The sequence below is a fragment of the Aphelocoma coerulescens genome, chromosome 4, assembly GCF_041296385.1.
Source record: "Aphelocoma coerulescens isolate FSJ_1873_10779 chromosome 4, UR_Acoe_1.0, whole genome shotgun sequence".
NCBI lineage: Eukaryota > Metazoa > Chordata > Aves > Passeriformes > Corvidae > Aphelocoma > Aphelocoma coerulescens.
Window position 1 is genome coordinate 60,210,297 of NC_091017.1, and position 144,179 is coordinate 60,354,475.

Consider the following 144,179-nt stretch of genomic DNA (forward strand, 5'->3'; position numbering starts at 1 on the left):
ATCTATGCTTGTTTTTCTTTTTCTTTTCTTCCTATTTTTTTGGTATTATTCTGGATCTATGCTAAATAGATCACTGTTCAACAGTTTGACTATGAACAAAAAAGTAAGAAATTACTGTGTTTTTAACTCAAAATGAAAATAATAAATAGTCTGCAGAGGACAAAGGTTGACTGTTTCTTGCAGAATCTAATTTGCTAAGCATTGCAAATTAGACCAAGAAAACTGATTATGTGTGAGGTTTTTACTTCATTCTGTACTCTGCTATTCCATAAATGGTTGCAGGATAAACCTATTCAATTAAGATAAGGTACTGTAAATTGTACAGAAAATATATTACACCTTTTTGAAAGTAAGTTTCTGGTTTTTCATCTCTTTTTTTAACTTTTCTTTCTTATGGAAAAAGCTTCTGCGTTCTGTGTTCTTGTTTAACTCAAAGTACATTTTGTGATCTGAAATAAAAAGTCTGCATTAAAAACATTGCAACATCTAAAATATACATTAGTTTACTGACACCTGCCATCAACAGTAAGATATCTGCCTTATTTATAGTGATCGTGTTAAATCTGTTTTATATTATTTGATATCTTATTATACAAAAATATATCTTATTATATATGATTCTATATTATTGTAATTTTATATCTATAATTTTATAATAATTATATAGCAATTCAATTTCAAAGGAAAACAAGATCACTTTTAGAAAAGAAGATTGTCCCGGAAGGACCGAGCATCCTTGTGTTTGATTTTCAGATGCTCAGACCTGCAGGTGAAATTTGGAGTCCCAGCCCAGTTATCATAATGTCTTAGAAGGTAAAGTGCTTGGGAGTAGCATCCATTCAGAAATCCATTATGTTAAAAAAATCATAAACACTGAAAAAAAAAAGTTACATGTAAAATCCTATTTTGTCTGTGGTCATAAACACTTATTGGTCAAAAACATCTATTTCTGTGGTTACATGTATCTAGTATAGCTATCTGAAAGTAGAGTTTACTGGGTGTAGCGTTTACACCAGAGCCAAGTGTCTTTTCTGTGAAATCTCAAGCAAGTCGTAACCCTGGCTAAAAAAAAATCTAAAATGTTATCAATGTTTTTCATTAAGCAGAAAAGCAACATGTAAGGGAAGTTACTCCTTTTTCTTTTGCTTTTGCTTTGCTGTGCTTTGCTTCTCCTTTGCTTTTCCTCTCCCCCTCCCTCTTGTGTCTCTCATTTTTTAAGAATGCAAACCCTGACCTGAATGGGATTTGCTGCAAACTCTTCCTGGGTTCTGGTTCTTCCTTTCATATCTCCCTATGTTTTCTGCATTGTAAAGACACAGAGAAAATATAGGAAAAAAATATAGAAGCCAAATGCATCTTTTCTGCCTTACAGCTGAGAATTGACAGTGCTAGGCCACTGATTCCAGCACTTTTAACCGTGCATCCCCTTCTACATAGCAGGACAGCTTCAATAAAGATTCCATGCTGGAATCTACAAGCATATTTCAGTTTCAAGATCTGTTGTTTCAGTGACAGACTACCAGTGATTGCAGCAGTAATACACACCAAGCCGAATTAGGGCTAATGTTCTGAGTGGTAAAACTGGTACAATGACAAGAAAGGTTATTTTCTCCTTGCTGTTACAACCTTCCATTCCCAGGGAGAGAGAAAAGGCAAAGGTTGCTTTCCTGATCAGGCATCCCAGAAGCAATATATTCTCTGTTACTAGAGGTTAAGATTAACTTGAAAATTAACAGCAGGAAGCCTCAAGCTCTCAGTCACAAAAGAGATACAGAATTATCCTCCAGGAAATAAATCCTTCCTAACAACAAAAAAAGCGCCATCCTGCATCTATCAATTTACTCACAAAACTGATGAGCATTGCCCACTCCTGGTAGATATGACTTGAAGATATTGTACTTGGTTGTACATTCATTAATTACCTTGAGTTACAGAGCATAATGTGATCAGTGGTTTTCAGTTTATCATTCCCACAAAAGAATGGCTTAGCCTACAAACTGATGGTGTCAGAAAGGCTGGGGAGGATGCTTAGGAGATAAAGTACTCTGCTTAGGTCACTTCAGACTCTCAGTTCTTGACATGAAATCCACTGGCATTTCACAGAATCAATCTTTCTCAGCTACTGGAGTAACACCGGAAAAATATTTAAAGCACATTATATTGATGTTACTGGATACCCTCTAGTCAGCTAAAGAGTGTTGAAATATAGGTTATATACTTTAGAGTCAAAAAAGTCCCATTGCCACCATAAGATTTTTTAACTAAGCAGAATTCAGCTTGCCCTGTTGGATATGGACATGAAATAAGCTTTTATCCTGAGTAAGCAAGAGCAGAATGGAAGGTCTGTGATAAGGAATATGCAGGCAGAAACTGAAGCCAGATTCACGGGGTCTGCACTGCTTCCTTTTTCCTAAGGCTCCAAGACACATCAAAATGCCTGAGGCACTACAGTGAGTGCAGGCCCACCAGAGGCAAAGTCAGGGCACAGGTATAAATAAATTCTATGGCATCACTGCCAGAAAAACCAATTGGTTAGGTAATTTGGCTTACCAATTAGTGTAGGCAACCCACAGATGTACAGTTTATAATAAGTAATTTAAGCCGTCTGCATATAAAAATGACTTAATAGAAACACATGGAATCTGAATAATTTTTAAGCAGGTGAAGTAAGCTATTTTCCATGTTGCACAAACATAATAAGGTCATTTAAGAAACAATTATAAGGCACCACAGGGTGAATAAAGTATAAAATTAGAATGACTGATGGCCAGTATAACCTTTCTTAGTTCCCATAATTGCCTATGTGTTCTACAAAGTTAAGTAAAGGGACACATGCAATTTAGTTGCTACTGTATGATTAGCTTTTACCGAGGAAATAGGATGATTCCAGAGCAGGCATTTAGCTCAAGGAATACAGAATTAAGCAATGTTTTCTTCTTACTGCTGTAGGGGTTTTTTTAAATTGCATAACTTTTTTAAAATTTATACCTTGAGAATTGTTCTCGCTCACTCTAAAATGTCCATCAGCCTTCAAGAATTCATCACTGAGTACCAACACTGTAGCTGTCATTCAGACAATTGTCTACCAGATAATTCAACCTACCCTGCTATCTTCTCCAAGGGAGTGAAATAGCCTCATAACAGGAGCTTAAATGTTGGTTTTATCCAAAAGATTGTTCTGCTTGTGAAGCAGCTGATTTTGAAAGGTTATAAGTCCTTTACATGCTTTACATTCTGTCAACAAAACAACGTAGTGATAAAAGTAAAGTAGTCTCTCTAATTATAATCAAATAACCCATGATATATTTTCTAAAGCCTCCAAAGTCTGCTAACTTATCCATACCTCTCTGGTGCTTACAGACTTATGACTACAGAGATATGCTTCTTATGAAAAGAAGTAGATTATGCCTTATCAGCTGCTTGGAAAAAATCTTGATTTTACAGTCTATCAAAGCTTGACATAAGAAAAATAAAAAAATTTTATATATCACTACTGACAGAAATATTTATCTTATTTTAAGCTAGTTAATATAGCCTTTAATTAGGGCTTTTACTTAGAGAATTATAACCATTTCTCTAGTCTGCTACTGTTTTCAGATTTGATGCAATCAAACCACAAACCTTTGTAATGTAGAAAAGAACAGTACAGAAACTGTAAATGGACTCTTAAATAGAAGTATTATGACCTTGAGATTTAAATACACGTACCTAAATAAAAATCAGGACTCTATGCAAAAATCCAGCAGCAGAGTTGGAATGTAGCTGTCTTTTGATACATTAAAACTGGATGACTTTTTTTAAATTAATCAAAAATGTAGAACTCAGCAGGAGAATGCTTATTAAAATCCCCCTTACATAGGTATTTCTTATTAGCTTTGAAAAGCTGCTATAGCAAACACTTCTCTAAACTTATCACTTTCTTGCAAAAAATTTGAACATATTTACCTGTTCTACTGAATGGACTGTAGTAAACAGCAATTCTAACCAAAGTCATAATTTATTGTCCAACCAACTGTACAGTCCCTCTCATTATTGCCTTATAATCAAAGAATCACAGAACACACTGAGCAGGAAGGCGCCCATCAGGATCATCAAGTCCAATTCCTGGCCCCGTGCAGGACACACCAGGAGTCACATCATGTGCCTGAGAGTGTGGTCCAAATAATTAATACCATTGACCTTTACAATATCCCTGTAACTATAATTTTTCCCACTGAAGAAGTGAGACAACAGAAAATAAATGCTTTATCAAAGATCTCACTAAAAATCAAAGGCAAGATATCCATGTAAAGCACCTCTGTCCTAGTCAAGGTAAAATTAATAATCCAAAATATTTGGCATATTACAAGAAGAAAGTTGACAGCTCATGATTTTCCACATTCTTGTTTAAGGCACTGTTGTGGTTAATTCTAGAATCATAATTACCCAATATCCTTTTTCCTGACAGAAACCACCTGCAGGCCCAGGAACAAGGTTCTTCTGCCTCTGCTGATGAAAAATGAGATATTTTAGCCAGTTTGGAAGTTTGGGGTCATGGTCTGAAGGCCAGGCAAGAAGAAGTCATGAAGCGATCAATTTTATTTCTTGCGACATCAATCCTAAAGAATTTTTGAAAGGCGAATTAGAATCTAAATGGATAATATTGATTTGGGTGAACTTTACTTGAGAATTTTGAAATCTAGTGGACACAGCTCTATAAATCTCTTCCCAAATATCTTTATCTCCCAGCCACGAGTCTGCCAGTCTGACAAGCAACTATGCCCCACAGCAGCTTCAGGATAATTCACCTGCCACTACTTGAGCTCCGTTTCCACACCTGAAGTCATGTCTATTCTTTTAGAAGAGGAAATTTGTCTCTTAATATTAAAACTATCTTTCTTCAAAAGCTTTAAATGAAATAAGAATGTAATTTTCCCCTTGTGTTCAGCTTTACTATTTAAGTTTTAAAAAATTTAAAGTTTTATTCTCCTGAATAACTGAAATAGTCTGCTGCCTCTAATCTAAATTGCTCTTTGGGGCAGAAATTGCCTAAGAATTATCTTCAAAACCAGACACTCAGCCTAAATGGAAAGCGAACCTGTAAGCACACCCTGTTCATGCCTTCTAAATCATGAAAGTGTGCCAGGTAAGTCTATATGCTGCTAGGCACACTGCTTGCACTCAAGTCTGCGTTTCAGATTTGTGGATGGCAGTCAAGCAGGATGCAGAGCACATTGCATTCAAGACCTCTTCAGGGGCAACTAGGTCTCATCCCACATAAAGCTAAGCCACTATGGAAATATAAAATGATAGAGAGGTGATAAAACATTTTTTAGGTGAAAAGTCTATTCAGTCCCACATCATATACTTGTGTTTCACACAAACTTTATAATGATGGCTGAGCTGTGCTGTTCAAGGGAAAGAATACTAAATATATTAATAAATATTACAGCTTTAATAAATGGTACTAACTAAGTGTTTAGCAGCTAAACATGTCGGTCAAAGCTACATTCCTCTGGTATTTTTTGAGACAAATGTAGATTAAAATATTTTCAAACAAAATAATAGGTTTTTTGAGGTTCTTTAAATATATAGAGAAGGACTTTGACTCCACTCTTGCGGTCCTTAAGCAGCAGGAGGAAAAACTTCTGTTACATGAAGTACTTACTGTGAACACAGTCAATATTTTCCTGCCTCTTAGGAAGTGTTTTCTAGCTCAGGAGTAAAAGTCCTTTAGGAAAAAATGTCTTTATTCACTACTTTTCTTGTAATGCCTAGTACATTAGGACTGAGACCTCTGGCTGTAACTACTGCAAACGTAATGTAGATGAGAAACGTCTTGAAATTATTTCTGACTCTAAAGAACTCAGTCTATGGTGTGCAAGTATCCAGACTTTCATTACATAGCCTTAAAAATTAATTCTTTCCATGATGCAAAGTGTTCTGAGAGATCTTATTTCTTATTGAGCATTGACAGTGACAGCCTTGGAGTATTTCTCTCTTATTCAGCATATTGATATGTAGGCACTACAACTGTCTGAAAAATGCAAGATTATCTCTGGGTAATAAGACACTTATGAAGTAAAACTCAGCATATAGGATTAGAATTGTTCACTGAAGAAAAAAAATCAAATAATAATCTGCAGATTGGTAGTCTCAAGGTTTTACGCATGTTCTGTAGTTTGTAAATCACCTCTCTATTTCTGACAGAAAAGCCAAACAGTTCATCTTCAAGAAGTCTCTTTCCACTGCATTAGAGTTACCAATTCTAGCACCAGAGTGAGAGGAGGAGGTAATTCATGACCTTACTTTCTGCCTTGCAACCCTACCCAAAGGGGTAGCTGGATAATTTTTTTATATTGTTTCATGATTTGAAAGCAAGAGGAAATAAAACATCTTCTGGAAAAAAAGAAAAACCAATTCACAAAATCAGTATGGAACTAATTCTGAACAAGGAACAAATCCCATTAAATTAAGGCCTGATAGTAGACAAGGCCATTTGAGTTCTGAACAAAAACACATACCAGCATATTTATTTTGCTCTCTCTAGGAATGGAAGAGAAATGGTTATGTTCAGTAACTAACTTCCAGTAATGCACAGGTGCCCATCATCACTGTATGATCACCAGTCTGTCTGACAATTAGCCAATACACTGATTTTTATCACTTGCACAACAGGGTCATATTTTCTTTACCTGCAGAAGCTCTCTTTAAATCGCACCTTTTAGAGACAGCTGAAGTTCATCAGTTGATGGCAGGAACTAGACAGTGCCATCTGCCTTAGCAGCAGTTCAGGTAATAGCAAAGAAAAGCTAATTGCCAAACATGAAATGTGCAGGAGTGGATTTTTTTTTTTAAACTTCCCATTAAAAGTGGATCTATATGGCACTGTGTGATACTCTGAAGAAGCACTTCGAGTCTGCTCTAAAAGAACTTTGCAACCAGTCTAAGTATCCTGTGCTGAATATTAAGTTATCACAGTTTTGTTACTTTTGGTATCTGAAGTAGTTGAAGATCTTTGGCTAACGCTCACAGCACTTAGATGCAAGCTGCATACCAGCATAATAGCTGTACTTAAGGGATATGTACATTTTTCCTCCTTTCCTGGGCTAACAAAGGTTATCTCCAGGATACTGTTAAGGAGAAGCATTACTGAAGTCACTAAGCAGGTGTTGCATGTCCAGGTCTCATGTATCCCACATTGCACTGAAGGTGCTCAAACCAGAGCAGCACAAAAAGTGGCTCTGCAAAGCAGTTGCATTGAGGAACTTAGTAGCAGACGCAAGGGGTGACTGCTGGCTCTGGGGCCACAAAGGCTGAGATGAGTAACTCAGACATGGGCACACAGCAACACAAAGATCTTGTGAAGGAAGCTTGAAGGAAGCTTCAGTTGGCCTCACAGATATGGGGCAAAATACTTCCTCCACAGAGTAAGGCTGAGAGCTCAGGACTGCATTTCCCCTTCTGAGGTCATTTTGCAAGTATGGGAAAGAGAGAGGAAGGAAACACTTAAACTGTGATGATGACAGTAATACTGCTTCTGTTTTTCATTCAACAACCATTTAGTTTAAAAGGAATAAACATATCTGCAGTCAAGGACAGTATTTCAAGTCTACCTCATCCCAGATGGATTTTCTCAGTTCTGGACAACAGATTCAAGCTCTTCTCCCCCAGTGTTTCCTATCACAGAGATACCAATTTATTTTCACACAGTAGCCTGGGTTCAGCAGGAAAAAATTCCTTAGCACCAGGTAGTTTGCAGCAAAAAATGGGAAGTACAGGGTTTGTCTTCCAACAGGGAAGTGATCCATGGACCTGGACCCACTCCCCAAGTGATCATGTACTCTATCACATAAGCCAGTATATCAAGAAGAGAGAAGCACTGTTTCAAAGGGGCTAAAAACAAGCTCTTGGCACTCTGGGCAACTGTGCTCAAGAAGAAGTTGGAGCCTCTGGAGCTGCAGCAGTCTTGCCAACCTTGCAGCTGTGGCCACCATGGCCCTGGAGAGTGCTCCAAATGCACAAATGTTCCTCTCTTAGACGAATTTTAGCTCTCAGTATGTAGCATCATGGAAAAAATAGGAGCCTGGGTGTCTGCTGCAGGCCTGTACCTATCCAGGCAGCTGCCTGCCTGACTCTAAGGAAGACAGGTAAAAATAAAAATTTCCATGAGAAGATCACCTCCAGGCAAAGACAGGTTGTTGGAACTACTGCCTGTTTCTCAGAGGGTATCAGTACTATAGTCAAAATTTAGCATACACCTCTCTACAATATCTTCTAATCAAGCTCCAGTAGGTATTTATACTACCAAGTAAAACTATGTCATATTTAGAAGATTTTTTGCTGGCATGTACACAAAATTTCTTGGACTCTTGCACTGATTAGACTATAATTTCTATACTGGGGATCATTAGAAAAATTAAAACAATGTCTCCTGTAAAATTAAACACAAGCTGCATGGGGAATCTGTACAGCCCTATTCTCAGTTTAGAATTTGGCAATATCATCCAGCCCTTAGGGCCAGTCTCTGTGTAATCTAGATGTATTATTATTATTATTTCTGAAATGTCTGTAACAGTGGTATCAACACACTGAAGTTTTCCAAGAATCTGAACTCCCAAAGCAATGTCTTTCAAAAACTATTCCAAAAATTACCTTTTCTACTACACTCTAAACTGTAGCATACTCTTATAAAGGTCACATTCTGAAAGTTTGCATGGAACAGACTGCACACACTTCATCTTACAGCCTGTCCAGACACATTTAAACTAATAAACAACATGAGAATTTTTAAAGAAGAATCATGTCTTGCTCTGGTTCTGAGTCACCGGGATGAGAACATCCAGTTTTATGCCCACTAGTTTTAAGCTTAGCTTCAGCAAAATCTTTGCTCCATCACAAAACTCAAAATAAAAATCTGTCCTCTTCCAGAATACAGTATGCCTGTCTTTTTATTGAACTTCTTAATCTCTTGAAAATTCTCCTTTTTTTTTTTTCTTTTTCAGGCTATCTGCAGACTGTCTTTGACAAGATTACAGGAACCATGTCTAAATTATGCTTCTCTATGAAGCAGTCTTGGACTGCCACCGTCTCTCTGATCCAAATTCCCATGAGCCAAAATTGTTGGATTTGGCAAGTCTGCAGTTACACATGGCCTCCAGCTGTTCTGTGATAGGTTAGGAAGTAAACTGGCCTTCATCCAGCTCAAGGGATTCATATCAAAAGCTGTGTAATAAGAATTATATGTGTGCAAACGTAAACATTCACATTTGATTCCCTTTTTTTTTAACAGTCCACAGATAATTATTACATTACTAATAAAACAGGAAAAACAGCCTTTTCTTCTTGAAAAAAGAAAAGGATATATTTAATTCAAGCCAAGAACTGTATGAAGTCTTCAGGATTAAACACAGCCTCCTAACAAGCATATATAAAAATTATAGCTATTCCACAGTTTAAGCAACATATGCATAGTTCTCATACAGAAACAGTGGTTCAGAAAAGACTGATCATTCATTAACAAAGGTACAAGTGCCTATATTTTTGTTCCAAATATTAGTAGTAGATTAATGGCATCTCTCAATCATTTAAAGCCTCATGCACATTACAGGAATATTTGTGCATTTTGTTATAAGAAATTAGAGGGAGTTCAGTTACACTTTACTGAAAGAAAGTATGGTCAATCATAAAAAACCCAAAGTCTTTTAAACCTTTTAAAATTAAATAAAAGTTCATAATCAGCAGAGAGATGAAAATCCATCCATTGTCCACCAATCCTTACCACCAAAAGGCACTATAAATAGCACCTAATAAAAGGCCAAGAACAGTGTCCTCTGGATTCGGTTTCTGAAGCAGAAAACCTGAGCTGAAGCAGCAGTTGAGTTAGATACAGAGATCATCTGAACAGGACTCACAAGACTAAATGCAGACCAATGTGACATTTAAACAGAATGTACGGCATCAGTTCTTAAGTGAAATAATAATGTGGACTGATAATGAGTGTCAGAGAGATGACTAATCAGAATAAACAGTCTAAAAAGCAAGTTAGTAATTGCACTAGCACTTTTTGCTGGCAAATCACCATAAGAATCTAAATGGTCTTACCATTATTTTGCTAGAATCATGACTGAAATTTCTTAGCTACTCAGCAGGCACCAAGAGAATTATATACAATGAAGGAATTGCACTTCATAAAACTTTTGACAAATAACAATATTCTGAGGCTGGTATGTGCTTTGAGTATAACTGCCGACATTTCAGTAAGATTAAATTTTTATTAAAAGACTTTTTCCTCCTTTTCTTCTCTTACTGTGAAAATTTGTATACCCTACTGTTGTGAGACAGTTCTTTTTATCAGAGAAAAAATAAAAAGGATTAAGAAAAAATGACCTAAATAATGATAATAATTTACATTTCCAATAACAAAAGATGCATTTTGAAAAGTATTTGTATCACAACTGTCTCTTCACAGACCAGTTGAGATTATGCTAAGCTTTATATTGGCAAATGGTGAGATATAAACCTGATCCTAAGAGTTTGCAGAATAAGTGGCAGTATCCGGGACTACAGTAAGTCTGTAAGTGGCAGCTCCCAAGTTTCTACTAGAGATATCACTACTGCTGCTGACTTCATGTGGAAAGTATTACAGAGGACTCAAATTACATGGTGCTGGCTAGAACAGTCTTAAAATGGATTCCAGGATCCTAAGATAGATAGGATGAGATAATTAAGATATATAGAGAAAATAAAACAAAAAGGACTAAATAGAGGAGGCACATCTACCCAACTGGGAGATGTGGATATGCACCACAAGCCCTCTATTCTCACTCTCACACATATTTGGCTACCCTGGGTGCTTCTGCCACTGACCCTTGCCTGCAAATGAGGGGAAATGAGAGATCAGGACCTTGCCAAGTGCCAGAGCACACACCCACAGGTAGGTTCCAACATAACCTAAGAGACTTGTTCAACATCAGAAAAAAAGTTAGGGATCATTATGAAGGAGAAACAAGGATTCCTAGCTCCTGGCCAAAAGACTGTACAAATTTCTATTGGGAAAGCTGACTGAGAAAATGAATATGCAGTTTAAGAGCATCACAAAAGTATGTGGAAGAAAAGGACCCCCTACAACAATCAGTGTGTTACCAAATGCCCAAGCAGGCTCTGGCTGTACTTCACAAGGAATGTTATGCTATTCCCCACCTGCCCCAGTAGATTTACCTTCTCATCAATAATAAAGAATTTGCTTTTCCCAAAAGCCCAGGCAGACTAGAAGTAAAACATCTTTGTGTGTACTCAAAGATAAAGCAAGCACTTGTAGCTTTCGCTGATTAGCAATTACAAGATTGGCCCTGGGAGGAAAAATTCTGTAAGATTTATAACTGGAAAGCACTTTTATAGGCCTTTGTGGACCATCTGGTAGAATTTAACAAAAAACTATGCTTACCTCATAGAATTCTTTGCTGGCATTTCCATTACATCTAGGGCTTTTTCTGTCAGGAATCTCTCCATATATTTTGCTGACACTAAGATTCCCTGGATGAAAGAATGAGCTCTGCACTCATTATAATGGACAGCTTCTCTCCAGTCTTTCATTCTATCATTGTAAATGAAGTGACACTAAAAGAGGAGGTTTTGGGCCACTTCCTGGCAGGACATTATGCAATTCTGTTCCTTCCTTAGCTAGGGCAATATGCACCACACATCAAATTTGCCCTATAGCTCCTCTGCTGTCCTCTTTACCGTTCTTCAAAAAAAAATGCAAAAGCATGGTTCTGCCATTACTTGTGTCCACAAAATAGCAGATTATTGCAAGATAGCAGTACTTGAAACTCTGCTTTTTCTTCTCATTCAGACTAAAGTCTTTTCTTTCTTCTCCCTGTATGTGACCAGTTTCTCAGAGGAGACCTAGTTTGGCACAGCAGAGCCGTGAAAAAGGCATCAGAATAGATTCTCCATGATGTAAATTAGAGTGTTCCTGTCCAATCACATCCCCATCGAGGTCCTCAAATGAAACCTCCCACTGAGATACAAGCTATTGGGTTTCCATCTGTGTGTCTCACTGTCAGTGGCTATTGTTTTAAGTAAACACTGGTTTGTGTTACTTTCTTTTTTTTTATTATTCAATACATGTTGAAGCCTGGTTAAAAAGAAACAAAAATTGCTGTATTAAAAGACTAGTATTTTCAGCATCTTGTGATGTAAATTGCTAATTTAAAACCCAAAATATTGTTAAAGTGTCTTTATTTAATAGCAGACGATTGCAAGCTGTAATTTGCAAGCTGTAGTTGCAGATGGCAATGTTTTTCTCTCTTTTCAGCAGTACAGTAAAGTATTTACTGCAGTGATCTGCAGACAATGACATACCAACTGCAAAAGAAATGCTCAGGGGTAGTACAAACTATCAGGATTCCCATGAGGTCCAGCATGCAAGGTACCTGCAACTAAAGCATGAAATTTAAATACCAATTAAAATATTAAAATCTCTTATGTTGTCTCAAACAACAACTCCTTGCAACAGACAATTTTAATATGTTCAATTGCCAAGTACATTTCTAACACAAAACAACAATCCTTGTTTTCTTTCCTGATTTTTAATCCCTTTAGATTGAATACACTTATTTTCCAATTCAGACCTGGAGGCCCAAGTCTGGATTTGATACTGACAGCCACCATCTGGACCACATGAGCAGAAAGGGTTATATGTGATCTGGCACATGTCTAGCATACTGTTCCATCTCTTGTACATCAGGACATGCCAAAATGCCATGAATGTGTCAAACAAAAGCTTTGCCTTTTATTTCATTTTGTTAAAAAAATCATAAATGTTTATTTTTCAAGAGAAAAATTACTTAACATCATCTATTTCATAGCATTGTATGAAACATTTGAATACTGCATTCTGTAGTGCCATCTAGGGGATTTAAAACCTGGAATAAAGTGCTCATCTGATAAAAAAAATAAACAGTAAAAAATCAGCTATGACTGCCAAGGCAATCTCTTATGTATATCTAGTGGTTTGGATTACTTTTTCCTGCTGCAATAGGAACATTTGAACAAGGTCCATGTATAGTGTCACATCTGTAGAATCCATAAATAGGAGAAGATGTATTGTTCTATACTTCTCCTTTATGGACAAATAATTCACAAAAGCAATCTTAAAAAAATATCTGAAATAAAATCAGTGTTGTGTTCTGAAATGGGATTTAGAAAAAATTTCTAGCCTTAGTTCAGTTACCAGGAAATATATGGGATTTTTTTTTTTTGCACTAGAGATATTTATAAAAAGATCAGACATGTTATTGTATAAAATTACAGGAAACCAAAATAAAACAGGAGAGCTACCGGCATTTTCTTCGATCCCCAACTTCATTCAGATTATTTTTTTTCTAAAATTTCCTGAACCAGATGGCATTACACAGTAATTTCCAATGCATCACAGAATAAATTGTTAGGAATTATTAATTTTGTATCACACTGATAGCTAGAATTATCTATAAGCCCTTCAAACACATTTGCATTTTTTCTTCTTACAGAAGCCAACTATAACAAGTTTACACATTAAATAAGTGATCACTCAAAAGGGAAATGCAGAGCAAAAATCAGACATTGTAAACCAGAGAACTACAAGCCTACCTTGACTCAGGTGACAGACATGGCCCATTAGTTCATACTAACATATAAAAACTGATACCTCTGGATCATCAACAGGCATCAGCTGCCAAAACATCATTGAAATCAGTGAATAAGTTACACAGGCAGAGAACCTACCTACACACTTACACGATCTTGCATTTTTCCATAGTCCCAGTAACAGATCAGTTTCTAACCATCAGGATGAGAGACAGGACCATTTACTTTACATTTGAATTTCCAAACCTCGCATTTTGACATTCTATCTGGAAAACATGTATATTAAACATTTGCAGTTACATGCTGGAAACTATTTGTTCATAAGGGTAAGATTTGAAAAGCACCTAATTAGTGTCCTAAAAACATATATAACACAGCTTTTGACACAGCTTTTATTTGGAGCTATTTCAGGGCAGTAGTCAGGCTTTGATCCTGCAAGAAGCTTCCATATTCAGCTGGCTGCCCCCAGCTCCCTGCTCCTCTAACTGCAAACTGCCACCTATATGCATTTTTACATCCTCCAGTCACACACTCTACATCGTAAAGTGACATATTCCTCCCTTCTCACCTCCCCAGCCCATGTTCCTGTATCTTCTTCCCCACATTTTTATCACATTGCACCAACCCAGTGGTACACTCTGTGCCTGCCAAGGCCTCTACCCTGTGCTCCCACTCAGAAGGACAAAGCACAACAGTGGCTCGGGCACTTGGGAGTGCATAAAGGAGTAGGCAGTAGAGACAGGCTGTTATTACACATCTTCTGATCAATAGTAATTGTAGTTTATTGGGCGCTTGCCCAATGGAGACCAACAGGTATATCACAACTTAATGAAAGGAGAGGCAGAGGTTCTGAATGTGTATTCCTATGGGAGGTCATTCTACTATCTGTAATTAGTCCATAACACTTTAAAAGGGATTTATATGGATGATGCAGTATCTGAAAATATGATTCTACTAAGTGATGTTAGATTTGCTGCCACCTTCCCCAGCAGTTCCAGTCCAGGACCTTCTTGCCCAACTGCTGGAACCCAGCCCAGTGCCTGGGCTTGGTCTCTGCCCAGCCTGAGGGACATGGTTGCTGTTTTCCTGACTGCAGTTTCTACTAGTAGCAAAGCTACATGTCCCAGAGACACACACATGGACACAGAGGACACTGACAGGACAGGTCACAGAAGCTGCCACAGACAAGGTGCTGCCTTCCACGGCATCTACACACAAAGCTCATAAAACACAAGCCAGCCAGCCCTCCTCCTCTTCAGCTGGTAGAGACAGGAGGTCGGTAGTGCAGGCAGGGACATGGCAATCTCTAGGTTCACAAGCACACACCTGTTCTCTGTTCCGTCGGGTACCCGCGCAGCACGCCGTCCATCCAGCACCCACTCCCCCTACTTGCCAGCTACGCCAGCTTGATGCTCACTAGCAAATGCACATGCTCACAAATTCATCCCTCATTCACTTCACATTTTCCAGTCTCTGTGGATGTCCCAGCACAGATCTTCTGCCCATCTAATGCCCCAGCCCAGACTCGAGGCCCCCTCTTCACTGTCCAGACCACCTTGAGGTTTGCTAACAAAACCCTCACCCCTTACGCACCCCTGGTTGGAGAAGATAGAGCAGCAGCTGGCACCTGGATACAGGCTGGGATCCACAGTCTCACTTCAGCCACCAGTGCCCAGTCCATCACTTTCCTCTCTCACACCCCTGCGCCCTTCTCCCCAGTAGCTGGGAACACACAGCGTTCCTGTCCGAGTGGCTGGAAGTTAAAGATGCACACTCACTCCAGCAGATGACACAGAGGCCCCATTCACTCCAGTAGCTGCCAGCACAGGCACCCTCAGCCCTGGCCTGACTCAGCTAGCACAGAACCCACTGACACACATACAGGTCTAACCAGTGACTGGCACTTAGTCCTTGCAACACACACATACACAGAGTGAGTATACACAGAGAGATAGTTAAGATAAGATTTAATAAGATGTAAGAAGATAGGACATACTGCAGAGATCAGGCACAGGGCTTGGTCAATGTACTGACCTGCCCCATTCTACAAGCAACCAGTCTCCTTACCCTGCAGGTTCCCCATGGGTTTGTACTTATCTATTCATCCTTGGCAACCTCCTGATCCAGAGTTGCCCTGGTTTTCAATTTTATCTGCTGCAAAGTCCAGGTTGATCTTCCTGGAAGTGGCATCTGTGGTTCCTTGATAGCCCACAATTAGTGTGAGTGGTGAGGTCTGTGTTTTGTCACTGTCTCCATGTTTGTTTTATCAGGGCTGTGTCTTCATACATTTTGGTTTCTGGCTTCCTCCTTTTTCTTTTGGATTCCCCACAGACAAGGTCCCTGATCAGATCTCTAGATTACCACCCTGGAATAAACATTCTGACACTCTCACAGGTCCCCATCAATAAATGTGATTGATCAGCTTTGGTTCCCATCACTGCCTCCCTTATCATTTGTTCGTCAGCTTTGTGTCCTTCTATGTTCTTGTTTACGACTTCCTCCTTTTCCAATTATCCTTTGGCATTGGAAAGGTCCTTGACCAGATAGCCTTAAAGCATCAGACACTCTCCTGCACACAGCCCTGTACACACCCTGCCATCCTGTGAAAAGGCATACCAGAGGTTCTGCCTTCCCCAGGTTGGCTGATGCTGCTGACCCACTCGCCTATTTCTCCCCAGTTTCTTTGTGGGAGAAATTATTGTTTCCTTTATACCAGTGGTGACCATAAATGGAACATTGCTAATGGAAGAAGTATCTTTTCTTTTTTTTCAGTAAGCAGAGAACTACAGAGAATATAGCACAAAAACAGAAAAACAGTCAATATATTTGACATTTTCCAGGCTACAGGACTTAACTGGTTTGAAAACTTTGAATGAAATAAAGTTTGAAGAAGTGTTGATATAGAAAAGGATGCAAAATACAGGCTTTACAGCAGCAATTATTTTTGAGGATAACAATCTGTTCACATAAAACACCATCGATGTTTAAAATAAGAAGTCACAGGAGATCAGGGGAATCACAAAGCAATGAGACTTACTGTGGTTTCAGAGAAAGTAATTAAGAGCCTAATTAAGGACAAAACCATATAAAAACAAAAGTAAAGCTTGATGGGGGAAAAAACAGCAAAGCTTCCACAAGAGGAAAGCACTTTTTCCAACCCTGATATATTTCTTTGAGGCAATGAACACTCAAACAAGATTTTGTGGGCCAAACTCAGAGAGGAACTTGAAAAAGGCAACTATATCCATGGAAAGGACAAATTTTACTTCACAGTAGTATAAGGTAATGTACCCAAGCAGTAAGCTGTCAGCCTGGAAAATTAGATTTTAGTTTACCATAACCAGATTGTGCACCCACTATCTGATAACCATAATAATAAAGTAGAAGCTTAAGGCAATTCTAATTGACTTTCTACACTTTGCATGACAAAACTGACATTTAAGGTATCTACAGCAGTATGTAACTGCTATAATATCCCTATATGGACAGTCATGAATTATACATTATGTTATTATTTTCTCTATATGGGAGATATAGGGGTAGAGGGAAGTTACGTATCTGGTCTACTGTCACAGTAAATAAACATCAGTTTGGAAATAACACCTCAGTCTGCAGATTACAAGTAACAACTGTATTTTTACTTTTCTTTACAGCTCTATACCAATAGTAAAATACAAATAGTGAAGCTGGAAACTCACTGGAACTTCCAGTGTGTTCCTACAGAAGACTGTAAGAGACCTCATGGGGTCAATCTAGATTGACTGAATGGGGAATGCTTTTGAAAGATGCCAGGGAATAAAAGCAGAACACAGTTTTGATGGACAATCAAGGGACCAGAATTGTGCAGGCAGTTTAGACATATCCACTGAATTCTCTGCTCCCGACTACAGGAGGTTCAAAGCAAAAGCTATGCCCAAGAATATATCACACTTCAATAACATCCATGTAGAATATCCATTCTGAGTTTGTTCATTTGTTTTTTCAATTAACATTTTCAAACCAGAATTTTCAGTCAATATGATTTCTGACAGGCTTAAGCTGCATTGCTTCAGGGGCAATCAAAATATCCAGAACTCACAGACAACACAGGACTTCCCTCATGAATGGGAAATCCTGGAGGCTTATCACGGGTAGACTACTACACCATGCTGCTAGGGCTAATGGCGTAAAGAAAACATGGACAGAACTCAAAATGGGTTCTCTTTTATTGTTCTGGACAAGTGGAAAGACTCAGAGATGAATAGATATGTGGCAGAAAGACAACTGGATGCATGCCTGAGTCATCAGTAAGTCTTTGTTTACTTTCTTCATAGAGATCTAGGAGACAGACATGGTGGCCTAACACGGAAAACTTTGAACTGGGGGTCCACATCCAGAGAATCTAGAAAGCAGTATATATAGAGAAATTCTGCATAGGAAAGGCTGCAAATGCACAATCCTGCTTCATGTGCTACTATACTAATGCTCACAGCTTGGACAGGAAACAAAACAGAGAGCCAAAGTTATATTGGTAGAGGTAAACAATAGCACAAGATGCAGCCAAAAATAATAGAAGCTGCCGCTTGGGAGGTTCAGGCTGGACTTCTAAAGTACTCTTCACTGGAAGAGGAGTGCAGGACTCAGTAGTTAGTAGATTCACTGAGCTGCACACTGGACTAAAGGACTTCCAAGCATTCCTTCCAAACAATTTTTCTAGGATTCTGTGACATATTTAATGTGCTTCATCTGCTAATTTGAATTCAGTCTATGGGACAGGACTAGTGCTCTTCTGAAGACAAACACCTCAAAACTGAATAATGTGAATGTCAGCTTCTCAGCATCATTTTACTCTACAAATCTCCCCCTACTGTGTTGCACTACTTACTAAAATAGACCTAGCCAAAGAAGGAAATTTTAATACCTGTAGGAATTAAGGCTACTGATACAAACTCAGTATGATTTTCAAGAATTTCAATACCCACTTCTATTTCTTCTAATAAAAAGCTGAACGCTTCTGAAAAATCCCCTTTGGCATCTATCTGAATCTTCAGGCACCTTTTAAAATTTAGACCTAAATTTTCTAAGCTTCTTTGGAAAATCCCAGCCTTTATCCTTTTAGGAATGAAAAGAATGAACTGTACAATTTGAAGTTAAGGAAAAGTAATAGCTCATGCACATAGTATCAGCAAATTAACTACAAATATGTGCTTAACATTCTTCAAGAGAAAAGCCTTGCAAAAGATAGGACACATCAGAAAGCTTATAAAGCAAGATAACCGTTATTTTCAATATAATTCTTCTAACCTGAATCTGAAGTCCTCATTTTAAATTATTTAATGGTTTTGATCAGGCCATAGTGTTTTTTTCATCATTCGTTTCGCTGACGAACGTAAGAAACATAATTATCCGTCAGTTTATAAAGTTTGCATTTCATCACATTTTTAATATTATAGAATTAATCATGCAGGAAATTCAAGTGCAGAGACTAGAATGGATCAAATTAAATAAATGATAAAAGTACAGAAACGAAACTCAAAATATATATTTTTTTTAAATGGCAAGCTAGCAAGACTTCTTGTTATCATTGTTTTATCCCGGCCGGCAACCAAGTACCACATAGCCGTTCACTCAGCCCCTTTCAGTGGAGTGGGGGAGAGAATCAGAAGAGTAAAAGTGACAAAATTCGTGGGTTATGATAAAGACAGTTTACCTGCTCATGCAAGCAAAGCAAAACAAAGAATTAATTCACCCCTTCCCATGGGTAGGCAGGTGCTCAGCCATCTCCAGGAAATCAGGGCTCCACCTCAGGTAATGGTCACTTGGGAAGACAAATGTCATCGTTCCAAACATCTCCCCTTCTTTCTTCTTCCTCGCAGCTGCATATGCTGAGCACGATACCACAGGGTATGGAATATCCCTTGGGTCAGTTGGGATTAGCTGTCCCAGCTGTGTCCCCTCCCAGCTTCTTGTGTACTCCCAGTCACCTCACTGATGAGGTGGAGTGAGAAGCAGAAAAGGCCTTGACTCTGTGCAAGCACTGCTCAGCAATGGCTAGCACAACATTTTGTTATCAATAAGGTTTTCAGCAGAAACCCCAAACATAGCCCCATACTAGCTACTATGAATAAAATTAACCAAAACAGGCATACTCATAAAAGCTGTTACCAGCTGTGAATGATTTCTTATTTCTATCAAACATAACTAATAAAACATTTTATATAATATTCATAAAACTGTAAGAAAAACCACAATAATAACACTCTAGAGTTGTATTGTATCTTCTGTCAAGGATCTGTGACAATCTTCTCAACTACTCAACTGTACTAGCTAAGCAACTCCTCTATGAGGCATTTGTCAAACAGAATTGGGTAAACTGAGGCAACAAGAATTTTCATGGTAGGGGCTGAAATAGATAATGTGTCCTGCTACCCACTGCTGTGCTTTTATCTCAAAAAATTCTTTTGCTAGCTCATTTAGGAAAAGCTAGTCCCCACTTCATCATCTATTTTTTTGAGCAGCACCCAATGTCTGGCAATATCCCTTGGTGAGAAAACACGTTGATTTTACATGAGTTTGGATCATCCAGTCTCAGACTTTTCTAGGTCAAGAAGGACCATGACAGATTTGTGTAGCACACTGCACTACTTCATAAACTAACAGCAGAAGCAGAGAGCTGACACGTGTAAGGAGCAAGAAGCATTTGTAATTATGTTGTCAGGGTACAAAAAAGCAAGTTCCCTGCTCAACTTATGCTATAGATAACCTTCCTCATGCAATATTCAGAGCAGACTTCTATCACATTATTAGCAATCTCTTAGCATCAGAAATAATGCTGGTGACACTTGTCATCTAATCCTTTCATTACAAGTTAGAATAGGATCAGCAGTTGATCAGCACTAGGAAGAGCTATATTTCTCTGAAGTTATCTCCATAGAAATGGCTGATTTAATCCTAACCCTCAGTTTATCAGTTCATAACTTTGTCCTTTGCAAAAAGAAGCTTCTTGTAGAGAATGATACATGATAGTCTCTATTAATAATTTCATCTTTTGACACATTACATATCCCCTCTGGAATGAAACAATTAGAAGCACAATAGCAAAACTGCTGCAGCAGCCAAAAATCTGTGAATGCTGAATTCGGAGTCCTGTATTGAGCAGCTAGCTGGGGACTCCTGAGTTGTGGCTTTTCCCCCATGGTACAAGTCAGCCACTTGGATAGGTGAAGCAGTGATTATTACAGCAGGTCAAGAGAGTACAGAAACTATCAGTGAATTAAAGATCTGGAAGCATGGAAAGTGATATGTAGAACACCTATTTGCTGAGTTCAGCAGCACTTAAATTAAACATTGCTTATGTGACTTTTCTTTCACAGGAAGCATAGTATTTCAATGTGTCTCATTGCCTGGCAGTCCTGCACATATTTAACTCTTTACATGAGCCTATGTCCCAGTTCTCTGCAGCAACCCACGTTTGTCTGTTCTTCAAAACACCCCCAGCTCCTCCGTTTCATGCTGCATCATCATAATACCCACAACTGGCATCACTGAACTGGCATGATACTGGGGACAACAGCTCTCAAACATGGGACACATCACAGTCACTGCTGACATGAATGAGAAGCAGGAAGAGTGACCCTGTGGTTGAGACCAGCTTCTGGCCAGTTGTACTGAACCTTACTAGTGCTAAGCTCTTTGATACACAACTGCATGGCAATGCCAAGTGACTGGATACTTCAGAGGTGTTTAGCCTCCCTTTCAGTGCTCCCTGGATGTGGTAAATACAGGATCCATGGCAGCTGCCATGTCTCACAGGTGCTCATCACCTCCATTTTGACAGGTTCTGCTCACTTAGGAGTCATTACACAGGGAAAAGGAAACAATAAACAAAATTGGCCAAATCATTCAAGAATCATGCAGAAGATAATAACACATTCCAGGGAACATCAGCCAGGCAAGAAAAAACCAAAATTTCCCTTGTTCTTTTTTTCAAGCTCTTTTCCTTTCCGTGTATTTCCTACTAGTGCAGTTCTTTCCTTTTGCTATTGAATTTTGAACTCAGAAGCAGTAACTGCATTCCTGAAGTGATTTTCCTTTAATTGTCAGTTGTCATCTCTGTTTCTTCTTTCTCATTCTTTGCCAAGAATTTTTTTCCACTCATTCCTCCTAATTTTAGTAATTTGTTTGATTCTTCAATATTCCTCTCAATATTGTGTCTCCTTTTCACCTTCAAAGAATCAAAAATCTATCTTACTTCATTTGCTCTAAAAAATTAAGACACTAAAGAAAGTGTATAAAACTATAATTGTGTAGATAGATATGCATGTGATCACTTGGATCCTTCTATTTAATTTCCATCCCAGTCAAATGAGATATTGTGACTTCATTTCATGCTTTGTCTAAAAAAGCAAGATCATCTTACTATAAAAAAGAAGCAGCAGCAATAAAAAGGAGGAAATGGCATCAAAAAAAAATCTACTGAACATGCTGATTCTGTCCTTGATGTCTGAAGTTGAAACATACCATTAGTGCCTCAAAATAATAAGCTGATCATATTTCTACAGTCCAGTAATTTTTCTCAGTCAGGTATCTGCAAGTTAATAAATCTGTTACCTGATGCTTGTTACAGATTACCTAACTAATGTTCTGTTTATGATGGATAAAATTCAGAAAGCATTTTGTATCACTAAGAAGCCATGACTCAGTCCTTTAGGAAGGCAACAAAGGAAGACATCCTAAAAGCATAATGTATACTCTATGCCAAGAGTTAGTGAGCCACTAATTGTACTTACGACAAATTTAATTAAAGAAACTATAACAGCTATCAAGATGCTGAAAAATTCACCAGCGAGTATTATCAAGCTGCTGAGCAGTTCAAAAATGAAATACTATCCTCAAAAGCAGCACACAGGAGGACATACATGTATTTCACAAAATAGTTGAAAGGTCCTGTGAGCTGCACAAGATAGCTGCACAGGTGTCAAGAGTTCACCAAGATATTCAATTAATCTGTTTAGGATCAGTCACTTGCATGTTGGAGTTTTTTTGAATGTTCTAGATATTTTTTATATACTGATTAATTAGAAATATTTGATTGTACTGTACTGGCTTCGGAGTGCTGCTAGTAGACATAGATTAATAATATAGCTAAAATGGTGCAAACAGACAAAAACTAGATCAAGAATGGCTGAGGTCATAGCTGGATGTTAAAGTGAAACTTGAATCCCCTCTCCCACACCACCAGGTTCTCATTCCCATATCTCTTTACTTCTTCACGGACTATGGATCTGCAGAGCTATACTTGAGGCAGAAGGGGAAGCTTTAAATACAGAGATTTTGGCCTGCTTGCTAGGTGGGTCAGTGCCCTACTTGGGTTCACTACACAGCTGCAAAAACAGAAATACCAACACAACTATGAGTGCAGTGTAGGGATTTCCTAATAGTCATAGAACTGTCTTAGAAGAGAGGCAACATGTATTTGTATCCCAAGCCTGGAAGGGAAATACCAGCTTCCTCCCAGATTCCTCCAACTGTGTGTTTGTAACTAGATACACCTTTTCTTGGGTCTATTAGGGTATTGATTTAATTGGTCCGCCCTGTGGAAGTTCAGGTGGAAAATGAGTGCTAAGTCCTAAAGTACATACCATAAACTGTAATACAGTGTCTCGGTTTTTGAGATAAGACTTCAGGAGGAAACACTCGGGAATCAGTGTTCCTCCCCTATTCCTCCATCAATGAGACAAGTGGGTCACAAGGAGTGAAAGTGGGAAAAAGAAACCAAACTGTTTATTAACACATGAACAAAACAGGGTAGAACAGGATAAAAAAACCTCAAAATACAATAAATTCCCAGAGAGGGAGCAGACACGTGGGCTCGGACCAGCCGGGGCCACCCCATGGGCCCGCCGGGGCTGCCCCCACAGGCTCCCTGGACCAACGAGGAGGGAAGGGAGGCAGGGAGGCAAGGGGAAGGAAAGGGAAGAAAGAACAGGAAAAAACACCAACAGAACCTTTTCCCAGCTAGCTGGAACACGAAGGAAACCCAAAAAGCAGCACAGCGCTCCCGGCGCACTCTCTCCCCAGCCCTGCCGAGCCCTGGAGCCCTCGGGCTGAGCCGTTCCACCGCCCCTCGGGTCCGGGGCTCCGGCCCCGCCCCCGGGTCCGTCCTAAAGGCACAGCGCCCTCGGGCATTGAGCGGCGCTTAAGGAATAAAGCAGCTTCATAACATCTCCCCAGGACAGAGAGTCTGCTCTTTGTACAGTGCCCTCCACGCAGCAAGTGAAGGCACATAGCTGGAAGCAAAGGAGTGGACACAAGAATAGATGGGAATGTGAGGGATACACTGAAATGTGAAGGAAAGAAAGTGAGAAAAAGGCAGAAAGGAGAATGACATCTACCACCTGAATGATGCTCTGCATTTTTAGACACTGAGACTTTCCTTCAGAAATGTTTCTGCTTTGCTATTCTGCTTCTACCTCTTATTCTCTAATAAACCTATTATCTCTCCCTTCATTCCCTCCACTACAAAACAGGGAAATCACTACAGGCATTGCCATGTCCAAGACCAGCATGGACACCTTTTCAGAAAAACATTTAGAAAAATGAGAAAAATAGAGATGTTTGTTTCAGAAACTTGTTCCAGGAGTTTGACATTCCATTTTACCTACAGTAAAATTATTATCTGATATGGAACATGTTCTGTACTCCTAAAAGCAAATTTATATATACTTTATTATTGATATAGAAGGAAATAGCACCATGCCTACTATTTAGAGGACAATATACTAATATTCCTCCCCAACCAAAATCTAGCAAAGAGAACCTAACAGTCAAAGCCAGTAAATGTGGCCTTTTTGGTAAATACTTTTATCATGCTTCTAATAATTTTAATTACACTTTTTCGATCAAGGAAATCCAATTTCAGTCTATCTGCAGTGCGTAATTGGTCAACTACCTCACTTTTTTTTGTTTCTTATGTTGTCTGTCTGATTCAATAAATAGTGAAGAGCAGCTATTTTTCTTCATGCATAAATGCTCTTCTTGTTGTCCAAATATGAGAATCCCCAGGTGTTTGCACAATCAAAATCCATTAGCACTAAGTTAGGTCAATAACTATGAAAGAGTAATAGGGACATGGTCAAGCCAAACAGCTGATAGCAAGTCATTCCGTTAAAATCATGAATACACTGTTGGAGGCATTTCAGCACTCCTGACAAGATGTATGTCAGGCAGGATCCAATAATCTAGAAAGCAAACAAGATACGTACCCTGCACCATTGAAGCTGATGGCTGCATTAGCACTATAGTCTATTTTAAAAAATAGCTCAAAGACACCAATATGAAGGCAAGAGTCAAAAGTACTTTGGATCAAGTCCTGACTGGATAGATTACTGGACCAAGTTTAAGTGATGATTTCAGGAAGAAATGCTTTTTTCCAAAAACAATAATAATAATAATCTCTTATGAGTATTTAGTTGCTACCCTACAGCAAGTGTTTTTGCTGGTCTACAGGAAGGCCAAAATAGAAATTCCTAACACTTTATTCATGGAGCAATAGTTACTGAGAAAGCATTTAACTTCTGGCCTCATGAGAATATTCAGCACAAAGCACATACTCTAAATTTAATAGGCTAGGCACAAATAAACTTTTTTTCTTTTTTATGGCAGTATATATGGCTTCTCAGGAAGCAGTTATTTCCCACATTCTGCAATATGCAATAATTTCTTCCCTGGAAACCCCTCACCTAACTTACACAGTTTGCCTAATATTTTGTCATTGGCCATTTATTCTGGCGTGGACTATCAGTCTTGTCCTTGGCTGTAAGTGTCAATCCAAGCATTCCTGGCAACAGCTTTACAAGCCAGAAAATCATTAGCAGAACTAAATTCGGCAACCTTATCTAATTGCATCATTTCAGCCAACCCTTCAGCACCCTCAGGTGAATCTAATATGATACAAGGTTTAGAATACATTCAGTTTCTCCAAGTAGTTCCTAACCTGCTGCTCCTCTATCCCGTTGTCCTCCCCACCCCCAGTGTTTCTTGTACTGAAAATTTTGTTTGTGAAGACAGAGGCAAAAAAAGACATGGAATCATTCAGCCTTTTCTGAACCATCTGTTTCTCCCACACTCATTGATGGACCCACATTTTCCCTCAGCATCCCACTGATTCTATCATATTCTCCCGTTACCCTTTATGTGCATCAGTACTTTTGTCGGCAGCTGGGCTTTGGTCTTTCTGAATTTGCTCCAAATGCTCAAGCAATTCTCTTTGTATTCCTCCTTTGTTGCCTAGTTTTCACTTCTTGTGTGTTCTTGTGTTTTATTTCATCCAGAAGCAGCCTGCCTAGCCAAATGACTCTTCTGCCAAAATTTCTCATCTTCCTGTGCAAATGGAAGAGAGTCAATTTTTGAACTCTCAGTAAGTTTTCTTTGAAAAACAACCATTTTGCTTATGCACTTTCTTTCCCTCATGGCAGCTTCTAGTGGGATTTCTGCCTAACATTTTGAAATTTGGGCAAAGAAATTGCTGGAACAGATTGAAATCTGGTTTCCCGAAGGCCAGAGTCCCAACTCTGCTCTGCACCTTTTCAGCTTTCCTTCAAACTCTGACCTCAGACACCTGTGAACAGCAGGTCATGTACACCATTATACTGTCTGACCCCTCCAGTATTTGCACTGGGCAGTAGCTGATATGCAGTGCAGCAGCTTCTCGAATTGGCTGCATATTGCTGCCCTTCCAGAATATGTCTGGACTGTTAAAATCCCACAAAAAGATAAGAATGTATAGGCAGCAACCTCCTGTTAGTTGCTTTTGGCTATCCTCATCTCCTTTTGGTCAGGTGACCTGTAGCATACCCCCAGCATGATATCCCCAGTACCAATCATCATACAAACGCATTTCCAGTTTCATGGGAGAGGACTCTACCACAGCTTTCCTCCTCTTGTCCTAATTTTCCTAGGTAGGCTGTAAACAGTCATGGAAATTTCTAAATTGTGCATAGTATTGTACCTGATCTTTGTGATTTTGATATTTACAGGCTTATGGAAGTGCATGGACTTCCAGACCTTTCTTGTTAACCAAGGTCTGCATACGAGAGTACAGGCACTTGAGGAAAGCCACATATTGCCTTATTTACTACTTTCCATCTTACAAATGGCTTTGTTCCCAGTTATGCCTGTTCTCTCCAAAATATATAACAAAATAGAGCTTTCTAAGCCTTTTGGATACTTCTCTATCTAGCCGCACATTTTTGTGCTTTGACTCCACACAGCAGCATCTACAGCAATGCACTTCTGATCTTCCTTTTGGTTCCATCTCAGCATAAAGTCATGTCAAAAGACAATGGGAACAAGGCAAAACACTAAGGGAACCGCGTCAGTGATGTAAAAGCAGTTGGCAGGAAGGAAGTAGCAGTAAATAAGAGCTCAGGCCATGTGAGCATCAAACCACACCACTACAATACAGCTTGCTTCCTGTGCCTTTCACCTCGAAGTTGCCTTTAAAATAAACCCTAAAAAATAGCAGCCACTCTATTTCCACACCTAGAAAATATATGGTTTCCCAATGAAGATTGTCTCCTATAAAAAAACAAAGGTGATGAAAAATCTTCCAAAACAAAACATCAAACAATGAGAAATTTATTTTATATATATATATATGCATATATGAATATATATACCTTCATGATAAGCCATTTATTTTAAAACCTACTAACCAATTAGACCTAAGCTTATCCCTACATTCTGTCCCCCTAAAATAAAGCTAGAAGAAATAATCATTTTAGTTTCTTCATAAGAGGAAAAAAGCATTTAAAAAAAAAAAAAAGGCTACTCTATTTTTCATATTCCTAATGAGGAAATTGAAATATGTGCAGATGATGCTACAGTTACTCTAGTTCAAAGAGGTATGTCTCAGCTTAATAAGGTCCACTTTATTTGTCAATGAAGAGACTCCTGCAGGATATAAGAAAAACACCATAATTTGCTCTCCAGAAACTGCTAGCATCACTTTTGGTGCATATTAATGCAGCTCAGTACTGTCAATGAGGTGATTATTTGCTCCCTATAGAGCTCATCTCACAGCTAGTTTTTAGGATCCTTAGGAGTTTTTGTTTCATGTGGTGCAATGTATAAATTCTATTCTACAGCTTATTCCAGCAGCAGTCCCAGAGAAACCATCTCCAGTTCTGGTTTTAGTCACTAATTTACAAAGGTACAGAAACAAATGTGGAATTTTTCATTTTACAGGGTTAAATCAAATACTCCTCATTCCTACACCTGTGAAGTCATTCTGCCTCTGTAGGAGGTTCCACTGCAGTTCGTACAGGTATTGAGACACTTCTCTTTAGTACCAGCTGTAAAGGTACAGTGATACTGACTTCAGTAGAGACAGATTCCCGAAGTGCAAAAGGGTCTGGTGTGCTTGTGCAAGGAAGTTTCTCTGCCTTGGTACCAAACAAGAGCAACTGAAGCTAGCTGAGATGTGCCTAAACAAGCCTTGACCCCACATAAGGATTTCTTTAATGTTGGGCGGATTAGAGTTCCTGTATTGACTGGGAGCAATAGGGATGCATCTGCATTAGTGCTTTAATTTAGGAACATGCTTTGAATGGGATTAAGTACTGCACTTTGGCTCCAACCACAGAGGAATCCTGGAGTATACAATCTGTGTACTTTTGGATGACTCTGGGAGAAGTACTCCAGCAGCTCAACTCACACAATCCAAACACAAATGGACATTCAGTCCACTGGGCAAGACTAATGTTAATTTGAAGTAATCCCTCTGAAATTCCTTCTGCAAAGACACTAACTCTTAGCACTTAACTCTTGATCATACCACTGTCAAAATTCACTCTTTTTAACATATGTCCTAGTATAAATATAACTGAACTACAATGGACTTCACAGCTTCTGGTGTTATAAAGAATATTTCAGCCATTATTCTGTTGTTTTAAGCCACTGAAAGATACAATATTTTTTTAATAGTTGGATGCATTTTACAGCAATTGAAACACCTAACATTAAACAGAAACATCTCATATTTTTATATTCACTTCCCATTTAACAATTTCAATTCTTTTTGTAATCATAACTTGTATAAAATAGTACACTCAGGCCAAGAAAGCAACAGAGGTATTTCTTTTAGAGGATACATGCAGTGTAAATGCACTGTGACATCTATTGAAAACCAGCAACTTGTTCAGAGCTCTCTCTGGAGTGTATGTGAAAGACCATCCAGTCCTGGACTGAAAAATAACTAGGAAGCGCACCTTGCCATGCTAACACCTGCTTTAAAAGGCAGCCAAATGAGCATGCAAAGACAGTCACCCAGGATGTGAGTTCCAGACTCTCCTCTCCTTGGCAAAATAAAGGTCCTGTGACCCTAGAGCTCTCATAACCCATTGCCATCATAACCTTTATTTTCCCCTTTTAGAAATGAAGCAAAAGGGATAGGTACTGGTTATGTAAGCAGCTGATTATTTGTCATACTTTACTATAAATAAAAGTGAAAATAGGATTTTAATGTCAACTACAAAAGTTAGGTAGCTACACAGCATCTATATCCTCTAGATTTTGCTTTCTGCATTTCACAGATCCTTGCCTGTTAGTTTTGTCATTACATCAATTTCACAGATACTCTTTCTTGCATGGCAAGGATGGTAGGGTGGCCATCTATGTAATATGCATTTCAATAGAAGTCAGTTCTCCCAGATTAAAATTAGGTAAACTTGTTCTCTATTCTGAGGATTAAAACAGAACTTAGCACAGATATATTTCTGTGTTCTGCCTTATTAATATGAAACAGGCATTTGGAATACTTTTCTTATAAGAGTTCCAAAGAATTTCCTTTACATGATGACAAAGAAGTACCATGACCTGAGAAACTCTGTATAAATTTACGTGATTATCTGTGCTTTCATGCCATTTTCAAAGACAGTACTTGTGGCCATAGGTTGGGTTTTCAGTTGGTTACAGTTTTTTTCATCATTCAAATTACTAAAATGAGAAGAAAGTGTTAAGCTTCTTTCCAAAGGCTTCCTTTTCATACCTAATATAAAATATTGCCTTCTTGTCACCAAAACACTTAATAAGAAGCCTCTGCTTTGTATTCCACAACTGTTCCTCTTAGAGGCATAAGATGATACAGTAGTTATGGAAATTATCTCTGTGTGCCCACTAGTGCACATTTTAAAACAGTATCACCACCACAGCTTTGTGGCATACCAGTTTCTGCCAGCGTTTTTGCATATTCCTGCAAACAGTCCCTTTTAATTTTCTGAATGCAGGCTCTGTAATCTCTCTCGACAAAAGAAATAGTCAAAGTGCCTGGTAAATATTACATGCACAAATCTATATATGTCTGTATCTACACATATACAGCCATTAAAAAAAATACCATATATCTAGTTCACATAAGTTAACTCTGCTTGGTCTCAAACAGCAGAATTGATGTTTATGGTTGCTATAAACTGTAGCTAAGTATCTTCTTTATTTATCTTGTTATTTTTCTAGTCTTGCCCATCAGTGTATGCCATTTTAAGAGTCATTAGATATAAAAAAATTCCTCCTGTTCATAATGGCATTTAAATGAAAAGGCGAGCTTGATTCCAGTATATGTGGTATAAATTTAGAACTACTGCATGTTTGTCTACATCAGCAAGCACAAAGAACATTAATCCCAGCTCATGAGCACACTGAAATCAACAACAAAGACTTCTAGCTTTTTGTTGCATAACTCATCTCTCAAATGACTACAAAAAATCCTCCTCCCTCTGCCCCCAAAAGCCTTTTTAAAACTAACCCCCTAGAATAATTATCTTACCATTGTAGTATTTATCATAGAATGCAATACTGATGTGTGAGAAGAAAACAAAAATGGTATATTCTTCCACAGAAAATGCAAATGGAGCATTTTATCTTTGCCACTTAAAATCCTTAGACATAAATGCTACGCCATTACCCTGCTCTATGTTAGTCATAGGGAAATTCTGCTTAGATTTTTTATCAAGCTCTTCACTTCAGTGAGTTAAGTGACCTGATTAGCATCTGGTTTCTTGTCAGAGGAGGCAACGTACACAAGCACTTCATTTAATACAATTCTTAAAGTACTTTTAATGTACAAACAAGCATATTGCCTTCTATTATTTTAGGGAGGAAAGGCCACAGATGTATATGGCTCACTTAGAGCAAACATGAATTAATCAATACAGCATGCACTTTGTATCATTTGACAACAGAGAGCCAGCACAGCTGCACAGTTCTATCATTGCTGTCCAGCTGCATCCCAGCTCAGAAGTGATGGATCATTTTGAAATCCATACAGGAAAATCATCCCATAGTTGCAAGCTTAAGTTTCTGAACACATAAGCCTTACGCTATCAAGGAGAGTTTTATTGTGTCAGAGCATGTTTATCCTGGAGCTTCAGGTGAGTGCTTCAGCATAGCTTTAGGCTATGCTTAAACTTCATCATCCAGTAGCATATCCTAGCTCCTGGCCCTGGCACACATTCTGGTCACATCCAGGCACACAAGAGCCCCAGTTGCTTGCTCCATATTTCACAATTTGGATGATCGAGAGAACAGAGCTACGGTAGACTTGGGAATACATTTGTCTATGTGCAAGCCTAAAGTATCTTTTTGTCAATGTTTAATGGGAAGCCTAGACAGAGAGAAGAAAACAGTCATTTAAGAAAACAGGCCGATTTAAAGAGCCCTGTAAGCTCACAGGCTTTCCAAAGCTTTCTGTTCAAGTTGTCATAGTCCCTGTGAGACCAAACAAAGGTATGGCAATTGAGGAAAGAACATCTGTCAAGGTGAAAAAGAGTCTCCTAGCTAACCAAAGTCAGTATAGAGCAAAACTGGTTGTATGAGTGGCCTCAGTACTCACAAGTCAAATTTCTCTATCTTGCTATGGAAATTAACTGCTCACAAATTATGCAGTATCCTATACTCCTCTTGCCTAGAAAAAGTAGTCAACTACCTGCAGATGTAGCATATGTATTTTTTGAAACACAGCTACTCCTTAGAGTTCTGTTGAGACAGTATAATTGGGTCTGATTAAAGACTCTGCCTAAATACTATGCTATTATAAAGCTCAATAATATATTACAGAGGGCTAAAAAAATAAATTAAGAGCCATTTCCCCTCAACCAGCAGAGTTCCAGTGTTCCTGTCCAAACATGCTCATCATTAAACAATGTCAGCATATTTGATTGTGCAAGCTTTTTTGGCTTTGGCTTCTTCTAGTTATCTCATTAGTAAACTGCTCTTTTAATCAATAAGTTGCCAACTGGGAAGCTAAGTTTCTTATTCAGCTTTGCATGTTCCAGTGTTCTAAGAAACACTGATGAAATTATATCCTGTTTTCCTTAAAACAACATCTCTCTTTTTAGTTCACTGTACCCTATGCACCAGAGCAACTGGAATATTCTTGATGTCATGAACAGTCTTGCTGAACCCAGAGTATTTTCTCTATATGCTGAAAAAGCTAAAATAGGTAGGTATACGATGTTCTGGATTTGTTTTTCAAGGGATGTTGTCTATCCCTAAAGCCCCCAAATTAAATCTATGAACATGCAAAAAAGTTATTGAAAAAATTTCAGTGAAATTATCTGTGATATTTATCTGAATACACAGTTTCTGAATTTGTGATAAGTCTTGATAAAAACAACGTAGCACTGTGCATGTACCATAGAGTAGATAAACGGACACTTAGTGCACAAGCTTTAATGCATTCTAAGTTCACACACCAGCTTACCCAGATTAATTTGTCCACATCGATACTTTCAGCAAGATGTTTAGTGTGAGATTTTAATAGGTCGTGTATGGAAAAACTGAAACAAATTCTATGTTGTATTTCTTAAGAAACACCTTTTTCCACACAGCTCAAACATGTTTTTCAGCTGCCAAGATTTTCTCATTCACAGTATTGAATGCTATAGTATTAAAGGGCCTCTAAAATGTCTCATACACATTTATCCCACTTCTTTCACAGGGGGATTGTTTATAATGAATACCAGGGTCTGACCCTACATATTTTTGCATATACTTGTCAGGTACTTTAACAAAGAAAATAGGGAGCAAAGCAAAAATTCACTTTACTTTTTAATGAAATGGATGCTCACTAAAAATTGGTTCAGCCTGAAAACATTTTTTATAGTCAGTTAAAATATGTTGAATAACATTTTAAGCCCTGGAACTACCATCTCTCTGTAAGCAACCCAACTCATAGCCCCATGCACTAGTCAACTTAAAATTCTTTAACATTAGGAATGCCTGTTTGAAGCAATTTTGCTCTCTAATGATGCAAGCTTAACATTCTATGCTTCTCAGCATCTTGCTTCATAACAACTGCGCTTTACCAGAGCTAGATGCAATATATTTGCTAATACAGAAACATAAGAATCAAAATATTAGATCACACCAAGGTCCATCAAATCTTAATGATCTCTTAGAGCATCCAATAAAATTGTTTCACAGGAAAGTGTAAAATCTTTCCAGACTGAAAATTATCTACACCAATCTACACAAAGTTTCAGTTTGGTCTCATATCATTAGACATAACTTTAAGCTCTGAAATGAGATGTATTATGGTTTACTAAGTTCTTATAATTAATTGTAATGACTTTGTATAGCATGATTAAAATTATAAACAGGCAATCTCTTTTGCTAGATGTTTGTTTATATCACTTTGTGTTGCACTATAGTTCTCCCATGTAATTACTTTATGCATGGGGGAAAAAAATATTGGCTTTCAATTTACCATTTTTATTATATACATCCCTGAACTGTTTTCTGTATAGCATGTAGATATCTGTCTCTGCAGGTCTGAGTCCTTGTGGAATAGGTTACCCTAATGCTGCTTAGGTTTTACATGAAGATATTTATTGCATAATTATGTAAGGAAGCCTACAACCTGTCTTGGATAGACATCTCTATTTTTCTAAATATAAGTAAATAAATGTTCTCATTAATGCCTCTTTTGTCTTGTATTATAAAAGAGGAGGAAAATTTGTTATCAATCTTTCTACAGTATTAAGTATTTTGTATACTTTTATTGTGTTCCCACTTACTCATCATCTTTCCAAGGAAAACTCTCCCAATTTTCTTTCATGAGAGGTGTTCCAGATTCTCTATAATTGTTATTGGCCTTCTCTGAAGGTGGTTAATCTCTCTCTGAGATGTGTGGAAAGCCCTGCATACAGTATTATACAAGAACTCCTACCACTGACTCAAAAAAGTATTGTAATAATCTCTTATTATTCTTCACCCTACTTCATATGTGTCCCAATATCGTGCTAACTTTCCTGACTGTAGCTGAGCTGTGCACTGAACTGCTTATAATTATTTTTCTCCCTTTCTTCAAGCAATACTCTTGTCTTAGAATGCTGTAAAGTGCACCATTAGGTTTAATTTTAACTTCAACATGTATTAATTAACACTGAATTGCATTTGCTTTTTTGTTGCTCTCCTAACATCTTTAAGTTACTGAAATTTTCTACTGTTTTCTTTGATCGAGCAAATTCTCCTCATCAGGGATTAAAGTGATATGTGAAACAACCAGATCTACTTGGATCAGTCAAACTGGTCAAGGGATGGTCTTAGATAACAGCTTCTGAGTAAATCAATTCTCAGTAAGCAAACAAGCAGAACAAAACCAAAAAAAAAAAAAAAAAAAAAAAAAAAAAAAAAAAAAAAAAAAGCAGTTGCCAGGAAATGCACACAAATAGGAAATCCTTTTTGATTATAAACAAGTGGCATTTGAAAATACAACAACAGAATCACTATACATAGTATTAACTAGGACACGTACATTGTATTGAGCAAACAAGAGATAACTCTATTAGCATTCAAAGCTTGGTAGCATAATGGTAGCACAGAATATTATAAATGCATTACTGTGTCACCTTGTATTGTGGATAAGTGGGTTTTTTAATAGCTGAATCAGAGCAGCAATAAATTTGAGTCCAACACTGAATAACATTTTTAGTCTTTATTTTTCATAAACAAACAAGCAAACAGGATCTGTTAGCCATCCACTTCTTTTCTTACTTGTGTTCTCATAATTCTAAGATCTATAGAACCATGATACATCTTCTAAAAGTAATAACTTGCTTTAGATAGAGAAAACCTTTCTGACTACATTGTCAGTGCTTCACATCCTAGTAATATGTAATCATGACTTTCAGAACCAGTTGTATAAACTACCAGCTTTCATATAGAGGTTAAATTTCCCATAAAAGTTTAAATTTGCATGAAAATAAGTTAATGGAAAAAAATACTTTGGACAGATTAATCTTATTATACAAAATCTGATCCACATAAGTCTGACTATGCCCTGAAATAATTTTAACAAAAAAAACTACATCCTCACAATATTGGTCCTACCCATTTGACCTAAGACAACTTGGGTTTTTTCACTTACCTACCCAAACTGATAGACTCTTCCTGCATTATTTTCAGTGTAAACCCAGAGGCACCAATGACTAGGAAGAATAAAAAGTGTAAGTGTCACAAATTACCACATCCCACCTCTGGATATGAATACAGTTTTTTATCATTAATTCATATCTCTTTTCAGTCTACCTCCCTGTGATGGCATTTGCTTAGCCTAAACATGTCAGACAATTAAAATAGAATGCTTTGTTTGGGGTGGGTTTGTTTATTGGGGGAGTTTATCTCAAAATTTCATTTGGTGTAAAGCTAAATATCACATTTTTCTTATTTTGAGAGAGGGAATAAAATATGTTTGTTTTGTTGAATCATGCTGTTTGCTTTTATCTTTTCTGAAGCTATTTATCAAATGCATTAAGATAATAAATCAATATGTTTAGTGGGTTTAAAAACCATTCTCCTAAAATGTTTTGGCTAGATCTAATTATGGCATCATTTAGTTTCTTGTAGAATCACAATGCTCTGACTAATTTCATTTACTCTCAAACATAACTTTCCTTATTTTTCTCTCCATCATTCCCTCCAGTAAGTTTGTGACTTGCTTTTCATGTATGCAAGTGAAAATCACATTAAGCTGTTGGGATCACTCAACCAAAAACTCTGTTTTTTTGTTTACACAGAGTTTTCAGAAATTTAAATATAGTAAGAAACCTCGATACTTATCCCTTATCCCACTAAAACTAATCAATGATATGACTCAATCTGACCAGGACTGCATCCATGATTTCTGCGCAACCCTGAAATACAGAAGCAAAACCAACTTGGGTAAAATCAGTTTGGGAAAAGGGGGAAATGTTTGCATTATAAGATAATCCTTGCAGCACCTACTTGAAAAGCTCTAAAATAAAATTAGTTGTAACACTGACCCAAAAATCTCACCAAAAAATAATTTCCATGTGAATTATGTCTTTGGTGAATTTTTTTTTGCGTTTTTAAGGTTTTACAATCTTATGTGTACTTGCTGTCTGTAAGTCACACACAGCACTTTTGCCAGGAAACACCTAGAGAGTACCATAGAATGTGGTAATAATACAATAGAACTAGCATAGCTCCTAAAAATAAGAAAATTAAGAAAAAATCTAAAAGCAATCCACAGAAAGTGATATTGAGAAAACAAACATTTAGTCCTGCCAAAAAATGAACCATTCTTAATTAAGTCTACTTTGTTCTTTCTCTTTACTTTGAAATGCATTATTATGTTAAATATCTTATATTATTTAACTGGAAATACCTGTTGTAGCATTTTGCCTATGAAAGCTTTATTGAAATTACTTCCATTGTAAAAACCATACAGAAACAAATTAACGTTCCAAGCTGAAAGTATTGTACATTATGAACTGAACAAACCTGTTGTTTACACCCCAATAACTTGCATACATGTCCCAGTTAATGGCAACAGAATTATGCCAGGGATGATTTAGGTCCAGTGTAAATCAATTTAGTGGCTTCAGAAAGGGAAACTGGCTGCTTTCAAATTTCTCATTCACTTTGAGGGGGACAAAATTTTGCAATAATTTTTTGAAGTTGAAGGAAATGGGAATGGGACAAGGAATGCAAGGGACAGGTACCAAACTTGCAGAGAAATGGGGAAGGAGATGTCTTTCTCTTTAGGAGTCTGAGTTATGTACATAAGTAGTCTCCCCTATCTCCCTGCATGATTAATTAGGACATCCTAATACTCATCTAATCTGTATACATTGAAAAAACTCAAAACAAATGAAATGCAGTTGCTCAAATGTCATTTTGCATACAGATGGAGGGATCATTCAGGAGCTCTGTTAAGGAAGGCCTAGCAGATCAATCAGTCTTGAACTCACAGTTTTCATTACTCAGTATTCTTATGAAAGAGAAGGAAAATCACTGCTGACACTGGAGCTGGTTGGCACCTCTGTGTGTAAAAACCTGAGATTTCTTCCTACTCAAAAAGCATGCTCAGTTGGAGTAATTTCTGTATATTCATGCTGATACTTACAATGATGTTAAATGATTCTAGGACAGCAATGCTCTCAGCAAGACAGGACAGCATTTTCATGTTCCTTCCTTGAGTGTGAGATGAAGTATTTAGTCTTTCCAATAAGCATAAATGTGAAGGAAAAACTGCAGCCTGAATGATTTTCCTAGTCAGAGGTGATGAAAACACAGTGTGAGCTCACAGAGATTAGTGCTGGCAGAACAGATGTTTGTTTTTGTTTGAAAATACAAAACAATGGGAAGATACAATGGGGCTGCAAGAGATGACCATGGAATTAGGAAAGAATAGCAGGAGCTTGTCCACAAGACATGAATTAAGTCCTACACCAAAAAGATGGAATGCTATTCCAAAAAGCAATCCTAAACTGTGTCACATACTATGTCTCCCTGAAACTTTTAAGAGAGCTTTTTCCCAAGTAGCATATGCACTTTGCTATTGCTTGGTAATACCTCTCTAGTCTTTTACTCTGAATGAATGGGTTTTTTAATTTTACTGAGATCCTTCACATAGCTCTTGGCACTCAGTGCTGAAGGTTTTCCTTAGTGAAATTCACTACAGATGTTTGCCTTCCTGTAATCCCTTCCACAGCAGAAACCCTATTTCTCTGCCCATTTTTTTTCTGTACAGTTTGAATAACTCTTCAACAGCTCCTGTACAGTTTGATTAACCCTGCAACAGGTCCTTTAAAGATTCACAAATTTTAACAGCTAATTTTAAGTGAGATCTAATCTACCACAGGTACCAAGAAGCCACAAAATGCAGAGAAAACATTCATTTGTGTCATCTGCGTAGGACCTGTGTTGATGGCTGAATTATATCGCTATAGTTTTCTCTAATAAATTAGCTGACAGGTGCTTCAGGAGTCCTCTAGACACATACCTGCATAGACACTCAAAGATACACTTGTTTCATTAAGTGAATAACTACTGTTTATTACTTCAGAATATTTTTCTTCTCTTTCTTTTCACTCCCTGTCCTTTTCATATTTAAGTACTTATCTTTGTTCTTTTTCTTCTCACCTCATCCTATTGCATTTTCATTTTCCTTTCCCTTCTGCCTTTTTTTAATCCTCACATACCTTGTGCTAATTTTCCTTGCCCTTGGTGATTTTGCAATGTTACACTTTAGTATCTAGAATATCAATGGAAGAAAAGATTGTAATTTGTTGATAAACAGATCAGTAAGAGATAAAAGAATGAATGATTAGCTGGGAAAAATTAGATTAAGTGGACATCCCTATAAAAGCATTAAAATTTTCCACTTATCTGTTCTGTGCTAAAAAATTCTGTCTAGAATGTGTAAGGAAGGTACTCCCTTTGTGTGTCCTTCAAAATTCATTTGGAATACATCAGGGTGCCCTGCCTTTTCAATTACATGTACTTCATTTAGTATCAGCTCCCCAGTTTACTGAACTCTGGGTTAGGGAAGCTCTACATGTAGATTCTGCTGTCATCATATCATAGAGCATAGCAAATGGTACAGCAATAAACACTGGAATAATAGAAAACACAACTCTGTTTTTACGCATGAGGAATCCATCAACCAAAGATAGCTTCTACTCCTTACAACACTGCAAGCAAGAAATGTCCAATGGGTTAACCTTGGCTGGCTGCCAGATGCCCACCAAACCACTCTCCATTCCCCCTCCTCAGCAAAACAAGGAGATAAAATAAGATGGAAATGCTCATGGCTTAATAAGGACAGGAAACTGCCACAGGCAAAACAGACTCTAGCTGGAGAAGATTGATTTAATTTACCGCCAATTAAAAATAGACCAGAATGATGAGAAAAAGGCCAAACTAAATATGCCTTGCCCTCACACCCCCTTCTTCCCAGGCTCAACTTCCCTCCTTCATTCATCACTCTTCAACTTTCTCCCTGCTCTAAGTGGCACAGTGGGATAAGGGAAGGGGGTTGTGGTCAGTCCATAGTAACACTTCATGACTTCTCCTCCTTCCTTCTCACACTGCTCTCCAGCTCCAACACTGCGTCCTTCCCACAGGATACAACCCTTCCTGAACTGCTTCAGTGTGTGTCCTTCCTACGGACCGAAGCTGTTCATAAAGTGCTCCAACATGGATTCTTTGCACAGAGCACAGTCCTTCAGAACAGACTGCTCCAGTGTGGGTTCTCTACAGGCCACAGTTCCTGCCAGCAAACCTGCTCCAGTGTGGGCTCCACCTGGGCTGCAGCTTCCTTTATGACACAACCACTTCCTCCATCCTGGGTTCCTCCGTGGGCTGCAGGTTGCAGCATATCTGCTCCACCCATGTCTTCCATGGGCTGCAGGCGGTTGACCTGCATTACCATGTTCTGCTTCTCGGGATGCAGGGGAATCTCTGCTCTAGCACCTGTTAACACCTACTTCCCTTCCTACACTGACCTTGGTGTCTGTGCCATGGTTTCAACATTTTCTCTCATGTCTCAGTCCTCATTTTCACAGCTGCTGTGCAGCGTTTTTTACTCTTTCTGAAGTACATTTATACACAAATGTGGCTGCTTTGACCAGTGGTGGGTCCATTTCGGAGCCAGCTGAAACTGTCTCTGCACAACACAGGGACAGCCAGGGGCTGTTCTCACAGAGGACACCTTGTAACAGCCCCAATCCTCATCCTCCTGTGTACCAAAACATGGTTTGCCCTGTTTATAACCCAGATTCTTTCTAAAAGTCACTGGAATGTCATTGTTTTCTCAACTTTTGCATCTACGGATGTATTTAGAAGTGAAAAAACAGTAGCAAACAAACTTGGACATAATTTTAGCAATGCAAGGGGGCCAAGTGAGTTTTGCAGGATAAACAATGAGCTAAGTTTTTACTGTAACTAATATACTAGTAAAGCAAATTGTGAAAAAGGTGACAGGTCCTGACAAGTATGAATCTTGCTAATAGTGAATGAAAACTGGGATATACAAAATTGTAGGACTTCTTAGTGGTAAAATGTTCTCATTTGATATTGAGAATTTATCATCAATATAAAAGTAATAAGTAGGCATTTTTCTCCAAGTATTTTATGCATTAAAAATCATCCTTAATTTCAAAGCTATCTGGTTGTGAGAACTGAGCAAAAAATGAATTAATGGAAATACAGATAAAAATACGTTTGATGCCTATAATCAAGAAAACTAAGCAGAAATGTTCAGCTAATTGTAATTCTCAACTGTATCCCTGTGTCTGCTCATAAAGTCATCCTCAGAAAACTAAGCTGGATGTCACACATTTTCACATGAATACATAACATTATTACTATAGCCAAACCCAGATTTTAATATTGACTAAGAGTGAGAAGCTTGGGGGAAAAAAATAACAACAAACCAACCCAAGTGAATGAAGCATACATGGAATAGTTTCCCCACGGTGCGCTGCAGTTTTATACGAGCTTTGCTTTCAGCTGGATTTACAGTGAAAAGAGTTGAAGACAGCCTCCTTCTGTCTAGAAGCCATTTTTCTCTTCTTTTAATTTCCCTAGCACTCTAAACAAGAGTGTTCCATCTTTAAATAATCACTGAGTCTAACCACCTCCAACACAGCACAAGGATGTGTTTTGCCATGGAAGTGGCAGCACAGGAACCTGTTTTCCAAGATGACAAAATGAAGTGGGTAACAAAAGAATAAAGTGACAGTTTTCAACAAAGAAGACAGAACCCAGGTTACCTGACAAAGAAAAAAAATGTAGCTCCTATGAAAACTCAATGACAAGATATTGAGACAAATACCATAGGGCACAAAGCAAGGCAAATTACATTGTGTGTATTTCAAAGGTTTTAATTTATGAAGCTCACAAAGTAGGCAAGAAGAATATATTTCTTGTACTTGTCATGATGGAAGTTGGTCCTGAGGCAGGATTAACATTGCAAACTGATATCAAATACACACAAGAAATCATGAATATTTATGATAATGTATTTCATAAACACATGGAGCCAATAACTGCAATCCTGGATAACCTGGTGCTGTTAAATCTACAAGCAAGGATGTTACAAAGAAAATGATGCAGCACTTTTATGTAAAATACCAAGTGACATATTCAAATAAGCTGTAAGAGTTATTGTATCAGGTACAGAAAGTAAATGAAATTACTGTCACTCATTACAAAAGACTCGCTAATGTTTCAGCACCAGACTTCTGTGTCCTCTCAGGGAAAAACAGAAATTACCTTGAAGGCTGGAAGAAAGCACTACTTCAGTCTAAAACTTTGAGCAATAAACAGAAAATAGAGTACCACATAGTCACATCAAATAATCACCAAACAGATAAAAAATCAGTAAGAAGCACCGGCTAAAAAAAGGTAAAATAAAGATAGAACATCTGAACAAAGTAAAGCTTCAGAGACTGTCAGAATTTGCCATGGGAGCATGAAAAATGAAAAATTAACTCTAAAGAAAGAGTTAAATTCAGAAAAGGAAGGGTAGTAGGTGACTGGCTAGGAGGTCAGGTAAAGCTCAGACCTTTGGAAGAACCATACCCAGTTGCTTTCTGGAGGGGCTGCCATATACTCAACATTGTGTAAAATCTAAGTGAGAGGGAGAAATAAGTAAACATGCAAAGTAGGCAGAGTTTTTCATTTCACATTAGAAGAAAAACAGCACCAAAGCAACCAAGAACCCTGACTCTGCCAGGTGCTTTGCTCCCTGCCCCAGCAGGGCAAGCCCAGAACAGAGACAGCAGGAGATAACAAAAACTGTTCATTAAGCAGGGGGAAGAATCAAAAGCAACTACAGCACTAAAATATTACCTCCCTAGAACAGAGGAAATGGTCTAGAATAACAACAACAAAAACACCTACTACAACATACAAATGCATATAATCCCAGGATTTCAGTTTTAAATTATTCTAGGTATGTCTACTAAAATACCTACTTTCTCTGTTAGAAATCACAGCTTGGGGAGGCCCAAAAGGCCTACAATTCAAAATATCTACAGTTTTCCTAGCACAGCAGGAGATGTTGTGGCATCTCAGCTGTTCAAAGAAAAATGTTGTTTTCTACAGCTGCACCCTATGTTTATTTTGTATTTTGTTCTGCATGAACACCATCCAAAAAATATTTGCAGCAGAATTTCCCTGCATCTTAGGTAGTTAAATTTTGAAGTTCTTAAACACATCAGGAAGGCATAAATCATCACCCTTCAGAATCACTGCATTTAGCCACTTATAACCCAAAGCGTGAAATTGTGTTCAAATAATGGAAGAATGTTAGATGACTTTATCTGCAATTGTTGACCTACTGCACTGAGCCCACAGGGTGATTTCCACCAAAAACAAAACACGTGACTTGCTTTCTGCTCCCATAGTGATTAATGATTAATTTTTTTATAGAATATTAGGATGGTCTCCAAACAAACTTCCTAGAGTAAAGAAATACCTTGATTTTCTAAACCCCTTGGCTATAACTCATGACAGGAGATTTTCTATAGTATGTTTCACACATTCAGTGTCTACCTTATATGTACATATAGCCAAGTAGATTCCACCTAAACACTAAATAAATGTGACAAAGTTATTTGGAATTAGTACATGCTACCAAAAAAAAAAAAAAAAAAAACAACTAAGCTAAAGTAACAAGCCAAAGATTCAGTAAGTAACAGGTAAGAATATGCACACTAACATACCTTTGATTAAGTAACTTCAGCACATATAGCTGCAGTTCTCAACAGAGTCAAACAAAACCTTGAGGTTTTCAGCAATTTAATCTATTCCAGAGACTGCATAAGTGTAATGTGGCAGTTGCTATAGCAACCACATTTTTTCTTGGAACTCAGAGTAGATACAAGTGTAAGCGATTTCTCCATCTTACTGTCTAAGTTACTGCTGCGCTATGATTCTAAGCAGCAACTCTAACCCAGAAACTATCCCACTTGCTAGTTATTTAAAATACATTTAACATTTTCTGAAATATCCCTTTCTGACTGCTTAATTTTACCCTATGCTGCCCTTTCAAAAATCCTCTAGATGACAATTCAAAAAAAAAAAGAAAAAATTTGAACAATTGGAAAAAATGATAAATAGATCAATTTATAATTTATTAATTATATTTAAATTATAATTTTCATATATAATATATAGAAATCTGTCAACCCTTATTCTTAAACTTTCTGCTTAGAACATTCTTTGAAGTATATCTCGGTGGCAATGAATCCAAAAGAACTGGAATTCTCGTTTACAAAGTCATTACTTATTGATGGTTTCTGCAAAGCATTTTTCTTTTGTGCCACATTTTTGCTTCATTCTCTCACAATCAAAACACTCCAGACTTGAAGCCATGTTGGTGATTTACACCTCTGTAGTTGCATTAGCAGATTCTTCTGGTTTGACTCCTGGCTCTCTGGTATAAAAGATGCAAGTATCATTCTACTTGCATTTAGTTGCCAAAGACTAAATATGCTAAATATGAAAACAGACAGTAGTACAGGAATGTTTATATTAGTCAATATATCACCACATTAATGAGCAAAAATGTAGGGGACTATGCACTAAAAACTGTGTTGTAATAAAAAGAACAATCTGAATACACATCAGGGATTTCAGGGGTGCTGAGCATCTGCAGTTCCAAGTGAAAAGAATGGGAATTGACGTCAGTGCAATTATACCAGCTTCCAGCACCTGTGAATTTGCCCTCAAGGTGACCTAATATGCCTTTTCCATCTTTCATTTCTGTTAGACAGCTCCAGCACAACCAAAATATTTACTCCTCTTTACAATTAAACTAACCAAATAAGCTATGTAGAGCAGAGCATTCAATGCATTGAGGCAATTTCCTATGTAAGAATTTTTTTTAAATTGTCATTTTTTTGATTGTGAACTATTCAAATTCTATTAAAAATTCCTATAAGATCCTCCCAAGCAAACAAGAACATTTAAAATTCAGATAGTGAACAATCATTTCAGAGTCAACTGCTTTTATTTCATCTGTGAGTAAGTAAATACAGATTTTCAACTACAATTTTTGGTCCCTGTATTTCCAATTATAAATTAATCTTTTGTCTTCTGCAAAGGGTCTTTAATTTTAAGTTTGTCAGATGTACTAGCTTTGCCCACTAGACAAGCAGTAGCAGGAAAAAGTAGCTGAGGCTAAAAATCTGAGTACCACGCTCCACCAAGACTCAGTGGAATTGTTGATGCAGCTTGGGAGGGTTGGTAACAAATTCTCAATATCCCAAGGTGTTTTTTACGGGCTTCATTTCCAGAAGCTGGCCATCACTACCAAGATATTAAATGGACCTTTCATGTTGGCTGTGACTGCTTGTTACAAAGCATTGCCTCTGACACAAGCAATGCCTTCTTTATGTAGTAATAACCTGCCTGATAATGTCATGAGCCATCAGGGAGTGGGAAATAAGGTCTTGATATTCTTCACATTCTCAGATTATCCTTATCCCTCGCAGATCTCTTACAAAGAGAAATGGGCATTTTACTGCTGCAGTCTAAACCAAACCAGTCCACAGAAAATAATTCAATCAGAAAGAACAAAAATGTAACTTTTGCCTTGAAAAGTCTCTAATTTTCAATGATGGTGTTGACAATGTTTAAAATAATAATCTATTTAACAGATTTACGGTAAGGAATAATTAATTAATATTTATACAGTATCTCAGAGATAGCCAGCAATGCTGGTAGGATACATGAATAAGTACAGAGCCAAAACAAAACCTCTGGAAATTTGCCTACTTTTGGAAAATGAGGGTGTACTGATTTTGTTCAATGTGACACAACACTGTTAGTCCACAATGAATGATGGATAAGACAGATGTCTTTTTCTGCTAGGAAGACTGGTTGTGCACCCTCCCCTAGTTACCAGTCTGAATTAAATTGTATTTTGTAATTTATTCATATGTGCAGTAGAAAGGGTAGCTATTTCTTATGTTTCTCAACTATAGCAAACTACCTGTTATCTTTTTCTATTTGATTTACTAGATAACAGCTTCTAACTGCACCAGACCTTTCAACAATTTTCTTAAAGTAAATTTGCTATTTCTTATCTAATCCAAATAGCAATAATTGTCTACTATACCTGTCCTATCATACTTAAAGTATGAAGCCACTATTGTCTACAGCATTTTTTTTTTCATGTAGACAGAACTGTTTCTTGTAGAGAATTTCCATTCAGGAAGCTGCCTGCTTCCATTACTCACAGTGAAAGTTCAGATTTCATTTTGCTAGTCGTTCTCTCATTTAGGGTTTTTTTTCCCTGTTCTTCCTCTAGCTTCTTTCTCCTACTCCCAGTATACCAGTATCTACTGAAGATTAAGAACCAACATAACAGTAAAAAACCAGTGTTTTGTTTCTTGGAAAGAACTCAGAGATACTGACAGATGAGTCAAACTTGAGTTGTCAGAACATTTGTTTTTAACTTGAACCCAGGTCAGTTTTTCCCTTAACTTGAAATAGTTTCTCTATAACTCAGGTCATTGTGGTAAATCACCAAGCAAGTACTACCAACATCCTAACACATCTTAAGTGCTTGTAAATGGATTTCTTCTGTATCCTAAATTAAAGTATAAAGATTTATAGTATTATCCTGTGACAACAGTCAGTACATTAGATGCTACATTACCCATTAAGCTCTAAGATTTTATTTATATTGCTTTGTTTTTTAGAATTGTGTGATGACCTCAAACAGTAAATAGGTATCATGTCACAATAATGGATTCCACATGTAAATTGCAACTCTTGTCTTTAATACAGCTTTCCCCAGTGTGCCCAGTTTTTTTCAAATAAATATTCTTACTAAGGCAAGTAGGTTGTTGTTCCTACTAAACTTGAAGATGGATTAAAAATTCAGATACCTTGAATGTGAATCTCTGTCACATTCTGCTAATATTTTCTGAAGTCTTCAGAGCCCACATGTGTTAAAGTTTCTCAGCTCCCACGTGAAACCAAGGGGCTTATATGGCGCAGCCTTGGGGAATTAAAGACTTTATTACATTTCAAAATTTACCCAGGTATATAGATCAGATTCATAGGGCTTTGGTAGAAAGATTTTTGGTTCTGTCTTTTTTTTCAATTTATATAAACACCAGGTAATTTTTTAAATATTTAAACAGAGATGTAGCGCTTCAACTTGGAAATTAAGAAGTTGTCAAATGGAAAATTTTTAGCAGAAAGAAAAAGAAATAATAAGAACAAAGGAAAAGGAAGGCAGGAGTGATAACTGTATGCATAATAACCACATTGGCATTGGCACTATTCTGCACTGAGAGGACAATTTCATCAAGCTGTTTGCTGTGCTTTTAGTCTGCTACTGCATTTTTCCCAGTTTGCAAGCATAGGCAATGTAGAATTGGTAAAAATTGATCTGTTCCAGAGTCCAGTGTAAGTCAAAGAATAAATGCCATTACATTTTCTCACTCTTTCATCTGAATGATAACGGTGTATTAGTAACTCAACACAAAAACTGCTGTACTCTGCTGTACATGTTACAGGGAAGTCATAAGTTACCACCAGCCTGGGAGTGTAACACTCAATGTCCTTAACTTACTTTTTTCAACCTTTCCTGCTTTTTATGAACAGAGAGTGGTGGTTTTATGTAGGGCTTTTTGAGGTTTTCTTTTCTTTCTAAATAGTAGTTTGAGCATTGGGGGTTTTTAATTTCTATTTGCTTTAGAAAATCACCTGTGTTACATGATTGTCTCCAAGTAAATGAAACAAGAGGACTATGGGTATGATGATGCTTTTACAGAAGTTCTACTTTAGTTAGAGTGATATCATTAGTCAGTTTGAATGCATATGTAGTAATTGCCTCACAGCTTGATTCTATGGGATCAAGCTGACTTGTAGGGGATCCCCATATATACAGAACAAGCAAAACCTAATCATTTTGCTTTGTTAGAGGGTTACAGCAGTTTCAGTCACCACCATACACAATACCCTTTGGAAAGATCTATATGTAACTTGCTGATAATTAAGAGTCTAAAATTACATGTAAGATCTTTACACCACAAATTCAATATCAGCATTTAAGCCACCTTACTCTCTCTTACTGCAAAGAGAATTTTGCACAGCAAGTCTTATTCTGATGTAAATGCATCTGTTTCAAGATAACTCATGGCATTTACTTCAATACACTTAGTCCCAGCATGACCTGTCATAGATGATATCAGAATCTACCCTTAACATAAAAGTAGAACATTTTGATTAAATTTTTCTGACTTTTTTTTCCTCCCAGTACTGTCACAGAATGATAATCAGCATCAGCTGTGGAAATTTTTTTAAATATATGATTTTTCAAACTGACATAAAATTTACTTTGAGATTGCTATTTACAGACTACATTGACCTAAACCCTATCATTGTGATAGCTTGTTAAGTCTCCCTGGCTCATGTTTTTTGACTTTTCATTACCAGAGGTTTTCTAGTTTCTTATTCCAATGTTGCATTTTGGTTTTTATTCAGCAGGATTCTGATTTCACTCCATCACCTGCTAACAGCTAAAACAATGTTTCACTAATTAAAAAAAAAATAAAAGAAAAAAAGGAAACAAGGATGGAAAAGAAATGCTCTCCCGAAATTCCTCTATGCGACCTTTCTGTTTTGGATGCGTGAGAAAATCACCAAGCTACCTATCCTTTTAGCAAGACATGAGCACTCCCACTCAACCAAGTTCTGCATGAATATACATTAGTGCTACTTTGATTTCTGAGGACAATGGCCTAATAAAATCATACAATTGTAGTTGAATGATTTAGGTGATATTATGCAACAACAAGGTATAATGCAGCAATTGAGGGAAAAGCAATCACGCATCTAAATGCACCATCACCCAATAACAGTGCAGAGCCATGTTTACTTAATTAGTGAAACACTCCATGGCACTAGACACCACATTATTTGGTTACCTAACTGCCAAGGCTGTTACTACCAAACATCTTTGCTGTGTATTTCTGGGTACAGTGATAGAAGACTACCTGATACTAACACTAACACTACTGATATACCAGTAGTTTTTATATATATCAGTATCAATATATTATCCCAAGCTTCCTTCTGTACATGAAAGAAATACTAGGAAAAGTTCTACCATTATACCTAGATAACTTATGCTGATAAATATTTAAACTTCATCATAAGAGTTCATATGCATACCAATGAAAACTGCTACACAAGAGTCCTGCAAATGAATTGGCAATATGAATAGAGAAGAGAAATTTCAAAGAGAAATTCATACCTGGCTGTGGTTTTCAAACATGCCAAAATCCAGAAGGCAAAAGGCAGATACAGAGGGTTAAATCCAAGTCCATTTTGAAGAATTATTTTATCATGAAACTGCAGAGAAAAGAAAAAGAGGGGGGAAAAAAGATAAAGAATGATGAATCAAGGATAAAGAATACAGGAATAGTTCTGTTTCAACTTTAATCCTACAAACTGCATACAAACATACAAAGCTTTGGAGTCAGACATAAGATTAAATTTCCCATATAATTGCATTCCAGACTATGTTTTTCTTCTCTCTCAGGTATTCATCTTTAATTAGGCCTAGGAAGATGACTAAACATGGTTTTATTTCTATTACCCCTGACTACATGTTGTTAACCACAGATTGTCAGATCCATTCTACAATAAATATGTAGCTTACTTAAATTCTGATCTACACCTTTTTTATATTGTAAGTTATGTGGTGCAACTTAGTGTTTTGGAACATTTCCATGTTTATTCACTTTTTAAAAGATAAATTCAGATGTAACGTACAAATTCTCATTGGTAGACAATTTGTCTTCAAGACCTTTTCCTATGCTACAAATCAGTGCAGGAAAAAACAATCTGCATGTGCTTCTTAGAAATTGTTAAAACGTAAAAAAGCCATGAGAAATCACTGTGATTGAAATATATTTTAAACTTGATTTTTCCATTGTTTCTTTTCCAATGTGTTTCCTTGGGGAAATGCAATGTTTCTTGTAGAGAGATGTGCAATAATGTAGCTCTAACACTAACTGGGATTTAACTCTTTGAAAAAGAAAAATTCTCTTTGGCATGCCAATTTCATAATTGTGGCTGTCAAATCTAAGCTGCTGAGCTCAGACAGAGATGAGGAAATAAAGCATTTTTCAAACCAAAATTCAGGTTTTATTTCATTTAATATCATCTCCTCACATACTTTACGTTACCAGTTTACATCATGAGCAGCAGGAATTCAGACGTATCTGTATCCTCTGTAAAAATTCTGGACATTCTGGACAAACAGATCAAAACACTCAGAAATCAAATTATATGCAAACAGAGTTTTAAAATTCTAAATAAAAAAATAACCGGCTACTAGAATAGTGTCCTGGAGCATCTCATACTGCTTAGAATAGGACAGAACATTTACAGAATATATAATGTGTTGGATTTCTCATTAAATCATTGAAGTTAGAATATACTTCTCTGTATTAACTTGAAATGTTGGTTGCAAATGCTACAAATACACTGATTTCTTTATTTTTGTAGGTTCACAAAAAATAGTCACATTATTCCTATGGATTCCATGCATAACCACATGCAACGCAGCCAGTCACTGCTGAGGTCACTGCATGTCTCTTCCAAGGTGCTCATCTGTAGAACTCAGTTCAGGGCATTGCGAAAATACCTGGCCAGCACAGACACAAAACACAATACTCCTGTGTTTACAACTGCACTTAATCTTACCTTGTGGGATAAGAAGTGCTCATTAACCTTGATAGTGCCACACTAACACAGCTATATTGCCTTCACAGTCCTTAACAGGGTGCTCAAATCCAACTGTAGCTTCTCTCTGCAGCTCTGTCTTATGCCATGCAAACATAGTCAGGAAGGACGGTTCACAAATTGGTGGCATTGTTAATTTTGGACAGTTATTTCCATTACATCGCGTGGCCAAACTTCACCTGCTTCAGCACATGCTACCCCTGTATATCACTCTACTTTCCACTGAAATCAAATGATATTATACGTTATCTTGAATATTTCTCTTGATGGCATGTTGAGGAGCTTTGGCAATCATCACCTTTCTCTAATAACTTCCTTAAATTTCAAAATTATGCCTATTTGACTGATGTAGAGTAAATACGACTCTCTTCATGTGTAAGATAATCCCCCAAGTATTACAGCTCCTCTCAAACACTTAATTAACACTTTAAAGCCCTCTTAAGGAGTCAGGTGAATTTTGAAGTGTTCTGTTTGCAGAAAATTAGCCATTTTCACTATTTTCTGAATTATTTAAACAGTCCTTAATCTACACAACTACGGTATCTCACTTTTATACGTGTAGTTTATCTCATAAACTTTTTCATCACAATTTCAAAAAACACCTTTGCAGTGCCCTTCAGTGCATGTTTACCAGACTGCTTAGTTTAGTTCGATAGCTCTTTAACTATCACCCAACTAGAATAAGTGTGACCAAGGAGAAAAGGTGCCAAATTTTTCTCTTCCCCCTAATTTCTATGAAAATATGCAGCATAATAGAGGATAGTTTGTGTTAGTTTCTAGGTTTATACTTCTGCTTACAATATTATGAATATCATAGCATATTAATTCTAGTAAAGAATATTCAACATAAACCAGCATTTGTGTGACACGGTTTTCTAAGAAAAGAGCAAGTAGTTCAGTGAGCAGTGGCAATGAGACCTGGGTCTTGTGAAGTCATGTCATGAGCACCTCTGTGGATGTGTGTTCACAATCAAACAGTGCCAATAAATAGGCATGAGGGGCTGACCAAAATTGTTGATGAATCTGAGTTCAAATTTATTATTTTTCATAAATTGGGAAATTAACACAAACTATCCTCTATCATGCCGCATATTTTCATAGAAATTAGGGGAAGAGAAAAATTTGACACCTTTTCTCCTTGGTCACACTTATTCTGGAGCCAGGTCTCATTGCCACTGCTCACTGAACTACTTGCTCTTTTCTTAGAAAACCGTGTCACACAAATGCTGGTTTATGTTGAATATTCTTTACTAGAATTAATATGCTATGATATTCATAATATTGTAAGCAGAAATATAAACCTAGAACTGCTTCATACTATTTATTGCTACATATTTTGTGAGTGAACACAAAGATAAATAGATTAGTTTTTCAGACTGAATGCATCTGATGAAAGATGTATGGTGGAATGCCAATACAGACAAATTGCAGGCTGACAAGCAACATATTCACTTTGTTTTCTTTCTTTGTGGCTTCTAGGCATTATATGAATACAACAACACCAGTTGAGAGAGCAAAATCCATTGATGACAGACTGTGACAACATAAGCCAGTAAAACATTTAATCATCTGCTCTTTTCCTGTATGGCTGCTAAGGGTGATGTGTTAGGTTCTATCTCTCCCTTACTCAGCAAAGTGAGTCAACAGGGTGACTTCTGTGCAGGACAAAGGAAAGTTACTTTGGATGCCAGATCCTCTGACAACTGAAAAACAGGTCACAAAGTCCCAACTGAACAATTGCATTGATTTTCTGTTTGATTTGGAATCTGTCAATCTTCTTACCAGCTACTGTTGAGATATATGGGACAAACAAATTCTGATTTAACAATAACAGCTGCAGACAGTACAGGTACTCCCAGCCACAGCTAGATATTCCCTCTCGGATTCCCAGTTGCTAATCCTACACCCAGAGAGCTCCTGACTCTTGGCAGGTATTGACACACTACAGAGAATATTTTTGTGATTTTTGTTCCCCAGATCTGAAAGTTGAAAGAAAAATCTGAACCCTGCAGAGTTTTCACTGGTCTGATAAAAGCCATTGTCACATTAAGCTGACCTGGGCTTTAGAGTCTCATGGAAAGAGTATTAAAGTGTAGCAAACAGTGTCCCTTGGAAAGGGACTCTGCCAGTACAAAAAGCATGTCAGGTAGAGAATGCACTGTCAATGGATAATTTCAGCTTGTTGAGACTGCCCCAAGGAACAGTCTAAATATTTCAGTAGAGCAGTAAGTCAGGGAGTCAGACTGTTGTACTGATTCTAATGGCCTATAGACAAAATGGTGTCCTAGCTGATTTACAGTACTTAGAGAAAAAAGCATTTCTGAATATCTTTATGGTTTTCCAAACAGTTTTTGATCTCAAGAGAATCATGACGAAAGGAAAGTTGCTTCCCTAGTCTGACAAGAGATTGGAGTGCAAAAAAAATATTTTAAGTTGAAGTGTGCGCTCCATAATTTACAGGGAAAAAATCAATTTTAACTATATTTAGTTTCTGTTTACAAGAAGAAATATTTGCTTTGCTTTACTAAATTATATTTGTGCAAGCCAAACATCATTACATGGCTTTGAATAACTCAGAAAACTATTTCCATAGCACTGACTGAATTAAGGCAATAATATCATCAGGACTTTAAATACTTTTTTTCCTCTATTGATATAGTTTTTTTTTTTTTCTGTCCTTGCTGAACTTTTTGGTCATTCTTTATTCAGGTCATGTCAAATAAGAGAGCAGAATGGACTGGTGAGTAAAAGCACTCTAACAAGCAAGATAAGATGCTCCATCACTTTATGATGAAATATTCAAACACATTGCCCACTGGTATCAACTTAGTCATGACTGATTTAAATGATAGGCTGAAAAATGTGCTTTAATCTTCCATATAATAAGTTTTTAAAAATTAAAACTGAAATCACAGTTTAAAGAAAAAGCTAGCAGACACTTCAGTCATCATTTACTTGACTGTATGTTTTCTGCCATTAAAATGGCTGGTTTCATTAAAGAACTGAATACAGCTGCAATTGTAACTCAGATTATGATCTAAAGTCAATAACTTGTGAGCTATTGAATGTCTTGGTGGATACTGATGTCATTACACTTTACATTAAACAAGCTAATGTTCTTCCCAATTATTTTTCACCTGTGAAGAATCATGGAATGGTTTGGGTTGGAAAGGATCATAAAGGTCATGTAGTTACAACTCCCCTGCCATAAGCAGGGACACCTTCCACTACACCAGGTTGCTCAAAGCCTCATCCAACCTGGACTTGAACAATTCCAGCGACAGGGCATCCACAACTTGTCTAGGAAGCCTGTTAACTGCTTCACCACTCTCACAGTGAAGAATATTTTTTTTTAATCTAAACCTGCCTTCTTTCAGTCTAAAGCCATCACCCCTTGTCCTGTCACTACATCCCCTTCTAAAAACTTCCTCTACAGCTTTCTTGTAGGCTCCCTTCAGGTAGTAGGGGGCTGTCAAGACCTTGCTAACAAAACTGAAAAGAATATATATCTTTAACCTGTTCTCTACCACTTCAAGCATTTTTCTTTAAAGTTCAAGTGAAAATTCAGAATAAATGATGTTTCAAAATACTACACCTGACTTACAATACTTTCTGCCACTTTATTTTATTTCTGTAATATATACTTAGCACTCAGAATTACTTCTTTACCACAGGTTTAATCAATGAAAATAGAAAAATATGAGTTTAAAGAATTATAGCACATAGACAAAAGAACTACATATGGAACTGATTTTTCAAACAGCCTTTTTCCTCTATGAAATACTTCCATTTTAATGAGAATTTTTGATTCCTGTTTTTTAATCCATTCTTTTTCTCCCCAACTATAGTAAAAGCAGAGAGATGTTAATTGTGAAATTCACTATGATCTTGGGAGAAAATGGATAGACCCTGCTTGACAATTTATCAGTGAGTACATTAATTTTGCCAACTTCCATTTCTTTTTGCTATTTAGTTGGATGATCAGAATAATTTTTTAAAGCATTAATTTCTGGGGACAACACAGGCAAACAATTAGAATTTACATGCCTCCATTAGATCACTGGTATGTATGCATTCTTCCTTCCTTTATGAAAATTAGGAGTCATCTTCAAGAATTAATCAAATGTCAAAAAAGTCATTAACATTTATTCAAGCATGGAACTGTCAGACAGATATTTGCAGTTATGAGTGAATCCCATGAGTTTCATCTGTTCATTGATATATAAAAATTTCATAAAAAGGACAAAAAATTCTTCTTAGTATAAGACCCACAGAGCTCAGCACTGTCTTCCTTAGAAAATAAGTGAAAATCTCACAATCATTCATTTTGTACTTAATAGTAGATGATTTTCCAAATACATAAGAGGAATTACATCACAACTAGGAAAGGCCATTTCAGAAACCAATAAAAGCAAGGGCATTAAAACTAAGGTAATCGTACCTTAGTTTTAATGTGTCACCCTGTTGACTCACTTTGCTGAGCAAGGGAGAGATAGAACCTAACGCATCACCCTTAGCAGCCATACAGGAAAAGAGCAGATGATGAAACGTTTACAGAGATTTTCACTCCTAACTTTGCCAGCTGCTCTTGGGTAGCATTGACCAAAAGCTATTTACCCACAGCAATCACACCTATGAACGTGAATTCACCTGGAAGTCTTTCCGGTGCCTTTCTAATATTCTGAAATACTGCCATGCAGTTTGTACCCACACTAGTAATGGATGCAAACAGGTGAAATCAAGGGCTGAACAGGTAGGAGAAGCACCTGATTCCTGAAGACGATATCCACAGATCCAAGTTAAAACATGCTGAGTAAAAAGCTTGGTCTTCTGATTTCTTCAAGCAGCCCTGCACACATTAACTCTACTTCAGGTTCAAATTAAAAAACCTGTGTCTGTAGTCTTCTATAATCAGAAAGTTTTTTCATCCTTCCAATTATATGAGATTTAAAAAAAAAAGATACTATCTCTGCCTATAAATATTTCATCACCTTTAGTCCCAGATCGTTACAGTAATATTACTACCTAAAATAGATTAAAACAACATTGTCAGAAAGTATATAAAGTTACTTGCCTTGGCAATACCACAGTTTGTTAGGTGAAAGGGACTCCATTTTCCAAATCTCAAACACTGAAGTTACTTAAAGCATGACTAGGAAAACACAGCTCTAAACCTCATATAACTTTTATTTCACTTATATTTTCTGTCTGGAGGACAGTGACAGATATACGTCTTGTGAAAGGCATAAAGATAACGACACAAATTCTCCAAGTGTGCCTTTCTGAAAAATCCATTGCAGATTTGACACAAGGGGTTTATTTTTTTTATTTTATCGGAACGTCTGTTTTCTTTGTGTACTAAATGCTCAACTACACTTAAAACTGTGTTTTCAATTATGTGATTATGCATTTGTGTAGCCCCATTGAGCTTCATAGGATTACTCAAGCAGAGAAAAGTTTGCAGAATTACAACTCAGGCTTGTCGATAACAGTTTTTTCAGTGAAAAAACAGACTTTGTTTCACAGTTAGTTCATTCATTGAGGAATATGTAGTTGCAAGTATTTAAGTTTTTTAATTACAGTACATTATACAAAAGAAAAGATAATATTTCCCTAGAAACAGTGTTTATCTCCATTCTTTAATTTTACAAGGGTAGAAATGTCACTGTCTCTACTACAATAATGGCCCTTCTGAATTGGTTTCCATGAAAGTAATCATTGAACATTACTCTGAATCATAAATTGAAGTAAATCATGCATTAGAATAAGCCCCAAATTTTCTCAGAACATAACACAGAAATACATAATGATTTTTCAATTTCTGCAGATATAAAAACAATTCCACTTTCAGGAAATGCATTTTCCTTCTCAAGGAGAAAATGTAAATTTTCAGTGAAAAAAAAAAAAAAGGCATCTTTTGTGATCAGTTTAATTTTTTATTTTTTAATATGTGCCATTTTTTTAAACATGGTTTTCCACAGAATTCAGTCAAATAATGTTCCAACAAATTTCTATATAATTTATAGTATTTTCTAATTTGCTGATGTAACACAAATATGCACAACAAAGAAAATGTGGCTATATTATAAACATGAACAGTAAGAATAAGCTAAAACAAAAGGAAAATGCCAGAACATATTCATTCCCTTAAACTAATTTTGGAAGCTAGGTAAATCATTAGCTACATAATTTTGTCCAAATCCTTCTTCAAGCTGAAACTTTCAAACTAGAAACAGTCCTGTTTCTAGCTGCATAACTATGCAACTAGGGTAATTTGACCTTGATACAGAAGCATGAGAATTTGTTTGAACTGAGTTCTGTCCCAAGACATTAGTAAGAATGCTTTTGTTTCCCCATGCTTTCTTTTTGATCTGCTACTTGCAGGTTTATATATCTATTTTCCAGCATGAACTCAACTAAATTGACCATCCTGGTATTGATAAATCTGCTACAAATAGTTCATGAAGCTGGAAATCACACTTAAACCCATAAAGGAAGCATATATTAAAAGTGGGAAGAACTTGCCTTGAAGTTGAAACACACTGGACTAAAACTCAGAAGATTTGTGTTCATTCCTGGCTCTGACAGACATCTTTTGAGAAATTTAATCTTTCTGAGACTGAGGTCCCCAAGTGTAATACATCCATTTATAGTTCTTATCTGGAAGGTAAAGTTTCTTAACTCCAGGTTTGCTCCTTTCCGTATGCACAAAAATTTTAGACTGCATTCTTGCCTGGTCTTTCCAGATATACCATAAGAAAAAAAGTATTTTTGTTCTCAGAAATAACACATAAAAATCTTGTTTTGTTTACCTTTCACATGACCTGACGTTTTAGGCACTGGATAAAACATTTTCTTCTCTGAAGTTAATGGTTAAGCTACTCTTGCCTTCAACAGAGTGCATGATTTCACTGATCATGTTTGCAAAAGATCGATTAACTGGATTTTTCATGCTTTTCTCTTCTCATCTTAATCTGCCTGCAATAGCTGCAGCTCTGCTATTTCTGCATCAAGAGAGCTTGGACTTGCTCCTGCTTGCACTGAGCCAAGTCTCTGAAGTGGCCCAGTGGGAACAAAACAAATCCATTGTCAAATTCAAGCTAGGAAACTAATGATGAATCGTTATTAAGAGCTACACGCAGACACAGCAGCAGGAAAAAAACAACTCCATTTTCAGACTGATTTAAAGAATCGTCTCTCTCAAGACTACCCTAACAACTGACAATTCACTTTATCAATTCAAACTAAAGTCAGAATCATTATACCTGAGCATGATCATTAAGTGACAGTGAGTGTCAGACTGAGACAGTGTCATCTTATCTGGATATGCCTCTGAGGTGATTAGGGCCTTATTGAACCGTGTAATCCAGACATTAGGTCCCTGTGCTGGCACTCAGCCAAATATTTTATTTTCAGGAAACCAGCCTGGCAATCGAGCACCCAGTGTACAATTTTCAGATGTCAATCTATTCATATGAAGTACACAGAGAACAGTTCAACTATAGAACAGCCTTTACTTAACATTTCTGAAGATCAATGTGTTCTAAACAGCTTTGGAGGGGGTTTTAATTGGGAAACTGCATAGAACAGCATTATCAATGCGCAGGCTATCAGAATCTGATCACAACATTCCAAAGAAATAATTTTCCATAAAAGAGAAATGAAGTCAATGTTTACTTCACAATTGGGTCTTGAATTCTAGTGTTTCATGACGGGGTAAGGTTCATGCTATCCCTATGACTGACTTTCAAATTAGAAGCTGCAACTCTTCCACTCACATGTAATTAAACAAGCCATTTATGGGACTTCTTAGTGAATGCTGCTCTCAACACCATCCACTATAAGGAAGACTAATTATTTTTAACACAGCACAAATGTTAATGGTATCTCTGTAAGTCTTACATAGGTTAGTGAAAGGTTAAAGGTAGATCTCACTGCATGGAGAAGTAAAATCAATTTCATAAACTTTCCAGTGTCTGACATTAAAATAAAACACAACATTAAGAGAACTTGGACTGTCCCCAAATCCTCCTTAGCCACTCCAGTATACTGTGGTGGAATATATCAGAATATATCTGCTGAAGGGCATGAAACTTCAAGTCTACAGGAAAAGCACCAGTACAGATTATTTTTCACAGTTTCCAACTGATTGGAATCCCCATTAGCAAAGGTCAGGCTTAATTTGCCACAGTTGCATACACAAAGCCTGTGGTCCATCATAGTTCATGTAAGACAAAAAAAAAAAAACGCTGCTTAATTCACTCAGGAAATCATTCCATTATATGTGTACGAAATATGTACTCAAGGGCATGTGGTTTTATTGTATAGCTACTGAATGTTAATAGTGTTGCATGTAATAAGTGTTGTACCTAGGTCATGAAAAGAAGAAGATATTTCAAAACTAAGACAGGTATTTTTGAGCTTATATGACAGAGGAAATTCTAGCAAAATGTAACAATAGGTATTACTACTGTAGCTGTCATATCAGGATTTGGAATTTTTTAATATCCATTTTAAGTATTTTAGAGCTATTTTGTAAAATCCCTGTTACATAATTAGCTTTAAAAATTACTCAAGTTAGCATTTTGTCTATCAGACACAATTGTAAGATGGAAGTTTAAAATAATGCTGCCTATTCTTTACACAATTGAAAAGCTGTGCCAATACTATCTTCGTTGCAGCAGCAGCTGCTTGCAAATGCCTTTGGAATTGATTTGGATCTCTCTGTCACGTGCCAGTGGAATCAGGCAAAGGCTTTAATAGCGTGTATACAGTTCCTGAGTGATCCTACCAGAGCAGATAAATTCCTAGCAGCTGAGTGTCCAATTACAGCATCATCATGTCTGCATGGTATTTTTTTCTTCCCCAAGCATCTTGCCCTGGCATCCTTACTGCCAGGAAGTTCCAAAGACTGTAACTGTCACTGCTGCAAAATCTCTGACGAGCTTGAGCATGAGAAGCCCAGAGTGTGGGCACAAGGAAACATCCAACCTCTGTTACAGCAGCAGAGTGAAGAGAGGGCTCTGACTGCTGCTCTGAGGAATAACACACAGCACTTACAGAGACTTTCAGCATAAAACAATCTAAGCAGTTCTTATTTTTGATACGTATTGCCACTAATTAATTGACTTTATTCCACTTCTTCCTTGCAAGTGGGAAACAACAAGGTAGACAAAATGACACTGAAAAGGAACTGAGATTTTAAATATGTAGTAACTTGCACAGCATAGGTATGTCTATCTAGGATTTGACAGAAATTGTTTCAAATTCTATCAAGTATACGTGTTTTATTCACAGACAGTCCTTTAAAAAATGTACCCATCTAAAAATAACATTTTTAAAAAATAAAATCTATTGTCCAAAGAAAGTTAAGTCAAGTAGAAAAATTCTTGTCACTCCACACTGGCAGAATGAGAGCAAAGTGAAAACTGGGACAGGGGAATAAATCAGGTAACCATTATTTTAAATAAATGCTGATCTGGTTAAAGAAACTATCAACGGTAAATTAGGAGTGAAAGTGGATGTCTCCGGTCTGTGTGGTCATCCCATTAGCATCAGCAGAAGTTTCATTCAGAAAGTGTTCCTGAATGGATTCTTATTGTCATGGGAATAACAACAAAGAACAAATGGTACTGCTTCAGAGCAACAGTCCCTCAAAACATAGTGTTTTGCTGTCCACCATATTTAAAGCACCACGCTCCACTACATGGAAAATGTTTCTCCTGAAAGAGCACAGCATTTTTCAAACATATATTTTCAGCTGACCCAACTGCAACGCAATCACAGTATGGCAGCTGAAGTATAAAAGTACCAGCAGTTTTCTCAGAAAGTGATGACTCCACATGACAACCCCCCAGACTACACTGAAAAATTTATGACCTTGTACAAGAGCTTAATGAAAACTCTTCTTCTTATAATCTAAAGATTGAGATTTAACACATTTTACCTGGATATAGTCTAATACAATAGATACAAATAGGATACATTCCTTAGAAATTAAATCAGATTTGTGGACAAGATTATGAAAAGTGCTGAGATGGATGATGAAGGGAAAAAGCTCATATATAAGCAAACAGTCAATTGCGTCAGGTAAACCAATGGAAGTTAATGAAAGTTAGATGTCCAGTCTGCTTTAGTGATCTTTAAAATCCTGTTAGGTACCTATAAGCATCTAAATGTCTTTGAAAACATCCCTCTGTGCCTAACATTATTCGGAATCACTAAACTTGAAAGACTAAAGGGACTCAGCTTCATCTACAATATACAGCTGTACTTTTCAAGCAGAATTCATATGATTCAATAGTACATCTGTCCAATCAAAGATGCCTCCACCATCAAGTGGAAGATAGACACTCATCATAAAATCTCCCATAAAGGATAAAGCACTCTCCAGAAAAACCTTTCTCAGACTTGGTGTAAATTGGCCTCTGGAAGACACCTAGAGGGAGTTTAAATGGCTAGACACATAACTCATACCTGCAGTCTAGGAACAGAATGAAGGGTGCTCTTTTCTGATTATTTCAGAAAGTCTTTTTTGGGGCTTCTGTTCTGTCCCAAACACTAGTTAGGTCCATGTTTTAACCTGTACTATTGTGATGATGGTCATACTACAGAAAAAAAACCCTCACAATAGAGGTATGTTCCAGGCATCAATTTTTTCTACATCCTTGGGCATGAATCCCCAGTAAAATGCAATAGACTCACTGAATCACTGAGCAAATGTACCAGGTCATATAAAGGCACAAAGATGTAACCATGCTGCAATCTGCATGTTTATTTACAGATTCCTTTGAACACACAGGTAGTAAAGTGGTCTCACCTCTCTCTTACTCAAGAATTACATACTCAGCAAAGCTAGCCAGTGCACTGCCATGGGAGAGCACAAGATCTGAAATACTTCAATTTGACAATACATTCAGGAAATAAAAATAAAAATGAGGCATCTTTGTTTGACAAAGGGGAAAATTTCAGAGTTCACTGGGTGAAAAAAGTTACACAGGGAATTCTCTGAAATACTGATGGATGGGAAGAACAGGAAATTTTGAGGTATGATGGGCCAGGGACAGTAGGGATATAAGCAGGATGAAATGAAGGGAATTTGTGAATTGGCTTTGAGGAAATGGCAGAGATAATAAGGACACAATAGCAATAAGAAACATCATTTTTTTCACAATGCTCCCTGTACTGTGAAGTTGGGGGACAATTCATTCTGAAGGTACAAAATATAGGACAAACAGAAAGAAAAGGCATTCTCATTCTTCCCACATTTTCCATAAAGTCATACTTATTCACTAGCTACCTGTTAACAGAGACATCTTTTGCAGACATTAGCTTTCATTGCATTAACTTTTGTTCTGCTTCTAATCTTGAAAATGTGAGCAACCTGCAAGCAGAATAGTTAAGTCAGTGCCTTGAATTACCCCACTTATTTTGTTACCAATTGTCATTTCAATAACTGTATTGCATTTTGCTGAAAAAAAGTAATTTTATGTGGCATGAGCAACATTAATAATATCAAGATAATCACTGGAATTAAAAAAAATTTAAGAAGAATCCATCAACATTTGTTTCCAGTCACATTCAACCTCTTTTAAACAGCATAGGGTCCATTAATTCAAGGGATATCTGAACAGAACTATATTATTCATCACTTACCTTTCAGATTTATTGAGACAGACCAGAAATAATGGAAGGAAAATATTTCTAATGCAAGTTTCTTGAGTATGTGGATTAAGACTATTCATGTTCACAAAGAAACCCAGCAAAACTTTTGATCTGAGAGACTGTGAACACTAATGATCAGAAAGAATGTCATGGAGGATTTGTTTATATTTTTAAAACTGTACATAAAAATTATTTATAAAGGAAACAAAATGCAGGCAAGAAATGAAAGACATTCTTTGATAAATTAAAAATGTTTGCTTTCTCCCATAATGTAAGAAAGCTAGATGTAAGAGAAGTATATTGTGTGTATGTTCAAAGGCTTAACAGCATGAGGTATAGAAGTATTTCAAATGGTAACAGCTCAGAAAATAGTATAGGTCTTGAAATTAAATCATCCTCATAAATAAATCATCAAATAAAGATAAAAAGACAAATTGGTATTAGTCTAATACAAATTTAGCTGAAGTATTAATATCCTTTTTTTCCACACCCTCCCAGAAGGAAACTTGCTATAAAACTTGAGTTGAGATAAATGTCTTCAGGTCTAAATATTTGTGGTGCAATTCTTTATTGCCTTTGGTCACTCATAAAAATGGTAGTGATGTCAAGCCATCGTTAAGATGTCAAACTACAGAGCACACATTTTGATGTATATTTGAAGTCTGCCCTACTATTTCTAAAAGTACAGGTTCCATAGTTCACTTACATATTAGGCATTGCATTAATGTCCCTGTGAAAAGTTCTCCCTACTCCTTGATATGGACCCACACTCTCAGTGGCAGCTGTACATTTCCTCCATATCTGAAGGATCTTGTGTCACCTTAAAATTTTGTGTCAAAGTCTTGTAGGCCTAATACACATGAAGTGAAAGATGCCCCCTTCGTACAATCAACTGAACCCAAGATTTAACACGATTTTTGCTGTGAAAGACAGATGAACCTAAGAATATAGGGCATAGTATTCAGAGCAGTATCTCATCATAAAAAAAAAGTCATAAGAATAAGGAAAATCCCAGCTGCTTAGTTCTTATCAGAAGATAAATCCTCCACACAGTGCACTTCTGGAACAAAATTTCACATCATTTGTCTTTTTAGCATACTTTATAGAAGTGCTTTTTTTTTTCACATTCATAAAACTCCTGTGACCATTTTTCCTCCCTCTGTCAGGTTTCTAATTGTTTGTACTAAAACCATCCTAATTAGATAGTGAGATTTTTAGGGTGTGGACCTTGTCTAATTGTTTGGTTTCTAACACTGTGAGTGTACAGCACTTACATTAATATTAAACTGCATCTTGTCCTTTATTTTATGATGCTTGTTACAGAGAAACAGACATCTTGTTTTCAGCCTCCTTTCTAAACTAAACAAGACTTATATGATCAAATCTATGTATATCTCCATGTATGTTTGTCCCATCAAAATTTCAGATCACCCTGTCCAATTTAACGATATTTACATTCTCGCAAAATGGGGTTGAGGTCAGAGGTAATAAGCACCTACCCTGCTTCATGAAAATAAGTGTGTTGAAGACAACACTTCCCTGAGAATTAAATCTGCAGTACATGCCCAGTTCTTTTGAGATATTATAAAACGACAGATAGGCACAGTATTTACCGCTCAAATCTGAGGGGAGAACATCAGTCAGAGCTCACATCTTTCATTTGCCAGAATCGAATGTGTATCACACAGCTATGGAAAAACAGACTCACCAGTTGTGATGCTCACAGAGCTACTTAAGAACTCATAAGCAGATCTAGTGGGTCATGACAAAGGTCTACTTTGTCAGGCCACCCATTACTGGCTGTGGCTAACAGCAGGCATGCAGTGAAAAGCAGCGCAGTGGAGATGCACAGCACTATTTCCTGGGAGTGCTTCTTCCAGTAATGTACAAATCATGGACATCCTGAACTTGGCATTATGTCTGTGTGCTTAATAGCTCTGCCCCCCCACGGCAAGGATTTGTTCAATTGATTTTGGCACTTCTGTAGACATCTGGCATCCCAAACTTCCCATGGCATTGGAGTCCTGCACGTTACCTACATGCTTCACAAAGAAATGTCGCCTTTTGCTTGCCTTGTACTGCCACCTTTTAGTCTTACTTGATACTCCCTGGAGTCTATTTTTTTTAAGAAAACAGCTCTTCCTTGGTTATCCACAATTTACAACCTGCTATTCTAATGACTTTGGTCATATGCTCTTTCAGTTGCTTCTTTCCCAACTGTTTAGAGCAAAGATTTAAAACCAATTAAAAAGACATTGGAGCTTCAGTGACTTCATGGCCATTGGTTCATTTTCAAAAGAGGTATGTGGTACACAGTACTCTAAGCATATGGTATGAATACCTTCTGTGTCAAAACCCAACCACTACCTCTTGAGGTATTTTTAGTATTCTACAATATATTTCTGGTAAAAAAAAAAAAATTCTGTATTTTTTACATCTTGAATTGACGTCAATATGCTAGAGATAATTCAGGTCTTAAATTTGAAAAGAACGGTGCAAACATTCCAATAAAACTATTTTTACCTGATTAAAATAGGCTTTAGATACTTACTAGATGGAGAACAGAAAGGAAAAAGAAAACTCCTTCTGCCTTTTCATCGGGCAAAAGATGTAAAGGAAAAGAAAACCATATGATAAACAGAACAACGGAGATAGGGTGGCTTAGTACTATTTCCAGGCTCAGTTCCAAGTCACTTCTATAATCAAGTTCCAATCCAAGTAAATGTTTGGCTCACTTCCTTTGTATCTGACAAACTTAAGTATAGGAAATTCAAGGGCTTATTTGTTTCATTTTCACTTTGATGAAAGCATTCTTGCTTTTCATGCAGTTTTCAGATCAGATCAATTGTTTTATTTTTCTAAAATGCCAAAAACAGCATAGCTAGGAGGAAACTTATGCAGGAAAAAATGAGCTATTGCTTCTCTACTTATTGCACACGGTTACTTGTGTTCTATTAGTTCTGGTGGATGCCATGCTGTCTAAAGCTTTATTGCAGAAAGGAAAAACTGCAGTAATAATGGCCAAAAATGTCAGGATGCACTGCACAACTATTCTTTGCACCACAACTCAAGAAGTATGGCATTCGTTTGTAACATACCTCTTAAACACAGGTATTCTGCAGTTTGTCTTACATCAAAAAATACTTCTTAAAGCAATGGAAGAAGGCATTTAAAAGACAGTATCTGAAGCTCTGAGTCACTCACTTTGGAAACAGATTACAGTATTCCTTCCGAGAAGCAGAAACAGAAATACTTCTTTAGAATGCCAAGGCCAAACACACAATACTCTAAAGGCATGATGCTTGCTATGCCCTTTACTGGCAGATTGATTTTCATGTTCTCACCAAGCTAGCATTTAACAACATTAGACTGCTGGTTGGATAGCAATGACAACCCAATTAGAAAACGCAGTCAATTAACAGGTCAGGCAGCCATGGTCCTGATATCCTAAGCAAGACTAGTCCTTTCAGTTTGTAAAACTTTCTGTTGACCCTTTCCTTATCATAAGTGACCCACCATAAAAACATGTCAAAATTTTGTGAAGAAACAAAACGGAAAATAAATTATAACTCATCCAAATAAGCAAACAGCTTAAGAAAACTTTCAGAGGAACTCTCAGCATAGGAAAAAAAGAAATGGGTAATAGGGTGAGATCTCTCATTTCCCCATAAATACATGCACTGTACTGTTTGTGGGCTTCAGGGAAATGTTTTTGAGTAGCCTGTGCTAATCAGACATATATTTTGAGAGCTTAGAACCACTAAAACTAGAAAATGGTATGGCTGTATTATTTAGCCAACTCAGCTTTCCATATAAATGCAGATCATTTTGAATTTTGGTTTGGTCGTACTTGAAACAAAGATAGATAGGTAGATAGATAGGTGGGTGGGTGTGGGTGTGTGTGTATATATATATGTAGCTATAAAATACAAATAATTCCATATGGATCTAAGGTTATGAAGCCTGAAAGCAGGCAATAGATATTTCTCAACATATGATGCATACAAAGCAGGTGAATGTATGGATCAAGAAGGAAACTACATAAATTGTTGTGCTTTTAAAGAGGGGCAGCTGCGGCTTTTTTGATCAAACTGAGAGTTCAATTCTAAAAGAACAGTATTAGCACTAGTGCTGTGAAACCTAGTGTTCATCACATATGAAGCACATGTCTTTGGAGACAAAGTTACCAACCTTTCCAAAAGAACAACAAGGCCCTCTTGGACTTTCAAAATGGCCAAGATCTTTCCTGAAGCCTACTGATCATTTTTAAACTCAAGACACATGTCTCTGTAATAGACTAGTGAGGGTTTTATTGTCATGAAGATAGTTTATAAACATCACTGTTATTATCTTCATTAAAAACACCTTGAATGTGCCATTTTTCAAAGTCCTGTTCAGAAATGCCTCTCCTTACATGTTCCATCATTGATGTTTCTTCTAGAACTATTGAATATCACCTTTTAATTAATCTTGAACCTTGTTAGACTTAATGTTCTACATGAGCAAGAACAGTTCTCAGGTTTTATTCTGTCATATGCCTTGTTTCCAACTCCCATGGTTGACTAGTTGTGTCTTTGCTATGCTGCAGCCTTTATAAGAGATGGACTTATTTGCCTCTAATATCCATGCTGACTTAATGGTTTGATGTAAAGAGCAAACTGAAACAATACCAGCATGTATTACTGCTCATTAGTTCCTTTCAAAATTGTGTCAGTGAGTTTTGTTGCATAAGAAGGAATGTCAGGATGCCATTACAAAATCTAGGAAAAGCATCAACTAAAACAGCACAAATGCATTGAAGCTATGTGCATGATGTTGTTTTCTGAACTGCAGTGTAGGCACATCTGAAATCTGCTTGCTCACATTACAGAAACTACTTATTAGCGTCTGTATATAACACATCATCACCACAGGGAAAGCTAGTTTAAAATCGTAAATGTCAAGACATAATTAACTTAAAGGTCAGGTTTAATTACAATTGTTGAAACTGAAATACACTAATTATCATTACTATGTCAGAAAATTTCTTAAAACGATTTGAAATGTTTTGTTGGTGTCCGTGCTTTTCTGTAATTGACATCTTTTGTTTCATGATGGAGAGGTTTCAATGAGCATTTTTTTACTTACTTTGAAGCAGAAAGAGAACAAACTAGAAAACTAAAACAAAGCACCACCACAAATCTCAACAAAACCTGTTCTCTGCATTACAATATTATTAATTACTTTCTTGTAATCAGCACTTCAGATAATAATTTAGATAATGGAATTATTTGGAGAGTCTGGTGCATGGATGAAACAGACTTAAATATGTAGCTCTGAAGTTTAATGACAAAACTAATCAATAAGTGAAACAGACTGGTGAGAAAATAACTCAATAACTGAAAATTTTGCTCTACCTGTAGGCTTTTCCAAGAATTCTACTGGGAATAGTTATTGACTCACATAAGTATTTTAGTTCCCTCTTCCCCCAAGGTACAGAAAGTTTGAATGCTGTGATTTCATTTTCTCTTCTCTTATCTAGTGCTTATTCTTCCCTCCCCACTACAGCCAGGAATTCCAACTTACCTTTTCCTATACTTTCAGCAGTGTGATAGACATTTTTTCCCCGAAGAAGCCATTCCCAGCTAGCTAGAATACAGCAGTGAAAAGGTTAAGCTATATAAAGTTCATTTCCCCACAACAGCATAGGTTTTAGCTGCTGTATGACCACCATGCAAAAATTCAGAAGTCTAAAAGTGAATATAGCAGATGACTCTGGAGTAAAATATTACTAACTGATGAAGACAGGCCATCAAATGCACTGATAAAAGAGACATACTCATTTATTAAGTTTCATTTGTAACAGCTGCCCCCGTGCTGCAGTGTCAATGCCTTCCAAAGCACACTAATCACCTGAAATCAGCAGGAAATATTTCTGTTTCTGGGGGAAATAGGAAATAGTCCTACTTGGTAAGTGGGCAGCTCCCACACCCTTTCCCCCTCCTCTTCCACAAGCCCCAGTACTTGGTGCCTCACAAAAAACAACGGGAAAGGGTTCAAAACTCTGAATATAAGGAATATATACATCAACTGAAACAACGAAGGACTGTCTCAGGTACACAAGTATAGCAGGAAAGTGGCTGGAAGTTTAGAAAACAGCAAAAGAACAGCCTTGACTGTGCTACAGCCTTGCATCTCAATAAACGGGAAAGGATGGTATTTAATTAAAGAGTACCTGCCTCCCAGCTACTGATGACATTGAAATCAGTGTGGACAGAAGGCATTAAAACTGGCATAACCCAAAAATTCTCTTATTTAAGATTTACAGCTGACTGTTAGAGAAAAGTGAAAATTTATTAAAGGCTTCCATCTGGCAGAATGTATCATTAGTATTCAAACTGATAGCAACACTGATCTAAATTTAATAATCTGAGTGGAGATATGCATCAAAAAAGAATTCTTTTAAAATATATCTAATAGCAATAACTGACTTCTTTATTATAGTCTGCCTGTGAAAAATGCCAGATATCAAAGAACAAGACATCAAATGTTAATTTCAGTGTGTTCTTCTAGTTGAAACTCACATTAAAATAATACACTTGCTGCAAATCAAGTAGCACAGACTGTACCTGCTTGTACCTTCCTTGAGGAAGATTTGAAACATCGAGGTCCAGAAAAAGCAGGAGTTTCACCATACAGAAGGGAGCAGGGAGGTAGAAGTGCCCCAGCATTGGCAGTGGGGGCTGCAGGGATGGCCTCAGTGATTCCGGCCACTGGGCCCAGCACAGGGCACCGCTGAGCCCTAACGCCATGGGTGTGGACCCCCAGGAAAATGTATCTAAGAAAGGGCAAAATGCTGTCCAGGAGAGAGGAGCAAGTTAAAAACAAGTGTAAGAAATAGGTCTGTGAACACCAAGGTCAAAAAGGAGGAGGGGGAGGGGTTGCTCCCAGTGCTGGATCCGAGATTCTCGTTCAGCTCATGGAAGAGACCACAGCAGATCAAGTGTTTCCCAGTAGCCACTGGAGAAGGGCACACCTGAGCAGATATCCACACTGCAGACCAGGAGAACCCTCCCAAGAGCAGCTGGATATTCCCTAAAGGAACGGCAGCCTCTGGACAGCTCATGCTGTAGCAGGTTCTCCTGGCAGGAGCAGCAGCCCATGGGAAGGGCCCACACTGGAGCAAAGGAAAAGTGTGAGGAGGAAGGAACAGAAGAGAAGTGCTTTGGACTGACTGCTGCACCCATTCCCCATCTCCCTGCAAAGCTCAGGGGATGGGGTAGACGGACAAGTCAGGAGGCAAGGAGTGAAGCTGAAACTGGGAAAAAGGGGTGGAGGCTGGTGGGGAAGGTGGTTTAGTTTTTGTTTCTCACTATCCAACTCTATTTTAACTAGCAAAAATGATAGTAATTTTTTCCACAGGCAAGACTCTCTTGCCTCTGATGGCAATTGGTAAGTGATTTCTCTTCCTGAGCTCAACCCATAAGCTTTTTCATCCTATTTTCTTTCCATGTCCTGTTTACAAGAACTGGCAGAGTGGCTGGGTGGGTACATGGCAGCTGGCCAAGATCAGCCTAATCTTGTATTTTTATGGGGAACATGTCCTCTAAAGCCATACTTGAGTATCCTATGTGAGATTTATGAGAAAAGTGCATGTAACACAGAAAGGTAACCTGTAACCTAAATCTTTCTTTTTTTAATATTATTACCATGCCAAGTTTTATTTTGTCCTTGTTTTAATTAATTGTATGAAATTACTATTTTGCTCTCAGTTTATACAGCTGAGTTTCATATTTAGGGAACATCCACCTTTCATTCTCAATACTAAATAAACTTTTTATACATCATTCTTTCATACCTCAGCCCTCATTTAATAACATGGGATTCAGGAATAGTTCACATAAAGCTAAGGTGACAACACAGTGTACCCGCAGAACAGTCCTTCTGTTAATATTTACTAGGGATGCCAAAGAACATGCCCAAAATCACAGACAGAGTCACTGCTATACCATCTAGCAGGTGAACAAGGGAACAGTCAATTTGTTTAGGGGAAAAAATAAAAATTAAGGCAAAGTCCAAGTATCACAAATTGAAAAGGCTTGTTCATTATAAGAACAAGTATAAAGTAACTACCTAGCGCACAATTTACATCAGTGTGGCACAAACAAAAATACCTACAAATTACTTACCCTTTTAATGATTTTTTTCTTAATTGCACATTAATGGGCAGTTCAAATTTACAGGTTGGTAGTTTGTCATTGTGATCTGCTTTTTAAAAGCTGAACAAGAAAACAACATTGGAATGCTCAAAATATGTTGTTGACAAGAAGCCAGGCTAAGGTGTTTAAATGGAACCAGGTGCTTTAAATGTCCCAGGGCCTCCTTTTGCAGGAAGGAAGGCACTAGTTCTGCATTGGCCGTGTCACAACAAGTGATCAATATCAAGACACTCACTCCTTTGCCTCTCCTGGCTCAGCAGGGGTGAGCACAGCCAGATTCTGAAGGAGAAAATCTTTCACAGTAGTCAGGCACCTGTACAAAGCAATGTGGGCACATCTCACATGACCTGGGGATAGGGGGTGAGTGTGTGAATGTGGCAGAGTCCCTGCTCCTCCCTCAGAGAGCTGTTTAAAAACTGTTAAAAAAACCAAAACAACAAACCCACCACCACATTTTCCTTTTCTTTTTTCTATGCCTTTTTTTTCCCCAGTGATGAATGTGGATTCACATGAACTACTCCAGTGGCAGAAATATGAATAATTATATTCATAATTAATATATATACTTTAAATGTAGTCAAAAATATATAATTATATACAGAAATAATGACAGTATACCAGAAAAACAAGTTTTTATTTTCAATTAAAAACTCTGAAAATATACACTGATTTCATTTTTTAAATTTCAGTTTTAAAAAGCCATTTTGATTTTGTTCCATATTTTCTTCCAGTTGAAGCATTCTCAACACATCAGAAGAAAAGTTTTCATTTTTATAACAAATGAGAATGATTTGTTGCATTCTTCACAAAAACTTGATAAACAGGAAAAAGTCTTTATTGCTTAGCTGTATGTCAAATTTAGAGGGAAAAAAGGCTAGCAGTTCAGATTCTTCACCAATATTTATTCTACAGTATTATACTATACAGCAGCTCTGAAGGTGCTCATACTATTCCATGTATACCTCTCAGCTGACAAATCACAAAGTTTCCACACAGTCTTTGAACTCAAAAGCTCATTATTTTATACAAACTAGACATTGAAAGCTGAGGCATTGTTAGGGAGATAATATGTGATGTTAGACTAGGAAGAGAGAGTGCTTAAAGAACACAGAACTGCCACGAATACATGGGGAATGCAGTCATTCTACCTAATAATATCAAATTCTTAAAGTTACTGAAAATGTTCCTGGCGTGGCAGATCTCAACTTCACACAATTCAGAGCTTCTCAGCCAGACCCTAAACCATGTCAGAGCTTCTCAGCCAGACCCTACACCATGGTATGAGAAGGTTCTACTTTACAGCCAAGGAAGATGCACCCTAATTGACTCTGAATCAATTATGATCTAGAAATACCGGACTATATTTGAATTAGTAAGTTAAGTTGTAAAAAAAACAAAACAAAACAAAACAAAAAAAAAAAAACAAAAAAAAAAAAAAAACAGACAAAACTATAGAAATTAAACTAAGGTGCTCTGACTAAACTCCACTTTGTAGAATTGTAATCAGTTCACATTCAACTAAGCATCATGTTCCATGCACAACTATAAATGTCTTTCTTCAGTAAAATTCATTAAGAGAAAAAAATCATGACAGTGGAAGTATAGTGCTCATAAAAAAAAAAGCCCATGGAGTTCAGCCCTACTAACTGCTATGGCTTTTTCACAAATCTTTGTCAGCCTTTCATAAAATTTTATTGCATAATTTTTACTTTTTCTTAAATCCTCGAAGCTGATGGAATCAATAAGAATCTCATCATTTCTTCAAAAAAAAAATATTGCTCATGACTAACCAGCGTCAGCTATAAAGGAAAATCCTCCTTTAAAACCCCAGAAATTACAAGATAAATTAATAGAATCAAGCATGTATTATGTTAAAATAAAGCCTCAAGATTTTCATGCCATGTGTGTAGTTACTAAATATGTGACATCGGGGATACCAAAGCAGGGAATTTTTCTTTTGTAAGATCAGGAATGCAGAAATGCTCACTTTATTTAAAACCGTAAAAAGAAGTCATATAAAGAAAAGTATTTCATAGAACTGGGGCAGGTGAAGATTCCCACAGTTTTATAGTACCGCCAAATGAATAATAATGGGATGCCCTGTATGAGTGCATGCTTCTGCTGCCTGCACATACAAATTGGATAAATCATCTTCTGGACAAATTATGACAACATAATCTGCTTACCCTTGACACTCACTGGCATCTGATGCAGTAATATAAACATAAGAGAGATATGTGTCATCTGAAGTTCACTGAAGATGACAAAATTCTTTATTATTATTATTTCTATTATTATTATTATTACTATCCCAAATCTAAGGAATCCCGCATTTCTGCACTAGAAAAGTTTGAAATTTATGAAAGACTGTAGACAAATCAACCCAAAAAGCAACCTTCTTTGATTTACTGGTTGCCACACAAATTTCAAGATAATGTATATAGGAACACAGAGCCAGATTCATCAGAGCTTTATTGACTCATTAATGTAGCTCTGAATAAATGAGATTTTGTGTGTAGATTTAGTGCAAACGATAATTGCTAGGATCAACAGTGTGATGATACGTATTTAAACCTGGGACTACTGCCACTGAATAAATGAAGAAATGATTACTAGTTAATCTTTGTAGGACAGTGTGTTCCTAGTTGGACCACAAAGTATCAGCAATAATTTCTGCAATGACTGGAAAAAACTCCATCATTTCCAGTCATTGGAGGATTTTACTGTTTTTCTGAGCCAGAAATAGACTAAAACTTCTGAAAGATTTTCTGAGCATGCCATAGCTAAAAACAACAGCAGGTAATGTAGAAGGACAGACTTCCCACGTGCTTTAAAATGTCCCTTGTGTGTAGAAAACAAAGTCAGTATTTTTACAACTATGTGTGTTTTATAGGTTATTTCCATTCTTTTTACTGTCAGTCCCTAGAGAAATCATATGATGGTTCTGAGACAAGAATTGGTTTCTTTGGGCTGGAAACAATAGTCATAACCTAAGAGAATTTTTGAAACCCTCTGCTCTGGAATATTTTTTAAAACACACATTAACTAGATTGTTAAAATTTTGGGGCTATATCATTTAATCTTAATTTTGGATGTCACTCCATTGTAGACAGCTGTCATTTGGAGTATTGAACCTCAACAAAAGTAATCTGATTAAATAAGGATTTTCTGAAAAAAAGAGTTTTTACTACAGCTTGAAAACTAAAATAAAATTGGAATAAAATAGCAGAGCACTTGCACACCAGGTCTGGAAGTAGAAGTTATTGGGTCCAGACTAGATTTTCTGATGTGAGGGGGAGATATCTCCCCTGATTCAGGCTAGAGATGTGAGAGTGGTACCTGTACCTCTCTGTCTGACAGAATTCTCTTTCTGTTGCTGGCATGACTCCACTCTTAACAAAGAATATATTGCCTATGAACTCTGGCTGCCCAGATTCAACATGACCTTCTGTCCACTAAGCTACAGAAAGGCTTTCTTTCCCCTTTTTTCCGTAGCAAATGATGTTGTAAAATACAAAGATTTTGGTTTAGACGGAGTTCAGAGTGAGAAAACATTTATTACCCAGACCCGATAAAATTACTATAAACAAATCATAAAATCTAAAATACTTATTATACTTTAATCAAAATTATAGATTATCTATATTAAAACAACCTCCAGTGTAATATTTATCTTTAGGCAGTCACTACTTACATTCTACTGAGACGAACAAAGAGGTTCAGCCATTCTTAGATGACTAGTCAACAAAAGTTATGTTTGGAATTGTAAACCTCATTACAAAATTTTAGGTTTTACAGCTTTAAAATGACAAAAGAAATTTATGAAATCAGTAGCTGACCTGCAGAACACTGGCTGCACACGTCCATAGGAACTGGGGGTCTGATCATAACAGTAAGGGACTTTATAACACTAATTTCACCTTTCAGAGTAGCCACTTCAGGTGACAGTGATTTTTAATTAAACACAGAGTGTTCAAACAACTCAAAATTATGAACAATTTTACATTTCAAAGCAATAAGAAATATTTGAACTCTAAAATAAATAGAAATATACAGAGAAGAAAAAGAAGAAAAAATGGATTTTACTTTGCTATTCCAGAAAAAAAAAAAAGACCTTTTAGACCCTTCTCTCATGACAATCAGGCAAAAATTATGTGAAAAAGGAAGAGAGATGAAGAACTAACCCTGAGCATTGAAATAAAAAGCCATAAATAAGTAAATATTTCTTATTCTAAATACACCTGGGTTTTCTGAACAAGCTAGAGAAGATTCTACTAGGTCAAAATAAAAAAACTGAACGTCGAAGTATGATTTGTATCTTTGTGAAAGCATCCATCATGCCTAAATTACAGTCAGTCTAATTTCACAATTATAATTAAATGTGTCCCACACCTCATTATTGTTGTACATGTCAGTAACGTTTTTAGCAGCTTCATTGTTTTCCCTGAATTATCCACAAACACACAGGTCAAACTGTTTATAAAAGTATTCCCACTAATGTGTGAAGGAAATAATTGGTGATGAAAAATAGTGAATACATCAAACACAGTTTACTATCATTAAGATTATGTGCTAAAAGTTAAAACTACAGCAATTGCATATTAAATCTGGTTATAGCAGATTGAAGGAAAATACTGTGCAAGCACTTCTGGGGTTTTGGTGGGCTTTTTTTACTAAGTACAAAGTCATAATTTTAAATTTCAGTAAATATAACTGATTAATCTAGCTACAAAACACATTAGCATATATCTAATGCCCAAAATGTTACACAAGAGAGACATCATACAGCCGTTGATGTATGGTGATTACAATGGTGAGGAAAATGAACAAACAAGCCATTGAAAAGCAAAATTGTCAAAATGACCTGTTCCCTCTAGCTGTCTCCCCCCCAGCTTCTTATTCAGTGCTGCCCTGTATATAGAGTGACTATGTTTGGCAACATCCTTACAGCCATTTACAGAATTTCATATAAACTTGTGCAAGCTAGCTTGGGTGTTAAGGTTATATTCTGCGTGGGAATCTCTTAATCCATTGCTTTTCTTATTTCACTTATTTCTTATGTTCCCCCTGTTCCCTTCCCTAGCCCTGGCCACTCCCTCGGTTTCTCCCTATTTGCTCCTGTACCCCAACCCTGCCCAGGGACCGCCCCTGGGCCCCTGACAAAACCACCCCGCACCGAGACCGCATTGTCTCTCTACTTCTGAACATCAGGGGGCCGAGATGTGATTAAAGCCATCTCAAACCCTCATGAGAGACCCTTCTTTACCACCAGTGCATTGTAACGCTGCTGGCTGCCGGAGCCAGATCGCGGGGCTGTCCGAAATGGACTCCAGGATGCAACCAGGTGCACGGCCCTAGGTAGCCCCTGCTGAGCTCTCAGGGAGCAGCAGCCTGCTAGGCTGAGTCTAGCAGCTACAACAATTCTGTCTTTATTTTACAAAGTACCATGTTACTTCAGTTATGCCCCCACCTCCATCATCAATGGTACTATACAAAAGGAAAAAAAATCTTAAAGTCTGTTCCTGTTCACTTCGTATATGATATATCTTTTTATTTTGCTGCCATCATTTTGCTGTATCCTGTGTCCACCCAGGGTAATTTTTCTTGTGTTTGGTTTTCTGATTTTGTATAATTAAGCTGAAATTTTAAGATCCCACAGAAACAATTTTTTTAATGCATTCAGCTTAGGAAACATGTATGTATGTGTATGTATATATATATATGTCTGTGTATGTGTATAGACTTTAACAATGCTCAAAAGAGTTCAAAGTTCAGTGAAACACTTTTTCCTGCTCTGATAAACTAACCTAGGCTTCTAAATATTGCTATTAATATGTAATTATACTGTATTTCTTCCTAGCATCACTGTGGTAGGATTTACATGGAATAAAAATCCTATCCTGGACATCTTATAAAGAAGCAGTCTGTCAGTCTTCTCTGTCTTTTCAGAGGTCTAACCTGCCACCTGATGATGTGAAAAGGAAAATTTTTGCAGTATCAAAAACTGTCCCTGCACTTTGTTGTTCTTTCCAGTATCTCACTGGCTTGTTGTAACTTCCTGTAGTAGCTCTCAAATCCCATAATTCCAGTGAATTGTAGAGGTTTCATGCGGCACTAAAATACATATGGCCATACATATTGCACTTTCAAGATTTGATTTTTTTCTTTGCTTTTGTTTTTGCTCTTATTAACTTTTTGTAGTATAGAATGAAAATATTAAATGCACTCAAGCACGAGACGTTGAACTGGTATCTTGCCAGGTACTGTGTTAAAAGTGAAGCCCAAGAAATGAGTCTGTGGAGCAATTATGCATGAAATGTCTTTTAAATATATTTATTCATTACTACTAATAAAAAAGCTGGTCTTTAGATGATTCTTTAATTTGTTTCAGAAGCTAATATTTCTAACTGTTCAAACCATAAGCATCTCCTGTTGAAAATTATGTTCTTACGGTTATTTAGAGAAAATTATTTCAGAATGCAAAGCTATGTCATTCTGTTTAGATAGTTACATGTAATCTCTGAAATAATAAACTGCAACATTTGTACACCGTTTTCTTTCAGCCTACTATTCAGCCATCATTGACACTAATGAGGCAGGCCTTCCAATCACACAGCAAGAATTATTACTGTTTCACAGATGAGAGAATTGAGGTAAAGAGAAACAAATAGCTCCAGGGTCTCTTTCCCCTAGAAAAAGATTCCAAGTTAGTGATTCACAGGCCTGAAAAAAGATCACAGCTTCACTATTTTTCTGTAGACTCCAAATTATTAATAGGTCATTGTCATCACAGAGTCAAGTGTACTATAAGGAAGATATGTCCATTGCGCTGGATATTCACAGATAGTAACACACAATTTATATACCACTTGAGAACTGTTTGAAAATTTCTGTTGTAAAAACACAATCCTTATTAAATGTTGGATTTCATCCTCAAAATAAATTTGACCCTGATATAACAACATGGAAAAAAAAAAAAAAAAGAAAGAAAAATCACAAAACCCAGCAAATAACAAACTCTATACTGTAGCAGTGCCTAGATGGCTGTGGGGTGGAGTTCATTGATTTAGACTCTCAATACATGTTAACAGCCCAAAAGCTTGAAGTTCAAAAAGATGGAGAATTCATAACTAAAATTAGATGTGAACCACTTAAGGATTCTCACTTAAGCCCTGTTAAGTGGCTGTAGACACTGGACAGTAAAATGCCTGTATGTGCCACAGCTCATCCCCCCTGTATTTGTACAGCTGTTGCCGTCACAGGAGCAAGGCTGAAAATTGTCTCAGCATGTTAAAAGCCTAAATTTTCTAGGAAAGTTGCAGGAAGGGAAACATACCTGAACTCAGAGAATCCCAAGGAACTGTTGACAATTTTCAAACATCCCCGTGGAGCTGTAGGAACACTTGTAAATAACTGTGGTAACAAAAAGTACTTTATATAGATCTACTGGCTGCCAGAGCGAACAAAAGGTTTCTCAGCCCTTGCTTAGGGAATGGCTTCAATACTCTGCCAGGTAAGAACTTGCTTGAACAAGGTCCTGGCCTTTACAGATTTTTTAAAGCCGATTTTTGTCTTCACATTTTAACTCGTGTTCATTTCCCTTGCCTTCTCTGTGAAATGGAGCAAATAGCAGCAGGGATTTTTGGTTGTTTTCCTTCACTTTGGTAAACTAATCATGCTTCAATTCAGTAGCTGCAAATATTTATTTGTTATCTTTGTCTGCTTTCCAATTGCCATAATCATCACATATATCTCTGTTCTCTGAACACCATAGCTGGAAGCAAAATAATCATATCAATAGTTGGCTAACTTTGGAGAAATCACAGGTATCTGGTATATAGCTAAAGTTGCAGCCTCAATCTACATTTACTACAGAAAAATAAAGTTAAATCTCCTATTGCCTTTCAACACTTTATGATCCTTTCCCAGTTGCCTCAAGGATTAATGGCACTGAGTTCCTAAAACATCTGAGTTCCTCTCTTTGAAGAGCTATGCAAATTCCTGTTCGTGTGCAAACTGGAATTTACTCCCCTAATTTTAATTGGTACACCATCATGCAGACATCTGCTAATAGTAGCTTGATTTGTAGATCAAGGTCAACAGACCCAAATAGCACAGTGTTATTTGTTTCAACTAAAAAGATCAAAACCATTGAATAATGATAAGAAGCAGAGAGTTCAAATCAGAGGAGAGACAGGTTCCTCATCTTCCTAAGGGTCCATAACCTCAGCTAAACATTAATCTGCAACAGGAGTTGTGTTAATTTTGTCTGCTTGGTCAGAAAATTTCTGAACAGCTGGCAAACTGAAATTATTTGTCATTTATATACAGATACTATTGACAGATCCTGGGATCTTGCTGAAAGATAGGCTTCCAAATGAAACAGTCAAAAGTGATGGAACAGTTTCTAGTGCTGAGAAACAGATACTGGATGTTTTCTGGAGTCAGTCACTATATCAAGTAAGTGTTTTTCAAGGGACTTACAAATTACTTTTTCACCTTTGTTTCTCATTGCAGTAATGATTCCAAAGAAAATATCTTTATAGCAACAAATTTGCTTCCAAAGTGCATAAATAAAATTGGTAGGAGATACCTATGGACAAGAATATTCTTATGAACTCTAAAAAGCAGGAGAAAGAAATTACCTGTGTATTAAACTGAAGGTTTAATAAATACATTAAAATATATAAGTCTCTTGGACTTTTTCTGCTGGAAACTTCTCCATTGACTTTAATAACAAGGAAAAATCAGATTGCCTGATTTGATCAGACAAGTTGAGACAACTGTAACATTGGTTGAAAAAGGATTGGTTCATAGAGTCTCAAGGTTCAATATCTTTATTTCTAAAGTAGCCATAAAAAGAGAAGAATGGAAATGAATTGTTCTTGTTTCCACCTAATTGTATCTCTGTATCACAAGGGTCTCTCCTAAATAAAAACTAAACAGTAAAAATACAACTCAGTAAGCAGGTCCTCAATTAACACAAAACTATACCTCTTCATCTCAGAGAAACTATTCAAGTTAAAAGGGCACCCAGTAAAGAGCCCCTATTGTTCTGCTAGACACAGCATGTAACAACATACTCACACCACACACATGAAGCGCACTTCCATCAGGAGAAGGGAATACCTGAACAGAATGTAATTAATGTTACATGCCAAAACAATTAGTGAAGTGTCGTTGGAGGCACAGCCGTTACATCTACAGCTCCAAACTTCTAGGCCAAGATCCGGAAATTGTATCACTTGAAAGCCCCTAACAGGAAATAATGAACATTTTTATGGCACCAGAACCATAATTCATATCAGCCATTTAATGTGTGAACATAATTAAGCAGTCAATATACTTAGATGTAATGGCTGGTTTCTAAGCTTTCCTTTCCCACTCTAAACATTACAAAAAGAAGTTGAAGAAATCATTAAGGAATTTAGGCATCATAGGGCCTGGTGATCTCCTAGACACCAGGGTAATAGGGAGATTGTCAGTCAAGCATCCAGGATTGTGTTGTCAGGAGGACAATATTGTCCGAAGCTATTTCATAGTCACGGAATCATAGAGTAAACTGAGTTGGAAGGGACCCACAAGGATGACTGAGTCCAACTCCTGGCCCTGTGCAGAACACCCCAAGAATCACACCATATGGCTGAGAGTACTGTCCAAACACTTACCTGAAGTATGTCAGGGTTGCTGTGACCACTTCCCTGGGTTGCCTGTTCCAGTGCCCAAGTCCTTCCAGGTGAAGACCTTTTTTCTAATATCCCACCTAAACCTCTGCAGACTCAGCTTCATGCCATTTCTTTGAGTCCTGTAATTAGAGTGAAGAGATCAGTACCTGCCCCTCCTCTTCCCCCCAAAAGGAAGTTGTAACTGCAATGAGGTCTCCCCTCAGTCTTCTCTCCAAGCTGAACAGACCAAGTGACCTCAGCCTCTCCTCATACAGTTTCCCCTCAAGGCCCTTCACCATCCTTGTGGCCTTCCTTTGGATGTTCCCTGATTGCTTAATGTCTTTTTTCTGTTGTGGTGCCAAAAAACTGCACACAGGGCTCAAAGTGAGGCCACTCCAGTGCAGAGCAGAGCAGGATAATCATCTCCTTTGACTGGCATCTCATTGAAAAGAATAGAGTTAAAAGTGAGATAGAAAATATAACAAAAGGAGGATAATTTTTAACAGCCAAGAAAGAAAGGAAGAGAGAGTCTGGTAGTTTTCCTTAGAAGTCATTTGGAAAATTACCATTTTTTTGTTTGTATGGAATGCACTAAACTTAGACAACATCTATAGTATGCCTATAATTGCATTCTGGAGACCATTTTTATTCATATGGCTTTGTAGTACAAGCATGGGGAGACACTGTATGAAATTAAAACTAAGTAAATTTCATATGTATAAAGGAGAATAGATTTTATGCACCATATAATTGCCATAACTGCCTAACCTCTATAAGATATTACTAAAGAAATAGCCTGGTAAGAATAAATAAATTACAAAGGTCACTACTCCTCATGTTTATAGCACAAACATAACGAGCTGAAATAAGAAGGAAATTATTCTTCCTCTACTGCTTTGTATACAAATACAATATGTAGGATTGTGCGTGGCTGTCTATGAGATGTGACTTACTACCTCTGAAGCACATAAAATACATATTAAAGACAGTAGTCAGATGTAGCTGTACCTTCGCATTTCCTGGTCTCATTGAAGCTCTAGTAAGGCCTGTAAGTGCTGTACTGAGGCACCTCCTGGGAATTACAGGCCTGTCAGTGTCACCTTGGTGCCAGGGAAGGTCATAGAGTAGATCATCCTGAGTGCCATCACGCAGCATGTGCAGCACAACCTAGCTAGCATGGGTCTGTGAAAGGCAAGTCCTGCTTCACCAACCTGATCTCCTTCTATGAGAGGGTGACTTGCTCAGTGGATAAGGGAAAGGTTGTGGATGTTGTCTGCCTGGACTTTACTAAGTCTTTGTCACTGTCTCTTGCATCATTCTCCTGAAGAAACTGTCTGCTCCTGGCTTGGATGGGTGCAATGTTCACCAGGTTAAAAAACTGGCTGGATGGCTGGGCCTAGAGGGTGATGGTGAATGGAGTCAAATTAGTTGGTGGTCAGTCACAAGTGGTGTTCCCCAGGGTTCAGTTCTGCTTGATATCTTCATGAGTGATTTGGATAAGGAGATTGGCTGCACACTCAGCAAGCAGATGACACCAATTTGGGCAGGACTGCTGATCTGTTGGACCATAAGAAGGCTCTGCAGACAGATCTGGACAGGCTGGATTGATGGGTTGAGGCCAGAGGTATGAGGTTCTATATGGCAAAGTGCCCTGTCCTGCTCCTGGGTCGCAACAACCACGTGGAATGCTACAGGCTGGGGACAGAGTGGCTGGAAATCTGCCTGGCAGAAAAGGTCCTGGGGGTGCTGATCAACAGCCTGCTGAACATAAGCCAGCATGTGCCCAGGTGGCCAAGAAGGCCAATGGCATCCTGGCCTGTGCCAGCAATGGTGTGCCCAGTAGGACCATGGCAATGATAGTCCCCCTGTATGCAGCATGGTGAGGCTGCACCTCTAGTCCTGTGTCCAGTTTTGGGCCCCTCATTACAAGGTAGGGGCTGGAGCATGTCCAGAGAAGGGCAGTGATTGGAATGGGCTGCCGAGGGAAGTGGTGGAATCACCATCCCTAGAAGTGTTCAAAAACTGTGTAGATATGGTGCTTAGGGACATGGTTTAGTGGTAGACCCAGCAATGTTAGGTTAATGGTTGGACTCCATGATCTTAGAGGTCTTTTCCAACTTTAATGATGCTGTGATTCTTTCACAAAGCTCTGTGTTCTCCCCTAAAAATACATCAGAGCTGGCTCTATTAAGGTCATAGTTGATCTGCACTTTAAAATACAGAATAAATATACTTTATGTGCAAGGTGCTCTTCCACTATGGTACCTTCATTTCAGAAGGAAAATTAAGTTTTGCAATATCAAAAAATGACTGCATGAGTAGCCACCTTAGCGTAGCACACTTGCTATAGTGTGCATGGTCTTGAAAGCTGACTGATCCAAAGAAATATGCTACTGTAGGTATGAAGATTTTGAAAGACAACAGTCAGCAGACAACAGTAGTTGCTCATGTCTCTGCTATTTTCCTTAAACCAAAATTAAGAATATGACTCCCTATATCTTTGCTTGAATCCCAGTAACAGAAATCTGCCAGGTATTCAGAATCTTCTGAAATGCAGAGTTCTCTCTGCAGTCCATTATAAAACAGCCCCCCTCTATTCCTATAACAAGTTCATTACAACAAGTTATTAATGTTCCTCTCTTTTCTGAACAGGCTGAAAAGCAAGGAAACCATCACCCAGTTGGAAAAACACCAATGAAAAGTGTGATAATTCATTCTTATGTCAAAGACTGTGAAGAGGGGAGAAAATGTGATAAATTAATCCATTCTAATAAGGAGAGATTGTAATAAGAATAGGGACTCATTCAATTAATCCACTCTTAATATAATCCTATAAGAATGATATGGACCTCCCTGGATACCATATCTCAAGATATGACAATTCTTTTTTCTTAGCCAGCAGTTCCTGATTACAGAAAAGTAATTAGGCAAAACTGTCTAATAAAGTGGTATTTGAGAGATAACCAAAATATAACCAATCTAAAAATGTAGCAGATTAGTTTATAGAACCTTCTTAAAGAAGCCAGATCCTGGGTAGGGTAAGCAAATTCACTCACAGATTGATTCAGATTCTGGGTGAGACAAGATTTTTTAATTTTGCTTTTTGCACCCACTGAAAATATTTTGGGTATTTAGATTAGCAGGTTGTTCTATATACAAAAAAACCCCTTTAATAATTATGTAGGAAAAATATTAGAGGATATAGGAGAAACATTTTTTCATGCTCATTAGATATGACCCAGGGCCAATGACTAAGAGTCATAAAACTTTTCCACAGACTTCTATTAACAGTTAGTTTCCCACTGAGCAATGTGTAAAGGATATAATGCCTGTCTCTGTAAAAAGGTAAAATGCAGTGGTCTAACTAGTTAGCTGCACCATCAGTTTTCAAGATCTGACCATATCCTAGCAAGCTTTGCTATGCCTGCACCAGTCATTCCTGCACACCATGCCCACAGTGCAGTTGTCCTATATCTAGTAAGTCACTTAAATAACAAAAATATTTTATTCTCTGCTCCTTAGTGTATAGTTACACCATAACACATAACCTTGAAGCTACAGTAACAAATTCCCTGCCAATTAAAAAACAAAAAACCAAAACATTGACAAGAGCAAACCAAATCCTCAGCCCGTTTTGCTGTATGTCTGTAAGGCAAAACTGTTAGATTCTGCTTTTTTTCCCCATATCTATTGCATTGGTTCACTGTACTTTAGACCAAAATTTATTTTTTGGTTCATTATTGCTTGGATATTTTTTTTCTGTAGTTTGATGATACAGGATAAGCACAATCTTTCAAAGTCATCTTTATCTGCCTGGTTTCCGCTATGCAGAGGTTACTAATGAGAGTTGGCATCTAGTCTGTGTTTCCTTTTTTTGTTAATCAAAATAAACAGTAGACCTGTGCTGAATCTACCCAAGCTCCTCCAGACATGTTTCTGTCACTTCATATCATAGATACAACATAACTTAAAACTCTCATTTAAACTTCAGTCTTCTTAAATGCTTCTGTCTGCACCTGTTTTACAACCAGTTCTCCTAAATCACGTCTTCCATAACACCTTCTTAATGATAATTTTTCCTCTGAAAAATCACCAAACCTGATGCATTCACTAGTGCATATAATGATTATTACTGGGAAGACAGAATTTTATATCATGAAAACTTGCTACATATAAAGTGTTGGTTTATAATTTAATATATATTTACACCATGCTAAGTTTAATGTTTACATTTAAGGGCTGTTCTTTTTCTTTTAATATTAGAAAAAAATTTTTTTGCAGTTTCAGGGGCACTTAGAGAAAAATAATACTTTGGTTGTGGGTTTGGGTTTCCTAAACACATGTTTCCTTCATATTTTAGGATTTTTCGCAGCATAGAGATTGCCCTGTGGAACATGGCTAACCACCTGCTTTCAACACCAACTGGCATTGCTACGTTTATTATCTTAGATTTTTCAGTAGCATTTGACATCAGTTGACATTCCTCATCATGGGATTTTCCTGGAGCATCTGGAATCTTGTGTTGGCTTAAAAACCATTACTCTACACTGCCCAGAGCAGTCAGTTCTAATCTTTTTAATTTATATGTCTTCAGTGCAGTGGGCTCTGCTGCTAGACTTGCTTTTTGTCCCCAGGCTCCTGAAGTCTGCATAATGCTCTCACCCATAGTGTCTAAGTAATAGGACATTTGCTACAGCAATTAGTTAAACAGCAGCATCCTAACAGTGTTCGCTAAAGAATGATAAAATAAAATTTTTAAATGATAATACAATTCATATTCTGCAGTGTGTCAAGTCATAGATGGCCACTCTTGGACTTAGCAGTAGAATTATTTCTTCTTAGTGAGTCATTCAGTGAATTAAATATAATTTATTATTATTTTCTATCTATTCAGAGTTTAATCAATTTTTATTTATTGTGTCTATATAATAAGTAACAAATTAATAGTGTTTAGAATAGGAGCTGTATTATGTTCAGTAACGTGTAATTTGTCCATACACCTCAGGATAGTGAGTTACTGACTTTTTTTTAATAATTAAGTATTCTTTTGTAAAGAACACAAAATGGTAAGTATCATTCTTTGCACATACATAATTTATGCAGTTTTAAACACTAGTATTGTTATGAACTACTGCTTACCAAATTCTGCAGACAGCAAAGCAACCACTTCTTTAAAATGTTAACTTAGTGGGCATTAATTTGGCCAAGCCAGCTAGGTTTGATTCTTTTTTGTCATTGTCACTAAATTCTACACTGGAGATTTTAGCTTTGTGACTCTGAACTTCCACTTGTAGCTTTCAGTAGTTTTACAGACACAAAATTTTTCTGTAGGAATGGATGAGAATTTGGATTGCTAGCCTTTCATAATGCGGATGTAGTTAACAGACGCATTTCCTGAGACTTACATTGGGAGTGGGGAAGGCGCAAGAAATAATAGAGAAGTGAAATGGGATGAATGGAACAGAGTTCAACAGATTTTCCAGCAGAAAGACTGGAAGTCACATTAGGATGTCATTTGACAAAATGGCTTGATCAGATATCAAACCAAGCTAGCGTATCAGTCTATTAGCCCTCCCCTTAATGCCTTGTACTGGCTTCCACCCAAGAGTCTGATTGATGTCATTACACCACCTCAGCTGCCACAAAAGCATCTACAGCTCTTATGGCTCTGGATTTGTTAGCCAATTAAACTTTTTTTTTAATGTTTCTTGACAAGTCAAGAAATTTGATGATGTAATTTACCACTCCTGATTATTCTGTAATTCCAGTTTACTGTTGTCTGCTGCATTTCTGAAGCTACCTACTGCAAGAGCTTTTCACCATTGTGACCAGTGTGACTAACCAGTCACCAGTCACCAGTCACCAGTGTGACTAACCTTTGCAACTCAGCTCCTTCAGGCATCAGGAAGATGGATGCAGTAAGCAACTTTAAGTCTGTTTAATTCATTCTGCCTGGAACAGTTTTTAATTAGATATCATTTGAGATTTTTTTTAATTACTTCTTGATGCTTCTGGTCACTGAACTCTGTAACATGCCCTAGTATGATAATGAGAAGTATGCCTTAGAAGTTGAAATGCTAGACTAATAGGCGCAAAATCAACTGAATATTATTCTTAGAGTCAGAAAAATGCTATCATTTGCCTTTTGCAAATAATTTTAATAAATTTTCTAAAATCGTTGTGGGGGAAAAATAGCACAATGTCTCCAAATCCACAGATAGTGTTTTTACACTGCTTTTTTTTTGGAGGGGGGGAAGGGGAAGGGTGTGTATGGCGAAAAGACTCTAGAGCGGTATTCAGATGGCAAGGTAAAATCTTTTATGCAGAAGAAGCAGAAGTCAAAAGATAGTATCAGAGGAGACTGAAATAGCCATGAAAATAAATAGCACAAAACCAGCCTCCCCCACTCCTTCCCCTTAAAAACACAAAGCAAACAAAAAAAAACAAACAAAAAAACCAAAACAAAACAAAACAAAAACTAAACAAAAAAAAGGGAACAAAACAAAAGAAAAATATGAAAAAAAAAAGCCAAACACAACCTGTCTGCATTTCAGACAGTTTGTACAGTCCTCTCTCTTGTGTGGGACCATCTCTGTACAATTTCTTCTTGCAATTAGGTTTGTGGAAATTTTTGCTACAATACAATGAAGTTAGAGGACAAGAAGTTTAAGGGTTTGAATAACTACTAAGCCAAACTCACAATTTTTGGTACTTAGTCTACTGACAAAAATCTATTTTTGATGACAAGTATATTGCCTTCACTAGCAGCTTTGGGTAACTGAAACTAGATATTTCATAATGGAATGAAAACGAACATATTGTACGGCTACTATCATTACAACTACATTCTAGTAACTCATTAGAGCCACAGAAGTTAAGAAAAATGCAGAAAAATTGTAGATTGTCTTTCCTTTCAACTGTCTCTCTTATACTAAAGAAGCTGTCTTCTTCGGAGAGTCAAACCTCAATAATAAATAGATAATAAAAGCAAGCAGCTTCATCCAAACACCCAGAAGAAAAATCTTACTTTATGGAAGAAGCAGGTGTCATGAGTACAATCCTACTAGCAAAACACTCACAGACTTCTTAAATGAGCTTCTCACACTGTTGTCTCAGGCACCTAGAGCTCTCTATGATAAAATATTAGCTCTCTATCATACTGCAGTTCATGTGTTTGTATTTTTGGTGCAGATGCTCTAAAAGCAGTGAGAGAAAAATATATTTAGACAAATTATCCAGAACAGCAAGAAGAACTGCAACATGGAATAGGTCTTCTCCATCTCTGAATTCTAGACTGAGGTATTAAATCTTTATCCTGCAGTGTTGTTCATCCCTGCTCACGTGATTTTGTATAGGAATAAAGAGATTGAGTAAACACTAGAGAACAGAAAGAGATGCTGTTGCACTCATATAGAGAAAAGGGGAAAGCAGTGCTTTCCTAGAAATGTCTGTCTCAACCCTGTTACTACATCCTTTAGTCTTATTCTTACATATACATTTTATGAGTACACTATGTGTCATTGACACCAGCTGGAATATAATCAGGAGTGTGAAAATCACTTATATAGCTCATGCCACAATGACGGCATATGGCCACCCTGTAAACACTCATATTTCAGATAAAAATTTTCTGTCTCCAAGAATGATTGGAAAGCTCTGATCAAGGAATGTAGGAGTTAAATGTTTCACCAAGACCAGATGAAATTTTACTGCAAGAAAAGAGATTAGAAAGAAAAAATTTGTTTTAATGTAAGATATTGAGAAAGGCAAATCAATCTTCCTTGTCCAATAAGCATCACACACAAAAGGACTGCTTGGTCTGTAAAAATTCTCATTCAATGTCAGAAAAGAAGTTGTTTTAGTAAGTACAGAGAAAGCATTTTCAGTGTTAATTTTCTTAAGTTTATCTTTCTATTGACCTGAATGTCACCTTTAGTTGACATTGCCATACTCTGGTTTGGACTCAAAATACTTCTATATCAATAGGTAAATCACTTTTTCCTCTAAGTCACTCATCCCAGTTCCTTGCCCACCACATAAGATAACTATGCTATCCATGCGTAAAAATACACAAGAAATGCAGGGTTACTGTAATTGATTAAGAACAAATTGTCATATTTGTATAAAAATAAATATAGATATTTTTAATTAAATCTGTCATAAGAAGAAGCAGCTGCTAATTATGGTAACAACAGCAGCTTAATTGACATGAGAGCTTAATATCTTTGTTTGATTCCATACTACTTACAAATAACAAATTGGGAAAAAAATTAAGGAACCAGCATCAGGCATTTGGTTGGAATTGATTAACATTTAGATATGTTCAATCCAAGATATGAAGCATCATTAATCCAGGTAGTGACCCCTAGTTATGTTGCTCAGTTGCTCACAGATCCACAAACCTTGTAGCTGAATTAATAGCATTAATTTTATCTTTTCCATCACTGGCTAACTACAATAACTGTACATTAGTAACAGTGGCATAAGTAAAACCAGTGACACAAACATCTTGATGCAATGTAAAAATATTTTTGCTCACTTTATGTGGCACAGTAATTCAATGCTTTGGTCTTGTGTAGATCAACTGCAAAAGTCTCCCTCATTTGAGAAATCAAGTGGCAAGCACCAATCACAGTTAAGACATTTTCACACTTTAACTCAATTATATAGTTAGATTTCCTGATAAATTTAAAAGCAGAGTCCTACATTTCTTTCAACTATTCTTAAAGCAAATAATCCATTAATCTTTTACCGTATGACTTGCAAAAATGAATTCCTCACAATCTTTCCCTTGAAACTCGTGATACTTGGAAATTTGCAGACAAAGCATTTTGTTTACTCAGAAGAGAGTATCCTCAAAGACACCTGTATTTCAAGAAGGCATTACTTTTAATTATATAATACTGAGGCAAAGTGTTAGTCACATATTTTTCTATGAAATTCCAGCTGCAGACATCTGGGTCATGATACAAAACTTAAGAAAAAAAACAACCACCACTGCAGCAAGAATGCACAAGCCATGTAAGTCTGCCCTGGCTAGAGAATTCTAAGAGTTATCTCCATTAAACTACACTTTCTAAGATGCTACTCAGAAAGTATTGAAGCATTTAAAATGCAGACTGAAAAGGCACTGATAAAGATGTAAGAAAAATAGGTCTTTTATAGAAACTTAAAAGAAAACCAAAACCAAGCATCCAGAAGACTTTGGTATTCTGGCCTCACTGTACACACTCAGGTTTTGCCATTGAACTCAGGACAAGCCAGAAATTTTTAATAATTAATAGTTAAAAAAAAAAAAAAAAGCTGTGTGTCCATAGTCCATAGTAATATAAGGCTGTTCTTTAAAAAGTATATCTATACTCTGTATCTGGATACAGAAAACTTTGTTCAGTCCTTTTGCTGCACAATCATGTTCCTGTAATTCCATCATTTATAGTACAGCACTGGGTCATCCCAAATTTAACTTAAGCTGCCTGAAGAGCCTGCAGCCAAAAAAGACTGCTCAGCCTCAGAAGAGGCACTAGCAGAAACTTTGGAAGGACACAAATTCCATTCTCATTTACCAAAAGGTAAATGGTCTGTTTGGGGAGTAAATTCATTTGGGCCCAGATCCCTTATGGGTCAGCACTGCTACAAAAGGTAGATAAAGAACTTGTTCTGAGTCTGGATTCTGTATCACTATAAAGCACATAAAGACTTGTATTTCACACAGCTATCAGAAGAATGATCACAATGTATTCAATCACTCTGGTGACTGGTCGCATAAGTGCCAATACCTTGAGGAGTACTAAGATGTGTTATCAGAAGAGCTGGTCTTTCTGGTCTTGCTGAAAAAAAGGGGTAAATAAATTCTCTCTCTACATAATTCATTTTCCTTTCTAGCAAAAATTGTCAGATCCTGAAAGCATAGAAACCTGCGAAGTTCTCTCTGACAGTATCTGTCATTCTTCATAGTTTGGGAAGTAAAAAGAAGGTTTAATCAGGTCAACTTCCAATGTCTTGAAATTACATCCTAGCTTCATTGAAGCCAGTCACCCTAAGAACATTAAGATACTTCAGAATCCCAAATTAATTTGATGCAACTGCCACTCGGCTCCTGTCCTAGTACTTTCCATTTGCTAGGCATAACAAATTAATGACAATTCAGACAGGACAGAGTTAAGGAACAATACAAAATGTTCTTTTCAAGAAGTTTCATTATTGCCTACAGCATCATTAGACTCAAACTTCTGAGTAGAATCAAAAAGTTGTGCTTTACATTTACAGGAAATGTGAGCTGTGCTATATGAGGTGTATGTAATTCCCACTTTGTAGAGACAATACTGTTATTTCATTTAACCTTAGAAACAATCATTGCTGTTATTAAACTTGAAGTCTTTACAGTTTGCAGAAAAGTTATTATTTTACAGCTACTTTGTATTTTCCTTTTTACCCCTCAGTAGTTAAAAAATCTAATATTCTTGCACATCTCATCTTCAGGATATAAGCAACTCCCCTGAAGTATCTGTCATTAAGGGCTATAAAGCATGAACAATTGGATGCAGATTACCTTGTCTATCCACAATACTTATGCATCTCCCCATTACCATGGTGCCTGAGCACTTCACAATTTTAAATGCAATTATTCTCATAAAACAAGAGAAGCGCTACCATCAGCATTTTCTAGAAAGAAAACAGAGGCAAAGAAAGTCTGTGGGACTTGCAGTGAAGTCAGTCACAGAGGCTACCACTCAGACTAGTGAATTCACCTCTCCGTTGTTTTATTTTGCCCCAAGCAAGGTATTCAGATAGAGGCAGTCTATATATAAAGCTCTCTGACATATTAATCTGTGTATGTGCGTGTGTAATGCAGAGAGCCTAGTGAAATTGTGCCCTGACCTAGTTAGGGGCTCCAGATGCTTCTGTAGGCTAAATAATTATGATAGCAATTATGTTAATTTAGAATAAAGTTACTGAATTCAATCAAGTTATTCCAGCATTACATCAATCCGAGATGAGAACTGAGCACTGAGTGACACATCCACTAATGTTTTTGGACCTTTGTAGAGTGTTCATAGCCCACATGATGTATTCAATTGCCTCCTTAAATCTAAAGTGTGTCCAGAGTAATAGGAAAGTGCTGCCCAAGCAGAAAGATTCTCCTGTTCAATAAACACTGTCCTCTGAAGTAGTAGCATTACTAGAGGAGAAAAGCTTCTTTAAGCTTTCTTCTGTTATCTCAAATGTTCTAGAACTGTGTAAAATTGTTTAGAGGTTACAGCGGCATTTCTGCTTTTACAGCTCATTTAACTATGCAATTAGACATTACAATAGATATGGAAGATTTAAAATTAGATACGCTTATCTTCAGTGCATGGGTCAGTACTTTTAACTTTAAAACAAATTAGCATTTTGCTTCTCATCGCCCTCCTCTCTCTACCACAAAATGAGGGTGTTTATCTTAACTCAGCAATTCTTACTGCTTCCATCAGATGGTAGGATGCAAAGGGATAAGTTTTCTGGATTTAAAAAGAAAGTGCTGCTGTAAAGCAATTGCAAGATAGCCAGGCCAATAATTCATTTTATAAATGTGGAGAAAAATGTGTGCGAATACAAAATTTCCATGATAGGAAGGTGAACAGGCAGTCCAATGACTCGTAATTCAGTGCTGGAAATTACATCAGCCTGAACAGATATACAATATTATATTTCTATTCAAAATGGGGAAACTGAATGTCAGCGCAGTGGGGGACAAAGTAGTAGAGGAATATTGCATCTTTAATAGGATTTTGAATTCAAATACGCTGAGTAAAACTGCTTAAAATTGTATCAGAATAATAAACAGATAACATTTTCATTTAAAAAACAAACCAGCTGCTGGATCAACACGTAACTATAAAATCCATTTTTTTATGAAGAGGATGAGAAAATATGCCCTGGAAATAGAAATGAGAAGTGAAATATCAACCGTGTGGCCTTCTTCAGACTATGGAAGGAAAAATATAACAAGGTTAACTTTGTTCTTTTTTGTCTGCAGCCCAAAGAGAGTCTCAAAGCCACAATATCACTTCTCATCAGGGTTTCTATTTCTGGCATAGAAAAGGAAGGTTTGGGGTGGAGAGGGGAGAGGTTTAAGCTGCTTTCTTTTCTTCCCATTTTCTTTCACTCCCAGAATTGCATTATTTGTATTTAACATTCTACATAATGTTGGAGTATTTTATGTGGGAAATTATGCATATTAGGAAATGAGAACAGAGTCACAGGCTAAAGAATATCCACATTTCTGAGAGATCAAGAAGCCAGCCTAATCCAGAAAGATTACTTCCAGTGACCCATACCAACTATAACTGTAACAGTATGGAACAGATCTTCCTTTTACTTGAGGCCTTGTTTAGAGCACATAAAAATCAATAGAAATTGAAATTATTATTATTATTATTGTTATTATTATTATTTCAATAAGTGTAGGATCAGCTATATATCTCCTATTCTCAACAGTTTCCAATGGCTGGAATGTCAGTAATGAATGCTTTTTCCTCATTGATATCGAGGCACCATTAGAAATAGATCATCCTTTCTACACAGAAAACAAAAAAGTGCCCTTCTAAAGCATCTCAAATAATACAGAAAGTATAGCTTTAGGAGTCAGACCATTTGTGAAATTAGACACAAATTTTCAAACAGCTAGAAAGTAAGGGCTGAATTCCCAGCCTCGCCAATGCCGCCTATGACTCTACTGAAAGGACATTGTAGTGAGCTGGGGTCAGTTTCTTCTCCCAGGTAACAAGTGACAGGACAAGAGGAAATGGCCTAAAGCTACACCAGGGGAGGTTTAGATTAGATATTAGGAAAAATTTCTTCACTAAGAGGGTTTTCAAACAGGCTGCACAGGGAAGTGGTTGAGTCATCATCCCTGGAGGTATTTAAAAGACAAATTTAAAAGATGGGGCACTTAGGGACATGTCTTGGTGGTGAATGTGGCGATGCTAGGATAACTCAATGATCTTAGAAGTCTTTTCCAATCTTAACAATTCTATGATTCTATCCTATGTTTCTATGATCTAAGTTATTTTCACAACCATCCTTGACTCCTGAAGTTTTTATTTGTCACTATTTGAATAAATGTAGAAGAAAATGCTTTCCTTTAAAAAGACCTTCTTTGAGCTGTGGCTAGCGAAGTGATATGAGAAAATGAGAAACGAGAATATTTTTTCATGTGTATATTAGACCTCAGGTTTTCCTCACCACTTCCCTTTCCAAGCAAAACCCCTATGATTTTTTTTTTTTTTTCAATTATATACTTAAAATCTGAAGTTGTTTGGCTATAGCATCATACCATAGGTTGGTAAAAAATATTTGGAAGAAAAACTTAGTAAACATGCTGAAGGTAAACACACTTTCGTAAGCACATTAAACTCTGTCCCACAGGGTTGCAGAGGCACTGAACATAGAGAGCATTTTCATTTAAAGACTGGTAAAGCTCTTGGTGTTCTTGCTATCAGTGCTCACCTAGTTTAGCTAAGTTATTGAATTAAAAATTAATGAAGGACCAGGTTTGAAATTCTGCCCCACTGCACAAAGCTTATAAATACCCTACAACGATACTGCATCATCATGATAAATTATACATGTAATGGTTCTGAAAGTTATGTAAATTCAAGAAAACTTTAATAAAGTTGTACTCTAACTGACATTGATTGTGTACAGTTGCAGACACAACTTAATCAACTGATTCTGAGCTGCAGTAAAAGAGAAATATGTAGTCTCTTCTCTTGTTTATTCCCTGGAAGAATAAACTGAAAATCACCAAATTATCCTCCCTTCACAACTGTCTGAATATTAATTGCAAGCTTGAAGGGCAACAAAACACATTCAGCATCACCAGGACTAGTAATTAATTTGAAAGTTTCAGACTCTGACATATTGTGTACACAGTGCTGAAATGATAACCCAGAGAATGTATTCCTCCTTTGCTGCTTACGGTCTATGATCATTCTTGTAGATACATTCAGAATTTAAATTTTTCAGACTACAGACAGAATAAATTTCAGACCTTTAGAAATTAATCCAAGGCAAAAAGGTCACTATAGAACAAAAATTCTATGCTATGTGTAAGTAATTTTCGTGCTAAAGTATTCATAAAGAATATTCCTATTTTTTTAATAAAATCAAAAATTGTGTTTCAAATAATTATGAAGACAAATTATGGTTAAACCACTACGTCAGTCAGCATTTTCAGTTTCACTATTGCCCTTTACAACTGACTCTGACAAACAAAATTTGGCAATACAGAGAGCTCACAGAATACTGACAAGCAAACTCTCCCACTTTAGGGAAAATTTTTACACTTCTTAATGTTACATTTACTGAATGATCCCTTGGTAAGAATCTATTTTCTTTACTTTGATTATTTGCACAAGGTTTCGTCCTTTACAAACAAATTGTGAAGGCTTAAAGGAGTGCACTGGCATTACTCTCTAAGGAAAGCATTTACCAAAGTGCTAGTAAGACTTGATGAGGACAGATACAAGTATTACAGTTTTCTCCAGACTTTTTAATTTCTTTAGAAGTGTATACCTGTATAACTGGAAACTTGCTTCTTTCCCAAAGCTCAGCCTCATGTGTAAATGATGCCAAATACCTCAAAGCTTGCGGAGTCTGAAACAATAGCACTTAGACATTAGCTTCACTGTGCATGTTGTTGGAGAACATCATTAGAAAAGATGTAGAAAGAAATATGAAAACAGAGCATGAATTTCCAATCCAGCTCAGTTTTGATATTCCTCTGACAAGTACCAGAGGACTTGATTGTTGATTGATACGATTTTCTGAAGAATGGTTCAATTTTCAAAAATTGAGAAATATGCCATGTAACTGGGTTGATAGTTATATGCACACTAAATTTTAGTATGGCCATATTTGTTTCACTTGCCCTACCCAGTCTGTCTAAATGCAAGATATTTGTCATCTGGAAGCAACAGACATATTAGTGTGACCTTCAGAGAACAAAAATATCTGTTATATGTAAGATGCACCCTTTCTTTTCATAATCTTTTTAAACATCAATGGCAGGCACAGATACTCTTAATTATCAACAGAAGATACTAGCTTTATCAGAGCACAACTTTTTCCTTCCTGTAATCCTCAGGGTGTATGATGACACATTCAGGGTTCTTTTGGGCACCTTGCATGCCACTTACTGTGGTCACAGGTAGACAGAGTGAGCCTGCTGACTGAAAATTGTAGCATTCAAGGCTACAAAGAATTCAGCATTCAAAACCTACACCTTTAAGTTCCAGGCTGTCTGAGGTAGAATAAATTTTGGATTTTTTGTCTTACAAACTTAAGTATCACCAAAAGTTCTTCAACATAACAGTCATTAAACAAGGAAAAAAATAGATAAAGGACAAGACACAAAAGCATCATCAAATCATTTCAACAAACCAATCAGGGATCAGTTATAAGATCCAGAACTCAGATTTTGACAGCATCACAGTTCACTTATATTCAGGCAATGACTTAAATTATCATATTTTGAAGCCAGAGGAAAATAGACTGGGTCCAGAATAGAATGTCTCCTAGGCAAAGAATTATTCAGATACACATTTTTGGGATTGAGTCATTTGTTCTTCTAGAGGAAAACAGTAAAAGTGGGCACACATCACAGAAGTTCTTAAATAAATGACAGTATAACTCTTACTGACAGCTTTACAAACAAACTCCACTTTCACCAGGATATTCTTTGATGTGCCAAAAACTCTCTTTGGTAAAATCTGCTAAGGAGACCCCCCTTCTTGCAATCATATGGAGAAGCAATTATTCCCTTATTCTCTATGGTGGACAACTGGGAGTTTCAGGCTAACACCTGCAGTTGCCCTTTCCTTGCCCCCTCCCGTGGGCAAATGAATACAAGCCACTAAATCTTTTCATCTTTATCTTTAGCTTCTTAAGGAAAGCTAGTTTCACCTGATCCTCCCAAGACCTGGAGTCAGATTGGAGCATTTCAGCATTCAGGGCTGCTAAAGTAGAAATTCAAAGGCCATTCCTCCCACCTTTTCAAACCTAGCCACCAGCAACTCAGTAACCTCTGGCCTGAGATGCTTTATATAAAAGTACCAACACATCAGTATGACACCTCAGTACTATAACGCCTCAGGTGATTGTTTCTAAGTTTTAAGATCAGAAGTGCAAAGAAACTTTTGATAGCAGAGTGTCAAAAATAATCAGAGCAAGAAGTTGTTTGTAGTCCTAAATGATAAATTCTTGTCCATAAATGCTCAGCACCTGATACAAATTCTCAGATGGTCAGCAATACCTAAAATTCCATGCCAAACCAAATAAATTTCTCCCCCTACAGTTATATGTGTATTAATTCCTGGAGAGCCTGGGTGTCAAACACAATATTTCTGGTGGGTAGGAGTCTCATTTTCTCTCCATACTTGCAGATATGGTTTTAGCTTGTTTATAAACCTTATCTCTTTCTCTCTAGCATGCACATTCATGTTCACCTATTGTGACTCTGAAAGCATCTTATAAAAGTGGAACTAGAGGAGGTGGGAATTCAGATACCTTAAAGGTGTGGATAGTTGAGCAGTGCCAAAAAAGGTGAAAAATAGGAATTAATCTCCCTTCCAAATATAGAAGTAGTACAATTCAGATCTCTAGTGCTTTGTGGAGATAGTTCTGAGAACTTGTTTTTCAAGGGTAAGGCTTTTCTTCTGCCAGCTTTTGACTGTAGTCTTTCATTTTCCTTATTTTCTCACAAGTGCCTTGGAACAAAATATTTGATTTCACGGTGAATGGAACCTTTTGTGTCAAGCTAAATTAAATGTTTCAGTCTCTCATTTCAGCAAGAAATATTCCTTGCATTGCTGTTTGAATAATTCTCTCCCTTTCTCCTTCCCTTCCTCTCCCCTCAATTTTACAGTCTGATTTGGCAAGGCAATATCTGACATGACTGGACAGGTTGACAGACATTCCTCTCTTTCATTGACTAATTTTTATCAAATTTTTCAGTCAGAGTTCAAAGCTGCTATGTGAGTTTTGTGAAAATCGGTGTCTCACAAGATGGTAGAGACCATATTAGTACTCCCACTGAAGAAAGCGCAGACAGAAGGTAGTATTTGACAACCACTGAGCTGGGCTGCTCAGCACATATTCACTATCTGATCAAATTGTATGTGTTGTTATATAGACTAGCCACAGGATGTACACTGTTTCTCACCCAGTAAGTAAACCAGAAAGTAGGTTGAGACTGACAGAAACTGGCAACAGTATAAGGATAGTCTTCAGGAGCACAAAGATCTAGAAATATCTCAGTGCCAAGTTTGTGGTTCTTGCAGTGGAATGGGAGGGTGTTGTAGGAGACATAATACAAAAACCCATCATAAATCAGACTTCCACTGCTCCTTTGCCTGTACCCAGGCTGCCAAAACAAAATTGACTGTTTACACAACTTTCAAATTACACCCACCTCAAATGTTGAAAAAAGAACACTTACCAGCTGGGAAGGTAAGGGATTTTCACTTCACAGTACTGCCTCTGACTGACAATTTCTGTGGATGCTACCAATAAGACAGAAAAGAACCCCTGTAGGATTACCTTCTCTGCAGACTCTTTGAAAGACATTTGTTGTCCCACAAGTCTCAGGCCCAGTACTTCATACATACAAAGGAACTTCCAGACCCATTCAGTCCTCCTTCCCATGAAACCCTGCTGCACTGATGTAGGCATTGGCCTTCATTCACTAAAATTTCCATTTCTTTATCTACACTTAAAAATAGTCGAGGCTGGCCATGATTAAGGAGACCTCCATCTGCCAAGTGTGAAATATCTGCCTAGAGGGCACGTGATTAAGGCCAAGTTCATAGCTCATGTAATATATTCAGTTTTCTTGGACCCACCTGATGAAATATATCAGTTTACTAAGGAAAATTATTTGTGTCTGCATCTGTATCCAAATTCCTCCTGTGCCAGGGAAGAATTACATGGAAATGTAAGCTCTCTTCTCTTTTTTGAAAATATTTTCAGACTATGTATAAACCAAGGTGTAATGGGGTCCCTAGTTGATATGTTCTTGAACTTGTAATTCTGCTGAAAAAAAGCCAAGTTTATATGTATCTCCTTCCTTCTCCAGTTCACAACAGGACCAGGATCCTTTTAAAAACTGTTGCTCATGCAAATCTTACCAAAATCATCCCATACACCTATGGACTATAAAAAATACAGAACCTCAGCTAACTCATGGATATAATTGTGCTTAACTATCCTCACTCGGGCTAAGCAACACACTACATTACTCTATAGAGTAATATTTAGAGTGATACTCAATACCAGTAAGGATGCAGACTTCACAACCTAGTATCTTTTGGGGAGCTAAAAGCCAAGAACAAAACAAGGCCAAAAAATAATTTTCATAATATTGGCATATATTTATAGATTCAAGTGCCTAATTGAAGGGCTAGCAAAAAAACACACTCATGATTGGAAATTGATTGTACTTTTTTCAAACAGAGCCAGAGCTTTCCTGGGGTTTAACCTGTCATTTGCATAGGTTAATTTTAAATGGCAGTGCAAATTTAGCTTGAAAAGATAATTACAATATTTCACCTCTTTTCATCTCAGGTTATGTAAATGAGACTTTAATCTTTTTGCAGTTCATATCATATTAATAAGTTAAAAAAATTGATTTCTGTTATGCTGTCAATCACTTGATAGCAGTGGACACAAATGAAAGCATGTGGGTACAAATCAGGCTAATTTCCAACTATTCTCTTAAGCCTTTTTTTTTATCTATAGGGTTATGGCACATATTCTAGATAAGAAAGTGAACACAGAGATAGTTTTGACAGGTATCTTGTTAGATTGATTTGTCATTTTTGTCAGTAGTAAATTAATTCATCTCTCTGATAAGCAAACTGTTTCTTAGACAGACAGTTCTTTATGCAGTATTTCATTGTCTAAGATTCCACAGCTCTGCTCAGGTTCAACTATCTCTCATACATACAGTTATGGTTGCTAAAAGTCTTCCTTACCCCACTCTTTGTTTTCCACAGTGAGAACAAGGCTCAAATAATTTTGCTCTGGTTTCTCCCTTCCATTTTCATACAAGTTCAGAATTTGTTCCAAAAGTAGTGCAACCCAGATGGAATCAGGATGGTCATAGGCACTAATGGCTTGGCTTTGCTTTCAACAGGCACTTTTATTCCAAGGATGTGAAATGGATGGAAAGAGCTCCAGTTCCTAACCATCATGAACAGGTGACAGTTTTTTACCTATATGTAAACTTTGTTCTCCATTTTATTTTCTGGGTCTTGGGGCCATCATCCCTGGGCAGTTAAAGTAATTTAATTTCTTTTCTCTACAAACTACAGACAAGGCCTGTTTCCTTCATGAGAAATATTGCAGAAATCATTTTATGCATAAAGCTTAGAAAACAACATCTCCCTCTCTCTCCAGAAACCCTGTAACAACTTCAAAGCAGATCCAGGCAGTAAAATACTTCTGTCTCACTGAGCCCTACACTTACTCCTAGGAGATGGCAATATGACCTGGGTAAGCTGTGTCTCCATACACATAGCTTCCCTGTGGCACTAAGGAAAACTGATGAGATCTAACACTATAAAGAAATTTAATGATTAAATGCACAAGACCAAAGCTGTTTCTTCATATCCCTGTTCCTTTCTATCAGATTTCCATGTACATTGGTATCATCAGCAGGCTGAGAATAATTTCTCGTTTTGCCAGGAAATATTATCTTGCCAGTTAAAAATTCCAGTTTTCAGGGCTTTTATTCCATAGTTGTAGTTTCTTCAGACCTTGACACACCCACCTGTCACCTGAAATGATTTTAACATGATTCTTACTGCATATGTGGCAATATTGGAGAGTTTAAATAATCCTCTGGCTGCCTACAAGTATTTTAATCCAGATAATGTCCTTTTTTAAGATTTTCAAAAGTCTGTTTTAAGGTTTTTCAGAGCTCTCTGAGACAAGTTATTTGCATTAAAGTGCTCACATATTATCTTCCTTACAAAGCCAAACCAACCAGAATTTTAGTCCTCCTGATGTGTTGTAAAATAGCCTTTAATAACCATTGTCCAGTCCTTGAAATGTCTTTCTCATTGAAAGGAAATGGTGGACTTCCTACAGCTATGAAAGGTAACGGACACCCAAGAAAAGGGATCATCTAAGAGTAAAAAATTATGCCAACATATCCTCAGTTGCTATAAATAAAAAATAACTTTTATCAGTAGAAAATTTGGCTTATGGTTTATGTATAAACGTTACCTAAGCCAGCCTTCATCTCTCTCTTACATTAAATTCAGTCTTTTTGCAGATTTCAAAGTGTTTTCTGTATCATTTTATAGATGTCAAGGAAAAAAACAAGTAGAAATGCTGGCGCGAGAACGTCTTTTTCCAATATCTGATCTGGATTGAAAAAAAAAATCACTAAGCACATTCTCAAATGTTTTGAGGGTTTTTGACTGCCATTAAACATTGTATTGGGATATATCCAAACTCCATCTGTAGCTTGAAATTTGCTTATTATAGTGCCCCTCTAAACTGAGCTCTCTTAAAATTTTCAGAATGATTTTTTAAATGATGTAATTTAATAAAATGTACAGTGATGTTCTGCTTCCTGACTGCATGTGAGGAGGCTTCAACTAATTACTTTTCCTTATTTTTCTCCCACACATGTACAAATGCATGCACTATGCCTCCCACGTTATCATAAATGTGCAGTATAAAATTACTGCACTGACAAGAAAATAGAAATAGTTGAGTCCTCTGCTTTACCATTAGATCATCCAGGTCACATTCCTTGTGACTTTCAGTGTAATAAAGTACTTTGACCCCTTAAAATCAGTAGGACTACTGCTGGACATAGTTGATATTACATTGGCAGAAAAACATTTTTCCGCAATGAGAATATGGATTGGATTCTTTTATACTCTTCCTCCTTCTCCTGTTTTCACTGCTACTCACATGAAAGCAATGCCAATTTTGAAAAATTAAGTAGGGCTTTCCTTAGCTGCTACTCAAATACGGCTGGTTTGGGGTTTTTTTCTGAAGGCTAAATTGTGTTTGTTCATTAGACTTTGAGCCATGCAAAAAAACCTGGTGTGTATGAAACATCTTCTAAGGCCTAAAATTCAGTGTAGTGAAAAAAAATCTCCTTTTCCCTTTTCTTACAAGGTGAAACAAAGTACAACAAATTAAAAGTTCAACTTTGGTAATGACACTAAAATATTCAAGAATGTAAAAAGGAGAGAGACCTCACACTAGAACTTTGCTCCATGGCTTGCAGTGAAAGTGTTTTACAGTAAAAGGTTGTTTTACTCTTGGGAATTCATCTGCTGGCTGGTTTTAATGTGTTACATAGTCTACTCCAGAGTAGTAAAATAGTAATTCCAGTACTGAAAGCATTTTTGTTATTTGTTTTTTCTCTAAAGAACAAATTACCAGTTTTCACCTGGGAAAAGCTCCCAGCTGAAATGCTGAAATATTCAGTGAATCAGGTCGTTCTTATGTTATTTTTTTTCAAGACAAAATTACTGTTGCTGAGAATTATATCAAAAGGCAGTCCTGCAAAGTAAACAATCTATTCTATAGCAGATATTAAGAATAAAAAAATTAAGCACCTCATTCATAGGTGAAGAGTTCCCTTTTTTAAATAAAATCTATACCCTTTATGCTTATCAGTCAAGTTCTTTTCTTGAAGCCAATCAGATTGTAGGTAGTGTACTGAATAGTCACACAATAAGCAGCTGTCACTTTACAAAACTAATATCCATTAAACAAAATGGTCATAAGTGCATCAATCTAATGTAATAGCAAGAATGTCATTGAAATAGAAAGTTGTCACAGGATCAATGTCCCCTGCCTTGAAAATAAACATTGGACTTTCGATTCAGCACTTACCAAGCAGCAGGAGACCATTATCCTGTGATAACATCCCATTCTATTGACATTATCTGTTAACTAGAGATATGCAGTGGAATATCAGCTTTTCTCACTTTGGATAAAATAAGCACTCATTTTACATCTGCTATACACAATGACTGGGTGTGTGCATTTCCAGTAACCTGACTTTAAAAATACAAAAATTACTAAAAAATAGTTTATAACATATACTACTACTTATATAACCATAGAATGGTCTTAAATGAGCAAGAGGCAGTGAAGCATTAGACTTATAACTGCCTCCAGACTGCTTTCTACTGCTGCCAAACCCTTCCCTGGTTATTAATTATTCTGTCATTTGCTTCTCACTTTGTCGAGCTATGATTTTTCCTTGGCTATCCCCATGTCTGAACTACCTTTCCAATATCCAGTCTGACTATTACACTGTCTATGAACTTCTTTGGACAAGGAGGGCAGGGTGTGGGAAGCATTTTTTGGTTTGATTGCTTGATTTTGAATTAAAATTTTTCCCAGATCTGTTTTAAATAAGCAAATATGGAAGGAGCAGACAGCATTTTGACTGATAAATCAAAGATTACTGATCCTAGGATGAAATCTTCCTCCCACTAAGATCCACATGCATCTCCCTTAGAAGTCAGCAAATTACTGGAGCATTGCCAGACCCTCTACAGGCACCTGATGGATTTCCTAATTCCATCTCTCCTTCACGATATAGTTACTAATTTCATAGCTGAGGCTGCTATCTAGTACATGAATTACTTCAAGGCATCGTGTCATTCACAAACTAAGATTTTGCCCTCCACTATCCCACAACCCTCTCACTCAAGTGTCTGTAGACATTCACTGACAATCATTGCCTTATGAGGTCTTTATTTTACCCTTCTCATGTGTGATTTTTTCGCTTAGAAAATAAAAACTCTTAATCTTGCTCCATGAAAGTATGGAAATTGCATAAGGCATCATAGTTTTCCAAAAAAAAAGATCCATCTTTTTAAACCTTAAGAAATTTGCTACCTTATTGTGAAAAATGGGGTGATTAGTTTGCACATTCCAAGTGAAGTGCTTTTAATTTATTGCAAAATTGTCACATATTCCTATATTTGATTAAATAAAAAATAAAAGGGCCGTATCAAATTATGTTAGCCTGTTGTCTAGGAGGAGTAACTACTATACAGTTTTTTCCCATGGAGCTGAAGTAGCTGGTCTGCTACGTAATAAGGTTTAGAGTATTGAAGTGGAACAGTTTTCCTTGTTGAAAGTTTAATGTCAGGTGTATTCCTTTGCATGCACAATGTGTTTCCTACATACTTGTCAATATCAGGGAAGAAACAGTTGCAGGAGTGGTGAATGTGAGGGAATTAAATTTTAAAAAATGAAAATTAAACCAAAAATAAGAGGACATCTTATATAATGAAGAAAATGACATTTATGCAGCTGGATAAGCATCCTTCTATCCTGCTATATGTGGGAAAGTTGTCTTATGACAGCCCATCACAATGCCGCATTGCCTTATGTGTTGCAGTTAAGCATGTTTGGCACAAGGATTTTGTCCTAGCTTTCTCAGCACTTCGGCAGATTGAAGCTTTCCTGTGAACTGGCTTACAGTGTGCTGTGAATGTTTTTGCCTTTCCTTCAAATCCCCATGACTGCTTGACAATTTTTGGAGCTTTTCTTAAGCCTGCATACTCCTTTCTTCTGTGCTTTCCCACTACCTACTCCCATTCTTCAACTCTCATCTAAAACAAGATATTTTGTGGTCATAAGGCTCCACAGAATGTTTTTCCTAGAATACTGATGTACTAGACTAATCTCATGACAGAAGAGGTGTAGGCCTACTGTCTGTATTTCACAATTTCCATTGTGCCCACATTTACGTGTCTCTTTCTTGACTGTTTCCACTAAAGCTCTCCAAATGTCTTCAAAAAGAGAGGGAAAACAAGAAGAGTCCACAGTGCCAATGGGTGAATGGTAATATTCCACCTCTTAGAGCCTCCAATGAAGCAGTGCTCCATGGCCAAAACAGAAGTCAGAGGCAAATATGGAGTATTGTGTTTGTACTGAAATATCCATGTATCTTGAATTTGATCTTGCCTTCTTTTGCCTTTCCTTGTTGATCCATCCTTACTATTGAGCATAACAATTTTTATACTCTTGCCAAACACTATATATAGTGAGTAGATTCTACCTGAAGTTGAAGCTTTGTCATTGGGGGTTAATTACTGAATATATTCCAGTGGATTTCTAATTATTCTTCAGGATGGACAAGCCAAAGCAATGGATTTTGTTTCATGAGGGAAGAAAACATGCTCTCTCACTAAGGCAGAGGGAAGAGGGTGGGTGGTGCTGGAATCAACCTGCAAATGTAGCAGTCTCACACTCCGTGACTTACTCATTATTCTGTCATGCCCCAGTGTATTCATTCCCCTCAGCAAGGCACCAAAGAAACCAGCCTTATTGTTGCATAAAGGACAGTAGAAGCACCCAGACATATGTGAGAAGAACATTTAGATGATTCCCACTTCACAGAATAACAGGAAGGGTAAAAATGGTATGTTTCAATTGTTTCATGCATTAGGATGCCATAATGTTGTACAAGCTAATTTATGCATCCTTCCTGGGTCTTATTACCACACAGATACTGCAGAGAATGACAAAAGAGTAGCTAAAATCTATTGCAATTACATATAGGCAAGCAATTAGGGGCAAGTTCTGTTTGCCCTCTGTGAAAACACACAGTAGGTGTTACAAGTATAAGAAATACTTATATTCCTTGGCATATTTTTGCTCAGTATCTCAGAACTCACAGCAAAATTTAGCATATGAGCAGTTTTTAATATACACTAATATATAAAATGAGGTCATGGCTGCATTTTTGTTGTACACGGGGTTTTTATTGATATTATTATTTGTAAAATTGGTAGAAAGCGATAAAAAAACCCTGAAATATTAATTAGGATTGTAAAGGAAGATCCCTGTGAAAATATTTTCATTTGGTTTTTGCTGGGCGAGAAAAAGAAAAATGGTTTGGAGTTACTAAGTTTCACAGTGGGTTCTAAAACACTGAACATTGTTAATCATGTTATGCTGCTTCTTTCTCAGAAATAGTTTCTTCTTGGAAAGTCCACCTCTTAAATAGTAAGTGGCTAAAAGGCTTGGCCATTCTTGCCTGGCTGCAAGTCTCTTGTATACCCTCTTCAGACCAAGGATTTCAGACAGGGTTTCCCCCATGAGGTTAGTGCCTTTCCCAAACAGGCCGTTAGCTACTTTGATGTAGATCCCTCACACCCTTTCTTGGATCTGTTCTACTTTATAAAATTAAAAATTCATTTAACCACATCAAGAGGCAGCCTGAGTTCGTATGACAGTGATTAGAGCACTTTCAAATGCAACAAATTGATGTTCAAGTACTTGTTCAATGGAAGTTTGATTAGTTATTCAAAATGGAACAGCCCCAACAAGGGAAATGTATCCCTGGAAACACTGAGTGGCAGTAAAGGCACTCAGATGACTGAAGTCTACAATTAGAATGAATTGAGACAAATTCATATAGCATCATTTGCAGAAGATGTCCTAATGTCTTGAGCATTTCCTATTGGTGTGTACACATGTGGTTCTCACTGCTTTTTCATGTGTAAGTTTGAAAGGCCACATCTTAATATTAAAAAGGAAATAAAACAACCAAAGAAAATTCTACAGCTTCTATTCAAGGTCTGCTAGTCACTAAAGTCTGCCCTAACTCCAGACCACACTTTTCAATATTTTACTGCTAGCAGAACATGTACAGAAAAATTCTCCATTCTGTTCCAGGAAGTTTACCATAGGGTTTCAGTGGTTCACAACAACTCTGTTCAGTAATCAATCATGATTACTAGCTATATACAGTACACACAGCAGAAGATATTAATCTGGGACAGTCTGGAGTAGCATGCTAATTAGTGATATGCTGAAACAGCATTTGGGCATGGCTCCTTGAAATTGCAATCTTTCTATTGGCACAATTGCCTCACCCTAAGTATCTCACTTTACAAATGATGCATCATTTTATAAAATTAATTGGCCTGTTACATCAACACAGTCTGGAAGAAGGCTGGTACTATGTATGAAATCTGAATAACATTATGCTTCATATTGTATGCTGCATTGCACCACGTCTTTCAAATATCACCAGATACTTTTCACCTTTTAAATCCAAATGGGAGAGCAATAACATTTTAATATGATCATTATACTTTATAACATATGATGCATATTAGTATCCTAGTAGCCTGTTGCTGTAGCATGTCTTAATCTTATCTGTCACAATAGCAAAGAAATTTTAACCCTATTTTTGAAGATGCTGGGTCACTCTGAAGAAAGGAAATCAGAGCAAGGGTGAGAAATGAAAACTCCAGCACCCGTGGCAGGTTTCAACATCTACCCTCACTGGAAATGCCAAAAAGTCTAAAAATGTAAATATAGTTAATTCTGATGTGTTGGTCTGGTTTGACTTCATTTATCATCTGCTAGAAACAAAGGTTGGTCTTTAAACTACTAAAGAAAATAGCACAGCACAAGTAGTCATATCCCAAAGGTGTCTTTGGGCTGAAAAATCAAGAAGTAATCAGAAGCTCATTTTCTATGTAGTGAAACAGCATCTCCTTATGCAAAGAGTGATTACATACACTAAAATCTTTTCCTTGACATAAGGGCTATTGGCCTGGATTTCTTAAAAAATTTCTAAAGAATGCTAGAGCAATTTTCCAGTAGGATTTAATGCAATATCTGAACTGGTACTACGAACTGGTTAAGGGTTACATCCTAAACTGCACTGGGGTATGCATTTCATTCCTTCACCAATGGCCATAATAAACCATATCCAGGATAGAGGATTTGAGCTCAGGACTTCCTGGTCTTAAATAAACATGTGTTACCAAAAGAATTACATCTGCTTGAAACATATCAGAAGACACAAGAATTCGAGCTTATAAATAAATTTGTTTTACAGAAACTGTCTTATAAGGTAGTCTTGCTCCTTGATGTTTGGCCCTTGTTCTGCAAGACAGAGGGAAAGAAGGGTCTTTAACTTTTAGCTCCCCTCCTTAGCTTCCTTCATTCTTTTCTTCAGAAAAAGGAAATTTCAAAACTGAGACATTCATTTCTTTACCCTGCTCCTTTTTTTGTAGGCAAAAAATAAATTTCCCCTGAAATCAGAAGGGTGTGAGCAATAAAGATGTTGAAAAAATTCTAAAAATTGAAGCAGTTGAAATTCCATTTTTATTCTTAAATTTTTAATTGCAACTGTTTCAGTCTTCTCTACAGGAAATATATAGCTAGAGAAGTCATTTACTAAGTTCTAAAAAGCTTTTGCTATTTCATATAAATTAAACCCTACTAAACCTTAAATTGAGTGCTTTGGAGAAAGAGTCTGGGACATTTGAAGTCATGGTTCAACATTCATCGTTACTTAATATATGTATTGTCTGACCCACTGGCAGAACAAATGTGGTCTGGATCAAGTGTGAGCACACAATTACATATTTCTCCAGTCACCCACACAGCAAGCAATGCAATGCTTATGCCAGATCTGTGCCTGCTGTGGGAGGACAGGGGCTAAGTAACTGGACAAGAACTGCTGAGACAGCAGAGTGAGGCTATACTGTTTCTGTGCTTTGCATTTGAGCAATTTTTTATTTGTTGCTCTCCACTCAAAAGCCCAACTTACCATTTGGTGGAGCTGCAGCCTGAAGCATTCTGCTTTTCACATCAGATAGGATACGTATAATCAAGAAATTATCGCTCTTCAGCATCCACTGAGACAATCATCTTTGGAGAGAAGAGATACCTAGTCCTAGGGCTTATTCAGTCTCTTTATTGAGACTGTTAACAAGGGGCAATTGCAATCAGTTCTGACAATGCCTTTAGTGCTGCTGATGTCCATCACTGGAAAATGGGCAAAGTTATTGCCAGAATTCAAGCAGCTGCTTGAGAATAGATAATTTTCAGAGCTTAATTTCACTTCAAGGTCAACTCAGCCCCTTGCCAATATTTGTCCTATGCAATTTTTATACAAAAACTTTGACACAGGTTTTTTCAGTTTTTAAGGGTGAGTTCTCCAGTACCTGCCCACATTTCATCAGACTGAAGGCAAAATCAACCTAGTATTTATATGCATCTTCCACATCTTCCCCTAAAATACAATTTTTTCTAGAAGCAATGGAATTGACTGAAGGAATCCTGCAATTTCTCAGTGTGATTAAACAAGAAATCAAGCCTTGGTCTTCTGCTAAGTAACTAGACTGTAGCTGTACACAAGTTAAAGTATTCAAAGGGTCCCTCAACATGGTTCACTGTGCATGAAAGATACAGCTTCAGCAGCTGTGCACTTGATATAGAATTCAAGCAACAGTCCAAGGATTAAAGTTCCCTCAATTCATTATCTGTGCTCGGAAATACCAGTCACCTCCAGAAAGTGTCTGCCTACTGAACTGTAAACAGGACCATCATTCTGAAAAGATAAGCTAAATACAATAGGAAGTATAAAGAATAGTTTCAGTTATACAATATTGAGCACTTAAGCAACATTGGAAAGGCAAATCTCATCTAAAATGGTGGGGTTGAAGAATACAAAAAACACATCACCACCAAAGTTGGAGGGTTTCTGTAATACTGAATTAAATATAGCTAAATAATTTTCATATCCTAGTTGCTAATTTTCTGCTTAAGTGGCTACTCTAAGATAAAAATATATATCAGATACAAAAGATGACTTTTCACAAAAACTCAGACAAGAAATAAAACAGAAGAGTGATTTCAAAGTACACAACTCCTAATGCTTAGAATGTCACTGTTTAACCTAACACCGTGACAGACTTATGATGGGAAAATCCTACTAAGTAGCTAACCCCCACCTACATTTCCACAATATCAGCAAAGCACAGAAAACTTCCATTCCCTCGAGAAAGCATGGGAAAGCTCCATTCATTATAGGAAACATGAAAAACACCTTGAGTAAAGAAAACCAAAATAGTAACACTAAAGTAGAGCAACTCAGTAGTCTGCTTCTGCCTTATAACTAAACAACCTCAACATGAAATGGTGGGATTCAGATGAACATGTTCTTTTCTGAATCAAAAGTGGTATTTTCATAAGCCTTCCACATAATTATTAAAAAAAAAACATAAAAATGCTAACAAACAAGAATTCTCTTGGACTTTGGCTGTCAGATAACTGACTACTGAATTGATACACTATATTTTCAGTTTATTCCATGAAGAGGCTTTGGATGCTATATTAAAACTGTGTTCGAGACTTTTTTCAAAGGTGCAAGTTAAAGTGTGGTACTCTCTTTTCCATGAAAATCCATTTTATTTTAATATTTACAGCTATTTTTTTTTATGATATGTAGTCTATTGACACTGAACATAATGGTCTGTAGGAGAGGGCATTTTGCCTTATATTCTCATAACAGATTTTTTCCTACTTTTCATAACTTAATAATGTACTATGTTCTTAATAGTCTTTCTTCTACCAAAAATTGTCCATAAGCAGTCTGTTTTTATTTGACCTATTGCCCAATGTTTGAAAGTGTTCTCACTTTTATTAAAAATGTAGAAATCTGAATTAATTTAATAGGAATTGACTATGAGTCACTACAAATTTTGAAAATCCCTACCTACGTAGCAATTTAGGAGTCTAATTTTAGACTCTCCCTCCCCTGGGCAGGGAAGATATAAAGTGCTTTTAAACATAGATTGTGTGGCAAAGAATGATGAAGGCGGCTCAGGTTTGTTGGGTGCTGAGATATATGCAGAACACAGCTGACACTTTGCTACGAGGAGGTTCTTGATGAAGTTAATAAGCAAGTAGACAAACAAGAATTTCAAGCCTTAAATTAGTAACATATTGAACAACGGCTGCACTTTAGAAAAACTCCGTTTTAACTGAAGATATAAAATAGTTTCCTTTTTTTGTAACAGAGAACATTCTCTCCTATTTGCCACTCCAAAGATGAGCAAGAAAAAGACAATTTTTTTCAAATCTGAGATAATATTTCAGATCATAACTGTAGAGATACCAATACACTTCCAATCCCAAAGACACCGGGAGATTTACAGTTAGAGTCATTGCTTATAATGTGAGACATGGAGATTTGGGCTTTTGATGCAAGACTAGAGTGGACACTTAAATTTGAGTTTTTTATATCCCCACTAAATCATAAATATGAGTAATAGGGGATTCCATTGTACATGCATTTCTTTATGCATTAAAATAATTTCAAACACTTGATCAACAGAGACAAAAGAGAACACCAGGGTAAATTATTTCTGATCCAGGAATAATGGGAGATAACAATACAGTATTTTCTGTACATATATAAAAATGCCTGTGGGCTCCTAGACAATACATATTTACTCATCTGGATATGAAATTCAGAGTTAGACCTAATTAAAACTAAGTACAGATCCAAAATATGAACCTGCTAGGGTATGTGCATTGCATTGACAGCAATTTTAGTTGAATGTTATATTCAAACTAGTATTATGTGTTTCACTTGGAACTATATTTTACACAGCTATATATCTATAAAAATGTTTTCAAATGTTTTTATAAAGCTTTTATTGCTGTGGTAGAATTTTTGTAACCTGCACCAAGTCTTTATTATCTTGAGGAAGGGAACTATAAAACTGCTGGGTTTAAAATCAATTTATTCTCAAGCCTTCTTCCACTAGAAATTGCAACCTTGCTCACTGCTACCTTCAGTTTGGCACTTGCATTTCTATAGGAGTCACTGCAAAATGTACTTTTTCCCCCCATTCTCAATTACAGGTTTCAGAAAGAAAACTATGCTGACAAACTGACTCTAGAGAGACCTTTCAGCAAGTCATCCCAGAAGGGGTCAGCTTTAGTCTCTGAAGTACTTTAGAAACATATTGTACATGTTTCTACTATGACAATACCTGAGAATACAGCTGCTGGGTATAAAATCCATGATCTTCCCTGATATTAGCCCTCACAGTGCTCAAAACATGATATACTGAAAGCCTTTTGTAATGAAGTGTCAGCTGGAAGTGGAAGAAACAGGAACAGCAGTGTTGGGGATCTTATGAAACTTCCCAGAGAGGGAGCCTCGTAGATACATAGATAAAATGGAAGATGTAAAAACATGGTATTCTACCCAGATGGTATCTACAACACTTCAGTGATAATAGGCAGGAAGATCCCAGATGTCCCTGCCGTACACAGAGAAAATGTTTCATTTTACAACAGCACTGTCATGCTCTGAGGAGTGGAGCGTTTCACCCGTTGCAGTACTTGTGCAATTGGTTGAGGTGATACACAAAGAAAAGTCTACATTTGGCAGTTCATCCATCTACAACTTTCCAATCACATTTTAAGAAACACAAGAAAGTCTGTGGCAGAAAAATGAAAAGATAACTCAGTTTTGAAATTTAACTTGCTAGAATTTGAAGCAGGATCCTCAATCCCAAAGGTCAGTGACATTTCCACTAGGGTAATAGATATTCTGTGGCAAATGCCTCTTTCTTCCTGCTCCCTCTCACTCCATATCAAACCTGAGATAACTTCCTGACAATATTTTTGACAAAAGTTACAACTCTGTTCCTTCTCTCTTCCACTTAGAATGCCTCCACATAATACTAGCTCTGCTTTGAGCCACAGAGTTGAGCTCACATGTAAGCATTTTGTTGACAGAGACATAATAAGCAGTTTAGAAGAATTTGTTTAAGAAGGAAGGTACACATTTAATTTTCATACTCAAATACTATGCTTCTTAAAAAGTCATTCCAAAGATTTCAGATTGTCTCCAGAATAGTAAATAACCTCCTAAACTAGTAAAAAGTATCAACTTTGTTGTGAAAGGCAAAGTGAGATATAAACAGAAAGGGCATGGCAGATGAACTTGGATCCATTTCCTATGGAGTTCTCTCCCCTCCCATTGGGGAGACTAGTTTGTATTTTAGGATTAACATCTTGCCAAATCCACCAAGATAATAATAGAATATTAAAATGCAGGAGGCTACCCCATCAAAATGTTAAACATCCTGCAAAATTTGCTAAGAAACACTGATGATAATTAATTCTTACCTGTACAGTGTAGTACAAAGTTCCACTGATATTCAGCAGTGTGAGTAAATTTCAAGTCGTTGCTCCTGAGCATGAGTTCACCACAGCCAGATGTTTACTTTCTTCTTTCAGATCTTAAGTGCCTTTGGGAAAAAAAAATTCTGACACCAAAATATTCAATATAGGTTTTTCAGCTCAGATTTTTTCTGTTTTCTAGTTATTCAAACCCTTTATTATGATTTTATGAAAAAAAAAACCACCACACAACAAAACAAAAAACCATAAACTGAACCCCACAAATTGGGATGCTAATTGGCAGTAACATGATGCAAATTAATGACTTTGAAAAGACCACTGTGTTTAATAGACTTTATGTGAAGAAGTAAGTAAAATAGTTGTCTCATCTTTCATGTAATGGGCAATGCAAACTGAACCTACACATTCTTATCTTCTTCCTCCCCTTAATAAATTTCTCTACCAAGAGAAATGAACACAGAGAGGTTTAAAAAGAAATTCCATGTTAGCAATTAAAATTGAGGTTTTCTCAAAAAGTATTATTGCCCATTTATATTTGGTGGAAAATAGTGGAAAGTAAGATAAGAATAAAATGTGGACTGTATTACTGTGGGCACTACCCAAAGAGACATAAACGTCAGTGACCACCTAGAAAGCAGTGAGGAGAGGAAGGAAATTATGTCTCAAAGGCGAAGTTTTCGTTTGATTTGTTTTCCATCATTTATGAGGAAAAAAGGAAGCAACTTATTAGATGAGAAATGACAAAATTCTTAACATGGTAACTAGGTAACAAGGTAACAAAGGACCCAGTGAATTCAGGAGTGCCCTTACAAAAGCGCATTCTGTAAGTACCACTAAGAACACACCACGCATGAAGTTCTGACCAGTTACAACTTTTAAAATAATTAACTACCTTCACTTGCAATGCCCTAGCAACCTCACAGCCCATCACAGGTCCAGTGCATCGTTTTACTCCACTGCAGAAAACCATCTCTCTTCTATGTGAATGTAAAGATGCAGAGTATAAAACCAACCTACATGATATAGGCAGAATTTTTAATTACACAGAGAGACAAAAAGATTCAGTCATGACTCATTGATCCTGAATACATAACGCTGCCATTCAGAATTACCCCTTTCAGCTCACAAGCTTACTTTCCAAAATGTTACAACCAGTGTTCTCACAGGTCCCATTAGTGGGGATCATAAGGTCAGTATGCAGAATTTGGATTCTCTCACTACCTCTTAACCATCTAATGCCTAATATTTTCTGATTGTGGACTGCTCTTGCTCTGCAGGCCTTTGTCTTGTTCTTTCTAGTGACCGATTTTTATCATGAGGCAAGGGCATGTTCTTCCAAGAAAAAAAATCTCTAGGGAACCTCCTTGACTGAACAGGGGAAGCTACTGTAGTGTATCACGCTTCTTCTCTGCCTAAGACCACCTCCTTTCTTTCAAAGCAAGCTCAAAAGACAGTCTCTATATATGCCCAGAACACATTGTAACTGCACATATTCAGCAGCATAAAAATAGGTTACAATAGACAATGATGGCTAATATCTAAACATCTAAAGTTAATCTCACACCCACTTTCTCTATTTGTTCATCAAGTTATTCTATATCGATAATTTCTTGAAATTCCACATATTTCTACATGTTAACATTTTCTCCCCACTTAGGATCAGATAATTCAGATTAAATAAATCAAACTCTTTTCAAAAATTGTTAAAATGACAAAAGTTTGCCAACACAGTGTTTCTGATTTACAGTCTGTATGAAATTCATGCTGCAAGATACTAGTCACAGAGGATCATGCAACTTAAAAGTTTGTAAGACATAACATTTTATTCTGTATTTCTAAATTACAAAGCTTAATCACAATAAAATAAGTGACTGAGCAATAAGACTAATGTGATTTCTCAGTTCAGCTATTTTTGTTTAGAGACTTAATTCAATTGTTTTTGACAGCTGGCTGGCAACATCCACGTCTAAAAGCAAGATCTGAGCTCTGAGATTATTGTAATGGCTGTAACCTCCCAGCTGCACCAAACACACTTCTAATATACTCATGAGTACATAACATACTCATATAATATATCCCTCCTATAGCAGTAAAAGCCTACATCCTCTAAAGTGAGATGCTGGTCATGCTTTTCATGTCCTACATCCTCACCAGGATAGGGCAAAGTTAAGGAAATGAACTCAAGGATTAGCGCCTCAAGAGGATGAAGTCGTGGATGATAGTACTTACAGGAAATTTCATTAAAGTTGAAAACTTCTATCCACAACCTTAAACATAACAACAATTAGATACCTATACATGCTATGACTGTTGCCATGAGCTAAGGTTTTAAAAAGCTGGAGGAGTCTGTAGAGACCAGCAGCAATTTTAGTGAAGTCCATGCAGAAAAAAAGCAAATGCATTCTTTTTCTCTGATGGAGCTTTATTTTTGTTCCTATTTTGTTGTCCTAATTTAAGATGAGATTCATTCCAACAGAAAATTTCTGATTGCTCTTTGAATGCAGAGAAACAAAGTGAAAAAGATTAACAAGGTGATGTGCTGGTACTGATGCCTGTTGCTGGAATCTTTTGTCACAAAAGTATTTTCAGAAAGCAAGTAGAATCTGACAAGTCATCAACATTAGTCTCTTTCTCTCTTAACAGTATTTCCACGGATTAATTAACTCAAATGTCATTCTCTTTTAGCTGCATGCACTCTGCAGAAGAGTACTTGGTAGCTGCTGTGTGTTTTGGATCAAACAAAGCTCTGCAGGGATACAGTCATAACTCCTGTAAATTACTAATTGCACTGGAATGTTACAAAATATCTTTTCAGATATATTCTGGGAAAAGTCTTAGCCTAAATGTATTTTCAGAGCAAAAGATTCATCGTGGCCCTTTCTTCACCATTAGAAGCAACCTGTTGTTGCCTTTCTACATGCATTTTGAGACAAAATGATGTTACCTTTTATTAGACATGGGACTTTTACTTGGCCCATTGCACCTCAGTGTTTTTTCCAGAACATTCATACCTGGGGTACAGCTATATAACTTCTTTAGCAACATGGTGTGGCAACCCACCCTTAAGGGGAAAGGAGCACTCAAGGTTCGTGGATGCTTGTAGTCAAATGGAAACACAAAAGTCAGAAGGTCCAAAAAAGAACATACGGAGTTTATTAGTAAATTATACATTTGGCATGGAAATTGGTATGGTAGTCCCTTATCTCCTAGTATAAGCCCAAGCAGTGAGTTTTGGATAAAGGCGTGGAGTGGAAGGCAGGGAAGAGAGAGAGAGAGAGAACTGGATTAAAGAGAGGGAGAGAGAGAGAAAGAAAGGGAAATTACCAGTCCTGTCTCTAGCATCAATCAAGTTGGTGAGGTGTCCAGAGTCCTGGGGTACCTTTTCATAGATAAGTTTTCCCTGCCCTGGAGATAATTCTCTCATTTTCTATGCAAATTAGTTATCATGTTCAGTCTGTTCTCCTAGACCTTCCTGGAAATGATTAGGAGAGATTTGGGCCCATGTTTTCTTCTCAGCCTCATTTCTACAGCTGTGCTATACTGTGCTGTGCTTATCTCCAGGAGCCAGAATAAGTATGTGTGTCCCAGACCAGTGCTGCCCTACCTTCATGAAGTCCCCCTTCTCCAGCCACACTCTGTTCCTTCTCACAGTGTGTTCTTACCAGCAATCATTGGCTGGCTCCACAGCTATCCAGCTGTAGTTGTTTGAGACATACATATCATCCACCTTATCTTCTAGGCTTCCATACATGGGGAGTTGTTATGAAAAACTCCTGTTTGTCTGTTTAGTTGACTTGCATCATGTAAGCAACACATGCACACATGGCCTGTTGTGCAGTCATGCAGATTCAGTCCTGTCATCAGCCCTCAAAAATCAGATCCAAAAATTATTCTCCACATTCAAAATATCTGAAAGACATTCAGTAACTTACATACTATTTGCTTTTTACTCTGTTCAGGCAAATCCTCTTGTATTTTCAAAACCATAAATGTGTCTTCATCTTCAGGCAATAAAGCAAAGCAGAAATAACATGGCCATGCTGGCCAGGATGAACATAAAGTGCTACAGAATAGTTCACCAGGCTCAAATGCTGCAAGTGACTTCACACAAACTTTTGCTGCCCATTACTGACTTTGGTAAATCTGCGTCATTCTTTGCCCTCATCAATGGATCTCTCCTCCATAATGTCCATCCTCAGTGACAAAAGATCACAGTCATTCTTTCAAAGGCTTTTCCTTTTTTTCCCTTGTTCCTTGCCATTCTCAAAAGTAAGTCCAGGAAAAGGGTGTATTCTAATTCTCTCCTTCCAAACAATGTAACAAATTTCCCCCTAACAACTTTTCCTGCTATGGTTAGAATGCAAAGCAATTACCCATGGGCATTTAAGGGTAAATGACACTTGGTATAAAACCTACATAGATAAATTGGTAAATACAAACAGGTAGCAAAAACACACTGAAAATTGTATTTCATATTTGAACCTCAAACAAAGCAAGTCTGAATATTAGATTTTAACAAAAAAAAAAAAAAAAGGGGGGGGGGGGAACCTACCCAGTGTGATGCAATTACTGTAGAAGCCAGAGGGATAAAAAGTCCTCTGAATTATCACCATTTTCTGAGCAACTACTAAACTAACAGTTAAAAGGGGTTGAATGCTTTCTAGGTTAATATAAGGAGGCATTATGACAATCCTGATCCTAAGCTTCTCTGAGCTTAAATCAGCATGGGTATATTAGAATAATGTCACATAATTTTCTACATGAAACTATCATTTTTGCTGTTACCTGAAGGGACACTGTAAGATACACTATAGTACTATAAATGTAAATATGCTGTACACCAAGTGTTCCATGAGAATGGAAACTTAATGATGTATATATTACAACATCACTGCTGGAGTTAGGGTTGTATTAGCACTTTTGTGATAACCCACCCCACCATTTCCCAGAGGTTTATAACTCAACTGTAAAAATTTGCTACAAGTTGAAATTTAACACAAGTCCACCCCAGGAGCATTTTTTTTTAAGGAGACAGATATCTGTATGTTTTGAGATTGAAAATGTATAAATAAATGTTAAACATAATTGTTAGTGTTCAATTTAATGGGAAAAAAAAAATAAAATAGTTTTAAGGAAAAAAAATCATAACAGCCTAATCTGAAGGTGTCAAGTGAAAATAATTTATGAACAATTAAAATAAAATTTCAAAAACAGTTTGTGAAGTGTCAAAGTAACTGCTAGGAATAAAACCTGATGAAAAAATGACAAGATCCTGAATTTCTTCAATGTTTGTTTATTTTTCTGAGTTTTAGAGACCTAATTTTCATCCTGTTCTGTTTGAGGACACAACATTGATTTTGCTAGTACAGCTACAGATTCACTTCCTGAGTTATTGATATGCTTTTAAAATACAGGATACACTAAGTAAGCTGAGCCATGAAAGAGTTTCTTCTCCTCAAGCATACTTTCTCCCCAGAGCTCAGCATTTCCATTCCACAGATTTAGCTCACCCTGGTGGCCACCATGTCCTGCTCAAATCTCAAGCAGCTGTGTAGGAATCAAAGCTTTCACTTCCTTGATCCAGTACCTATAGCTGTTGAGGTTAGTTCTCAAGAGACCTTTGTTTGCTCAGATCATACCTAATATGACTAAGGGAGACACAGCTTTCCTATGTCTGCACCTGTATTTTAAAGCTTTGATGCTCACTTATATTTCCATTGATTTTTCTCTGTTATTGCTGCTGTATACATTTTTCCTTCTTGAATATAAATAAGGTTTACTGCTAAGATCAAGGTTATTGCCATAAGCTATTCTAAAAAAATGTAAACTATTCCTTCTTCTGTAGGAGTCTGGGGATGATCTGAGCCCAAATTCAGCATATATTTTTCCTCAGAATGATAATGGAATTATGTAACATAGCCCAAAACTTGGAAATTTGGGTTGGGATGGGTGAACACATGCAAATTTGAAACTAGGATTTCGGAACCACCTTACACTTTGTGTTCAGAAAATCAAGTTGTCTCTGTGTAGTTTCATTATTTTTGCATAAAAGGTTAAAAGGAATCTTAATATTCTCCCATCAGCTAAAAGTATTTGTATGACAATTGGGTGCAATTGTACTTAGGATGGGGGGGTGGAGAAAGATGATCTTTAAGGTCCCTTCCAACTCAAACCATTCTATGGTAACACCTCTGCATTGTTCAATGGCAGGTAGCCCATGCACTGAAGAGTGTATGTGTAAATTACATGAGATACCCAAGAAAGTACTGAAGAACACAAAAATTTCCAAATTAAGTTTTTCATTCTCTAAAGTTCTCTATTTATGTTGGAGAAAGATGACTGAGAAGCCAAAGCAGCACAACACTTAAAATGGGAGTCTTCAGGATGGTTTCAAGTGAAAAAAAAATTCAACTGCAAAAATCAATTGTGATGGAAACAGTATGCATTGATGTGCATGAAAACAAATCACAAGTTCTTGTGCAGAAATATGAAAATCAGGGCAAGAAGTAGTTACTTACTTGAAGCTGACTAAATCCTTTCAAGAAAAAAACAGATACACGGTGAAGTAACCATGAAGCTGGGAGCAGCAAAAGCACAACAGCTTTGAGGATTATGATCAGACTATCAAAGAGTGATGATTACTCACTAAAAAAGTGAGTTGTTTGCAATTTGCAATCATCCATATATTATTTCTCTCCTTAATAATTTCCAGTCCTAGCACTCAAAACCCGTGGCAGTTTAGCTGAAACTACTGGCTGTAAGTCATGTTAAAGTGTCAAGGAGTGGTTGCCATAGAAGGTTCTGAAAGGCAGCCAGAACAGACCTTGAGAGGGCAGGACATGTGCATAAGCATTATAGACAAATCTTAGCCAAAAGCACTCTTAAGACCTTTCTCCAGCAGCCCTTTCCTGCCCACCAAGTGACACTGGGCCTTAGACAAGTGACTAGCCTGTCTGTAGGAGAGAAGACCAGAGCTCTAAGTGAAGTTTAAATTCAAATTCTGACCTTCCCACCAGACACTCTCTTTCCAGATAACCTGTATATTGGTTACCCAGTCTCAAGTCTTGCCAGCTTTGGGTAAATTTCTATTTCCAGGTTCTCAGATTATCTTCTTTCTAATATTTCTCATTTTCCCTTCTCCAGCTCCCTTTGTAGATGCACTGAATGATAGTGTTGTGCAAGCCTGGAGAACCCTCATGGAAATCAATTTGATTAATACATACACAGCAAAAAAGGGGGTATTTAATCATAGAGAGGATGGTTTTTTCCCCTGAACTGGAGAACAAGAGCAATCATTTCAGCTAGAGTTTCTCTGTGGCAGTTGGAGAGAAGTGATGGTTTCCCCATGGATTAACAATTCCTGACTTTGCTCTTCACACAAAGGTTACAACTACTTATGTTATAGGCAAGCTATGCATAATAATTAGAAACAGGGCACACTGTCTAAATCATCATACTTGTTAGCATTTCAATGCAGATAACATTTTAATCCTTGCATTTCTAATGTCAACAGTAACTGCTTAGAGTTGTCATTGAAATCTTTAATTTCTCTCCTCTTCATATTGCATCTGTGTGCATACATTGTTCATTGATTATGGTTTGGCATTTCTTCTAGGTTTTTATAACCTTGCAGTAGATTTATGCACACAAGAACTTAAACTGGCAACCTAGTACATGTTATACAAGAGAGGTTATATTTGAATGAAAAGTATTGAAGTTACTATCCTATTCAGCAGGATTATATAGATAATAGAGGTCAGCTGTGATACATACTATTATGTTAACATGCAAAAGAATGTGTAGTAGTAGTATATGATGGGAAGGGTTTATTTTTCATAAAAGCAGGTTGTGCTTTAAGAATAACTTTAGGATAGCAATAGACAGTGATAGTGGATTATTGTGGGCTTATAGGAAGAACCATTTTCATGTCAGATAAAACAATCAATTTAAAACTGGAGTCAGAATCTCAAATCTAACAAAGCAAAGGAAAATACCTGAGGAGCTTTAGAAAGCTTTTCTAAGGGCTTTGAGCTGGTGTGGTTGTTTCCATCAGCAGGTTTCTTGGCAGTGGATCTATCCATATTAAACTCACACTGAAAAGTCCTGAAAGTGACAGTGACTTCTGCACATCATGCATCAAGAATACAAGTATTTTCTGTGATGTCCCATAGTCAGTAACAACTAACTAAATCAGGACATTCCCTGACAAATAAAAATAAACATTTTTAACTTTCTTGACCAATAATTACCTCCATCACAATTCTTCCAGATTTTCTGTAGTTTGGAAAAGAAATGGGGGAAGAATTTCTCTTCTCTGCAGTTTCCTTATGGAAGGTGACAAGTGTTACAAAGTACTTAAGGCCCTGTACAAGTCAGTTCTGAAACACAGTTCATGCATTACTTATGAGATTTCACTGAAATGTAAATCTGAGCAATTTTCATTTGTTCCCTTGGTCTTAAACGAAACAACATTTACTAAGTCCAAGGAATCATTTTTAGAGCTCAAATTCTAGAGAGAAGTGTGTGGTATGGCAAAAATTATTAATAAAAAATACATACATGTCCAAGCAAATAAAGCTTCTGCACTAAAAAACTTCGCATTTGTCTGTGTTAATGTTTAATGCATTTGTAAAAAGCAGTCCTGCTTTGTAGGATATAGCCACAAAAGTGTCCTGCAATCTACTAGCACTTATGATCACAGCATGGATCCAAAGAGGATTGTCAGAAATGCATGATCCATGTTTGATAGATCAGAGGAACCGTACAGAATATATTAAAGCTATATTATAGTTACTAAAAGGAATGCAAAAATATTTCTGGATTAGCTCTAAAATTAGAGGTTAATTTATCATTTGGTTGGCTTAAGCACACAATATATTAGCAGTAGGTATTGGAGCTTGCTAAGAAAACTCAGTTATGACCTACAGAAACCAATTACACAAGAGGAACCTAAAAAATTTTAAAATTATGTTAATCATAATGTTTTATAAATGGCATGTCTTTCTAATATAATAAAATAAAAATATGTCTTGGAATACCATGATGTTCTACCATAACCAGTTTAGATCCATGGTATTGAGAACAAAGCATAGCAAATAGTTTCTTAGGCAGGTTTAAAAAATGCCTAATAACGTATCGGGACTGTTTGCTTGCATCTCTGAGTTAATAAGATATGTAGCATTTAAAAACAGTATCAACTTCACACCCAGACAGAATATACTTGCTCTAGGATTTTTTCAGATGATTTTACACAGGATTATTTCAGTGATGTAGCTGCTATGTTCCTACCTTTGTGTCCAGGTAGGAGCACCATGATCTGCCAGTGCAATGGAAAATATTTCCAATTAGCTCTACAAGATACTTCAATTTCAACTGAAAAGGACATTTTAAAGGTTCTTTTATATCTAAAAACTATAGATATCAGTAAAAGTTAAAGCACTGAATTGAGTAATTGTACAGAATTTTTAAAAAGTGTTAATATTTGAAGTAAATGTGACCCCAAATAAACATGTTAGATGCAGATACCTTGTGGAAATGCAAGCTCAAGTTATTCTCCCCTGAAAGATAAAAAAGGGAGGGGATCTGAGCACAGTCTCAAACTTATTATACATACACACACATGACTAGTTATAATCTGAACTTGAGACTCGAATTCTTTGTTATCGAACAAAAGCTTAATCCTCCAAAGTCCTTGGGGAAATAGCCTTAAACAGGTGAAAATAAAACACAATTAACAAAGTAGTGAAAGGAGATGAAGAGCCATTTGAGACTGTAGTGAAAAATAAAAAAGCAAAACAAATTAAATTTTCCAATCTAAATAAATCTTTGTAGGAAATATTAAAAAAAAAAAAAAAAAAAATAAGAGGAAGAAATTAAATAGACCCAAAATTATGAGTGCATTAGAAAACACAGTACAATAAACTTGAAGCCAGCCTCTTGGGAAGAGATTAAGATGAGAATTGTAAACTATACAGGAAGTATTTTGTAGAAACTGCATCTTGTTCGAAAATAAAACAATCTAACTTATCTTCCCAGATTCAATTTTCTACAGTTTAATTTGGCAGGCTAAGTATTGGTTTTGAACTTTCAGCTGATTTCTGTCTAACTAGCTTTAATTGTAATGTTTACTTCTAATTGACATTCAGCAATTCCATAAGTTCACTATGTAAAGAGGCTCAGAAATATCTTGAAGCTAGAGCAACCAACTCAAATGCTGCTCAAAATTTCTCAAAAGAGGTTCCAATATGGCTGCAAACTTTTCCTGTCAGAGGAGTCCAAAATGACTTACAATCCACTGTTGTAGTTAATGCCTTCCACACAAGAGAAGCAAAGCATAACACCATGTCTCCAAAATGGCTTATGATTGAACTGTAATTTGTTAAATAAGAGTATTTCCAAATTTTTCATGTGATTAGGAATGTGCTTTTATGCATTGTGCAAAATTGACTTGTGTGTGTACAGTGATTGGTTTTAAAGAGCCAAGGGACAAAGCAGATATTGAGCATTTCCAAAGAAATATGCTAAAGTCTATCAGACCAAGATTCCTTCCTATCTGATTCCCTAGGATTACAGTCTCTGTAAGGGCAAATTCCTATTTATAAGATAGAACTGGCAGGGCATTGAACCACTGGAATATCAAATCCATTATCATTAATTTGGCAGCTAGAAGTTAAGCCAAGTTTTCCAGTTTATAATTTAAATCAGAGAAAGAAATGTCCATAGGTGTCTTTGCTCTAGCTTCAGAGTGCACAGTAATGCAGCAATGGAGATGCAGTCACAGACTGGCAGCTGTGTACTTCAACCCCCAGTCTGAATTTTAGTTATTAGTCCCTGTGTTGTTGTATATGTAGATACAGAGATAGAAGTATATTCATTCATTTTATTCTGTGTGTGCTGCAATCACACCTACGTTTTACTTTGTAGTTATACCTGCAGGGAATAGCTTTCAGGAATATTATGCTGGGAAATTTCCCAGGAAAATGTCATTAAATGTCTGCATCTTCTCTCCTATCCCTCTCTTTCTCCTGAAATTTTCTCCTTCACATCAAAAGTTTACTGTTACTTTGAAGTAATAGGAATCGAAGAAAAGGGAGAGACCTGGCTCTATCGGAGCCAGTGTTGAGAAGTCCCTGAGGATGTGGGAGAGATGAAAGAAATTGGAATAGTTTCAAAGATAAAGAAGTTGGAGGTTGGAATGCAAGGATTTTTGGACAAGCCCGTGGAAAGATGGGGGAAGATATACATATATTTACACACATATTTGAGGGGTGAAAGGAAGTAAGATAGTATAAAGTTTCTGAAATCTACTTCAATATATTATTCGTTAAATCCTTGCTTTGCCCCCTTTCAGTCAACTTCTTGGTAGCATTTCAAAATGAATCCAAGCTTAAATGAAAGAGTCATAGGACATATCTGCAAAGCTCTTCAGAGTGAGTACAGTAAAGAACAACTTTCTGGAGCGCCAGAAAGATGATGTTGATATGTTTAAGCATTTCATCCATTTAAAACCTTTCTTTGAGCATATTTCAATCTTTATCACTTCCTAGAGCTAAAAAGAGTGGACAAATAAATACAACTCTTTTGATTGCAACACTTTTAGGTTTAAGAATAAATGTAATTTTAAATATTCTTTTATTGCATATCAGTTTTTAGTAAGTGGAAGTCAAAGTCAGAAAACACTGAAAGAACAGGGAAACCAGTTTGGGTCAGAGAAATTCACGGCAACTGAGAGGTTCCTTCAAAGACACAACATACAGATGTCCTAGAACTCACCTGGAAGAAACACTGTCCAATCCAATATAGATTTCTGCAGGTATAAATCCGTTTTCTCTGATTGCAGTTTACGAAACCCACTCATTGCAATTCTAGAAATATTACTTTAAATCAAAAGGAGGAGGTATAGTTGCTAATATCCAGACTGATGTCCCATCTTTGAAGAATCTCAGAAGAGAGAAAACTTTATTCCTTTTCTCTCTTTCACTACAGGGATAATTTAAAAAGATGAGAAAGGACCACAATAATAATAAAGCTTCAGTTGTGTCTCCAGATATATGCAGATGATTCCACACTCCAAATTTACTACCCCAGGCTTCATCCAGATATGAAAGCAGCAAGACAGAGGTTACATTTCATTGATAGGAACAGACAGAACTACAGATCTGCCAGTCATCTCACCATCTGGGCTTGTATGAAGCAGGGAGATACAGACTGGAGCATAAACTATTTCTTTACCCTAGCCACAAAAGCAGCAGCTTCTCTTGGACCCCACACACTAGTAAATGCTAGATACCTTTTAAACAAAACAAATGTATGCATCACAGCAAAGGAGAGGGAGTGGAACTTGTACCTTTGTGCTAATCCTTCTTCTCCAAAAAACAGCAACTCTGGTTTCTCTGAATCACTTAGTCCAGATAAGGATCAAGAATCAAGAAGGCAAGCTGAAGATCAGCTGCTCAATGGTATCAATTCAAAGTGATTCCACAAGCTTCTCGGTAGACCAAGTATTGAATGTGCATATCTGCAAGTCAACATCAGCAACAGTAGCATGAAACTTCCGTGTTTTGCTGAGGTATAATGAGGGGAATAGATATTGAGTAGTGGGGGTAAGGAAAGCAGAGAAGGAGTTCGAATTATATATAATCCTTGGTCATGTATATCATGCATGGATCCTACACATTTTTGCACCTTTATTCTGATTCTATGGAATTTCATCTTCAGGGGATTGAGAAGGCACAGGCAAAAAAGCACAGGACTGCCCATCACAGTCATAGAGAAATCCTGTAAGTTTGAATTATATTCAAAAAGTGAGAAAGAAATTCATAGATTCAGGAATATCAGAGATGAAAAGATATGCTACTAATTACTCCTTCTATGAGCTACACCAACCTGAGAGTTACACTCTTTCCCTCACACAGCCTGACACAGAATACCCAGTTAGGAACTAAACTGAGAAACCATACCATCAAAAGTTGAGATGTCCATTCTGCTTGGTGCCAAAAGAGGTAACAATCATTGACTCCTTTGAATTCATCAACTCCAAACCTTCCTTCCATTGGATTCTCTTCACAAACTTCTGATGACATCATTACATAGATTATAGTGGTCTCCTCTCATAACCAGGAGGGTAAGAAACATCATGCCCAAAGATTCAAGCCTAATTAAATTCATTCATATTACTGCCATTTGATATTTCATAACAGGAATTATAATCATCTTGTGAACACATATAGAGCCTATTATGTCAGGATTGCAGGCTAATTCAGCTTGGAAGGGATCTCAGGACATCTCTAGTCCAACCTCCTGCTCAAAGCAGAGCCTACTCTGAGGTCTGATTCTGGGAACCTGACTCCATCTCCTTCATGATCTCTCTGGCACGGGAAGCTGATATTAGGTGTCCCCATCTCTTATGTGCCATCTCTTCTCCAGGTTGAACAAACCCAGTTCCCTCAGTGTCTCCTCACAGGACAAGTGCTACAGCCCACCCACCATCTTCAAAGTAGTTAATATTTGCATCTAGATAGAAATAGAGCACATAATGAATTCCCTCATTCATCCAGTAACAACTTATGGAATAAATACAACAGAAAGGTTAGAAATTAGGTAAGATACATTTTTTTATAGTGGCACTATGATCTACACTGGAGCAGTTAAATACCAAACTGCTATCCTGAAAAATATTGCTATAGAATCCATATAGGAGATAATTCATAAAATCACAGAAAAAGTCAGGTTGGAAGGTGACAGTCTAGTCCAGCTTCTGCCCAAAAGCAACGTCAGCTGTGAAGTCAGGGTTTTTATTCTTCAGTCATCTATTATCACGGGCAGCAGATGAAGAATTCAACCTTATTATCAAAAATTCCATTTCTTGCTAACTCACATTTCATTATAGGATTCTAAGGAATGAAAATATTTCATTATGAACATGGAAATTATAAGGCAAGAGGGAGGGGTAACCATCTGTAGTAGAAAACACTGCTCCTGTTTACATTCTGCCATCAGTTTGTTTACAGTGAACCCTCCTGAACCTCTCCTTGTTAGATAGGATGCCTTCCCTTTGTGTTAAGCAGGCTTATGCTTAAAGTCAGAATGAGCAGATGGAAAGAAAACTTTAAACAACAAGAGTGCTCCTCCATTGTACTTATGATAAACAAAACAGTACAAAGTGTCAGCAGTAGGCAGAGTCTTCTGCCATCCACAATATTAGGTATATTTCTGGTTTTCTTCAATACAGAGTAGGCTGTTTCTGAGCAACTTGAAACATGCAAAAAATTATTTTAAAAAAAAAATCAGTTTTGTCAATTGAGGACAAAATTCAAAGGAAGTCTTTCATTCCATGTCCTATCCTTCTGTGTATAATAAATACAAAAGAAGCACTCAACCTACAGCCTTGGTTCAGAGGTAGTGCACAAGTACGATTCATTTATGTCTCCACTTGCAGTTTTGCAGTCAGGGCACCAGAGGTGCAGGCAGGAAGGGAAAAAAATGCCTCAAACAGGCAATTAGAATCTACTTCTAGCCAACACCCTCAGTATTGAATTCAGACACAGCAGGTTGCACAGCAGTTTCTGGATCCTGCTTCTAGATCTTCCTGAACCCCTGGGGTTGCTGGAGGACCACTGGGTACCCTGAGGAACATCAAGGTTCCTGCTGCTGCCAGGTAAGGACAGCTACAGGGGACTAAAGTCTCTAGCAAACTCTAGCAGCTTCTAACAAGATCTCACAGCTGCTCTTGGTCAAAGGGCATTCTAGTCCTAATCACAATATTAGGGAGGGTCAAGCACCCTTTCAGCAGGAACTACATAGAGGCATAGAGTGCATTAGTTTGTGCATAAAGGGGCTAAAAAAAAATCTTTATATGTGCCTAGCCAGCAGCAATGACATGACATTAGGGCACAGTGACTGAAGCAGCAAGTCCTGCTATCCTCTGGTTACTGAGGACTGCTTGGAAGATGTAGGATCCACTCAACAAGTGGAGCGAAAGTATCTTTACCAACTGGCCACATAACATTAGGCTGCCCAGCCTAATGAAGAAACCTTCAAACCAGGAACAAGGGGGCCAGGAAGTTGGCAACAGCCAATGCAGAAAGGAAATGATGGGTGGGGTTGGCAAGTGTGCAATATGATGTGGACAGGAAACACCTCAATCTGAGCTGAAGAGGATGCCTCAAGTCTATGCAAACAAATGAAGTGCCAAAAGGACAGCAGGTTGCATGTTTTCTCTCAAATCCGTAAACTGGTGCTTCTCTGAAGCGCCTGTACAGCAGTTTGCAGCATGGGGAACAGGCAGGAGTAATCAGATGTCTGTTACAGGGCTACAACCTCATTTGGGTAGAGATGTGGGGTTAGCTCACTCAAGTGCTGCAATGGATGAACACAGGCTTATTAGGAAGCTTTATCAGGAATGGTGGTTCCAGATGCATCCACCATTTGGATGGTCAGGATGATGAGGAGGGAGAGTTGCCCTTGATGTGAAAACAGCAGATGGTTGATGAGCCAGCTGACAGCTTATAAATCAGAATCACTGGGCAGACCAAAATCAGTAATATCATGAGGAAATACTGGATTTTGTGGCCTTCTTCAGACAGTTGTCATAAGCCTCATATGTGCAGGCCCTCATGCTCATGCAGACTGACCATTTTTCAAGGATCATTTCCCTCCAAATTCAAAAATCGTCCACCCCAATGTGCAGAAAGCCAAACAAAGGTAGCAAACAGCTCCTGAAAATCTCAACTATAAAAAAAGATTAATAAGAGGTGGCAAAAGGGACAGTTGACCTAGGAGGAATTCAGCAGTACAGTCAAAATGTGGACTGATGGTGTCAGGTACAACAAAACCCATCTGGAGCTGAATGGGGCAGGGAATCTAAAAAGTAGTCAGCCTCACTCCAATCTCTGAGAAGGTAATGAAGCAAAAAAATTGGAAGTACTTTCCAAAAATATAAAAGAAAAGGAGAGTGTAGTCAGTATGCATTTATGAAGACATTTTTCTATCGAGTTTAGCAAGGATTTTGACACTTCCTCCCATAACTTTCTCATAGACATATTGATGAAATACAGAGTAGATTAGTGGATATTAAGTAAGGTGTATTTAAAACTGGCTGAACTGGCAGAATCAAAGGGCTGTGATATGCAGCACAAGGTCCAGGTGACATCAACAGTGTCCCCGTGGCATTGATACTGGGGGCAGTGCTGGTTAAAATGTTCATTAATTACCTAGAACATGGGCCTGAGTGCACATGAATGGGAGGAGCAACTGTTATACCAGATGGCTGTGCTGCTGTTTCAGAGCCACTGCAACAGCCTGGACAAATGAGCCACCAGAAAGGTCATGAACAGGGAAGAGCAGAAGTCCTGTATCTAAGAAGGAATAATCCCATCCATCAGCACAGGCTGGGGGCCAACTAGCTTGAAAGCAGCTCTGCAGGGACTCTGCAAAGGAGAGAATGGACAACTTGATCATTAACCAGCAATGTGCCCTTGTGGGGCAGTCAGAAGTCTCCTGGTTTGTGTTAGGGAGAGTTGCCAGAAGGCTGAGAGAGGTGATCCTTCCTCACTCAGCACTGGTGAAGCCACTGAGTGCTGGGGACACTCCTGGGATCCCCAGTGCAAGAGAGACATGGACATAGTGGAGCAAATCCATTTACAGGCCATGAGGATGATTCGGGGACTGGAGTATGTCAAAATACATGAAGTTCTATTTAACCTTTAAAAAAAAAAGAAGAAAGAAGAAGAAAAAAGCCCACATATTCAGTGTGAAGGAGATTAAGCATTGAAACAGGTTTCCCAGAGTGGGTTGTGGAGTCTTGGCCCTCAGAGATTTTCAGAACCAGATTTAACACAGCCCTGAGCAACCTGCTCTAGCTGACCCCTTCTTGGAGAAAGGGGGCTGGACTATCTCCAGATATCCCTTTCCAACTCAGCCAGTCTGTGGTTCTGTGATCAGTTTGGTCACGTTCCCAAACACACAACCAAAGGGCAGAGACCTTTCATTGTGTCATGTGTAGACTTGTGTTCACTTGATGGGAACACTCATCTGTTTTAGCTACATTACAAGAATGCATTCATATCCATAACAGAAAAGGATCATGACCTACAAGCCCTGGAGTGATGTAGGAACATGTGTATGCCGCACTGCGCCAGAAACATTGGGAACTGCTGATGGAGGAGATTCTTCTAGTTTAAAAGCCTAAGCAGAGACATTATAATTAGCTATGGACTCAAAGCTATATTTTCTGGCAGTAGAACTCCCAGGAAGAATTACTCTGATTTACAGTAATTTTCCACTGAGGATTTCAAACTTCACCAAAAAAAAATTTTTATGAGTTCATAATATAAGAGCAGAGATGAGAAAACTCCCCAGGAAATTTTTCTGTGCTGGAATATTTTTGTAATATTTTTGCATCCTTTTTCCACTCTGATTACATACAAGATTGTATTTGCTAACAAAAGGATTAGGAAATCTGAAAAAATATTCTCTAGAACCAGTGATGAAAAAAAAATGGCTGTCTAGTTTGCAAAATATTTCTATTTGTCAGATTTTTTTTTTATTTTGCAGTTTTGAACCAGAAGGGGAAGGCAAAAGAAAAAGAAAATGCCGCTTGAGTCTATCCTGTTAACTCTGGCACCTGCAAAGGAAAGTAGAGCTAGAGGTTCACTCTCCTGCTCTGAATTAAACAAAGAAGGGACTTGAATTTCAGTCTCCACTTAATGCTCTATGGGTTAATTCAGTGGACTATGTTAGGAAAAAAACTCTATGAGGCTAATATACCTTTACAATATCAGCCACGAAAATAAGGTAAAGATTTGCACACTTTAGCTTCTTAGCAGAAAATAACCCTTATACTTTTTAACATTTTATGGAAAACAGAAAAATAAGAAAAAAAGAAGCTGAAACCTGAAAGGAAGTATTTCTAGATGGGAGATTGTTTGTTTTACAATGGAATCTTTTCTACCACCAAGCACATTGCACAGGATGATAAAAATGTTATCACAAGTCCTTTATAAGGAACCATTCCATGGGATGAACTAGGTTAACTTTTAACAAAAGAGAACAAGACAAATTAAGAAGTACCAACAGCATCAAAAAGGTAGAACATAGATTACCTGTTCATGAATTTTACACCACATGGTACAGTTATATGATATACATACACATACCTGCACGTATGCACAGCCATGTCCTGCATCACTCCTGTGCACACAGACACACCAAAACTAGCTTTAAACTAACTACATAATGGTTGCTGTCAGCATAATGACAGCATCTCAGTGCAGAGTGGAAGACCTACTTGGGAAATTTACTCAATACCAATTGGTAATCCCTGCCAAGACCAACACCTCCAAAGCAATACTAATAACTATATTTGAAATAGAATGTTTAAAACTAACTTCATATATTAGCACAAGACATACTTATTCAATACTACAGAAAGATATTCTCTTAACATATCATTTGTCATGGACAGACAAAGAAAAGGAGCAGATTGTAAAGCTGACAAAGAGGCAGCAACCTTGTAAATTTATACCACTTTTACCATCACCTAAGAAACATCTATCTGGGTCTTTGTTTGAAGGTTCTCAGCACAATATTTCAGAAGAGCAGTCTCACCTGGCTAGGAAGCAGTCACAGCAGGGGTCAGGGAGCCTGTAAGAGTGAGACATCCATTTCAGACAACCAGATATCCTCTGGTATCCCTTCTCACTCAAACTGTTTTATCAGTCTCTGTCTTTCTCCCACATCCAGGATACTCAAAGCCCCAGATTCCATGAGGGATCCCAGGATGTGGCAAGAGCCATGAAATTCAAGCTTTTCAACCTAGCTTTCCCTCCAGAAAGGAGAAAGGCAAATGGATCGACATCTAATTGTTTCAACTACCGTGTTGTTTAATCACCAATTAGACCTCATTTCTCATCTGCTAAGTTCAACCTATTGATTTCTAGTCACACACTCTTCTTGTTTACTGTAAAGACAAAGACATGCCTCCTGTCTGCTCAGAGGAAGCAGTAACTGTGGCCCTGTGTGTACCCCAGCAGCCCCATTAGCACACATCTCTGCCTGTGCTGTGCCCAGATGCCCACGTCAGGAGCAGGGCATTTTATTGCAGGCATAGCTGCACAGTAACAGGTCTGAAAGCTTCAGGCTGAAGCTGGCTCAGAGCAAACATCTGACTATGCAGATACTACAGTCAAGAGCAGCCCTGGGGTTGTGCCTGCAGAGCTCTCTGTTCGCATCAGTTTTCTGACTTTCTCAGACTTTTCTTAGAATAATTTTACATAACAGATTGGGATGGAACTTGGGGTAGATACAGCTACATAACCCTTTATATAGGAGTTGCATAGAGGCCTCTGTACAGCATAAGTACCAAACGAAAAGCAGCACTCATCCTCAGTGCCTGGCTGTCAGCTGTTCTTGGGTGAACATATTTTTAGCACTACGTCAGTATTCCTGATGCTGAGGCACCTTCTTGAAAAAGTTTTTAAATCATTGTTTCCACAAAATGTTTCAGCTTCAACCAAATTATAATTTCTGACCAAAAAAATGATGCATCCAGTAATGATGAACAGTTCTATCAGTGTCTTAAAACAAGCAAAAGTAACAGTATCAGAAACAATGAACAGCAGTCATATGCATAGTAGAGGCAGGAAAAAAGGAAAAAAGCGACGATGCAGCCCACAAATTAAACTTTTTTTTTGCATTTACTGCCTGGGTGTTTTATATGCTGACCAGTATAAACCTACTCTTTTTGCAAGACATTAATTCATCTCAGCTACATACTGTACATTTTCTTGTTGCTGTGATCTGAATAGGTCATTCTTATCTACCTTTTCACAGTTTATGTAACTTATTGATACTACAAAATCAAATTCTTAGCAAGAGGATGGTCTGTCATTTTGTGGAAAGTGATCTATACAAAGCTATGCTTCTGTTAGCTTATCTGCACCTATCAAATTAATCTGATTACTCCTAAGCTTCCCTGAACTATTCAGAAGGAGAAAATTCTGTTAGAACGAGGAGTTATGATTTTTATGTCATTTTAATATGCTTAACAAGACAAATCATTACAGAATTCAAACACTTTGGAAACACATATCCCTGGCAGGGGAATGGACATTAAAATGGCAGCAAAACCAGTTTCTCATGCTCAGGAGACACCCTAGAGGGCTGTCCTGGAACAGAACTTCAGTTCTGTATGGGCTTAAATCAGATAAAACCAGGTGAAGGAAATAAAATAGAATGTTGGAGAACAGACATTTCAGCAGTTCCTATGAAGAAATTAAAAAATTGCAAACCTACCATCACAGATAGCTGTAGAGACACAGGCTGATTAACGAAAAAATATAGCACCTGATCCTGTGTTTGGCTAGATGCTGAAAAGCGAAGTCCGTTTATTTAGAAGAACAAGACGACAAAGGTACAATCTGTTTAGAACAAGAATGTAATTTTCTGTTGCATGTCCACTTTCAGCAAGTGCAGTTGCTGCGGGAAAAACAGAAATCGAATCACACTTGCTGCTAAATACATATTTAATTGCTTATGTTTTTTTTATATTTTGTTTTGCACCAGACTGTTTACTCTGCTCATGATGATGTGGAATTAGTGTTGCTAAGTTTTCTCCTTCCTTTAACCAGTCTTAAAGTGCCGCCTAGTGCACATTTAAGGCAACATCTCCGCCGAACATAGCAGTGCCAGAGCTGAGCATGCAGAATAGTCTGGCAGGTTTTATTTCATGTAAAAACATTTCATTATCTCCCTCCGGTCAATTTCATCAAATTTTAGGGTCTGAAGTGGATTCTGCATCTCTGGGAATGTGTATTAGTAGAAGTTAATCTAGTAAGACCCTGGATTGATGTAACATAGGTTGTACTAGTGCTGTCTAGCCTTCCAACCTGCACAGCTGTGACAGAGGAGGGAGAGCTGTTCAGGGAGGCTGGAGCACTCGGGGACCAGCTCTCAGCATCAGCTCCCACCAGGATGCTTGCAGTGACATCAACCTAACCCATCAGGCTGGACCCTGCCCAGGGGCCATCAGCTCCACAGAGAACATCCAGGCCCCAGACCTCTCGTCTACTCAGCAAGAAAGCGTGAGCCCTATGGCTCTCTTTGGACTCAGGAAAACAAACCTTAAGGAGTGGGTTGATCTCTTCTGAGGCTTTGGAACAGAGTGCCAGGGCCTGATACCTTCCTTAGAGTCACAGCTGGCTGCATCAAACTAAGCAGTTACAGCAACAGATATTGCTGAAAACTGCAGTTATTTAACCACACAGAGACATAACATTGTACATCATCCTAACTGCTCATGTTTTCCTCGGGAGTGAACAAATCACCAGTGCTCTGTGGCACAGTGAAGGAAAAGAAAAGAGGGATTGTTCCCTTTTTTTAATCACAAAGATAAAGAGATGTGACTTACTTAAAATCCTGTCAAGAATTATATGAAAAAATCTGAAATTATCTGAGCTTTTAGCTACCTGACATTTACTTGAGCCACAGACTTCTTTCTCCCTTACAAAACCATGTACACTCAAAATGAGCTCTGCTTTTCCTTCACTAATAATCTTAACACTGCAGTGGTATGAAAGAGCTTGTCTCTTAAATGCTTAAATATTACTCTTGATGTATAGGGGTCTACCTGTCTTTTGTGATATGTTGTGATAAGCTAACTTCTTCTGCAGAGCTTTCCTGGCAGTAAATTGTACTGCAGGAAGTCACAGAATCACAGAACAAGCTGAGTTGGAAGGCACCCACAAAGATTATCAAGTCCAACTCCCAACCCTTCACAGGACCATCCCCAAGAGTCACACCATCTGGCAGAGAACATTGTCGAAATTCTTCTTGAACTCTGCCAGGCTTGGTGCTGCGACCACTTCCCTGGGGAGCCTGTTCCAGTGCCCAACAACCCCTTGGGTGAAAAATCTTTTCCTGATATCCAACCTAAACCTCCCTGACACAAATTCAGGCCATTTCCCTTGGGTCCTGGCACTGGTCACTGCAGAGAAGAGATCAGTGCCTGCCCCTCCTCTTCTGCTCATGAGGAAGTTGCAGACTGCCATGGTGTTTCCCCTCAGTCTCTTCTTCTCCAGGCTGAACAGACCAAGTGACCTCAGCTGTTCCTCATATGGCTTCCCCTCAAGGCCCTTCTTCATCTTTGTTGCCCTCCTTTGGACACTCTCTAATAGCTTAGTATCTTTCTCATATTGTGGTGCCCAAAACTGCCCCCAGGACTTGAGGTGAGGCCGCCCCAGAGCAGAGCAGACCAGGACAATCCCCTCCCTTGCCCGGCTGGCGATGCTGTGCCTGATGCCCACCAGGACATGCTCAGCCCTCCTGGCTGCCAGCCTCCTGGCTGACTCATATTCAGCTTTCCGTGACCAGGACACCCATGTTTCTTTCTATGGTGCTGCTTTCCAGCACCTCATTCCCCAGTCTGTATCTACATCCAGGGTTACCCCATCCCAGGTGCAGAATCCAGCAATTTTCCTTGTTGAAATTCCTATGGTTGGTGATTGCTCAGTCCTCTAATTTTTTGATGTCTCTCTGCAGGGCTTCCCTGCCTTTGAGGGAGTCAACAGCTCCTCCCAGCTTTTTATCATCTGCAAACTTGCTCAGTATCACTTCCAGTCCTGCATCCACCTTTATGAAGGAGTTGAAGTGCACATGGCGGAGGATGGAGCCCTGTAGAACCCCACTAGTGACACCTGTTTGATGCCACCCCATTAATTATAACCCTTTGTGCCTGACCCGTGAGACAGTTGCTCACCCATATACATGAAGGGTTTATCCAGCTGTGTGCTGGACATTTGGTAAACTCTTACAACATTTTCAGCGGCTTAATTGTAAAAAAATATTAAGAGAGTCCTTTGGTCATCACTATCACATATAAACCCAAAACCAATTGATGATCAATAAATACATCCAGCTGGCAGATCTCAGTGACAAGATGTCCTTATAACTAGAACAGCAGCATCTGCTTTCCCCACCCTGCCTCACAGAAATCACTTCGATCTTGCCTGTTTAGATATTTAGCATTTACACTGATGAGATGAATCTAAATTCCCAGGCAGAATATACATATACATCAAGAATATTTTAACATCTCTCAGTTTTCTCCTCTCTCTGGGATACAATCAGAGTTCATACTATGACTCTACCTTTCGTGGTTTTATTAATTTGTGCTTAATTACTTATAGAGCTATTTTGACTTGACATTATGCCTACTTGGGTTCTGCTAAAAGACCTTCAACAGCTGTTGCTGATCAGTGTAAGTATTGATTTCACATCCATTTATCATCAGAATTAATGGAGAGAAAGAAGCACATGATTTACTGTGTAGTCCATGGCAAGTGGTTTTTTTCTCTCTGCTTAGTTTCTACATCAGTACCACCTTCACAAAGACTTATCAGGAATCCCTTTTTTCCATTCACACAGCACTAATCACACCCAAAAAAATGACCAGCACTCTTATATGTGCCTTTTAATGGTGTATTTAATATTGGTCTACTGCAGAATCCAAATATTTTAAAGTGTCATTAGACTGCAGATAGCAGGACCCAAAAGATCATTAGTCCATCTGGTCAAACCAAGACAATAAGACTTTGTACAACAAGATTGGAAAATACTGTAATGTCACAGCAAGAAGTGCTAGGCAGTAATGAATTAATTTATTTATATTTGCCACAAGCAGCTTGTTCTCTCATTCTCTTCCCTGTAACCAAATTACATATGCAAAGTAGGATCTGGTAGGATTGTTTTTCCCTGCATAAATATACACATGCTGCTGTGTGCCTATTTTCAAGAAGTCAAGGTCAAAAAAGTATACTTTCCCTTTGAAGCAGCAACTCTCACTGTGGTTCCTATAGAAGATTAATAAAGAATCTCTGCTTAAATAGACCTTAATTGGCTGAGAGCCAAAATGACAATCTCTGAAGGCTTTCTTCTGAAACTTGTGCTTGATAGAGTGCTGAATGGACCCAGCCTTCAAACACCTTCAGGTTCTTAGGGGTTCAAATTTGGTCAAGGAAACTGAGAATAATATCACTGTAGGGTTGCTTGCAAGAAACCACTGAAGCTGCCCAGTCCAGTCTCATCCTCCAAGCAGGATTATTAGCAGAACTGAATCAGGTCATCAATAAAAAACCCCCAAAGATACTAAACTGGTTGGGTGCTGCACTGCACTCCTGGGAATAAGGGTTGGTTAGCCTGACCCTCCCCATGCAGAAATCATGGTCGTTGCTCCCTGATATATCATCTGTACCTTCTGAGGAATGTTTGGTTCTCTCATTTTAATAACTCTCCATATTTAAGTAGTTATAGGTATCTACTAGATCACCCCTTAGTCTCTATGTGACTGTATATAAGCCGAGCTCCCTCAAAGGGCACATACCCTGCAGTTCATCTTGGTGGCCCACTGACAGACTATCAATAAATAATTTATGTATTTTCTTAATTGAAACATGGATCTGTTCTGAGTTAAAACTTCCTAAGTCACTTGGATTTATGTTTAAACATGCTGTAATGCTGTAGACTCCAAAGCTGCATCATCTGCTGGGCAGGACAGTACAGAGAATGATAGAGGCTCTTTCAGATGTTATTATGCAAGAACTCACACACAGAATTCATCCTCCTTGCAGAGAATACTGTACTGTGGCTGAAATTACTTCAATGTACACTTCATGTCTAAACTAAAACCCTTGCATGTATCTTGTTAACATTCCATACAGTCGTGCTTTGGCCCCCCTCCCTGGATCATTTTGATTGGAGTCATATCACCTTACACAACTGAACAATGTGCTATACCATGCATTAAATTGCTCATATCTTAGCTCTTTCTAGGTATTGTCAGGTTGCATCACGTCACAGTCAGCTACATCATCCAATGGATTTTTATAATGACTCCAAGTAAACTTTCAGTAGGTCTGGAAGAGGATTGACTCTCTTGAGAGGATTGAGCCATATGAAAGACAGTTAGCAGAAGCACGCTGCTCTTGATACAATTGTTTGTCTTGGACCAAATATTTACAATTTCAGGATTTACAACTAAAATCCAAAGTGAACATATCAACAGAATAACCACAGTCATAGTTTCATTATCAAACTGAAAGGCTATAAATTAGAATGTGGAATGTATTTTCAATATACAATCTAGTTTTTAGCTCAAAGAAAGAGCAGCAGTGTCTGGCCTGCAAGTACCCCTCGAATACCACCTAATGCTTATGCCAACACAGGATCTACTTCTTACAGCTCTTATGTCAGTCACTTCCTTTCCAGTCACTGATCTAAAAATTGCCTTTTTATCCCTCAACATTTTGACTTCAGAAAACCACTTAAGTAGCTTTAGTTCAGGACTGTGTCAGCTCCACTCTAGCCTGAGCTATATCATATTTTCCTCAGTCAGACCTTTTTGATCCAATGCATCCAGTTCACTGGTTGTTTTGACATCTGCTTTCTGAAAGCCATGCTATTCCAAAATGGCAACAAACAAAAGAAAACAAAACAAAACGCCACACACAAAAAACACAGACTCTGACAAATTAACATACTTCTAGAAACATAGAAACAGAGAGAATCTGCAACAAGCTTTGTGATAGACACCACATCTCAAAATTTCATGTTAAGCATCGAAAGATACAATTCTATTCATAGGTTGTATGGTCCAATTTCTAGTTGCTGTTCTGTAATTTTGCACATGCATGTAAACAAGTGAGAAACAATATTTTACTTTTCTCTCCCAAAAGAAAAACATTTTAATCCTGGATCTGAAAGTTTTCTGGCTGCCTAAAGGCAGTGATAAAAACCTAACACCTACCCTACCTGCCAATATCTGTGTGCAGATAACTCAGCTAGAATAACCAAGGGTTTGGCTTAGTTTTAATCTAGCAACCGTTTCTGAGGATTTCCATCACTTTTACGCAAAAGCAAATGTTTTCCATGCATCGTTGCATACCAGCAACCTTTTCCAATGACTTTCTTCAATAATTTTTTACAGAAGACCACAGCAGGAAATTCTGCATGCCCCATTGGGCTAGCAATCATTAAATATACAACATCCTAATGAAAGGCAGTTTAGAGTACCAGCAAAGAACTTTTCACACATTGACAACCAGTTTCACAGCTTTTGAAAGCCTCATAAAAAGGCTTCCAGCTGCCATATAATATTTGCAACCAAACAAAAACTAATCCTTGGCAAATGTCTTTGCAAAAAATAACTACAGAGGATAATAAAGTGGTTAAAATGGAGTCACACCAAGAGTAAAAACAAACACTAAAACAATCATTTTTAGCCTTCATTCCTATTTCAAATTGATATGACTCACTCTTCCACATCATTCTTCCACCTGTGCAAACTTGGAGGCAATATACCAGTTTCCAGTCCTTCAGTACAGACAAATATGATAACAACTGTCCTGTACTCAGCCAAATTTCACACATCTCAGCATGCAACAGAACCCAAATTTAGTTCAGCTGAAGCTTAGTACAGACTGACAGCGTAGTATTTTGACATTCAACTATGTTTTTCATAAATTTATGATCATTTCATGAGTAAATCTTATTTCATAAGCAAGACAAGAGAGTGCAGGAAGGCTCTTGCCTTCCCTTTCCCCCGGCTGCACAAGGACCTGTGACAGCCCTCAGGGCAGCAAGGCTATGGTTATGGTCTGGACATCAGCGATAGAGAGCAGAAGCCTTTTACAAGGGCTTGCATTTCGCTGTTTTTCTACTGCAGGAACCAGTCAGCAAGGCACAGAGCAGTGTTAACCCCTCCAGCACAGCGAGGGCAGGGGGTAAGACCTGCACCTGGAGGGGGAGCACCAAGGGGAAAGCGACGTCAGGGAAGCTGAATGGAGAGCACTGGGGTTGTTATGGGCTGGGCATCAGCAGGGCAGCTGGGGCCATGCTTGGCAATGCACCAAGGTACAAATCCAACCTGGCAGGAGTAGCAAAAGGGTTAGATTATTTGAATCAGCATCAAAGGCTTTATCACAATCCCCCATCCAAATCCTTCCCAAAAAGTATCTTGGCATTTGGGAAGGAAACTTAAGATGATACTTGTGGAAGAAGCCCTTTTGGCAGCTGGACTACCATGCTGCACTCTCAGTAAAAATCAATCTTCTCAGCCCCAGTCTGTATTCCCAGACAGCAAGCTGCTCCTTTCTCAAAGATAGTGGGTTTGTAGCTATGTGATATGACTCAACACACAGCCAAAGGCGATGGCACATATCTGACCTATTTTAAACCACAAAATGTGGAAGCAACGCTCAGGAAGAAAATATGAGCTTTACTTTCAAGAGCATAGAGGCCAAAATAGTCCAGTTATTTACCACTCAAGATGCTAAGGAGGAAAATAAGTCTCTCACTTCCAGTGTTGTTACAGAATATCAGAAATATTCCTGTCTCTAATTACTAGAAGATGTTCCTAATATTCTTCACTAATGCTCTCCTCTCATTTTTTCCTGGTCACCAGCAAGCTAAAACTACAAGTATCTTGAACTGACCCCATTTAATATAGGAAATTTTTTTCTAGATTGTGTTACATTATTTTCTTATTTACTTCACAAGTAATATATTATTTAAACATAAATTAGTTGAGATCAGAAAAATGCAATGTTAAAAATATTAGAAAGAAATAAAGGGACAAATGTATGTTTAACTTTCAGCTAATTTTTAATTTTGCAGTTCCTCAAGAGAAAAACAAGCTTTTCCTGCTCTCTACCAAAGCAAGCCAAAATATCACTGATGTGGAAACAGTACATTGCAAATGTCTAGAAATTATTTCCCTATTCCTTTTAGCCTACCCCCAAGAACTCCACCAAAAAAAAAAAAAAAAAAAAACAACAAACAAACCAACAAAACAAAACAACCCACAAGTAGAGTATTGCTTTAAACATTTTTTACTTAAACTTTTTCCATTTTGCAGCTTTAAGTATAGGGAACAAAATTTTTATGTGGTGCATTTGCAACTTGCACTTAAAAAAACCCCAATGGCTATGTGGTTTTCCTTGTCTTTCTCTCTCAGGAACTTGTGCAAGAATCACTTTTTTAGCATATCTGCTAAGCTTATTGACCTGGTCATAAAAAAAAAGCAAAATAAAAGCACAGATGTCTGCCACTAAAACTACCCAAGGTAGCAAGACCCAGCCAGGAGCCTGCCTCCAGTGACATCTATGAAGATGTCCTTTCAAAAACAGAAAATGTTTTCTCCCTTTCATCACTGATTTTAATAGGATTCATTGGCTGAGACAGCTATTCATGCACAGCAGTTATGATCCCCTCAGACTTTCACTGACCTTCAGGGAATTATAAAAGAAGGAACCAATTTCCATTCCTGGAAAGGAGGAGGGAGAAAGGCAGGTCCCCTTTCACTGTATAAAGGTAAATACTTCAACAGAAAGAGCTCTGATGTTATAAAAGAATTCCTAACAGCAGGAAAGAAGGCATCAAATCAGCTGCTGTCACTTTAAATATTTCCTACAAAGGAAGAAATACACTTTAGTGCAATGAGATATCCAGCAGTGGATTTTTATGTAGCATGCTCAAGAATTAATCTCCATGTTCAACCCTGCACTACTACAGCTGAGTCAGCACCATTCTTTTAAATGACCTGATTCTGCAATCGCATTATTAATATCATGAAAATTACTTTCCTCTTTGCTGTTTTGTGCTATCAATGGAAAGCCACAGAAGCAAAATGCATTAGCTCTCACAGGTCTCCTCTAGGATTATTTGCATCAATACAAACTGAATTAATCATGGAGACATTTGAATAATCACCAGTCGCGTGATAGTGCCAGAGCTGTGTCAGGAGCTGTGGTTCGCTTCTGTAAAATGTTGCATTTTATTTGTGTTATTGTCATCTGAACCATGCATATTTTATCATTCTCTATCAGGATGATATCTTGAAATCTACACTGTTATTCTTTTTTATTTCTTGGCATATTTTATATACACTGTCTGCTTTATATTCCCTAATGTTCAGTCCTAAATTCTTAAGTGATACACACTTAAATTTATGAATCTGAAGAGGGGAATTCATTACAAGAAATATCAGCATAATGGAGACCCCCTTTGTTTTGAAAGACATTGACTCAACCTTTGATTTGTAGTGTTTTGTATAACACTAGGTTTTAACTGCAAAGAGGATAGAAACTAGAGAACCAGAGGATTGCTCTGATCGTCAGTAAAGTTTAACTCTTATTTTTGAGCACTGCTATAGTTCAAGCAGACTGCAAATGTTAAGAATAAAGTACTTTGGAAAAAAACACTCATGAAAAAATTGACCAGTTCTAATCCTACTGAATTGGTAACCAGTGTGTCCAAGGCAATTTGTGGAGCCTGTTTATCAATCTAAATTCTAAAAACTTCAGCATTTCTAGCAACATATTAGTGAACACTTTAAATCCAAAAGAGCCTCAGATAGCCAGAGTCAGAATTCTGATAAAAGTGCTATAGGGTTTGTCAACATATTTAATCTGCAAAAGGAATTTTAAAAGATACTTCATGAAACAAAAGCAACCAGACTTCTCATAAGACAAAGAACATACTAGGAACTTATCAAACGCTGTGATATACTGCTGAAAAAAAATGCATCTCCCTCAAAAATAGGACATAAATCCATATGAAAGATCCAACAGGCATGAGAGTGACAAGCAGTCTTACACACACACAAAAGCAGGACTCAAATAAATGACTTGTACTGAAAACTATCATAGAAACATTCATTTGTGTCCCTGTTAAATATAGTTCAAGTAAGTTTTAAACTATGAAAGAAAAATATCTTTATCAAAGGGAATTCAGAATAACCAAAGTGCCACACGGCTGTCACAGGCTTTGGAAGAAGGACAGCCACAATCCCATCCATCTTGCCCGCCACTTTTCTGAGTCCTTCCAGCTTCCAGACCCCTGTTGCAGCAGTATGGCAACATAAACATGATTTCCCAGAGACACAAAATTTCATGACGCAAACACCCTCTGAGCAAAACTATGGAAACAGTGTCATCATACCAGCAATAATAAAACTGGAACAGAAAAAAGCAGCAATGTACTAAAAAGCAACCAATCAAAGCAAACACTGACTTTCAGTGGAGTAAATTTATTCATCTCTGCCCGAAAGGGGACAAGACCTGTCATTTGTGAGGGTACAGGCATTTCAGGAAAGTACCACAGCCAATTTATCCAAATATTCAACCGGGCTATTTTTCATTAATTTTCTTCTGAAATGTTTTTTCTTTCTTGTATGTGGGAAACAATGTTTCACAGAAGTCCACATGGGGAAAAAATCAAGTATTTAATCCTACCCTGTTACTGTACCGCTCCAGTTACCATAACAACTTGCTGTAGCTCTTCCCATAATAGGCTTAGGGTAGCTTGTCCATAAAACCATTTTGTGACTGGAACTACAGCTAGTACACTATTCTGCATCCATGCAGCCCATCTGTTCCCAAGATTCAAATTTATTTCATTTTAAGTGCAAATATAGTTCACAATATTTTAGATTTTATAGCTAGAAAAGCCAGAATATAGGAAAGGTAGCAATTACATCACTTATCAATGGGGCACTGCATTAATCATTAAAAAAAACCCAAAACACAGCCTACTGCTGTTCATCAAATGCTTCAGTATTTCCCTATGCTTATAACAGGAAATAAAGTATTTTAAATACATGTGAATTTGTAGCTGTATTTTCAGTTATGTCGCCGGTTCATTTACAACAAATCTGTAGTTCTTTCATTTCTAGATTTGAAAATTAGATGTTATTTAAGCCTGCACTATGTATCAACTCTTTTCTCAGGTATCTTTTATCTCTGTTCTTTGAGAAAGTACTTCAGCTATGGAAAATGACTGTGAAATCTTCCAAAATGCTGTGGGTAAAGTTGGAAATCTGGTACTAAGGGGTTTTTTTCTCCATTTCACAATACAAATATTCTTTCATAACATTTATTGTTAAATATCAGCTTCCCTTCAGCATAATTTTGGTAGGAAATGTTTGTACAAAGGCTAAGATGGAACTTGATGGGAAAGTACTAGGTTGAAAGATCCTCAAAATATCTTTTAGCTGGTTTGAGCACTATTAATTCTTTAATGAAATTACTCTATCTATTCAAGATAATTATACACAGTGCTTCAATGCAAGGGAAAATATAAACATCCAGACTTGTCTGCTATTTGGTGTTCCCAGTTGAGTACTTTGGAGCAAATGTGCCAGGGAAATGCAACTTTCAAATATTAGGAGCCTTCTAGACACCCTCTACTGTCAGGCAAGGTAAAAGACTAAATTTAAAGCTCCAGAATTTTTGCTCTTGCGGAAGAGAATAAACCTTTTTCTATAGATGACAAATTTAAATACAGACAGCTCCAAATTTTTCACTCTGCAGAAAGACTTAAAACCTCCTTTCAGCAGGTTGTAAATGGGAATTCATAGCTTTGCCCCTATAGCTGATGATCAAGATCCATCTGCATCCCCAGCAAAATGTTACTCCTCTGGCTCAGGCCCTTGGAGCAGGCTGCACTCTAAATCCTGTATCCAGTTTTAGTGCAAGTCTAGCGAATCCTTACTTATACCAGGAATCTGCCCATTAGATCCAAGACCAGAGGCAATGCAGACAAGGAGTGGTGCCCTCTCTAATTCCACAGGATAACTTCCACAAGATCTGTGTGAAAGTCTCTGCCCTGGTTGCTGCCTAATGCCTGTGTGAGGGGACTCTCTCAAAATGCGTGTGCAGGTGGGAACCAGGATGAAGGTGGGCAGTGGTCCTGACTTACAGATATGAAAAATCCTCACAATTCCACTGGGTTTTCATGCAATTTTCTGTACTCTTCATAAGACATTTTCTCTACCTTGTCAACTGTTACAACAAAATTAGAGTCCATTTGCTGTTATTTTTAATTTGTTTCCTTTTTAAATGCATTTCTGATTTTAAATCCTCCCCAGCAGAAGTTTATTTCTATCCAAATCATTTGTACCTGCAGAGTTCTCTGAGTTATTCAGATTTGAGGTGTGTTATTTTATGAAGTTTGAACTTTAAATCATTCCTAAATCAAAGCCAACAGTGTGGCATATTTGGACTTAATTTGATGTGCAAAGACCATTATTATCTAGTTAGCAATCTCCTCTCAATTTTAAGTATTTTAAAAAGATCACTAAGGGAAAAATTCTGCAGTATTTCAGTCAATGCATACAAGTCATTAGCCAGCAGAATGTCTGACCTTGACTATGGATAGAATTTTGTCTGTTTAATTAACAAGTGGTGAATAACAGCCAGAATTTTTGCATGTAAGCATTCTAAGTGGGTCTAGTCCAATTGATTAGTATCTCCTGAGCAGAAGTGGCAGGCTAGCAAACACCACTTTGCAGATGTCAGCTCAGCTCTGGCATCAGTAGAGTCTCTACTACAAATTTACACAGGACAGCTAAATACAATAAGCAGATCCTTATTCTGGACCCATTAAAATGATTGAAATTGTATTTTCAATAAAACCAGCAAAATGGATATGAAAAGCAATTATTTCTAACTTTAAATAAAAGTGTACTTGAATATTCCTTGGAAAAATAGCAGTATCAAATTCTTGGAAAATCATAAATCTGTTCAACATGGTCCAACTTAATACTGCAAATTCCTCAATATGCATGGCCAAACAGCCTTCTGCAGAGGGAAATTCAAAGTGAAAGACAAAGAAGAGGTGATGAAATGACATAGTACAAACTGAAGGTTACCAGTTCCTTACAGTTACAGCTAACTCCGTGGTCAAGTTAACAGGTTTTTACTGTATACGAACTAATGCCCTGTTTCTATTAAAAAGACAGATCTGTGTCAATCACTGGCCAGCCCAATCAGATGAGGGAACAAATAAACATTCCTTTAGGAACACATTGCAAGACCCAAAGCTGTTGTCCAAGATGCTGCTTTGTAAAACACAGTCTGAGCACAACTTGCAGGCAGGGTGAGCATGAACTTCCTGGGAATTCTATGCGAATGCAGCATTTGGAAAA